The sequence below is a fragment of the Melanotaenia boesemani genome, chromosome 15 (genome assembly GCF_017639745.1).
Source record: "Melanotaenia boesemani isolate fMelBoe1 chromosome 15, fMelBoe1.pri, whole genome shotgun sequence".
NCBI classification, from domain to species: Eukaryota; Metazoa; Chordata; class Actinopteri; order Atheriniformes; family Melanotaeniidae; genus Melanotaenia; species Melanotaenia boesemani.
In genome coordinates this window covers 10,963,772-11,106,800 of record NC_055696.1, presented here as the reverse complement: position 1 = coordinate 11,106,800, position 143,029 = coordinate 10,963,772, and the positions used below count along the sequence as shown (strand labels likewise).

Sequence of the window (143,029 nt, the reverse complement as noted above, 5' to 3'; positions counted from 1 at the left end):
CTAAAATATCTCTAATATAATCAACAATTGTAGATTAACCTAATCTTCAAACTGCAAAAACAGGCAGAATGGCACACACAACCGAACACACACACACACACACTCAACATTTACATTATAATTACCCCAGAGACTCTATCCGGGTCCCAGTGGGACGTCAGGCTGAAGACGGCCTCAGAAGAGTCCCAGTTGTCCCATTGAAGAGATCATTAGCCTGGTTAGGTTAATCCACAACACGCTGTGTGTGAATTTGTCTGTGTGTGCGCACATGCGTGCATGTTTGTGTGCCACTTGTGTGCTCATGCATTAAGTGGCTGCTAAATGGACTCCATAGCCTTTAGTGGCTGTGGACATTTGCTTTATTGGTGTGATCTGAAAAGTTATTTAGTGACAGCTGGGATTTCCCTCCCTCGGGACGTAGCTCCTGACGACTCATGATAGCAGACATGAATGAGGGGAAATAGGCGTTAAATTGAAAGACCTGGGAAACCGATGGGGAGAAAAACACCCCTGAATTAATTGAACAATACATACATGTAAGTAGAATTGTACAAATATAAAAAAATGCTATATAATTTTTCTTATTTTAGAATATACAAATTAAGGAATGCAACCTTTTTTTGACACCTTTTGATATTTTTTTCTTTTCTCGGTGAAAGAACACAACACTAAACAAAAATAGCATTTACAAAGAAGTCAAACGACATTAAATTAGAAAGAGTCTTTTTAATGACAACAGATGTGCTTCAGTCTTTGAGAAAAAAAAACACTTGCATGTTTTTTCTCTTTCATTCATTTGCAACTTGTATAACAAAGTATCTAATGAATGGGGAAAAACATCTGATCCACATCTCCATCAGGCCCTTTGTTGCAAGATCATTTTAGCAGATTTGAGCATCTCCAGCAGTGCGGCTATTTCACGGTTTACAAGATCTATGTCAAGGGTTATAGAGCAGCTGTGCAATTTGCCTATCTCAGCTTAAGACAACAAACATCTGCATGTGTTGTGAGTTGTCAGATGTGCCTCTAGACTCTCTGAACTGACAAGACCTGGCCAATCGGAGGCCGTTCTCTCTTTCTTTATCTCTTTCTGCCTCTCCTCCCTCTGCCATTCTTCCCCCGATGCCATTGTTTGGAAAAATTATCCTCCCTGCACACTCTCCTGGAAAATAGAGTGAAGTGAAGGGGCACACAGAGGGGGAGAACCAGAGAGGGCAACTGATTGCTCCTATTGTTTAAGAGTGAGGCTTGCTGCCGTTTAGGGTGTAATTGGTGCACAAGGAGGGTAATGTGTCTGGACAAGAAGAGGAAGTTAAAAAAAAGGGGGGTGAGGGGATTCAAAGAAAGATGGGCAATTTGCCTGAAATAGGGGGATTCTGTGAATTAAACGTATACATTTGTAATTATGTGTGAACGCATCATGCTTGGAAATTAATATTTCTCCTAACAACAAAACATGTAGGAACCTCTGGAATCAAATTACCCCTCAGTTTAGTTGATGATTACAAAGCCCACTCTGAAATGATGATGATAAAATGACGGATTATCGCTTTAAAACAGAAATATAACACAGATAAGAGTTTGCTGAAGATAAACAGACAAGTGAGAATTATGCTCGCAAGAGTAATATTAAATGATATACTGGGAAAACCTAAATTAACCCTAAATTTGTGAATAGCCACACTTTAAGATTTGCAGTTTTAGCATTTTTCTCTTTTTCAGTTTTATCTGCTTTCATGTTTGGATACAAGAAATCTGTCAGTTGGCATTTGTCAGTTAAAAATGCTAAAAATGTAATGTTAGTTATCTATAGGTGATCTGTTTATTTCAATGGATGTTTATTGACCATGCAAGAGTCCTTACACATTGCACTGCTTTTGTTATTTGACTTTTCAAATGCCATAAACAGATGTTTAATTTAAACGCTTATTTTGTTTTTAAAATTTAAATCATCATATATTTGCTATACAGGAAGTTAAAATGATAATAAATATGTGCAGTCAACATTGTATAATACCAGTGTTGCACATTGTTTTGTCCTGAATCTAAAGGCAGATTCTGCCACAATTTCCTGGTATTCAAGATGCTCTTAGGTTAGCTCTTATGCTTGTTACTCTCTGAATGCGTCCTTTGTTTCTCTGAGTGCTTAATGAGACACAGGTGTTTAAAGGACCTTTTCAAATTGAGAATCTGTTTAGAAATCAGCTGAGAAACAGGTTTAGTGTAAAGAATATGATAATGCGTGGGTTATTTTCAGCATATTCAGGTTTAAGCCTCTTCAAAATCCCTCAGATTTTAAAACCATGAACCTAACATAGGTTGTTCAAAATCATACAACCATAAATAATCTAAATGCATAAATGATTGGTGATGCAGAAATCCTGTTCTAACAAATATGACCTTTAACCAGCAGGACAACTTGTACATCACGCAGCGCAGAGGCTGGATTGTGAAAAACTCTCAAGCGTGCAGTATTATCTGAGAGAAGAGTTTGCTTTACTGCGTCATCAAAGCGAGTCCTGCAGGTCCCCGTGTACGTCTCTGTGTCTGTTTCATATTCTAGTCAGCTGGTGGTGCAGCTGCGTTTCAGTGTTTTGGATTTTTTTTTTGGGGGGGGGCCTTATAAGATAAGTTGTTTGCCTCGAGGTCTGTCTAGGATGGCATGGCTTTACACAGAAAGCGTGCATCATCAACATGCTCATGAATCGTAACTGTAACAAAGGAACGTAAAATAAAAACATAAAAAAAAGAAAAAATAAAAAAAAAAGATGAATATTTACATTCAGGTTGCAGGTAGCCCAAAGGTGCTGCAAATGTCAGTGAAAGCTTCTTCCAGTTTGCATTTGTGTTACCAATTAGTGTGGAAGACAATTATTTGTAATATTATTTTGTGCAAGTGTATGTGTAGGTGTGTGTGTACAGTGTGTCTAAATTGGAAGACTGTAATTAAATGCGTAGACCTCTCCACTATCTCCTCCTCCAGCCAGCGCCAGTGACGCACAAACCGCAGCACAGCCATGAGTCATCAGGCCCCCAGGATCACCACCCCTCCTTCTATCTCTCTATCCCTGCCTCCATCCACCTCTACATGGCTCTCTATAACCCTCTCTACCTCTCACTACACATTCCTATGTCCCACTCTTTCTAAATTACCCACCATCCCTCTTCCCCCCCTGAGGCACGCACACGATACAAGCAGTCGCTTTCCCCCCGTTCACTCCTTGAGATTTGTGTTCAATTTCTACCTCAATCCGACATGCTCCCGTTTATCTCTCCACATCTGGCCATCGATCTCCCTCCTGCACAGGCACCACATTCTCTCTTCACTCGATCTGTCTTTACCCTCTTTATCTCCCCTGTTAACCTCTCCACGCCCACCCGTGAACCAGTGGGTTATTAAGTTTGGCACACTTGCAGGCAGTGCGGGAACAAGAAGCCACAATGGGAGGAGTGAGTGAGAGGGAGTTTTTGGGGAAACATGAGAGACAAACTGTTCGGAGAAGAAAGTGGGAATGGTATGCAGAGCGAGCAAAAGAGCAGCAGTGACAGTGTATGTCACACAGAGTAGAAGGGGATATGACCAAGTGAGAGAAAATGAGAGGGAAAAAAAGGAGAGCATTTGAGACATTTGCCACCTGGTGTCCTGAATAATTATCTGACTCATGCTAATCTCTTATCTTCTCAGCTAAACACACACACACACGCATGCACGCACACACACACACACACTAACATAAAAAAGAAAAGAAAAAAAAATACACAAGGAAAGTCAAAGCAGCATTTTTGAGTGTCAGAAAAGAAAAGGACTCTGGAGGCACCAGGAGTAGGAACACTCAAAGGACAGAAACCAGTTTCTCTTGACTGTTCGACGAAGTCTCGGATGTAGTTAAAGAGGAAAAAGGGGATGCTTCATTTCCATCTCTGTGAGTGTTTATGATATGAGTAGGAAGAGAGAGCATATTAAACGTATGACTCATAAATGTGTGTGCCCCACCAACGCCCTGCAGAGAGGGCTTGCATCCACGGCTGCTGCAGGAGGGATGAAAAAAAAAAAGGCAATTTCGTGCTTTAGTTGGTGTGGTTATCCAATTAGTTACACAAAACATGTGGCTAAGAGGATGTATGCCAGTATGCCTCTGTTTCTGATAGATGTTTTATCCCCAGGAGAGCCTTCACAAATACATAGCAAAGCTGTCTGATGAAATATTACATTTTGAATGCAATAGTTTTTGTATTCGGTATTAGTTGTTTTAGCTTGACAGAGGGATCATGCACCATTATCCTCTGAGCTGACAGTGATAATGCGAGGTATTCTGTACACAGATAGTGTAAGCTGTCTGTTCATTAACAAAGCCATGTAGCTGAGTTTCCTAAGTCAAGGTATTATTTATTATCTTGTTCCAACATTTGCATGCTAATCACGCATGCATCCTGGACATCTTTCCCATGAGAAAACTGATCTTTCTAAAAATGTATCTAGAACAGACCTTCTGTGAAACATGACACAGTTTAAATAATATTAAACTGTCTCTGGATCATTTTACGTCAAGACAGCATTGATGCAGAAGAAGTTGTGTGCCACCTCTTTACTCTGCAGATTCAAACTCATCAAACTGATTTGAATCTTGACAATTTTCGAAGTTTATGAATTTGCATATATATGCAGGGGAACGCACGACGCTCACTTACACAGTCATAATTCAAAATCCCTGCCTTGCGAATGACTCAACATATAACGCCAGACTCCACTGGAATACCCCACATTTATTTGAAACATTTGAATTTTCTATGGCTTAAATTTAGAGGTTGCCTAAAGCAGATGTCAGACAAAACACACTTTTAATAGCCCACAAGACTTGAATGCACAAAATAAATATGGTTGGCAAATGCTGCAGCTTGGCGATGTTATCAGTGTGTGGCATTTAAATGATTGCCTCTAGCCCACATACCCTAATTTCTGAGTATATCTCTCAGAGCAGCTACAAAAACAAAGTGATTTACTGCAATTAAGTATGAAAAAATTGGTATTTGCACACATAAAATTGCTTATGAGCTGATTAGAAGTTCATACCAATAACACAGCTTTTCATTGCTTCTTTTCAAGGTTTCTCTTGGAGGGTTGTCCCCAGCTTTAAATACGTTAAATACAATATCAGTTAAAGACCAAGTTGACAATCAGCATTCTGTTTTTTTTGTTTTTTTTTTCATGTGCGTAATGTACCACGAGTCCCGTTGTCCTGTTAAATGTTTAACAAATGCATAAATGTACAAAAAAAGAGAATAATTATGAGTTAGTTTGGAATAACTGAAACACAGTCCTAGTCCTAATTAATAAGGAACCAATTTTTTTTTTAATCTAAGTCTTCAGCAATATATCTCCAGGTTCCAGTTGCCAAAAGTTTTTTTTATGTACTGATAGCTTTACTTATCTATTTATTTTACTCTTTTTATCTAACCATTGAACTAAATCATTAATTTCAGAATGTGTTTTCACTTTGTTTGTTTGAATACACTTGATATAAAAAAGCCAAAAAATACCAAAGATACCATGGTTTGACAGGCAGTGTTGGGAAAGTTCAGTTTCTATATGAACTACTTCAAAGTTCAGTTCGCACATTTTAAAATGAACTAGTTCAGTTCATAGTTTATAATACAAATTGTGAAGTAGTTCACATTTCTTTTTTTCCAATATGTTGCTGTGAGCTATTACCCTCAGAATACTGGCCTTTTTAGTTGTTGCCACCCATTCAATCCCCGCTCGTAACCAGCTGCAGCTTTCACTCCTACAGTAGAAAAACATCAGGAAAAACTTGATGCATGAATGGTCTTTTTTTAATGAGGAATGTTTAAACAATATGAGGTAGGAACCAGGTTGAGATAGTGAACAAAGAAAGTACCTTAAAGTGCATTTAAACATTTAAACATTATTTATCTTTTCATGAAGTCACTTTTCAATTTTTTAACCTATTTTTTCTGACTTATTTGCTCAAAGTACATTTCTAGAACTTGGGTCATAAAAGTGCAATATTCAGCCCAAAAGTAAAAAGCAAAAACCAAAATAAAAAAAAATAAAAAAAGACATGCAAGACCATATGTCTTGCATATGTCAAGTTTATGAAAGCTGAAGGTTCCACTTTCTTCAAAGGCTGCAGGTTTCTGACAATATACTGCAAAAGGTTTTCCAGCTGCGTCTGGCAGATGAAGACAGTGGAGCTGCTGCTTCTGTACCGTTATTGGTTTTGGGTGGTAGAGGATCTGTCATCTTGGCATGCCATTGCGGTGTTTTAATGACATTTAGGTCACATACATTGAAAGGTGCTTGATTTCAATATGATATTTCAGGTTTGCTCTTAACGTTGTTGATGTCCAGAGTTGCTTCTTGACACCCGGTGGGTGAGGTTTACACAAAAAGGCAAGCTTTCTCCCTCCTGGATGATCACTGACCTTTTAAAAAAATCATTTTAAGCGAACGTACGAAGATGCTGTATTAATCATTAAGGCAGAGGGTGTGCTGTTGCCTTCCTTGGGTTTTGCCTCCATATTTCGCAATTTGGTGACACATGTGAAGTGCCACTCTGTGGTGGCTGGTGTGCCAGATTCCACCAATAAAGTCCCATTTACAGTGTGTTTTAGCCAGAAATTTGCCTGAAAAGCTCCATGGAAATCTGGTACTCTCTTGAGCAAAGGCAAACTGTGAGAGAACACCGTTCACAAATGCCAGAATGAACACACACGATAACATTCATCCGGCAGAAATACAGTACATTCAGTTCATAGTTACCTAAAATATGAATGTTCATGAACGATCTTTCAGTTAACTTGTTCAGGCACAACACTGTTGACAAGCATAAAACTATTATTAACTATTATTATTATTTTTTAACAAACAGGTTGATTCCTAAAGAGCTGTCTGTGCATAGTGTGCAACATATACTCAAAAAATATCTGAGGGAGCGAGATGTGGAGGGCAAAGTGAGAAGTGGCAGGCCTAAAAAAAACCTGCAGCTAAGCAGGAGCTAAAGATGATGACCACAAAAAATAGGAAAAGATTCTGACACAGGACCAGAGACACATGTGAGCCTTCAGATGGTCCACCTACAGTTCACTGAAGCCTTGTCAAAAATGGTCTCTGTAGAATGCTAGGTGTTAAGAAACCATTCTACAAGAAGGGAATGGGGAAAAAAAGAATCAAATATACCAAATTACTCAAAACATGGACTACAAATCAGTGACAACAAGTTTTATGGAATGATGAATCCTTCCCAGAGCCCAGATCTCAACATGACTAAAGCAGTCTGGGATCACCTTGACAAATAACAGAAAAATTAACAACCTTCATCCGAAAGAAGAGACTTGTAAAAGTCATTAAAGAAGCCTGGAGAAATATTTATATTTGCACATTTCTCTAAATGACTATGTATTCTGAGTCAATCCCCATAGACTTCCATGTTTCAAAAAAACAACAACTTCATAGCAGAAATAAACATGTTTAAAACCTGGTACAAAAATCCATTTCAGGATTAATAGGCCAAGTTTACATTCATGACAACTCTGAGGGGGGTGAATTTTTTTCTAACTCATCCGTTTCGTTGTTATTTAATTTGAAATTCAGCATAATTAGGGGTGCGTACTTTTGATTGACAGGTATCCAATATCCGCAACAAGAAGGGAGAATGCAGCACAAACGTGGATTTAGCCGGCAAACAGTGCGCCTTAGTTAGCCTACCTTCGTTAGCTGGTTAGCTCACGTTAGATCCGAGTTAGCTCAGTTAGCTCTTAGCTACAGGCAGCTCGAAGTTTGGTGGGATGGGTTTTCCATCTTTTTCTGTCCCCACCGGTCAGGTTCGACAACATTACATAGATTCCATGATTCAAAGTAAATAAATAAATAAATGGATCAGATTATCAAGAGGAGCCTTACCCATAGGCCTCTGCTTGGCATAGCAAATTTGTTCAGCACGATACAGCAACCAGATTATCATTTTGTTTGCTATGATGCTGGACAGGACAGGTTAAAAAAAAAAAGGAGTTTGATGGGTGTCAATCATCCACCTCCACCTACATAGTCCCCCTCTCAGCTTCACCTCTTTTTGGATTCTCTAGGAATGATGACACGTGTGACGCTGCCAAGATGGCAACGGTGGGAACCACCCAATGAGCTTCAATTCAGCTCTTCAGAAACCTACGGGTCACGTCATGGAGGCTCCATCTATACAGTTTATGACCTAGCACCTGTAAATCACACAGAAATACCTGCTTTAATAATGTCTGCTCCTATTAAATAATAATAGCAGCTGGAGGAGCTTTCCTGATCAGGTGTACCAACAAATTTATGTCAGGAAACACACACACACTGAGCTATCAGTCTCATTGTCATTTCTGACGCGTATTACTGCTTAAAATTGACGTCTCTCATTTAGCTTCTGTCACTTAATGCTCGTAAACTAGCTAGCTAGCTACCTGCATGCTTTTTCCTGTCTCTCCTTAAACAACAACACACATGTGTTCAGGAGAGTTTTCAGGATGGGTGAGGAAGTGAGCTGTCTGTCTGCTGTGATTGAGAGAAATCTTGCCGCTTGTGATGAGCTTCAGCAGACAGAGCACTAAAAAGAAAATCCCTTGTAGGCGGCTGCTTTGATAGTTTATATTCAATGTCCACGATATATCCATTATAAGCCATATATCGTATGCAAAACGTCCCAGGATACATCGAGTGTACTTGATATATCACACACCCCTACTTAATACAATAGTTCACTACTTGAATGTATGTTGTTGGACTATTTGAACAAAGTACACTCTGTTATCATTGGCTTGTGTCAGAAGTATATGGAACCAATGAAATACTAGAGGCCTGGGGATCAGATAACATGTATAATAAAGCTACAATATTTCCACAGTTTGATTTCATCTGAAGACCATAGCTGCAAGTCATTCCTACTCATTGCTGTCAGTAAATGTGAAATGGCCCAAACATTTGCTATAAAAAAACCTTAAAAGTGTGGTTTATGCAAACATCAAAGAGGGCTTTAAAACATCAATTTCACATCCATAAATTTACAAACAAAATTCAAGCAATATTTACAACGAATGCTGAAACCACAAAAAGGATAATTGCACAGTTTTATTCCCTTAAGCTGTTGTATTACATTCCGTTTTTACCAGGACAATAAAACTTGATCCATTATGTCAGTCGTGTGGTCCAACTGGCTCCCAATTCATACCAGATGTAACAATGTCTTATATGGCTTGCAGCATGTTTAACAGACTTCATTCCACTTCACATAATGCTGATTCAATAATACATGAATTTAACTATCCGCAGTTAATATGCAAATTGCAGGCTACACAATGATGCTGTCTTTGTGTTAAATGTTTTTTTTAATAGTGTTCACAGGGCTCTCAATGTTTATGGTAATCCCAATCAGCTCAGGTTATCATAGATGGATTTTTTTTATTTTTATTTTTTTTTTTTTTTTTACTGGTCCTGCAACTGTTTCTCAAGCTGATGCACATTTGTTTGAAAGTTTGTCTGCTATAATAAAGCTTCTTGTACTTCTTTTTTTACAAGGTTGCGGCTATAGATTGCCATAGATCGGTACTCTTTGAGATCCTTGACTCCCTTAACATTCTCACGCTTAATGATCGCTATTTACTGAGAATGTTCATGCAGACCTTTAAAATAGACAATTTATGTGTGACAATGTAAAGCATTTACTATTTGCTGGTTGAAAAAAAATAAACTCAAGATTTTGTAGAGCTGGGTCATAGAACTTTTTTTTCATGTGCAAATTTAAATACAGGATCTGGGAATGTCTTGCCCCAATTTATTTCATTCATTCATTCTCTGTACCACTTGGTCCATTACCAAGCACCTATCCCAGCATTGACAGGTGAGAGGCAGGGTACACCCTGGCCAGGTCACCAGTCCATCGCAGGGCCAACACATAGGGGACAAACAACCATTCACACTCGCACACACTCCTAGGGAGAATTTAAACTAATTAATTAACCTAACATGCATGTCTTTGGACGGTGGGAGGAAGCCGGAGTACCCAGAGAGAACCCACTCATACACGGGGAGAACATGCAAACTCCACACATAAAGGCCACTGCCAATTTATTTGTTACAGATTAATAGGTGGAGGGGTGGATAGATTTGTAGATTATTTTGTATCATTAAAACCCCAGTGTGTAAGAATTACTCCCATCTAGTGGTGCGCTAATGTAGTGCAAGTAGTGCTCTACTGGAACCATAGACTGTATATAAAAGATGGATGGAGCCTCCGTGACGTCACCTATAGGTTTCTGAAGAGCAAAAGTGACACTCGTTGGGCATTCCCACAGTCGCCATCTTGGTAGTGTCACACGTGCTGTTAGTCTTGAAAAATCCAAAAAGGGGGACTGTGAAGGTGGGGGCAGCTGATTGACAACCATCAAACTCCAAGCTGCCTGTAGCTAAGAACTAACCAAGCTAACCCTGAGCAATGATAGCTAACCAGCCAACGGAGGTAGGCGGGCTAAAGCCAAGGCATACTGTTAGCCAGCTAAAAACCACATTTGTGCTGCACTCTCCCTTCTTTCCGGGATGTTGGATACCTGTCAATCAAAAGGACCCGCCCCTAATTACGCTGAATTTCAAGATTAAATAACATCTAAACGGATGAGTAGAAAAAAATTCACCCCTTCACAGTTGTCATAAAGGTAAACTTAACCTTTTGATCCTAAAATGGATTTTTGTACCAGGCTTTAAACATGTTTATTTCTTCTGTGAAGTTGGCCTTTTTAACATGGGAGTCTATGGGGATTTGCTCTGTTTTGGAGCCCCTAGTGCATGAGGGGTGAACTGCATTTTTTTTGCACTTCCGCATAGGCTTCACATTTTACAGGCAGAGGTTTCCGCTTGACTGGAACCTAACCATTTAAGAGCGTTATTACAATTACGGAAGCCATGGAGAATCATAAATGTTAAAATGTCAACATCTTTCAGAAGTTTGAGTGTCCTGTCAGGTGATGTGGTACAGAACAATACATAATAATGTGGTTTTTTTTTTTTGGTTTTTTTTATGCCGATAAGTTACAAGCATGCCCTCCTTGTATTTGGTACCAAGCTACTGCTAATAGCTAATATTATCTTGTGAAATCGTTTTTCGTGACTTGCAGACTCAGAGAGCATCTGATGAAGGGAGGGAATAAGGGAGTCAAAGCAGGGGCAGTGGACCTGCCGGCACTGCAAGAGAAGATCTCGTGCTCTAACATTACTCTGTGTTTAATAACATGTATTTCAGTTGATTTATCAAGGGAGGTGGACGACGTATTGATTTGAAATAAGAGATATTTTTGCATTAGAATGCTTGCAGTTCTGGTGATATAATCACAACAAAAAACCGGTATGACTTTGGTCTATTTTGTCTTACTAGAAGGACAATAACTACCCCCACCCCCATTGACAAATCAGCTGAAATAAATTATGAAACATGAGGGAAAGCTCTCAGAAAATACGTCTGAAAGAAGTGCATGATCGCCTACTGGTAGGACTTCTGTGAAAAGTAACAACAACTGAAAATTGTTGCAACAGAGCTTTTCTACTGTAGACTAACTAACAGATTACCCATTTCTAACCACAGCAAATAAGAGTAAATGATCCGACTTAAACGGGAGGATAAAGTAGTTACTACACTACCCTGCCCTGTTTCTAACATAACGCCAAAAAAAACTTCACTGTAAAATTGAATTAACTTACCCATCCAGCAGAAAGCCTACAACCCCCGTATCAGTTTTAAAGTTCCTCTCCTTTATCAACTGCCTCCATCTGGTAAATGCTCCACCGATGTACACGTTCATTTGCTCCTGGTTATTATTTCTTTTTCTTTTCTTGGCTAGTTTTTCCTCCTTCTCATGGGCAAAGAGTATGGATGGTCCTCCATTTCAATGAAAACTGGCAAGATGAATGATCTAAGGTCGTCTTGGCTTATTTACACTAATAAGTGTGAAAACTTTTTTAATTTATTTTAATATGCATACATTTTTTTATTATGTAAATGACTTTGTGCAGCTTTGTGCATGAAAAGCAATTTATAAATAAAATTTTATCTGATTTGATTCTTTCCTCTCTTCGCCTAAAAACATCTTTTTGGAGAGCTTTTCATACAGATATGTGCTCCCAAAAGTACACATGATCCACTTGAACATGCTGGAAAGCTCAGGGATGGTAGGGCAATTCTCTCAAAAACTGTACAAGCTTGTCTGCTTTTCCACTCACCTCATTAATATATTGAAGCCCCAAAATACACAAAACTACTCTGTCCTCCTTACTTTATGAAAATTCTATCATTTTAAGTCTTAGATTTAGAAATGTGTTATTGGGTGTCCAGAAACAATGATATTTATGACACTATTTTAAAAATCTGCGATGGTATAGGGGCCTGTCCAAGGTGTACCCTGCATCTTATCTGCTAATTGTTGAGTTAGGCTCCAGCTTCCCCGCAACCCGTAAAGGACAAAGCAGTATAGATAATGAATAATGAATATTTTAAAAATCCAAATTTGGCCCTATCTCGTCGAGAAGCTGATTTCGGTCACAGTGTCTTGTCACTGTTGTGAACAGAATCCACCAAAAAACATTTTATCCACCAAGCATGCTTTGTAGATGAGGCCAGAGGTGTTTTCCTTCTCAGTTTCAGCATTACAAACAGCTGCCTCTGATATTTTCATGTGTGTTTCATTCACTCATCGCTAGATTTGAAGAGTTTGTTTGTGCTGCCATGCTGCCATGGCTTGTGTGCTCTGGTCATGTGACTGCAAGACAACTAATTGGTTAAAATGCAGTAAGCACAACAACTCAGTAAGAAAGAGCGTATAAGAAAAACGTGTTGCACCCCATTCAAAATGTGGCACCCTCGGCAGCCATCTATATGGTTTATGCCAAGGTCTGGCCGTGCCTATATATTATTTCTAGTCATAACAAGCATTTATGAACATGAAATATTACAGTAGAACTGCATTTTCATATGAATTCCGATATATATATTGACAATAGTTAATATCTTTCCTTATATAAGATTTTTCTACGATCTCTAATTACTAAATTCTACTATACCTACAAATTAATTTAATTAAATTACAGTAAACGTAAAGGGCTACTTGCATGTACAAACTGTATGATATGAAGAGCGCTATGGGGCATAATGGTTAGTCTGACTTCAATCATGACTTGCAATTAAATACATTAAATAAATTACCTGCCCCTTCTGAGAATTATTTAGCTATTTTACATTTTTTGATAAAAAAAACAAACAAAACAATTATGCATCATATGTATAATTCCTCTTCCAAAGAAATTATCAGCAGTGTAAATATGAAAAAAAAAAACATAATGAAATGTTTAGCTAATTTAATACTCTACTATTTTATGCACAACAGAATATAGAAAACATCAAATCTTGAAAGTGAGACAATTTTTACTATTTCATGGAAAAATATGAGTTCATCTTGAAATTGACAGACGTAAAACAGCTCAAAAAAGTTGGGGCACAATGATGTTTATTACTGTGTGCCATCACTTCTTCTTTTAACAACCTGGTTTAAATGCCTGGGAACTGAGGAGGCAAAATGTCTAGAGGAGGCTGCAGAGGCAACAGGTCCAGGAAGGCAAGATTATCCTAAACATCCCTCTCCCCAGTGACATTTTCCAGCTCTTCCTGGGGGATCTCAAGAAGGGATATATAACCCCTTCAGTGAGTTCTGGGTTTATCCTGGGCTTCCTCCCAGTTAAATGTGCAAAAAAAAAAAAAACTCCAGAGGGAGGCAACCAGAATACAGCCTAATCAGATGCTGACTCCTTTTGGTGAGGAGTCACAGCAGCTTTTCTCTGAGCTCTCCCCAGATGCATAAGTTCCTTATCCTAGCTCTAGGAATAAGCTCAGCCACCCTCTGAAGGAAATTAATTTAAGCTGCTTGTATCCATAATCTCATTCTTTCATTCAACATGGTCATGAGATTTGAGTAGTTCCCACCTCACTAACCATCCAATACAATGGCCTCATTACTGCTGACAAAGACTCAGTCCATGTTTTCACCCTTCACTCCATCATACCACACTATGTGAACTAGATTTGGTGATAGGTAGGTTTTACGAGACTTGTCTTTGGATTTCCGTCAGTCTGTTTGCTGAACGCATTTTGAAACTTCTTCATACTGCAATGGTAGATAAATAAGTTTTTTGTTTGATGCATCTAGCTGTTTGCACCACAAATCCCAGAATTGTTTATTCTGTTTATTACATCAAATTTAACTGGGTCCGCTTTAAAACAGTACTGCACAGTAACACATGCAGCGTACAATGTTGACATGATTTAGGTACAGTTCCAGCCCCACAAGCACTCAAAATTCATTCATGAAGTGATGGGGTGAGAGCAGCCCATCATCTATGTAGATTAGAGCTCTCGACCATGTTAATGAGTGATTGTGCATTTTCTAAGTAATCGAACAGAGAAGCACCTGCAGGCAAACACTTTATTTGGCAAAGCTGTAGAGAGGCATGGAAATATGTGCTCAAGATCCACTGTTGTGTGGCTTCTTTAGCAGATTAAAAGAATTCCTACTGAACAGTGGTTTCAAGCAAATTTCAGCATCCGCTCTACAAAACTAAAATATAGTTTAAGAACTACTGTGATATTTTCTGCCTTTAGAGCCCCTATGGCAATGCAGCGATTCAGTCAACTTCTCCACAGGAAGTGATTTTCACTCTGCAGAAGATTGCCTATCCTTGGAGGAAAAAAAAAAACAAAAGCAAGTGTAGTAGTTAATCTGCAAGGTACCTGTCCAGATCAGGACAAGATAAAATGTTTCAATTACAACTTTAAAGCTTTCTGAATGAACAGAACAGTAAAGATATATCACTGATGCACTTGAAAGTAGTAAGTTATGACCAAGACGGCTGACCAAAGGGGTTTTGTCGCCAAGTCTTAAACAGATTTACTATCCAAAACACTTTCACACCAAGTCAAGCAAGTTTTCTTTCTTTTAACAAAAAACTCTTTTTTTTAGGCAAGGCAAGGCAAATTTATTTGTATAGCACATTTCATGTAGTGCTTTACATAAAACATTTCAGCAGGGTGCAGAAAGCAATAATAATAATAATAATTTAAAAAAAAAAAAAAAAAAAAAAGATTTACAAGATTAAAAGAAATGCAATTAATGAAATAAAAACAGATAAAATGCAAGAAATAAAATTTACATGTGGGGAAAGACAATAAAATAATAAATTACATTAAAATGATTAAAAGCAAGATAAGTTAAAAAAGTTACCATGCAGATTTCATGCAAAGGCGCATGAGAAAAGAAATGTATTTAACCTGGATTTAAAAATGTCTACATTTAGTGAAAGTTTAATCTCCACTGGCAGTTTGTTCCACTTGTTTGCAGCATAACAGCTAAATGCTGCTTCTCCATGTTTAGTCTGGACTCTGGTCTGGACTAGTTGACCAGAGTCTTTGGATCTAAGAGCTCTGCTAGGTTTATATTCTCTGAACATATCACAGATGTATTCTGGGCCTAAACCCTTCTGGGATTTGTAAACAATCAGAAGGGTTTTAAAATCTATTCTGTGACTGACTGGAAGCCACTGTAAAGATTTCAAAACTGGTGTGATGTGTTCAGATCTCTTAGTCCTGGTTAAAACTCTAGCAGCAGCGTTTTGGATGAGCTGCAGATGTTTAATGCTCTTTTTAGGAAGTCCTGTTAAAAGACCATTACAGTAATCCAGCCTACTGGAGATGAATGCATGGAGGAGTTTCTCTTGGTCTTTCTGGGAGACTAAACTTTTAATTCTGTTGATGTTTCTGAGCTGGTAAAAAGCTTCTTAGTGACAGCTTTGATGTGGCTGCTGAAAGTCAGGTCTGTGTCTATCAACACTCCCAGGTTACGAACTTGGTCAGGGATTTTAAGAGCCCGAGTCTCCAGGTGTTTACCAATGCTGACCCTCTTCTCTTTGCTACCAAACAGAATAATCTCAGTTTTGTCTTCATTTAATTTTAGAAAATTCTCCTTCATCCAGGTATTTATTTGCTCCAGACACTGACACAGTAAGTCTATTGGACTGCAGTCATCTGGTGACAGAGACACATAAAGTTGGGTATCATCTGCATAACTTTGGTAATTAATGCTATAGTTCTGTAATACTTGACCCAAAGGGAGCATACAAGTTGAACAGAAGAGGTCCAAGGACTGACCCCTGGGGGACTTCACAAGCCATGGCCACTCGCTTGGATTCATAGCTGCTGATTGTAACAAAATAACTCTGGCCTTCTAAATAGGACCTGAACCAGTTAAGGACCGCTCCAGAGGGTCCAACCCAGTTTTTCCAGTCAGTTCATTATAGAGGCATCTAGAGTCCTTTTCTTTAGGAGTGGCTTAATAGCAGCTATCTTTAGTGACTTGGGAAAAATGCCTGATGCCAGTGAGCTGTTAACTATCAGCAGGAGATCACTTTTTACTGAGGTAAAAACTGTTTTTAAAAAGTCGGATGGTATCATGTCCAGAGTGCATGTTGTTGATTTCAAATGTCAAACTGTTTCTTGTAGGATTTTTAAATCAACCGTTTTAAATTTCGACATAACATCAGAATTATTTCCGGGTTTTAGACACAGAGTAAAACACACAGAGTAACAGAGTAAAAGAAATTTTGTGCTTTTTGCAGGTGGCAAGAAACTACTCGGAATATTTATTTCATATGTTTTCTCAGTTATTAAACTGCATAACTATGGTCTAAAATAGAAAATGTCTGCATGCAGTTTTGAAAAAGCATTTTTGTTCCTAATCTCAGCGTTTGGTTTAGTGATGGAGGATAAAACTGAACCTAAACAAATGGGAATTGTGTTAGGAAATTGTGGATTTAAAAGGACACTTGTTGAAAAATAAGAATGAAAAGATTAAAATAGATATTTTTTACTGTTTGAGCCACCTGTTAATCATGTTGTTACTCTGAAATATGCAAATATAGATGTTGAAAAGAAACATATAAAAGAGAAAAAGTGAAATTAAAAAAACTGAAGTTAGACAAAACACACGCAGCCATAACAGAGGATGTGATTAGTTGAAGTGATAATAAATTTATGATATCCTGTTACATGCAGAAAATGCAGCTTTCAGACTAATCAGTCCGGATTAGCAGAAGGAGCATGACATAAAATGGAAAAATGGAAAATTTCATTGTATGCTGCTATCAGAAAAATGGATTTTGTGAATACTCGTGTGCTGGATGTAAGCTTTATTCAGTCCTTTATTGCCTGAATCCTTTTACATTTTCAAGCTCTGCTTTTATCCACCATCTACATGAGGCCCTTTCTCTGTCTCCCAGACTGAAAAAAGACAGGTAATGTAGAAAAATACTTCTCTCAGGGGGCTTCATGCAAGAAAATATTCATCTTTCATCACTTTTTTGTTGTTGCTGTTTGTTTTTCTCACATCCTCGTTTCAAGGGTCCAAATTAAATTCATACTATTTGTTTCTAAGAATATGTCTGTTGGTAAAATTTTATTTATGTAAATTTTCATGTAAAGATAATTTTCTTCCCCCTTTCCTGTCGTGCCATGGAATTGCATGAACCAACCATCTGTCACAAACTAATGGATTGTACTTAAACCAATCTGATAAATAAGATATAGCAGAGCTTGTTGCAAATGAGAGTCTTGACAAGGCCAGTGGTGGGAACTGTGATGAACATGTTTATTGCTAGTTGCAAAGCCAGCTAGTTGTGAAAATAGATATGTGGGGTGAGAGTATGAAAAAAGTGTGCATTTTGTGTGTCTCACTCTTGATGTCTGAACCTCAAAGGGACAATGTGAAAGAATTACTGCCATTTAACGTTGGAATCGTGTATCACATTCTAACATATAGAGCATTCTAGCGTCTCACTTTCTCTAACACATATTGCAACAATGGTAGCCACTATATCTCAAAAAGCCTTGACAACACTGATGAAAGCATTTCATGCGATAGTTCACTCTGTTACACACAAAGAACTCACTTCTGAAGTTGAACATTAACTACTTCCCTGCCAGCAACCGAACTTCCGCCTCCTTCACAATAACAGTATACATATGAAACAAATAAAGAAGTATTAACCAGTAACACAGTTACTGTATTTCAAACTTAACACACTCAGGTGAAGAAGTTCGCTCTGGATCGTAATTGCTCAGGGGGAAAACATCTGGTGGACGGAAATTCACTGTCAGATATTGCTCCTATGTGTTTAGAAAGAAGAGTGGTTCTCACAGGGGGAACGGATCTTAACGGGGAAACTGGCCTCAACACGGCACCAGCTTTTTTCACAGTAAAAGCCAGCGTATAAAGCCTATCCACCGACTTTCAGTCCGGCATTGCTGCAACTGAAAGCTAGCATTTACCGTGTCTATGAAAACAACTGAAACCACTTTAAACATGCACTTCTGTAGCAACAAAGCTGGTGTATTTTAGCAGAAATTACTGTTACTCTGACGAAACCTAATGAAAAAAGTTAGCTTTAGGCTCCTTTAGGCAGTACCTTTTACTTACTTGTCGAGGAGAAAACTGCCAACTTCAGCATCCCTTTAAAAATCTTTCACCTTCTTGGCTAGCCCGATGTTTTTTCTTTCTGTATTTGTCCTTTTTGCATCATCTGGTCAAGCTGCTTTTAACTCCCCTTTTTCGCTTTTTTGGGGATGGCAAAAACGGCACCTGTGCCGCTGCTGCATATGGTCCGGCATTTTTGTTTAATTAAACAGATTTTCTAACTTGCCGGGATAGTAAGCCACTCATGTTTACCTTTTCCTCCCACATCTCAATCACTGTGTGCTGGCTTGCAGGGAAAATGTGTAGTTTATGCTATTTATCCCTTGCTGTAGTTTCAAGATGGCAGACTATCATGGCGCTGCCCTACCGATACACGTCATAAGTATAAACAAATCTAAAATTCTTCCCTTATGAGAATGTGTCAGATCATTAGCAGAGGTCATAATACACCATTGATAACACATGTATGCATGCAGACATGGATTTTGGCCAATAAAACAACAGAAATTTTACACAATGGCCCTTTAAGAGCCCTTTTATTATCTCATGTGAATACCAACCGGAGATGTTTATAAGTTCTTCTTTGCAAGTCTAAGTCAAGTCTCAAGTCTTTTGGTTCAAATCCAAGTAAAGTCACAAGTCAGTTTTAGTTGTACAGAGTGATCTACCATGACACGCTTGCCGTACGTTCTGCTTATAGAACTGCATTATTATATCCAAGGAATTTAAAATTCATATTTATCTTTTATCTACCAGCATTTTATAACAGCACTTATCTTTAGCATAAACTGAAAAATGCTCTGTACCTCTCCTCTGGACAATTTATTTGCCTTACTGAATTCTGTAAACTTGTAGATGACGACAGACATTTATTCAGATTAGTAAACCCAAAACTAATACTGCTGTCCCCGAATGTAGAATAGGGCCAATATGCTGCACTATAGTGCAGGGATCAGCAACTGTCCTGCAGGTTTTAGATGTTTCCCTGTTGCAACATACCTTATCCAAACCACTCCTGATTACAATGACAACTTATTGCCAAATTACACACCAACATTTTAATGACTCATTAATAATTTGCAGCAGATAAACATGTCAAATCTGCAGAACAGTGGCTCCAGAGGTCTACAGTTAATGATCCCTGCATTGGTGCATCTTAACTTTTTTTTTTTTTTTTTTTTGATTGGCTTAAAATCAAAATTAGTATTAATTTTAAACTTTTTATAACTAAATAAATTAAAACTTTATGACGCTCTATAAAAATGTTTTAATTAATTTAGATTGAATGCTTACAGGCCCACTATACCTTACATTTGTAAATCAGCAGCAGCTGTGTTTTTCTAAGAAACAGACCCAGTAAAACAAAGTTGTTTACGGTGGGTCTGATTCAGTTTAACGTGATCATGGCAAAGTCACAGTTTATGGAAACTGGGCTCAGTAAATGTCTCATTCTTCTTCTGAACATATTCAGTGGAGCCAATCTGATGCAGTTAACATTATTTTAGTACAAATGTAGTAACAAGCTAGCATAGATGCTAACATTAGCATCTATGCTAGACAAACCTCTCTAGGCAGGTTTTAATGTGGATGAACTTGGATAGTATCATTATCCAGTTTGAAATTTTAGTATCATTGTGACAACACCAGTAACATAGTAGAACTAGGAATAGATTTTGTTGTGTGTTCTACTGTTTGGTCCAAAGCTGCATTCTGTATTTCAATCTTATGTTCTAACATTAAACTTTAAACATCATTGGGTGTGATTTGCATTCAAAGTCACATCTGCATTGTCAAAAGAGGCTTCTGGAAGAAGAAAGGGGTGCACTACCCTAAATTTGGCCATTCTGAGCAGAGACAGGTGCTGTGAAGGACACTGTGGCACTTTATCTCTGTGGTATTTTGACCAAGCACTTCTCAGAAATTCAGTTAGGAACTCAAGACACTGCATAACTGGTGGTAAAAGTCACAGACATGACTTTATGGCTCAACAGCTTAATCTTTCATCACAATAACTTTAAGGCAATTGGCTGATAGTCATTTACTTTTAAAAGTAATCCACCAGGTAAGAGGACTTGAGTAGTCAATGCAAACACCTTAAGACACGTTATTGTGCTTCAGCAGAACCTAAATCAGGTTTACCATCTGCGTTGCTCATTTCAGATGAATGACAGTTACCCGTTGTGTTGTACATAGGGTTACACTCAATAATGTGTTTCCAAACAAGTAAAAGCTTCTTTCTCAATGTCAATGTATAGCATTACACTTATACACTATAACAACCATCCAAATATGCTAGTTTTGTATCTCTGTGAAATATATTCTGTCTAGCAAAAGCAGAAGTTTCAAGTCAGAATTTTTCATTTTTTTTTCAAGCTAATTTTTAAAATCATGTCAAAGCTTTGAAGGAACCCACCTCTGAGAAATTCATTAATTTCACTCCTTCATTTTGTGTCTGAAAAACAAATAAAGGTTTGGATGTAAAGATTAACTCTTCACACTTAAATGTGATTAGAAGCATTAGGCAAAAAAAAGAAAAAAAAAAGAAAAAAAAACAACACACACGTAAATAAACAATTTCTTTTACACATTTTTGGACTTTTTCCACCAAACTGAGATTTTCAGGAGTATTTACATTTTTAATGACCTTATGAAATGAAGCAATACTTTAAATATTTAAAGCATTTGAAATGGCACAGATCCAGATATGATAATCTAATAAAATGTTATACATGTGGGGGAGATGGTGTTTAATTGAAATTTTAATCACTTTTTAAAAATAATCTTTAATAGCATCCAAAGTTTTTTTTTTTATTAGTCATAGTGGTTTTACATTGGATTATACATTGCCATTATGCAAAACTTCAAAATGGCAATGCACCCAGCTAGAGCATTCACCCTTAAAAAGGTTGAATTTTTTATATTTTTTTTTCAGTCAATACAAGCACAAGAGGATATGATTCTCCTGCACTAGAAGAATTCATTTAGGCTGTTGTCTGTTTACAGTATTTAAGAGTGGAAACTGGAGGTCTGAGTAGAAAAAAAAGGAAAAAAGGAAACAAACATTGGTTGTACAAACGAAGCTGAAGAGATTAAAAATAAAGAGAAACTACTCTAAGCGGATAAAACCGTTGATCAGTGGTTGGCAACTGGTGGCCCGTGGACCAAAACTGGCCTGTGGCAAATATTACCTGGCCCACCAGTTTACACTGATACAAAAAAATGCTATATATGTTGTTATAATGCTGTGTTAAAAGAACATCATAGCCCCTTTAAAATGTAGTTAGAGAGTGGAAGAGAGAGAAACAGCACATCAGCTGGTTTGATGCACAGCACAGGTCTCAGCTAGAGCGGGGGTCGTTGAAGCAGAAAAAGTTAGCTGTGAGAAACTGTTCAGTGGTAAATGTTAACTACAAGCTTTAGCAATTAACACTACTCAGGTCTTCTAGTTACAGCAGAGTCCTGTGTCTACTTTATCATTGATGGGTAAAGTGAAGGTGAAGGGCGTTCACCCCGAAGCTAGCTGGAGCTTCACCCAGGAAAAATCCCCTCATCTCTGCCTCCCAAGCTCAGTTTGGAGGTGGAAGCAGGAAAGTTTAGCAGCTGTTTCTGTTGGAGTTTTCCACAATAGTGGAGGCAACAGACCAGACCAGAGCAGCGCAGTTACTTAACTGTCACAGAAATGTTGGAGCAAATAGGAGCAAAAAAACAAGACGGAAAGACGAGGAAAACAGCTGGTTTTGTTGTTGCTGAACACTTCTGTGGCTAAACATAATGATTTAATCACACCTAAAATCACAACACAATATAATAAACATAATGATAATACATGTGATTTTTCTTACAATACCCTATATAAATTTGATGTTTTAATAATCTGTATGAATTAAGTTCTCATACTAAATACCAAATAAAATGCTTAGAAAGTGCAGTAAACTACAAAAATGTAGAAAATCGGCATTTTATTTTATACACAGTTTTCTAAATAGAGAGGAGCCGAAGCTTTATCTCTTAAAATTGTGAATGTAAAAAAAGTTGAACAAAGTCCTTTCAAACCACACAAAATTTACTTTAAGTTTTTTCATAACTTAGATTTTGATTTTCTGATTTTTACAAACCGTAACAAAAACAAAAATGCATAATATGCTCAATTTGCACCTGTAACAGATCAGATAAAGTCAGCTTTATCTCGGCAGAAGTCGGATTAAATCAGACAGATTGCAGAAACCCAGTCATCATCTGACGCCATCATCAGCAGATAGCTCCCCACCAGGTGTAAGGCTGTTTGGAACGTCCGGGTATTTAGATGTGGGAGTGTGTAAAGGGTGTGTAGTGTGTGGTAAGAGTCGTGTGTGCGTGTGTGTGTGAAAAAACAATGAGAGTACTGAGAGTACCAGGACGACTTCAAACTAAGATAATTTTTTACAGCGAAAAACTCCTGGGTAAAATGACGTCACTTCCTGCTGCTGCAGCCATTCATGTGTAAGAAAACAACGTAATACACCATGCCCACAACGTAAAAAGGTCTATGAACACCAGATCAGATCCATAAAGCATCCGTAGTTTGGATTACAATGCTACAGATTTTACCGACTTTCTAAAGACCCAATACGTAAAAGAAACATATATACAGTTTTATCTCAGACCTGGTGCTGTTTCATGTAAAATTTGAAACAGATGGGCCAGAATATATCTCTCATATCTTTGTTTAGGTGTTTTGATTAACTGATCCCGACCTCAGACAGTCTGTCATTTAATTATAAAGTGTATTATTGGTTGAAATGAGTGGATTGGCTTTGTTATTCATAAATTAAATGTTCTGTTTTCTGTTAAATCTGTTGTGTTACACCTAATACTAATTCCGATTTTAAGTGTCACAAAAGTTGTTTGTCAACACTAGAGGAAAATACTTCTTTTTAATTGTATTCTATACCTAGTTTACTTCGCCCTGGGCGAATATTGATTTATTGAACTGGGATTTGTCCTCTTATTAATTTGAAATTTCACTTGAAAAATGGGGCCCACCCACAGCAATAAAATGCCTGACCTGTTACTGTGTCCTGTGTACAGGCATTCAAAAACTGATATGCTAACGGGGCATCAAAAATGCTGGCGCTCCTGTCGGTTAAACAGACTATTTTCCAAGCTTCCTAGGAGTCAGAAATTCTTTCTGCATTCTCTTGAACAATAATTAATAAACACCACAGTTTAATTAATTTCGGTTTCATTTTGGCTCACCATTTTACACTGATTTACCATAGGAATTTGGGTGGAACACCATATTTGCATATTTTCTCTTCATTTTTCTCCTTTCCTTATCTTGTAAATATACATATTTTATCTTGTGTAGTTTGTTGTCTAGTTAATAAAAATTTACATTTATCTAACTAGTTGTTGTCTGTGCTTTTTCTTAAGTTGTGATTCAGGTTCCTTCAGATGATGACTCACTAAATTAGCATCTTGACACTGATTGATTTGGTTATTTAATTGATCTAAGATTTCAATGGTTTTCCTTGCTTCCATTATCAGGAAAAAACTTAGTAGTGCCTTGAGGTTATGAAATTAAAATAGCAATATTGATATTTCATATTAATGATATGAATTATTAATACTGATAATATTTGTAGGAATTTCTGAGTTGTACTACAGCTTAAAACTGATCCAATATCCTTTGTAGATTTTACTAACATCAACACATCATCTATATTCTAGCACTGCGTAACATTGGATTTCTTCATTTTTTGTATGACCTACGTTGAAGTTGTGGGGGAGACGACACGCAGGCGGGGAGCTGCAATGGCTCAACTCTCATCCAGCTTTTCTGCTTCCTGTTGCTCAGGCACAGTAAAAAAAAAAACGTATAAATTAGTGAAGATAATAGATAACATCACATATGAGCAAATTCCACCATATTCCACATTTTGCAATTGATTCCAACTTCTGCAATTTTTGTCATTGTCGTTTTTCATTGTATCGGATGTCTAAAATGTCAAATTAAAACCAACACACAACACGGTGTACAGCTGTGGATCCAAACAGACCTTATTGTAAATTTTGGAGTATTTCAACAGCATTTGTCTTTTCAAAAGGGATGTATAATAGGTGATTTGTTTCTTCTACAGGTGAATAAATGATAAAGTACAATTAATACATTTTTAAAATGAGAATATATTTACCAAAACATTGATTGCAGACATGTAGCCAAGTGTAATTTCTTCTGTATGATTGTTAGTCTGACTTGCAGCAGGAACGATGCTGTCGTCTAATTCCTCACATGACTGTTGTCAAAAGATCTGAAGTCATGATTAACATCAGCATTATTATGTGTTAGTTGCTAAATCTAGTTCCTGATCATTGTCCTTATACAGGATCCATGATTGAAAGTCTTGTTTAAGGTCTTCACCCAGCATAATGAAGCTTGATATCTTCTTTTAAATCTGGAACCAAAATTAATCACAAAAAGATAATTATTAACAAGTGAGCGACTGATTACATTCATGCCTAGCTGTAACCCCGTATTAATCATGATAATTTCTTCTTCCTGACATCTCAAGTGAGTGTGCTCTGTTTGCTTCGATACCATCAGGCTGTCATCAAAATTATATTAACTGGACAATGCCGTCCTGCTTGATATCAGAATGTTGGCAGATTGATTTATATCACCAACCTCTGAAATCTTTTAAAACCCACAGTCACTTTTATTTTATTTTTTTTTTACCATTTGATGGAGCGCTGGATTTAAATGTGGACAGAATCATCTGTTGAAAATAAAAGTGGCTGTTTGCCTCTTTACAGACACAGGCATTAAAGTCTGTGCAATCAATAAGAAAAGACTCATATTGTAATCATATTAATTAAAGGTCAACAAGTGGAGCCCCGAATGGGATTTAAAAATATTTCCCACAATATGTAGGAGATAAATGAGCCATAATTATATGACTGAATATATATCCTTCTATAGCTTTCTATTTGCTAACCTCAAAGGCCAGCTTGTTGGTTTACTTACACGTACACATCCATTCACACACAGGGTTATGTTACCCAATTCTTCCTTTGGAGGATCAGAGGTTTTTGTCGCTGTAGGTGTCAGCAATGAGTCACACTGGCAAATTACTGCATTTCAAACAGCTTTCAAATTACTTCCCTTCCAGTCAGGTGGTGCGCTGATAACCGATAACAATTTTCATTTCTACAAGGAGTTTTGGAGGACTCGTGTTTCCTTCTGTTTGTTTGCCACAAGGTATATTTGTAATACAGCCAGTTTGTTTGCACTATAGTACATTTAAACAGACAACCAGGAATTTAGAAAAAAAAATGAACAATGTTTTGCAAATCTGTTCAAATTTCATTTATGTAATTTTTTGGTGATCATACAATTACAAATGTGTTAATACAGCAACTGTGGAAGCAAAAACTATTCATGTGCCTTGGAGATAGGGAAATAGCTGAGGGTAAAGCCTATTTGGTCTTTGTGCATAAAAAGGCTCTTTTAAGCTGATAAATGATTGTTGAAGATTTGCAAGACATCTCATTTACCCAGTCTAAGAGGCAAATCATTGTAACATTATGGACTGATTAACGAATAAAGATTAACCTCTTTCAAAAAAGATTAACTGTCTTTAAATGACATTCTGAGTAACACAAACAACTTGTTAAGCAATTTTTCAAGTATGACACTTTATAGGTAGATGTAATAACAACAGTTTTAATTTTTCTGGAAGTATCTTGGTTGCGCTGCTGGCATATGCCTTTGCACAAAATACTAGTGTTTCGACAAAGATGCTTTCTTTCAGTACTGGACTGTCACAAATTGCCTGTGAACAACACATTCTGATGTTGGCTGCAGTACAGCTGCTTAAATGAATCTGAATCCTTGTTAAAATAAGTAAGATAAGACTGAATAAATGTCCTAGTTTTCAGGAGGGTTTTTTTTAGAACAAGGCATCTCAAAGTCGTGAGCACATTTTCTTCAGAATGTTTAACTTTTTAAAATCTGAGGCCTCTGAATTAATGGACCTTGAGCAAAGATGATGCCAAACTGTGGAAAGTGGCCGTTAAATTTCACCATAGAAAATTCACCTGAACTGTGCACTATAACTGGTTTTTTAGGCAAGCCTGAAACATTTTTCATTTGTGCAATGTGCTATCTTCATTTATTCTTCACCAGTAATGCATATACTAAATTTTACACATCTCAACAAATCTCACAAGTGTTCCCTTTATTATGATTTCAAAAGTATTCAAATGGACCTTGTGATTGCAGTATGCCAGAGTCAAGCAGAGGCCTAAAAAAATAGGCCCAGGGCTCAAAGGGTTAAGATTTAAGTAATGCTTTTAAAGTTTTAAGATGCAAGGTTAGCGGGTGGGAGATAACTTTGTGTCATAACTAACTATTGTGGCCAAACTCAGTGTCCTCAATCAAAAAGACTTAAACACATGAAAAATTGGGCACATTATAATGAAGGTCTGCAAAGAGTGCATGGTTTTGCTATCTGTGCTTTTTGGTGCAGTGATTACAAACAATGTGGAAGCAAATTGGGCTTCTAATAAAGTCCCATGCTACGTTCTTCTGTATTGCATTAGAGGCATTTGGCTGGAGGCCTAGAGTCTTGTCATGAGGCCTTGTACTGCAGTCTGTGTGTGTTTTTGTCAGGGTAGGGTTCAATTCACTTTCAGCAGTGTGTTTGCTGATGCATGTGCCAGGTGTCTACAGGAGAGGGGAAGAGATTGATGATGAGCGCTGATGTCGCATGCCCTGATATGAGTCGCCTCATCAACCTCAAATTCATTGCCTGCTTCTGGCCTCCAACACCATCTGTCACTGACACCACCAGTTCTTCAAAGGTTGCAATGCACGTTTTACAGCTAATATTCAAGGGGGTAAATAGTTTCTGAATAGCAGACAATGAGAGTCTGGGACAACAATCACCACAATGTGCACACATCTTTCACACAGAATCCATTTTCAAAGGGGGCCATAAGACTTCCCACCATAAGTCTTTATAAGCCTAATAAGTGTGGCCAGTCAAGTCCTTCTCTTAGCATCATTTATGTTGACTTGTAAGACCATATTTATAAAGGTGGATGGGTGTGTTAGCCCACCACACATTACTTATGAGGGGACAGTGTTTCATTCAGATGGCCTGCGCAGTGCATTCAAAATGTTTAAGGAACGGGGAAGGATGGGAGCCAAGCAATTTAGGCCATATTTGCATGGTGGCTGAGCATGCATGGCATTTTCCTTCATGCCGGTGAAATACTTTTAATAAATGTGGCAGTTCTTATTATTTTTAACTGATTTTTATTATCTTTTTACCAGTTTTTAAGTCTTTCTTTAAAAACCCTTATTATTTTAATTGACATTATAACACAGATGGTTTTATTTGGACTGAGTACTGAAATCAAACAAGGATTTAAATGGCTGCCTTGGTGCCTCCTAATAACAACCTGGAATTTAAAAACTTTAACAAGCAGATCACCAACCTCAAAGAAGATATCTGTAAGCTCTCTAATGAACTGAAGTCCTAAAATGAAATGCTAAATACTCTAATGGACTCGGGCCACCAACAGTCCATGCACATCATGCATGTTTTTATGTGTTTGTATGACCTGTGAATCTGGCCAAGAGGTCACAAAACTAGAAAAAACAGTTATAAATTAATATACCATTAAATAAATTGTGTAATTGCTTAAAAAAAGCAAAAACAAAACAATAAAACATTTTTTTATTTGCCTTCATACAGAAAATGATAATAGGTTGATATAGCGTGCAGCAAATCCAAACTATTGTCAAGCAAATATGAAAAGAAAGACAAAAAAACAACAGATGGAGCCATACTGTAGATTATCATGTGGGCGCTAGAGTCCTGCACACATCATCAAGTCCCAGCTATGCATTGTATTGCAGGAACCTTATGGTGCAATTACTTGTGCTTCCCTCCTCTGAGAAAGTGGCGTGGGTGGAAAAAGCTTCTGTTAATCATGAGCTCTATTTTATCACTTCCAGGTACAGACCCTTTGCTGTGCTGAGCGAGGGAGCTGCATTAGCAGACTTGCTAAGAGATCCCCAGCCTGCATTACCATAATTATGGCCAGAATGCCACCATTCATCTTTTCCTATCGCCCAGTGTTTGAAACATTTCGATTTTTCAGCTGTGCCTCAAGACCCTGCAACCCTGCTCAGCCCAATACCAACAATGTGAGAAAAAAAAAAGTTAATTAAATGGAACAAAAGGCCATCCACATGTAGTCATCACATCTTGTCTTAGCAGTTTGTACAGGGAAACATCCCTGACAGCATGCCCCAACCCCCTGCAAAGGTTCATTTGTCTCTAATGTACATTACTATAAGAGAGAGGAAGCATTTGTCTTTGTGTGAGAGATAGAAAGCACAAAACAAAGAGAGAAATGGAACCATTGCTGTGAGGTGTATGTGTTCTCCAGTGTGTGTATTTCATTAAATGCAAGCGTGGTGCGCCGGTGTTAAACTGTGAGTGGCCGAGCAGGCGGTAGAGTGTGAGTCAGTGCGGGGGTGCGGACATGGAGTGAGGGTAAGGGGCCAACTAATGCTGAGTGGCAGTTGATAATGCCAGACCGTTATATCAGCATCTGCCCTCCAGCTCCATGCTTACCTCTCTGAGTTTGCTGCCACCATCATGGATTTCAACAAAGATGCACACACACATATGTACACACATACACACATACACATATGCACACAGAAACATGACTGCTTTGCAAACAGTTTGCATTCTGCAGCAAACAGTCCCTCGTGCACAATCTAATCAAACAGAGGTTATGTGGTGCCTCAAGGCAGTGTTACAAATTATGTCACTTTTTGATGTGTGCATATCTCATCTGCTGACACAAACCACATATTTGCACACAGAGATGAAGCAAAACTATGCATCAGAACAAATGAAGCTCCATTTTAGTCTCCAGGTAGCAACTATATTTCCATTTCTGATGCTTCCAGGACTATCATTGCATCACAAAGACCTCAGATGAGGTCTCATCTGTACATTCTATGTATCTTGTCACATTAAAGGTGTAAAATATTTAAAACTTCTTCAGTCAGGTTGAATAAAAACTGCTCAACAAAGATGTCCTTATGTGACTGATCTACAGCTAATATCCAATTAACCTTTGAGCATCACACTGATAAAACTGAACACCTGTCTGTGATTACCTGTACACAAAGTGCAAAAAAATAACTCATAATATTATATAAACATGAAGAAAAAATGCACCCATAAATACAGCTCACACCTGGAAGTTGAAGCCATGAGTCAGTGAGAAAATAACTCGTATTGAGGGCTGACAGCTGAATTTAGTTGCACACAAGGCCAGAGCGGGAGCTTGGCAATGACAAATGAAGTGTATGGAAATGAGCTCGGCTTGAACATTAGGAATAAGCTTGTTTCTACATTATCAAGTGCACGGATGCCTGTAATGACAGTACAGTGTCTTACTTTAACTCTAGAAAGCTGAACAACAGAAATAATTGTAAATTTATTTATTTTTTACCTTGAGCACAAAAATTGTGCCATTACGCCCGACCTTGGGAATGACTGGTTGGCAGTGGAGGTGGAAGCTGTTTTTCATTTTCTAACAAATTGAGCAAAAGGGAAGCTGAAAAAATATATATAGATGAATTCTTTAGTGAGTAATAAAAGACTCCCTGCACAACCCAAAGTTGTTTATTCAAAGGAAACCTTTGATTTTTATCGAGATGTGTCAGGCAAGATGCGAGAGGTTTAAACCCTTCAGGCAGACTCATGTCAGTTCTACACTGCTACGCTTCAGCAAAGCAGTTGATTTTTTCTGTGCCTTAGTATTGATAATGATCAGAATTACAGCCAAAATCAGTCATTTAGAATCTGCTTTTAGCTTACAGTGCAGTTTAGGAGTATGAGTAGAAAATGGCATGCTAAAATAATGTGTAGGTAATGCATGAGTCATGATGACTTTACAAACCCTGAATTAATACAGGATGGGTCATAAATTCCTGTTAGTCATCTTAACAAAAATTGTATAATTTCATCTGATTGTTAATTTGGTTAATTGGTTCCTCCAGTGGAGGCAAAAATCCATACCATTAATACAGATTAAAGATATGTGCAAGAATGTGAACCAATAGTTGTGATTGGCTTTGAAATGTGTTATGGGACCTTTTTTATGGTGCAAATGGTTACAGAGTTCTAATACGACAGACCAGAAGAATCAGGGTATAAACATCAGCATTGATTCTAAAGCACAAATTTGTGGAGAAACCTCCCAAATGGATTTTTGGAAATTAAAAGCTGAGTTGTGGAAAGTAACTCAGGGGTCAGTTTCTGACCTGAACATTTTTCTATTTAGCTGCCTGTCCACACATGCACTTCACAGCTGGAATCTCATTCTCAAGACTGGAAATACTCTAGAGTAGCTGTTAGAGGATGCAAGAGGACAAGATGCAAAAAGTAGACTATATACTATACTATATATTTTTTTGTTGTTGTTTGTTTTTTTTTTTTTTGTTGTTGTTTATTTTTAGGCTCCCCACTTACCCACAGAATGGACTATTCTTCAGTGGTATACTCCAAAACATATACATGTATACATGTATAAGCACAAACTCACATAAAGACGTATATATATATATATATATATATATATATATATATATATATATATATATGGCTTGCCACAGTATGATAAAACCAAAGAACATTATTTGACCATGATAATGGTTTGAAGTAGAATATCACAAGTATACTTCAGTGCTTAACCCAGTAGTAATTCTGCCCATTCCTCATTTAAAAACTTTCTTTTCTTTTTAGTTCAGTGGAGCCTTGATGTTTGGTTTTGTTTTTGTTGTGTTTTTTTAAGTGTAGAGTGATAGTAGTTGAGTTAAGAGTGTGGCTGACATACAGCAAAAGGCTTGAGCTGAGATGAATCCTAGGTTGTTTTGGCAGGGACTAAGCTTTGGTACATTCTACACCTACTCAAGCAGGTGAATAACAATGTTCTCTTTTTCCAACAATCTCAGACTAAGTGAGTGTGAGCCATATTTTGGGAGCTATATTTTTCTCAGTACACATCCTCAAGCATGACAGTTCTGTATATGAATGTCAATTATGTCTTTAAACATGTCTCTCCAGTCTTCCACTGATTTAAATATATCTATATTTGCAAGAGACAACGAGACTGAATAATAGTAAATATTAGAAAGTCTAAAAGCTTCACCAAATGCATTGTTTGACATTTTTCTTTTGTTGTTTTTATTTTGTAATACAGTTTTTGATGGTATGAAAATTAATGTATGATAGTCAAATATGCTCATAGTCAGAGAGCAGTTCTTCATACATTCTGCTTTCATTCATGCATGTAATCATCATACATTACTTTAGCATTTACTTGCCCTTATTATAAGTGTTATTGATTTAAGTACAAATAGTCATTGACTTGTGGTGTGAAAGGGAATGCAGATGAAGCACAGTGTGCCTCTGACAGAGGGAGAGCAGCCAGAAATAATGGGACACAGGATGGGAAATTGTGCAGTCCCTGGCAATTGGGCACAAATTGAGTGGCAAAGCATGGCTGCTCCTATAGCCCATGAACCATGCAGCCACAGTGTCTCGGGGCCACCTCAGACAAAAACCAGCATGCTGGAGAAATGGGCATCTAGATTCCACACATTTTTTATCTGAAGCTGCAGATGCAAGTCATTGATTATTTGGAGAACCCTGCCAATTTACCTTAATTGGTTGTCTGTGAACAGGTCACTCTTTTTTTTCCTTCATGCCTGAATTTGAAAGGAACTGAGGCAGAGACAAGATGGAGCAAGGGAGGAAGTTGCAACACACTAACCTTTAATGTGTACGAAGGAAAATGACTTTTTAGAGCACCAGCTCTATCACTACAATTTTCCCTTTTCATTGAGGAAAGTACTATTTCATTCATGCCATTTCCGTTCATTCATCAGCTGGGGCCAGCCTAGACTCACAGTGCCATCTCCCCACCAACACTCTTATCAATGGAAGTGACGTCAGCACTGCCTGCAGCTGGGGGGTGGCGGTGGGGGATCACGTGGTCCAAGGAGGGTATATACAATAAAGTTGCGCTGATCGTGGTGCTGAAAACATTCACTCAATTGTACAATAGCGCCAGTACCGTTGCGATACAAACACACCTTAAAACTAAAGAAAGGGGGAGAAAAAGAAAAAAGAAAGAAAAAAGAACGTCAGTTTGGCCTTTTTCGTCTTGATGTTGGTCACATGCTGAAGAGAGAGGGGGGAAAACAGAAATTCTCTCAGATGATCTACTATTCATGATATATTCTTGGCTTTTCCCGTACGTTGCGAGTTTCACCACTTCCCCACCCCCAAGTGGGACTCCAGGTAAGTGAAACGAAAACTAATTTTGAATCATTCACAAAGAAAATCTGGGCAGATAGGAGATTTTCTGACAGTTAATTATCTAACTGTTGCCAGATTATATGTGTAATCTGTAGAAAATTAAGAAGCTTTAAGAAGAGGTTTTAATGCTTCAGGAAAATGTCAGAATTTATTTTAAAATCGCAACTTTTTATCGCTACAAATAATTATTCCACTGCAACTGGGCGACGGTTGATTATCTGATTGTAAAGCAAACATCATCTTCGTTTTTTTAAAACGAAATTTCACTAATTATATTATGTGCCGTTAGATAATCGAGTGTGCATTTACAGTTTTCAAGAATTTCCTCTTTGATCTATTTAGTTTTTTTTTAATCATTAAAGAAACATATTTATAAAAGGAAAAGTTCATATTATTGCATTAAAATGAAGGCTGTAAGTAAATAACGCTGGAAATCCAGCCAAAAAAACAATTGCATTTACTTTATTTTTATTTCAATAAAATTAAGTAATCCACTGCTAGGTGCAGATATTTATGATTAATACATATATCTATGCAGCAGCCTCTCCGTACCCCTGCTATAATTCGCCTGATTTTTTAATGCCACCAAAATTAGGTATATTTTTAGAATAAATAAAAATAGCTTTAAAAACACATTTTAAACAGTTTCGTCTATCGGTTTCCCTTTATTATCATCATCCAATTAAATCTTTAATGGGAAGTCAGATGCCTTACCATTAATGTATTTTCGCAATTGCGGATCCAGTGTGATAAGTGGAAATCATTTAAATTTGAGCTCTGTGGCCGAAATTTTGCGCTTGTTTGTTTCCCCCCACTGTCACTAAGGAAAACACGCACGTTCCCAGAAGGACAAAGACGTGTGGTCCTACTGGCTGCTCTTCCTGTCCCTTGCGAAAATGGGCTTTCTTCTCCTAAATTAAACATCCAGTTCATTTACAATTTGGCCGGGCCACTCAGGGACCGTAGGGTTAAATAACTCAGCCGTAGCCACAAGCTTTACGCATGACTTCCCGGTGCGTGCCATCTTTATACAAGCGCCCCTGTCGAATCTTTTTGACGCATGGAAAACCAGGACCACTGCGAAAACAGGGACAAACCTGGGATCAGTTAGAGTATTCTGTATATCATTTTGAAGAACTAGCACAAAAAATGGAAGGTGTGCGCGTCCTGATTGCGTTGGCTTGGAGGAAGAGGTGAGATTTCTTTTCTTTTATCAAAGAAACAGACCTTTCAGTTCTTCGATGTGTTTTCTTTTATTTTCGAACAATCCGCTCTGTTAAATCAGGATCTTGAGAGAATATACCAGAGCACCAGTCATTCTTAATTAAAATATCCGCGCCCTGTAAAGATAATGACTGGGTCGGCGCGCGGTTTGAAAGAGAAAAAAATGGCCAGTGTTTAGGTCCAAAACGCAAATTATGTAGGCTACATGGTCGATTGTCTTCATCATAAAATACATTTACGGATTAATTCCAGTGGATAGCGACTGGTTTGCAGTCAAGCTTCATCTACACGTGTCCGTATTCACTGTTAGACAGTAACGCCAAATAATCTAATTGATACAAAATAATGAAACTAAGACAGATTTTCCGGGTAGAAAATGAAAAAAAAAAAAAAAAAACGCTCTGGTATTTGTGGCCCCATACTGCTTTGTCTGACTTTTTGTTCACAAAATAGAATTACACAGAAATTATGCTTAAAATATTATTATTTATTTATGAATGGATTAATTCATTAATTAATTTTTTACTAATTCTTTAATTAATTTATCGTCTGTCTTCATGACCTCGCTGTCAAGAGATCAGTTGCTTTTTGCGTTATAAATTGAATATCTTAATCCCAGTTTAAATCTCGGACTGGTTCTTTCTGTTCTTGCATCTTTGAGTCAATGAAATATATCTTATTTCTTTACATCTGCAGTTTCATTCAAATAAACAAGAAAGCTGTATATTATTCAAACAATCCTCGTATCCATTACAGTTTTAGAGAAAAACGGCAACAGATTGAATTTTTTCTCATGTCTTTTCTTCCCCTCTCTCTTGTTCCTTTCTTCTTCCTCAGGTGCTTAACCCACCTCCTGCCAGTTCTGCATGGTCATGACCTGTCATCACGCCTCTTCCACAGCCCACCTCATCCTATTGGTCCTGCTCATTGTCACTCCACATCTAGCTCGTGCTGCCCCTGCGTGGGGCGAGGGAGGGGCGGGAGGGGTGGAGGGGCACACCCGGACTGACGGTAAAGAGGACAGCCTTCCCTCCTTTCGCTCGCCCCCAACCCAGAGTCTTTCTGGGTCTGACAATGTGTCGGTAGACCAGGGCCAGGGCCTGGGTCAAAATAATCAATTAGAGAAAATGACAGATCCTGCACAGGTGCTCGCCATTCTTTTGAAGTCCCTGGACCACCCAGTGGAAAGTGAAAACCAGGCGAGCAGAAACAGAGACTGGGAAGAGAATCAAAATCAGATGCAACCTTCCACTGAAGGCTTGGAGGGTAGCAAGATAAGAAGAGCAGAGCAGACAGAGAGAGAGAGGGGGGTGGAGGAGGACCAAGAGGCGCAAGGGGCTGATAAGGCTATTGAAAAGCTAATTTTAGGCCATTTGACAGCTGCTCAGAGGGATGACTTGAATGAAAAGGAGGAGGAGGATAAAACAAGGCCAGAGGAGGATCAAAGGTGGTCTACGGAGGATGTGAGTTCTGATAGTGTAAGTGAGGAAAGAAGGAAAGAGGAAGAAGAGGGGCAAGAGGAGGAAAATGATTTAGAAAGTGCCCTTGACAAGATCAAATCTGGTTCCATCTTACAGGTAGAAGATCCTTCTTTACAACGCAAAATTAGGGGCTACTTCCAAAACATTGACTTGGGTCTCCAAGACAATGAGATCCTGCCTCCTCTGAAGGGCTACAAGGCATACAACACTCAGCTAGCACGAGCTGGAAAAAAACAGCACTGGCAGGAGAACCAGTCTCGCAACAGACCAATAAAGGGGGGCAACTTCATGGATGACTTTGAGAATGAAGGAGAGGCGTTAGAGGAGGAGATTGAAGAAGAAGAGGAGAGCCTCTCCCACATGGAGGAGGAGGCGAGGGCACGTGCAGAAAAACAGGAAGTTCTCCGGCAGCAGGAGGAGGCAGAACGAGCCAGGGAGGAAGAGCAGAGGCTGGCAGACATAGCTTCTGACATGGTGCTGCAGTACATGGGAAAGCAGCAACAATCCTACCTGAAGCCTCGGCAGAAGAGCAGCAACACCGCAGAGGACAAGCGATCAGAGGAAGTCCTCCCTGATGAAGATGACCTGGACCAACAAATGATTGACAGGCTGATTGAAATCAGCAGCAAGCTGCACCTGCCTGCTGATGATGTGATTGAAATTATAAGTGATGTGGAGGAGAAAAAAAAGAAAAGGAAAGAACTGCAGCAGCTGCCAATTAACAACAACCCTGTTGCACCACGATTTAGACCTCTGGTACCCCCTCCTCTGGCTGCCCCACCTATTTACCACTATACAGCTTCAAAAAACCCCAAGAAAACCCCTTATAAGTACAACAAATCCAACAAGAAATGGCACAAAGACAAAATCAAGTCATACAAGCAGGACTATTGGTATAAGCCTCAGAAGCAGTTTGACTACTGGTATAAACCCCAGAAGCAGTTTTTAGCCTTTCCTTCCTATCCATACTACCAAAAGCCATACCGGGCCTATTACCCTGTTTACTTCCCATATCCTAAACAGTATTATGGCAAGCCCTCCCCCTCCAGAGAACAGCCCTTCAGCCCCCAGGAACTTGACCTCCAGGCTCCAAAGCGCAGGCACAGGGGTGGAAGTAAGAACCGTGGTCAGGGCTGGAGGCAGCAGCCACCCCCTCGCTTGCCTCTCACCCCTTATATCTCTAACTATATCCTTCCTCACCCACGGACCTACCAACCACTGCCCCCTCCTAAACCAATAATCACACCCAGGAGGGGCAGGCAACCCCCTTACTACTATCCACAAGACACACCAGGGGATGACTATGAGGAAGATGGGCTGGTGCCTCAGCTTGACAGTGAGGAGGAACTGGAAAACTTTATTGAGCGGATCTACATGAAGCGCAGAATGTATTGAGAGACGTCTTTGGACATTGTCATATCAGAGGGACTGACTGAGATGGGGTAGATTTAACGTAGCTGGAGGGAGGCAAAATCAGAGGAAAATAAAGACTCAGAAGAGATTTGTTTTGAGCCTGATGGAAATTTAAGGTCTGATGAGTAAAACTTTAGATTTCTGTTGTTATTCACTGTAATTTTGTTGATTTTCTCAGACAGGGAGAGAATGATGAGGTCCCACTTTAAAGCTCCCTGTAACCATGATCAGCCTCTTGCTCAGTTTACATTTTGAACAGAACGTACCATGGTGTATGTCTGCCTCCATTCAGGTTGATCTCTGATGCTCCTGTATATTTCAGAGAATTATAGAAGACACACATACACACAGATAAACATGCATATGCACAGAGGCATGCATGCACATCAGCACACCTACATAACGTCACAGTTTTGACATTTTCATAAGCAGATATGTCCACTGTAAAAGAACTGTGTTTTTAAAACCACTTTGTATCTTTTGTTTTATATTCTGTATATCATTTTACAAATCTAAAGCAGTTCATTGACTTCTTAGCTATACAAAAAGTGAACACTGCTATTGTCAAATGTTGACAGTATATTTTTGTTGTATTTGATGTGTGTAGATGCCTTTCTTATGCCCGATTGGATCAATTTTAAACAGCTGCAATTTTAATACACACATTTCAGTTTTTCAAACTCAAGATTCAGATTTTTGCCTTACAAGCACCATGGTTCTATAAGAGAAATATCACATTGCATATTTTAATTATCACAAGTGGTCCTGATGTAGAAACCCTGTGGGCTCCAAAAGCACAAACTTAAACACTAAACACTTCCAACCTGGTGGACCAAGGGTTTTCAATCATTTTGGGATCCAGAAGTGATTATGTCAATACATATATATGGCAGATCCACCACAATAAGTATAATCAAAATCATACCATTGTCATTGTTTACCTCAAATTCAATTTTCTCGTTAATTTCTCTTTTTTTTCCCCCACACTGGGCTGTTTGGTCATGTTTATTGCATTATTTCTCTAGTTTTGCTTCTTAAAAAAAGAAAAAGAATACTTGAAATCACAGTAAGTGTTCTGCAGCCTTTTTAAAACAGATTTCCACCAAGAGGCTACAAGCATTCTGTTCATTTTCAGAAGAAATTCATTGAAAAGCTTCAGGCCGGGAAGTCAGGGATTGTGCTTAAACCGTTAAATGCACGTCTTTCTACTTGCATCATAAAAAATGAACAAAAAAATAGAACAAAAAAAGAGGAAAAAAAAATAAAACAGTATGGAGAATTCAAAATGGTTGTTTTCTCTGAATAAACTGTGAACATAAAAAATAAAAAAAAAATCTCAAAGGAGGGCCACTGTGTCCACAGTGAAGCCATCTGTCTTGTAAAAGGAGAGTGTTGTTGTTGATGTCACCTTTAGCATTGTAAGATGTACAGTGTGAAATAAATATGCCCGTGCAATGTGTAAATAACAGCATGATGATTACTAGTTTTGCTATATGATAAAAAATAAAAGCAATTATTTTATTAAAGTTCAGTTTTTTAATGGCTTTTTGGAGAGTGCTAACTTGTATTTATACTGCAGCAAGACAGCTTGGTTCTTCAATAATAAAACAGATCCAAATGTACAAAAGACAACCAGATGAAGCTTAGTGACAGCAGGAGTCATATATGTCACACTCACATCAATATGGAGACAAAGAAAAATCTTATAGAGGGGGTTTAATTATCTTCTCAACTAGTCAAAATGAGGACCAAAAACCAGAATGAATACAGATGAAAAGGGGGAGAAAAAACTGAAGAATGGAAAAATTCAGAAGGAGGGAGGGAAATGGTAACTGCAGTGATTGATGAGTCACATGATTGGTGGATGAGTCATCCATCTGTACACTTTACTGCGCAGGACCACATTCACACACACACAAGCACACACATTTGCACATTCTCTTTGAGCTGTATAGTAATTTAGCTGCTGGCATTCAAGATAAAGATTGAGTCATGTTCGCTTCTGCCTCGAGCCTGCCAGTCGGCCAGTAGAAAGGTTTTTTTTTTTTTTTTTTTTTTGGTAGATGGGTTTTGCCATATCTTGTTTTCACACCTCCCCCTCACTCTCACATCACAGAGGCAATATGCCCTCCTGCCGTAATTCCTTGAAGTGCTTCTGGTTGCAGCTTGTTTGGCATCTAAACAAACTTTACACATGCTGTCAGCAGTACAAACACTGACAGTGATTAGCAGCCTGTCAGTATGGTCTCAATAATGTTATCTTTCCAGCTTGTTCTTCTTTTGGTTTGAATGGTACCTTTCATAGCTTCATCTTGGCTTGTTAAGTTATTCCTGAACAGCATGTTAGAAATTCAAACATCCATCTTACAAGATCATATCTGGTTATTCAGTGGCTGCCTGTAAGAGTGAATGTGTTTATTTTTTTGTGGCACTGGTTTTTTTTGTTAAGGGTGAGCAACAATGCTGACTGCTGCTCTTCAGTGAGTTGAAGGTAGAGACATGTAAAATATGCAAACATTGTCAATGAGACTACAACAGGAGCCAGTAAGTCAGTAAGTGATGTTTTCTGAAGCAGTTAATGACATGCAGCAATGTATTCATATGACCTCTGCTTTGTTAGTAGGATAAGGCACAGGAATAATTTGGCATTTTAAATATTCATGTTAAGATAAGAGGATCAGTACCATTCCTGTATCTCCTGAATCTGAAATCAATGACAACATATCCCTCAGGTTAATAATACAGCAAGGTAAATTGTGAAAACTTTACAAGACAACAATCCTTTTATTGTGCAGAAGGACCTAAAATGGGCTCCATCGTCCCCATTTTTCCATCACATCTATCCCTACTGATGTAATTGAGTAGAAGTGGATAGCATTCCTCATCTCACTAAGCCAGAAAATATAGGATCTAAAACATGCAGTATGTTAATTTAGTGAGAGTCCAGTTTACCTAATGAAGCTGTTCAGTTGTTTTAACCCAACCAAACAACAGGCATAAGAAAAAGTAAATAAAAATAAATGTAAAATTCAGAACAAAATAAAGACCAGCCTAAGCTGTCTGCTGTTGATGGTGTTAGTTTGTATTATAAATTTGAATGAGTAGATTGTGTAGATTGATAAACTACTATTTTTATTCTTTTTTTCTTAATAATTAGTCATGCGAAGTTTTAAAGAATTATGTTTCTTTTATGTTTTTCACAATTTATTATATTTATTATATGGAAATTTTAAGTTTTTATTCATTCTTCTTTTATTCATAGCATTAATTTGGCATTAATTGTTCATTATGTTCCCAAATGTTTTACAGGTTTGTATTAGAATGTATGGGTTAGTGATTTATTGATGCCTCTTATTAGCAATTTGTGTTCAATAACTAAATACTTAATAAAATTTATTCAGATTTTGTCCCTCACTTGGTTGATTTTGCACATAGTACAGGTAAGCAGATCTGCCAGGTTTGTTACTCAGATTTAAGCTGGGTATACCCACACATTGTAGTTTATGAATGAGACGCTTCACAAAGTCTTCTTTCATACCTTACAAGCTGTGAACAAAAAGAACATTTTGCGTTGCTTCTATTCAAATTCCCACGCTCACTGTTTGTGCATACGGCACAATTGAGATTTACATTTTTTTAAAGCATAATAAGATCATTGTGTGTCAAGCTTTTAGATCACAATATGTTCTTACAGTAATCATTTCTATTTTTCCTAGTGGGCGTGCTATAATTAAAATGCAATTTTAATTTTTCAAAAGCCTCCAACTCTCACAGGCACAAAATCTGGTATGCATCCAGCTCCTGGCACAGAGGAGTCAGACAGCACAACAATTCATCAGTAATGGCCCCAAGAAGCTCAAACGTTTACAGGAACAAAAATGTGAGGGAAAAATGACGACCATTATGAATAATTAATAGCTTTCAAAATCTGATTAAATTGTGATAATGGAATTTCTACAACACTGGAACTGGATTTCAGCAGGTAGTTTAAATGTATACATGATGTTAAACAATTAAAATTTGCATTTGCCCCTTTTGTCAAATTCTCTATTTAGTTATATAAAAGAAAAAGATTAACACCAGCAAAAGTTTTTTTTAAAGCGTTTGTACATACTTGGCTTGTGTGAAGACAGCATTAAATGGACACAAAATGGGTCCTATTAGGTTGCATGGCAACTAACTGTATCTTGTGTTATTTTTGCCCAGTAAATTATGTTTTTTATGTGCTGTTTTCTTTGGGGTTCTTTATATTCATGTCCTATTTTAACGCTCCATCGCTGTGTCGTGTTGCGAACATAATTATGCTGTTCTTACAAAAAGAACTTTCAATGAAGAGGAAAGATTTTGAGATGATTAAGGTTACACTTAAATGAAATAAGAATAAAACAAAAAACATGCACATCCTGCAAATCTTTGTGTTGCAGCTATAAGTTGCTTACAACATCGCTGCTCCTCTTTTAAACTTATTTTGCTAGTATAACTTTTAACTCATTGTGAACAGGGTGATTGACTTTGTTGGAGCTCTTAGCCTTGGAAAAAGTGGCTAATTGGTGTTTAAATAGGTCTTTTGGAATATTTGTTTTATATGAAATATCTAAAAAATAGCCATACTAATGTCATGTTTTATGTTTTTTTTTATTTCAGATGCTTCCATAAGTTTTCAAAACCACAGAAATCTAGAAGTTTTTTTATTTGTTTTTATTCTTGGCCATCATATCCAATTTCCATTCATTTTATCCTATTTTGCAACAACCAAACAGATAATTTATGGTATGCTAGTTCAGACAGATTACATTTTCCCACAAGTGGCACCTGGTAGCCTTCAAGCTAATGTATAAGGCAATGTTATAACATCACAAACATGTTCAAACTCCTCATAAAGTTGTTTTAAATAGCTTTGTGCTACCACAGCATTAACAGGAGCTGAAATTGCAGGTTATCTTAGCAATGAATGTTATGTTAGCTATCATTATTAGCAGCTATTTCCACTGGAAAGAAAGGACATAATGTAAATAAACTGGACTGAATGCAATGTTCAAAACGGACTAACTGCTTTGGTGATTAACATGATCTCTGACAAGTAAACAGATAAATGTAATGGTAATAAAGACACTAACCTCACCTTTTCATCACACCTATACACTGTCATGTAATTATTGTTACAGGAATTCCACACGCTGCACTTAACAGCTTTTCTCATCAAAATATCTTAAAATTTAAACAATTAAAAGTGTCAGCTGGTACAAGAGCAACATCCTGTCTGATCTTCAATAAACAGTTTTGTCGAAGTGCGCCTACATACTATTTGATTCAGGTGAGTACAAGAAAGTTAAATGCATATCAAAGATTAGTAAAAAAAAATAGACATAAATCCTTATAATTGCACATCCTTCTCTTTGAATTAATGTATGTTTGGACATTGTTTCAGGTTGAGACTGTTCCATAATTTCGCCCCACAGATTAAAATACATATTAGTTTTCTGTTCATTTGTGTTCTATGAATTTTTAAATGATGTTTTCTCTTTAATTGGTAAACTCCCTCTTGAACATTTTCTGGATGTTACCTATTGAATTATAATAAAACTGCAAGGTTAAGTTTAGAAAAAGATCATGGTTTTGACAAGAGCTTGAATCCTAATGGATAAAGGAAATTTGTATTGTTGATTTTTCATGGTTATATGAATTCTGTGCTTTAAAATCTAAGAAATCTATGCAAAATGGTACAATGGAGTGGGAGTCATTCTAGTAATAAACACAGCGGGGAAGAAGTTTACTGTAATCTGTGGAGGTTGTGGTTATTTCAGGCAAGTCATAGTTATGCAGACATTTAGTCTGTAACATGATAAATATTTGTTGCTGTGCTGGTAACTAATTAAATTAGACATATTATAACATGATATGATGCTCTTGCTGGCCTAGTTTACTTCATTGTCCTGTATATTTGACAAATACTGAAAAAGTCAAAGTAAAGATTGTGATGGTGGACCAGTGATATACATAAAACCAGTGTCTGATATTTGTAAAAGGAAAGTATTCCTATTCTCAAGCTTAAAATGATTTAATATGTACATTAAATCTGGTGTTTGGTTGAACTTTTTAAACATCTACTGGTGTCTAATATCAGGTAAGCTCTTCAAGTCATATAAACATCTAGTCCAATCTCAGAATGAAATGTGAAATACATCATAAACATCCTTGTATTTATGCTGATGGTGTGCCTGCACCAATTTTTGAGTCTTTTGCAGAAGGGATGGGGCTCGTCATTTGGTGAGTCAGAAAATGGAGATCTGCATGATTTAGATGTTATGTGTATTAGTTTTGAAGCATGTCCTGATGTTTTTTTTTTCTTAGTTTGTTACCCTAAATCAAACCAAACTGTGACTTAAAACAAAAGGGAGGTTTCTCATCAAATGAAAAGTACTATTTAAAAAGAACTGTCAGGTGATTAGCCTCACCTCCAAATCCCTCCAGCTTCCAAATACTGACATTTTGTATGTTACAGCTCCTTTATGACAGTTTCACTAAAAGCTTTATATAACTAATTGCATTTTATAAATTCTCCAAACTCTTTAAGGCTGTTGGAACATAATGGCTGTAATGACAGCAAAACCCTAAAAAAAATAACTTTAATTATTATAGAGCCTACATACATCAGTTTAAAGCAATTTTATAAGCTGAATTTATATTCCAACAGTATAAACAAAAGAACTCAGTGCACATTTATTCAAGAAGCAAAGATGTTTACATTCGAACCTGAAATAGCTTTTAAAATTCTGCATAAATTTAGGCTCCCTACTCCTCATGTTTGTTGATGTGTTTATTAAACTACAATTGTTGAACATACTCCATCAGCCATGCTTTCACCAGCCATTAGAACAGCAGAGGAAGAGCTGCCAGTCTCTCCCATTGAAAAGCATCAGTTTTATATGATCTCTACTACCCTTGTCTTTTTTCTTACCTCTTTTATCTCTTCCTTGTCTTTTTTGTCCTACTCTCTTCCTTTATTTCTACTCTTTTTTCCCTCCAATTATCCATGCCCCCCCCTCCTCCCTAATGCTACCTAACACCCAATCTTCTCCTCCTTTTTTCTCTACCCTCTCTCCATTTCTTGTTTTGTATGCAAGCCTCAAGGGAGAGAAATGGGTGAAAAATACTCTCTCTGCACCACTGTCACAAAAGACTGGTGAGTCATCTCCACTTATGTTCCTGTCTCTCTCCTCCCACAAAAAAAAAAACAACACACATACAGGAAAAACACTTAATAAACAGTCATGCACTTACAGGAAGATGTGCGCTAAGAAATGTACAGTTTCTGGAGACAAGCAAATGCACACACATTTCACTCCCCAAAACAACCCTAAAACCAAAACTTAAGCAACAGATAATTCAGTTGAAGTGGCATTCACTGATGTGTGCTTCCTTTCACATCTATAATAGTTTGAGTTTGTAAAAGCACTCTTTGTTTTACCCAAGATGCACGACAACAGATAACTCATAAATTACCTGTTGATTAGAGGGCATATAGCTCAGTTTCAATGAAGAGAAATCCAGCTAGAGTAGTACAAAAATCCCCAGGGTGGTGAATGTTTTTGTTTCATTTATGCAGCTGCAGTTTCTGAGCCACATAAAAAATACTCTTCCTCCATCTGCTGGCAGGATGAGGAAGATGCGATGCAGTTGTGTGTATAAAAATTATTTAATTTTATTTGATGATAGACACAGTTGAGTTCGGGATATGTTCCTGCTGCCATGTCTCAGTGTAACACATAATACTGAATTCTCTGTCTTCCTTTCAAGTCTTGGTTAGCATTTCAAGCTTGTCCATTTTGTTGGCTAGCAACAACACCTTTCCCATCATAGCAGTTGGAAGAAATGTTTTGAATTTCCGCTGCTTTTCTCTCTTACTCCTGCTCTGGATCCTTTTAAATTTTCTCTTTAACTTACTGTATGTGAGATTTGGTGTGTTATTTTGCTCATTAATTTTGTTATGAAGAGCTTAATCAGTTGTTTCAACAGGTAAACAACATCCATTGCCATAGACAGTCATCATAATAGACCTTGAAAGAGTATAATGTACATGGAGAGACCACCTGAGCAGCACTGCCTCCAAACCTGCATGAAAAAAGAAAATCTCTGAAATAGCTTGACAGGGGAATCATCTAAAAAAAGTCAACTGTTTTCAAAACGGCATACTACAAATTGCTGCCATCTAGTGGCGCATTCTAAAATGTAGATTATAAACGTGAATATCTTTGTACATATCGTCCTTTAAGTTACATAAATCATACAGAAAATATACGCAGTTTATTTAAATCCAGGTTAAAGACACACCTGTCCTCAGCTGCATTTTATTTAAAAGTCCAAATCTGCACTATTTATATTTTAAGCTTAAATGTTTAAACTTCATGTTTTTAATACTGTTTTATTTATGTTGAATCACCATTGTGCTGAAAATAAACGTGCCTAAATAATTTTGGTGTATTTTTGGAAGTTATTCCGTGCAGTTCCAGTGCTTCTGACATGAATGATGCAGACAAGGCTGAGCATCCAGCTAGCTCATGTAATACTGCAGACAGCAACCAAAGCATGTAATCTGTGCAAAGATACCTGCATGAATATTACATTACCATATTCTAGAAGCTTAACAAAATCATTTCTTGTGTTTATTCCTTTAACTATCCAAACCCCACAGACAAAATATCTTTTATTGCTCATCAAAATCTGCAAGATATACAGACTAAGATCAGAGTGTCAGTCATTCATTCACATATTCAAAGAGTTATAAGGAACTGAAAGATTAAAGTAATCTTATTCTTTACAACAGTGTTGGACTGGTGCACACAGTCAGAGACTTTCTGACCTTAGCAACTCTTATCAAACTTGCTTATGTCAAAGCAGACTCCACCGCAGACATTAGAGCCTCCACCTGATTACTCTTTACAGCAACCTACTTGTGAGCTATTCAGACGCATGAAATATTAAAAGCCTGGAGTTTCCGTTTCACCAAAGCAAGGAAGTAAAAAGGGCAGAGAGACAGGTAGCCGAGCAAGAGGAAGAGAACTAAAAGGTCCGATAACGGTGGGATTAAGAGGAAATAACACATCAGGCACCCTGGGAGGGGGACATATGAGCAGGGATGGAGGGAGAGAGCAACGAAAGGTAAGCCAAGGAGTGGGTGAATGTTTACGACAAACCAGGCGCTGGCCTTGATAGTAACAGTAGAACTGGTGTAAGAAGCCAATGACTGATTAGCTGATAACCCAGTAGTTATGTGGTTAGAAGGGCGTGTTTTTAACTCTTCTGCTTCTCTCTGAAACCTCAGCGGGACGACTTCTATCCAAGCTGAAACACTAACTCAAAGTTGCAGTGAGGAGGACTGCGACGAGTCCAAAAACTTCCAGGAACCAGAGGAAGACAACAAGGCTGACAGTGGAACCTGTGAAGAAGAGGTAGAACCCAGTAGGGTCACTAAAGGCAAAACAAACATTTGGTGAATTTACATACAAGAGATATAATGCTTTGTTATCTGATCTGTCACTTGGTTGGCGTGATTGATGATAATGAAGACTGAAGAGGATCTATGTATCAGTGGTGCAGAGACGTTGCCACAGGATACTCTGACAGCCACGAACACACAGGGTGATGATGACTTTGTCCCATTGTCCCCACTGCCAACAGAGAAAGGGATGAGCCCCCCTTCGGTGTCATTTCATCCCTCCAACACACAGAGTAAGCCATACACTCACAACTGACTGGTGTATCAAACCCGTGGGGCATTCTGGTAGTTGTGACCAACTGAGGCTGTTTAACATTTAAAAATAAGTGTGTAATACTTAATGTCGGCTGGTTGACTTCACAGTTTGTCTTCACAGATCGCCCATCTGAACCCTGCTGGTACTGCCTGAGGTCTCTTGATTCAGAGTATCGTCCTGAAGCAGCTAAACAGGTTGTAACATTTCTGACTGATCACATTATTTAACTGAGACTGTGCTGAACCAGACACACTGTAAAAAGAAACTATTCTGAGGGTTTCTTTTATTTTGTTTTTATTTGTCATAAATTTAGTTTAGGATATAATCCATCACTACATGTACTGTACATGTGAGCGGCAAAACTATGTGAATCTTTTCTTGGTGTGCAGCAATAACAGCTATTAAATGTCACTGTTAACTGTCTCTTGCAGTTCAGTTTACCACCTGACATGTTTCCTGTAGAAACTGAGTAAAAAATCAACAGTTTCATGGCACAGGATCGCTCCAGGCCCAAACCATTCATAGTATCACCACATGTGATAAGGTATCTTACGTTGAAAAAAAGTGTTTCCGTTCATCCAGGCGTAATCCTTCTCATTTAAAAAGAAAAGTTCAGTTGTTGTCTCATACGTCCATCTGTCATCCTCTTTCTAATAGTCATATTACAACAGTCCCTGGTTTGTTCTTCTGGTCTGAAGTAAACAGACATCAATATTCTCTGTTGAGAGCAAACCAGCAGTAATTGCAAGCTGTTGATTCCAAACACTTCAGATATAGTTTTATTGTCTTTTCCAACGTTTGAGCACACCTTCTCTGAGGTCTTCAGAAACCTCTTGTCTGTAAAGTGGCATGCTGCAACAAATGTGTCGACAGATATCTGCTCCTTGAGTGAAATAGAGTGCCCACTCATATTTGATTAAGATCCCATAGGTCGGAAACACATGACTCTACTTTTTCCCCCAAACTAGTTGATCAGCCAAGAGGATCGCAAGATTTGTTACTCACTGATATACATTGCTGGACTTTTTTTCCTAGGCATAAACATAATTTGTGGCAGTTTTTTTGTTTTGTTTGTGTAACTAGGTTCTTGTACTTTTGAGGACTTGTGAATATCTGATGCTGTTTTACATCATATTAACAGAAATATAAAATATACAAAACTATTTAAAAAGTCTATAAAGAGTTCAGAAGTTCTCAAGAACCATTCGATGTGTAGTGAAAAGTGGCTAACATAAAGTGCAATTTTGTATAAGCTACATTTTACTTATTTTTTTACTTTAAAGTGCACAAAAGCCTTGAGCACTTTCTCTGTCAAAGCTTTGCCATGGAAACAAGATCTATACATAGGGCTGCAATTGTATTATCAAGATTTTCTGATTTGTTGCAACTTTTCTCAAGGATCATTTTTCTCTGAGTGCACACAGTGCTAATACTTTAGAAGAAAAATAATTTACCAAATCATGTTTGGTTGTTCATTAAGTTATTAATAGTTGAAAAAAGTGAGAAAGTGCAAAATGAGAAATCCCACTCTTAATTTGGGATAACAGAAGTTGAATTAAAGTAATGCGTTTAGAGAGGCATAAGATTCAGTTTGACAGTCATTTTTGTGTCTGGGTCTACCACAATTTCATTCAGTCTATTTACTTTTGATAAAATACTGAGTTAAAAAAAATAATCAAATAACAAAAAAAGATGTTTTAGAGAAGATTGTTCTTTTGGTGATAACTCTGTTGTCATTGTGGGGCAGGAAGACTCAGATGCTGCATCAACATTGCCCTCTAGTGGCCAGAAAGTGAGCTACCAGACAGACCCTCGACCTCACTTTGGTGTCGCTTGTTCCTCCCGCTCCACGTGTCGCCCTCTGTGGGGCAGTGAGGGGCCCTGCTGGGGACAGAGGAACCAGGAGGTGCCGGATCAGACAGACACCTGTCCTCATTGCCATCTGGGCTTGCCTCTTGAAACACTGCGATGGCATGAGGTTGGCAAAGATTCTTGTAAACAAAGATATAAACAGACACACATGCTTTTCAGCAACAACACGCCACTGTGTTTGCTAGAGAGCTTCTAAATATGCTTTCTGTCTCTTCACAGACAAAATGTCTACTGTTCGACGGGTTGAGGAGCTTGAAGAAATGAAACCAGATCTCATTAAAAAATGCTGCTTTTTTAATGTCTGCTTCCTGTATTCTCAGGAAATTCTTTGCACCTTAATTTTATTTATTTATTTTGCAGTAGATGCTTGTGCTATTAAACAATTAGTTTGGTCATTGTCATTGACTGTCTATTTTACTCCCTTTTTTGGCGGGGGTGGGCTAAACCTTGGCCAGAGGAGTCATATTTCCTATCAGGGATAACTACTACTACACCGGCTATGCTTCGTCTGTCTGTAAACCCCGCCTCTCGCCCTCCGTCACAGTCAGTGCGGACATATACGGACACACAGCCGCCACACGTCGAGTAGGTGGCCAATCACGTGAGAGGGGGAAAAAAACCCGGCCAGCTTCGGCTGTCAAACAGGAGTCCTGTTCGACTCCCGGTCGTTCACTACAAAGACTCGGTTATGAGAGAAGTTTCATTCATGATGGACACATCACTACTGCGCATGCTCTTCTTGTCATCCGCGGCTCAATCACAGGAGTACGTCTGCTGTACAGCTTCCACTTGAAAGACACCTGGTGGACAAAGGCTTGTCTGACCGCAGGTGAGCCATGGTTGCCTTGGCATCAACAACACTCACTACTTGCATCGCTATTAAAAGTGTTCTTTTACTGCCTCCTTAGTGTTTTGTTTCTGTCTCCAGCAGGTGAATAGGGGGTAATGGCTAACTAGCTCCTGCTAAGGCTTGGGGAACAGCCACCGTTTACTTGAATAGGGCTAAGTAGAGCTGAGCTGATGTTAAGTTTGGAGTCGGTTTGAACAGAAGTGGCTGCTATCGCTTGCTCTGTTGCTGTGTCTTGTCCAGGTGAATGGAGGTTAGCGCCCACTCACTCAGCAGGACCCAGTTCCGACTGCTAGCCTGCTCGTTCGGCCGGAGAAGCGACTGCTGGCTGCTGCTGTGTCACAGCTGGCGTCTTCTAGTAGTTTTTGCCAGCTTCTCACTGTACATGCGAAAGACCCCACGCTGCGATAGTCAGAAGTCTTTCTCACCTAACATCAGGGCTGTCGGCCTAGATTTTTTTCAGATAAGGTTGCTTGCAAAATAAGTAAATAGAGATTATAGGTTAGGTGTCATTATCATACACAGTACTTGGAATTTCCAGCAGAATTAGCAGTGTTGGGGAGTTATACACTCAGCCTCCAGCTACTTCATCAAATCTGAAATGGAGTTCTATGCAACTTATAGTCACTTATTATCATCCAGGAACATATACATCTTCCACAGCCATTACACGCGGTCTTGCATTTATGGCTGATTTTATGTTAAAGAAGTTCTTACATTTTTTTTTTTTCGTTCCGAATATGCAGATAGTATTAATTTGTGAGTAAAAAAGACAGCTGTCATGTTGAAATGTTTGTTATTCCTGGGTGTACTACTGATGATAGACCTCACGGAAGATCTGAGCTTAGACCTGATTCCCGGTCTGACAGTTGACCTCATGGTAGACCCAATAATAGACCTGACATTAGACCTGAGTTTAAGCCTGACAGTGGACCTGAGTTTAGACCTGATAGTAGACCTGAGTTTAAACCTAAATTTAGACATGATAGTAGACCCGAGTTTAGACCTGATAGTAGACCTAAGTTTAGACCCGATAGTAGACCTGAGTTTAGACCTGAGAGTAGACCTGAGTTCAGACCTGATAGTAGACCTAAGTTTAGAGCTGATTGTAGACCTGAGTTTAGACCTGACAGTAGACCTGATAGTAGACCTGAGTTTAGACCTGACAGTAGACCTGAGTTTAGACCTGACAGTAGACCTGAACCTGATAGCAGAACTCACAGAAGACCGAAGGTTAGACCTGACAGTAGACCTGAACCTGATAGCAGTACTTACAGAAAACCGAAGGTTAGACCTGACAGTAGACCTGAACCTGATAGCAGTACTTACAGAAAACCGAAGGTTAGACCTGACAGTAGACCTGAGGTTAGACCTGATAAATAGAAGGTGAATAACTTTCTCACATTTCTGTTTGAATGCTGTGAAGGTTTTCTGCTCTTTGTGGCAAGTCTGACAATCAGCATCCGCAGTGACAGCATCCTTCACAACCTGATGAAGGCTGGAGAGTTCATGTGCAGGATTCTCTGTGGTACGACATATCCTGAGCCAACCAGATTCAGATTATTTTAGCCTGTTCAGCAGTTTCCTGTGAACCTGCTACTGAAATCTGTTGGTTAAACTCTGCCTATGTTTTTCAGGAGGATTGTTTGAGTTGGTCTCAAGTGTCATCTTCTTTGGAGAAATCTCAGTGATGTGGTTTTGCAGGTCTTTACCAATTTTTGTCTTGGCTTTCTTGCGCAATTGGACCCAGGACCTACCAGCACCACCACAGGTACCTTTCATTACTGGAACCACAGTTAGATTAATCACAGTTTAAATGCCTACTCTTAATCTCTTGTGACCCCTTGCAGATTTTTCTTTCTTCTCATATTCTGAACAAAATGTAGAACCAAACCAGAAGGTCTTTTTTTAATTACTGTTGTTAAATTCTAATACACTCATTTAAATATTTTCTTCACTGATATAACCAGTCTTATCAATTTCCTGTCTTTGTCAAACATCTGTACAAAACCCAAATGTTCAAGTCAAGAGTTCAGTGTGTGCTCACTGTGTGTTTTGCAGAGACTATCAGCAAAGGTTTGAGGATTATCTTCGCTCCAGGAAGCTGTCATTCCCTTCATTCTTTGAACTAATGTATCTGATCAGTTCTGATCTGAGGGTTTGTACCAAAGTCACTCAAGTGTGGATCTTCCTGTGGTTACCCCAGCTGCTGAAGTATCTCTTTTTACACACAGCAGACCCAAACCTAACACAAACTTAAGGAGGTTCTTTCACATTATTAAGCCAGTCCCAGTTTCCATGCAGTATGGGGAAAAAAAAGGATCTTTCTGACAATGAAAAGCACGAGATATTGCAATGCATTGCGAAAGGAATGAAAACATTGGACATTTCACGAAAACTCAAGCGAGATCATCGTACTGTTAAAAGATTTGTTTGTGATTCAGAGAGCAAACGGGTTCGTTCAGATAAAGGCACATCAAGGACAATCTCCATCAGACAAATGCGTCGTATTAAGAAAACAGCGGCTAAAAAGCCAATGATGAGCAGCAAGCAGGTATTTGAAGCTGCTGGTGCCTATGGGATCCCAAGAACCTCTCGATGCCGGATACTCCAGAGGCTTGAAGTTGTGCCTAAAGCTGACAAAGAGCAAAGTTTGCAGTGGGCTCAGAAATACACGAAGTCTAGCTGTCAAACAGTTTTATACACTGATGAATGCTGTTCTACATTTGATGGTCCAATGGTCCAGATGGATGGAGCTCAAGATGGTTAGAGGATGGCCAGATCTGAAAAAGACTGATGCTAGCGAGGTGGTGGTGTAATGTTTTGTAATAGAATAATAGGGAGTGAGAGGACTTATAAGCCTTATTTATGTTCACTAAATGTACTTAAATTGGTATGTCCTTTTCAAACATTGTCAGACATCACTTCCCACATAATGCCATGTGTGCTTTTGTTGGCATAGTTGTCAAGTAAAACATCCACTGGAAGGCAGTACAGAGTTCAGAAATTACTTCCAAGTTCCAGTGTTTCAACAACAAACATGGTGACGGTGGACAAGATCATGATGGTGTGCAATCTCGGAAAGAAACATAAAAAAGGGCAGCATGGTGGACGGTGGTGGTCTGTGTGATCATTTAATACAGTGTAGCTTCTTTGTTTCTTTTGCTGGCTGCACATGAGCCATACTGCACAATGCTGCCCCCACAGGTTCCAGTGGTACCTTTCCGTTTGCTATGTCTGGGTCCGCATCTGCAAGCTCCCTGAAAATAGACCAAAAAAGGCATATAAAGGAGACATAAAACGACATGAAGTCTCGGTCCAAATGCACATCTAACATAATGCATAAATGAGGCTTTAGGGTGCCTCAGGGTATCAAAATTACCTCTGCAAAGCACATACAGTTCCTAACTAAGCATTTCTTGACATGGTATAAAAGGAAGAACCATGTGTTCTGCATTAAAATTATTTTCATGCAAGAAAACACATCATCCCATCCTGCAAAAAATATCCACGAACCTTTGGCTGCTATGGTCATTAAATGAGAAAAGCTCATGGTGTGGCCACTATCTTAAAGGAGGACTCACTGTTTGTTCATGCACTTTGCTTTTGTTCTTCTGGGTCTGTTTTTGTCCTTGTTAATGTTTTGCTTTGTACAGAGCCAGTACAATTTTCTGTTATTGCAGAACAAATTTACCGATGGGTACAAATAAAGTCACATTGACCATTATCCCCTAACCTCAGTCCTGTTGAGAATCTGTGGAGCATCCTTAGAAGGAATATCTATGAGGCTAGGTGGCAGTTATGCATCTATGGTAGTATCCTCAATTGACATACATGCAGAAATGATCCATGAAGACTTAGAAGTTCAATGGATGAGAGCGTTGATATGAAAAAGGAGCTCCTATGTAAAAAAGTAATTTGATCTGTAATAATGTTTTGTTTAGTTTTTTTTAATAAATCTATATAATACAAAAAATACCAAACGTGTACATTTTCACTTCGTTACCACCTGTTTAATGTTTTGAAACTGTTATGCATTATAATTTAATCAGTTTTGAGTGAATGGCAAAGTGGTGTTGGATTAATATAAATTAGTATTCATTGTCATTTTGTATTGATTATCTAGGAGAAATGATAAAAAAAAATGGCATTTGCATTATAAGCAGAATATGTTGGAACACAAATTTAATAAAAACAATACAGTGGTTGTTCTGTTTTCTTTAGGTTTTTATTTTACTGAAGACAAACTTAACTAAACATATTTAATGGTTTGTCTCATCAGGTTTATTAAGAACTCTCCATTTTTACATCTCTGACCTCTAACATTCAGTATTTTGGTTCAGTCAAATCTTTTCTCTCTGTTCCTTTTCCTTCTTATAACTCTTGCAAGGCGTTCTAACACTGATGTGATTCTAATGGATTTTATGTATCATTGCATGAAATGAGTAGCATTAGTGGGGAGTTCATCTGATGAAACACTGTTTTAAACCGCCAGGCAGTCTTTGAGACAACAGTAAACAAAGCATTAACTTCTTTACCAGCATAAGTTACTATGGTAACCAAATGGGGATTGTTGGACCGGTTTTTGAACATCGAAAACTCTCAGAAGTTAAATGAAATTGCATGTTTTGCATTAGCACAATGGTATTGCGAAATTTAAAGAAATAATGAATCTGACATCTTTGACTGGCAGATAAGAAAGTATCAGTATCAGAGTATTTATACAACCAGACCTACTTTCCTTTCCTTCTGTTCTACATCATGCAGATAGCAGATAATAGTTCTGTTCAGACAACATGATGTGAAATTAGAGAAGATGTTTTAACTTGAAGTGCATATAAAAACATTTTCAGTTGAAGATCAGAAATTTTAGCTTTAGTGACTTCAAATGAAAATTATTTAGAATAATTTTGTTATGATTTAGTGTTATACAAATAAAGTTGGCCTGAACTAAAATAACATGTCCTATACATTGTTTTTCACTGACTTTAAGATTCATCCTTTGAGAGATGCTGCTGTATGTAGTGCTGCATTCACTGACAATGGGTAACCTGGGCTTTCTTAAACTTTGATCATAACAAAGAAAAAAAACTCAAAATTGCACGTTTTGACTAAATCCACAAGTGACTCGATGAAAAATTAATACAATCAAAATTATATAAACAAATAAATAGAATTATTTAATGAATGAATAATTTAAAAACTACAAAAAATTATCAATAAAATATTACAAATACAATGAAGTAACAGTATTGTATCTACTAATTATTACTTCCTTAATTTTTGCTATACTTGTAGTTCATTTCAGGTAAAAGGGCCACGTTAGTTAGCATGCAGTGTGCACAATTGATACAGCATGATCTGTTACTACACTCAGCCAACTGGGGCGAAACGGGTTTCATAAATAATACAGTAACCTTATAAATCCCTCATACAGTTTGTATTACGAGAAAGAGGTATGAATTATGGGTTTTATGGGTTTTTGTGTGTGTGTTTTCAGTCAGTTCAGGAACAACCAAATAGATTTTCTTTTGATCAGAATGTGGAACCTAGAATTTAGTTCTTGTGATGTCACATAGGATCATCTGCAGGATCATAAATATGTTCCATCCTCTCTTAATCTCAATATCTTCCCCATCAAACTGAATTTATTGCTAAACACTGTGGCAGCACAAGATACAGGAAACAATGCAAAACCAAGAAGATATATGGGAGGAAGACTGTGCCTTCACAGATGAAGACAGTGATGAAGCAACATTCAGTCAAGACAGCTTTACTACTGAGGGAATGAGTGGTTGGGAGACACTGCCTAATGTGTGCTTGCAACATGTGTTCAGGTTTCTTCCTGATGGAGATCGCAGTATGGCATCTTTGGTTTGTCACCACTGGCACAATGTCATGCACTCACCCTGTCTCTGGCGCACCCGCTTCTTTAACTTCAGTGGTCGGCTTTCTAAATATAGGCCATCTGAATACAACTCAGCTGTGGGCTATGTCCGCAGTCTGGGGGTCTATCTGAAAAAGCTGGAGGTGTGTGTGTGTCCTCCACGAACAAACGTCATAGCCCAGCGACTTGAGGAAACCATCTGTGGGCTGTTGTTTGAACTTGTCAGGTAAAGCAGGTTGTCTCCTGAAGGCCCATTAAAAATTGTATCCTGGGAACTCACTCAGCAAACTTATTTTATTTTTTTCTCCACAGAGTAAAGGCCCCCCTACAGTTCCTCTCCCTTGTGTGTCTGAAGCTGGACAGATCCTCCTGGGATTCAGGGCACAGAAACATTTTGGTGGACGCCTTGATTTATTTCCTCAGAAATGGGGCTTCAAAGCTCAGGAGTGTTTGTCTAAATGGGATGAGAAATGACATGCAACAGGTGAAAGCAAAATCAGTTCAAAGATACTGTCAACATACACTGCATGACACTACAGTAAATGATCACAAATACATAGGCTGAAAAGAACAGTGAGATATTTTATGTACACAGATGCATTTTTGAAGAAGTTTGATATGCTTATTCAGATTAAATCTTCTTTTTGTTTTGCTTTATGCTTAAATGTTGCTTATTCATTCACCATCCCACACTTGTGCTATGTCACAACTATGTAATTCCAATTGTAAACAAAACTTTTTTGTTTTAATGATCATTTCACATCCAGGGTTTGAAGTTACTTTCTGCACTGTCAGAAATGCACTGCTATATTTCATCTTTGGACTTGAGAGGATTCTTTTCCACTGCTGTGTCTGTTCACCCCAACCCCAGTATGCCCCACTTCCTGCAGCCGCTGCAAGGTCTCACCGACTTGGGCCTGAGTTACTGCTGTCTGTCGGATGAGCTGCTAATGGTTCTCCAGCAGAGACACAGTGAGGGTAGATGGACCTTTGGCAGAAATATCCTGCAAAGAATTTCACTGCACTGCACTCAGAATGAGTCCCATCAGCAGGTACGTAGGAAACAATGACTGGTTAGGTTTTATTATCATTTTGGATATAACAGATTGGTACAATGGAGTATCATTGTTGGGTAGCAGGGTAACAGTGCAAGAGCATTTGGGAATCGTGTTGAAATCCTGTTTGATAGCATTTGCTGAGATAGCAAGAAGTGTAAATAAAGAAAAAGAAAATGAATGTTTTGAAAATGTCTTTATTTAATTTTCCCTGTCAAGCTGGTGCACAGCAGCTCTTGGGCAGGTTTGGCATCACACTGCCCGGACCTGAACATCAAGCTCACAGTCGATCAAGTCATTAACAATGACTGCCTGGCAAGGATGCTGGTGCCTGGGATTCCCCTGAGAGAATACAGCATGACAGCTCTCTACACCCCAAATGAAAACTGGAGTCCCAAGCCTCTCCTCTGTGACATGCTACCTCAGTACAGACATAGTCTACAGGTGAGGATGCTGAGCAGACAGATGCTGTGAGGTGTTTAGTTAAATACCCCTAAACACACGCATTGTCTAAAATACAGCAGTTTCAGACATTTAAGTGTAATCTGTAGAAGTTAGTACATAAAATGTCCATCATTGTGAGCATGCTGTCAAAATAGTTTCTCATTTTGTTTTTCATTTTCTTGTCTGTGTTCAGATTCTGACCCTGGACTTGAGCAACTGCAGTGAATCACTGGATGAAGAGCTGCTGGAGCTGGTTAATGTGTGTGAGCATCTGGTGGATTTGAGAGTCTGGGCTTTCTTGGAAATCCTCACTGTGGGGAGGCTGCTGCAAATCAGGCTGAATAAAAAGCTGTTACTCAACAAGATCAAAGTAAGGAAAAAAAGCAATAACACTCTAAAATACTCCCACGCTGTGGTAAAACACACACACAATAATGCCCTTGATAATTGCAGGTGAGAATCTACACGATGAATGACAACAAGGAAGAGCAGGAAGACCAGCTGGAGGAAATGCTGTACGCCTATCAGCAAAATTTCCCTCCTGAACTGACATTTTTTGCAGCAATCTATCCCTTTATATGACATGCAAGGACTCAAATATAACAAATAAGCAAATAAAAATGAATTAAGCATCAAAAGAATCTAAATGACCACCAACTGGTCACGCTGGTGTGGATATTTGGCACTGACTAGCACTGGCTTATGTCTGTACTTTTCTCGGGGCAGTGGGTAGATTGTGGATGTGCATGGAAACACTGACCTAGTTTTACAGGGTGATCAAGGAAGCAATGTGTGTGTTTGAGTGTATGCATGCCCTTGCATAGTGAGCGCTCTATTTTAAGGGACAGAGATTAAGAGGCAAAAGCAAAACAGCAAACTCTCGTGAGTATGGTTCATAACAAACTACTAAGTATGTGTCTGGTGGTGGTGGTGGGTGTGTGTTTGTGTTTGTGTTTGTGTTCATAAGCTATGATCAAATGTATTAGTGCAAATCTCTAAATTATGGCATCCTGAATATATATTGTTGCAGAATCGTACTCAGTAATCTCATTTTCTACATAGTGGAATTGATAACGTGTCAGAATAATCCAATTTAATCTATTTATATCTAATACAGCATATTGCTAAACCAATCTGTGCTGCTACTGCCAAGATTTCCTCTTTTGACATGAACATTGTGTTTCTTATTTTTTTTAAATAATACTATATAAGAAATTTTAAGGTAAAAAATTAAATGTGACCTTGAGGCTGTTTTGTAAGGTATAAGAAGCTTTATGTATTTTACCATATTAATCTTTATATAATTTATCTTGTTAGATATTCATCTAATTCTGTATAGAAACTGAGTAGATAAATATTTTGTCCTAATGTACTTATTAGTTTTTTTTTTACTTAAGTAAAATTCTCTCAGAAACCTATTGTATTTGAGCTCCTCAGCCCATTAAACACAGAAAAAAATATATATTTTTGAGAATTGGTGTAATATTTCATCAGCTCCTTTGTTTTGAGCTTTCTTGGGGTGGCTTTTAAAACTTCTGCTCTAATTAACAATTTAGGACACTAAATTATTAAGATATTTTATAATTAAGATACTTTCAGTAAAACTGTAAACAAACTAAAACACAAAAAAGGTTTTATTTTATTATGTGCTTTTCAGACACAAAATGTTATAGTTGTCCCACATTTAATCATTTTTCAGTCAGAAGAAACACAAATCACATCCCAAAATCAATCTTTTGAAAGGACATGATCATTTTGAGTTTAATTTAAGTCTTAGTTGAATCTTATTGGCATAAATACCAAAAAAGTACTCTTATAAATGGTTGTTTAACCTTTCTAAACTGACTAGTTATAATGGTGGAAATTAGAATACAAGTAGAGCTAGAACAAATGTGATCAAATAATACTGAAAACAAGTTTCTATGTATCAAAAACAAACACAAAGAAAAAACCCAGCTGTTCAGGGTTGTAACAGTAACCTCATTATAGAGCAGCATGTTTGGTGTTATTGGCTGCAAAAGTCATGCTAAGTCACGTGACCGAATAATTACATCAGACAGCATGGTAAGCCAATGGTCTGCTCCATCACCTGATCGCTATTTGAATGCTGTAGCTCCCCCCCATGCTCCTCCCGACCAGCCGCCACATTGGTGCCCCGCCTTCCTTCCCATGTTGTTATCCCACATTGTCTGCGTGGGACCATCATCCCCACAGAGCCCCGTAGAGTCAACCCCGACAATTATAATGTCCTCGCTATTGAAGCCGTTTTCGGTATGTGAGGGTCCCTGCGAGAGCTGCGCAGTCCGGAGAGGATGTCCAAGCTCGGCTCTCCATCAGCAGCCTCCATCTCGGAGTCTGGCCGCCGCCGCGGGACTGAGCTCTCTGCCGGCACACCAGAGAACCTTCGCGGCAAGGAGGAACCTGGCGGCGGCTGCAGTAGGAGGAAGAAAAATCACCCATCCTGGAAAGGCCATACTTGCAGGTTGGTTTTGTAACGCTAACATTCGGCACGAAGATTTTTTCCTTTGTAGTTGCTCAATGTTCGCTGCAGACAGGACAGCCTAATCTCAATCTGCCGCCTGTTAAGGCTATCCATGCAAAACTGGGTCAAAACGCTCTCAGCCATCAGTGATGCTACAGCTACAATTACATGATGCAACTGCATGCATCTGTACCTCTGCATTATTTTATTATGGCGACTGTTATATTCCTGAGAATAGTGTAAAAATAAATATGAAATGGCGAAAGCATTATGTTGTATCGCTCTTACTGAAATAGAAATGCTGGAAAGTTCCTCCTTTCATCAGAGCATTCAGGGGCAACTCTGCACAGTGAGTCAACAAATACTGACGGCAGTGTTTCTTGCTTCTCTCATTAAGGTGGCATAGCAGGAGGAATAGAGATCTGCATCACCTTCCCTACAGAGTATGTGAAGACTCAGCTGCAGCTCGATGAGAGAGCCAACCCACCCCGTTACAGAGGCATTGGTATGTGATTAGGACATCCTGTGTGTGAGATGGAGCTAACTGGGGCGTTTGTTACTCATGTCACTCATGCATGCCCTGTACAGGTGACTGTGTGAAGCTGACTGTGCAAGATCATGGGCTCAGAGGGTTGTATCGAGGTCTCAGCTCCCTGCTTTACGGCTCAATACCCAAGTCAGCAGTCAGGTGAAGATGCACACAGAGTAGCCTTTTTTGTTTTGTTGTTTACTCTTTTTTTATTTTTTTTTTAAAGACACTGCACTTCTTGAGAACTGCAACAAAAAACAGCTTTTATTTTCAAACCTGAAAATTATGAAACAGCTGACTGATGTCAGAGCAGTGACTCAGCATTTTTTGCTACTCAAATGAAAATGTGTAGTGGAGTATCTGACTTTTAAATAGTAAATTCTCTTTTAAACGTTACTGAGATGCAAAACAAAGTTATTTTATAAAAGAAAATTCCACATTTCACAAGAGAGTCAACTCTACAAAAACGCATCTCAGAAAACAGTCACACATTAGAAAACTCAAAAACTGTTTTAGTTTTTGTCGGTGTTGATGATGTGTTCTGGGGCTTGTAATAGGAAGGAGGATTTGTGACTTATTAAGCTAACCTCAGGTTCAGGTTCTCTTCAGAGTACATCATCATGGCAACATACGCTGGTTTGTGATATGGAACCGAAATGTATGTCATTACCCAGTCAGCATCTACAGATTTGTGCTTTCTTTGATGCATCTTTTAAATTTTTAAAAGACATAGCAGAAAAATGCCGACTTAAAACAGACTGATTTTTGTAAACCTTATTCTTGTCCTCATAACATTTGGAAGTACCATCATTTTTGTTCTTTGAATCTAAAATAAAAGAGCAATAATTGGCTTAAATGCATCAAAATTAAATCTGCTGCACATGCATTTAATGAACTGCATTAATAATTACAGTGGGACTTATTCATGCTTTAATGGTGAAACATTAAAATGAATAAGTCTGTTAATTTTCACACACATAGTCAGCAATATATTTCTTCCATCTTTGCTTTTCATGCGTCTTTCAGCTTGTATTATATATTTAATTTCCTCACGTTGTTTAGGAATATAGATTTTTTTACATGCAGCTGTAGATCTATGTTTGTGACTAAATAGGGCTGGACTATATTTTTAAAAAAATAGTGCAATATCACTATGTACAGTCAATCGCACAAAATCAGCAATTTAGCAGTTCTGCCTTTGTGCATGCTCTGCAACTAACTGGCATGCATGGGTGAAGTAGTGACTCTTATTAATACACCATAAAGTGAGGTATTTATATTTATATTGCTAGTCATAACGTCATTGCAGTATTTAGGAATAATATTCACACATTGCAGGGTTTTCTAATCTTATGCCACTATATATTGTAAGGCTTTGTTAAGGCATAAAATCATAAAATAATCTGGGTATGTTCAATGTTAAACCAGCCTTGTAGCTCAGTGCTCCAAAAATGTAAAATTATCCAAAATATTGTTCTATTTCTTGGTATGTTGCATTTTCTTTTTTGTTGTCTTTTTCTAAAAATTCTGAAATTTGGTGTTTTTCTTTTTAATGTTCTCTGTCACATTGCATTTTGCAGCTCAAAGCCACCATTAACAAATGGAAAGAAAAATAAATATACTCTTCAAACTAGAGGAACTATGCATATAAGATAAATTTTGTCATGTTTACAGACTTTGCATATTTATCTTTCCTCAATCCTTTTATATCTTGGATTCATCAATGCTTCCAGGTTTGGTACATTTGACATTCTCAGCAATCCGATGCGAGACGCCACAGGTCGGCTCGACAACACTCGGAGCCTCTTGTGTGGTTTAGGAGCTGGGATAGCTGAGGCCATTTTGGTGGTCTGTCCCATGGAGACACTAAAGGTTGGTGGATTCCCTTTTGTATTTCTTTTTCTGATAGAAACTATTTTCAGGTCCCTCGGTTAGACACTGATACGAATCTTCTCACGCTTCTCAGGTGAAGCTGATCCATGACCAGTGTTCGCTCCGTCCTCGCTACAGAGGTTTCTTTCATGGAGTCAGTGAGATTATCAGAGAACAGGGTAAGATAACAGGATGTTTCTTTGTATGGGTGCTCTTTTCTCTGATCCATCTCATTATTGTGCATAATATTGACAAAAAAATACAATTATATCGATTGATGTGCCTATGCATATTATTATGAAATGCTTTGCTCTTTTAGGTGTGAGGGGGACATATCAAGGTCTGACAGCAACTGTTCTTAAGCAAGGAACCAATCAGGCCATCCGATTCTATGTTATGAATGCATTGCGGAATTGGTACAAAGGTAGAAATACTTGTAGAACTGTAAAAGTAATTCTCATGGCGTGGTTCTTTTTCTGACCAGACGATTGATTTATACTTTTCTGCAACCTTTTGCTTTGACCTCTCAGGTGATGATACCCGACGAGAAATGCACCCAATTGTCACAGCGATGTTTGGAGCCACAGCAGGAGCAGCCAGTGTTTTTGGAAATACACCTCTAGACGTGGTCAAGACCCGGATGCAGGTGAGAAGCGTGGCATGTGTTGATTTTAATGCTGCGGTACTCTGCTTCATTTTTATTTATTAATTTATATTTTTGCAGGGTTTGGAGGCCCATCGCTATAAACACACAATGGACTGCGCCTTCCAGATCTTGAAGCATGAAGGACCACAGGCGTGAGTAACCCACAACCTGCTCCACCTTTAGTTTTCACCTCCTTGCAGACAAGCCATCCAATCTCATCTCACTTTTTCTGCAGGTTCTACAAAGGCACAGTTCCCCGGCTTGGCCGTGTGTGCTTGGATGTAGCCATAGTCTTTGTCATTTATGAGGAGGTAGTCAAATTACTCAACAATGTGTGGAAGACGCAGTAGAACAGCCTGAATGTGACAGATGTCCAGGAGGAAGCACAGACCAGTGCCTCATGCTACGCACAACTCAACACCTCTAGCGTATTAGCTGTCTTCATTGCTTTCAGCCGATGTCATCCTGACCGGTGTTCACACTGTTACATAACATCTACGTTTAACAATACTCAGTCCAGACATAGTGATAAGTAAGAAAGTGAGGGTACAGTTTACTTTAGGACAAAAAACAATTTGTTTTATTTTCTTTTTGAGCAGGATGAGGCACAGTCAAATGGAGTGATAAAAAGAGGCGCCTGACAGAACATGTCACAGTTTCTCAGTACAAGTAGAGAAAAGAAGGTTATAGACCAACTAACAGGGAAGACTAGTTAAAAAGGGACCTAATGTTGTTACTGTCCATGCTGTAGACTGAGCACTACTGAAACCTTTAATGTGTCTTGATTCACTAAGTACTTTACTATACTGAGCAGAGAACAACGATCATACTGGATTCTAACTAGCTTTTTGCAGCATTGTAACACACCCTGTTTTTGCTTATGTAGCTGTGCTTGTGTCAGTGTGACACTGAGTATCAGTATTTTCCTGCTGTGTGCTGGTGACAAACTCTCAATATGGTTCACTCTGCATTTTATGTTGGTTGACAACAGTGCATTGCTGCATGAATGCTGCATAACTCTCCAGCAGATTGCATCAGACAAGTAATTATTAATCATGTATCGACAAAGGAAAGTTTTAGCACACACCGTCTTAATCCTTGATAATGGGAGATAGAAGTCAGTTTCTGAGTGGAAGTATGTTTGTTTATGGTTGTCTACAAGAAAATATAAAGCCTCATCTTGGGAATCTTTGCTTTGTTCAAACCCTCCATGTCATGTTCAAACAGCTGCTGGTGTCCAGCGTAAAAAGTTAAATCACTTCTACTCCAATAAAGAAGAAAACATGTAAACATGCTTTGTAAGCCATATGAGGTAAAACTTCCAAAGGCTTTAGTGTTTTTAATTTTTTTTAATTTTTATTATCAAATAGGCTGTCTTCTAATCCAACATTTTTATTATTCCTTGTTTCCATCCATTTGACCTGCTATATAAGCCTTTTGTATACTTACTGGTAAGGTGGTGACTATCCATTATTATGCACAAAAACTAATGTTAGGAGGATTTTTAAAGATGTTGACATGTATCATTTTTATTTATAGCATCAACGTTTTTTAAAAGACTGTGTACGTTAGAGACTCAACAACTTGACAATTTTTTTTAGGTAAAGGCTCATTCTTTACTGACTTTGTGGCACCACACAGCCTTGCACAGAAGCCTTTCATTCTTCTTTGCCAAAACCACCTCATTAAAATCACCAGTTTAATATGTCCCGATGGCAGAAGATCTAACTACTCAGACCAAAAGCAAACAATATTGCATAATCTCATAGCATTTTGTTTTCACTAACTTTAGAATTTTCTTATTACACAATCTCAGTCATGCTTTCCATAAAAAGGCCAACAGTGATGTGCACCTTTTATCAGATATGGTGTGATCATTCACACTGTAGTAGATCCTGTTGGGTGAAGGTTTTAGTGTGGAATAAAATAAAAAATGTCAATATATGATGCACATGATGGAAATACTGTTTCATGTAACATGACAATAATAAACTTGTGATTAATAACCAAATCTGTGGCTGTGTTAAGTTGTCAGACTGGTTTAAAATGTAGATTTTGTGACACAAATTCAGTTTATTTCCTTGTGCTCTGGAAGAAGCTCCATGAAGCTAAAGCCTGTTGGGTACTTTCTGATTTCATGGTTGTGTTGTAACAGCAACACCCGTTTCCCAGTAGTTATACACTAGAATCTCCTCCCTTTTTTATTATAACCCCAGTGATCTAATTACTAGCATCCATGTAACTTGGAAAATCTATATTGGCTTACGGAACTTTGTAATGTTGCACACATGTGTGTCAGATATTATGGCACTATGTGCAGCCTGAATCACTGCAGTTGTACTTATTGATTTGTCAGGTCTCTTGAATCCTAATGGAAGGATGATTCCCCCTTTTTTAAAAACACCTGTTTGAATGTAATCTGAAGTATGAATTAGTCACGAAAGATGTGTCAGACACATTTATTCGTATTTACATTCATGTGACTTGAATATTAAGATGTGACAAGAACAGTTCAGCAGTTCTGCTTTTGCAGCTTTATCACACAGGTAGAAAAACGTAGAAGGCTAGGGCTTTGCTGACCACAGGACAGAGGAGATTAAAGGCTGAAGAAACAGGGCAAGCACCATTGGAATTAACATCACAGAGGAAGGCATTAAGGCTCCCACCTGCTGTCTTGCTGGCCCACCTGTCACCTTACTGTTTATCTCTTGTGAGGCTTTAGAAGAATAAAGGACAAACATGCTGCTGAGAAATATTAGTTATCCTCATATACTGTCAAATTTCTTTTGAAAAATTTAATTCTGAAGAATTTGCAGGCAGGTTCTTGATATGCTTAGATCAGAATCTGCCCGCCCCCCCTTTTCAGTTATATTCACACAGAAATGCAACAAAGATATATAGATATATGCTTTACATTTTAAATTACCATTCAGCTGAGCATCTGAACAGTGTAAATATAGTCTCAACTAGGCTTCAATCCAAGACTCGGCATTTGTGTTGTGAGTAGACTCGAGATACCGAGCCCAATACCATTGTTGACAGATGTTTTAAAGACAAATGGTGGATTAGATACAGTCTGGACTGCCTTTGCTCCATCTGTCAGACATCTTGACAGCAGAAGATGTGATGCTTTGCTCCAAAGTTAGAGTAGAGAACACATGTGGCTATCTTCTCCATCTGGAACCATAAGACACAGAGCCAAAGCTTAGGTGTGAGTTTTTTTGTTTTTTTTTTTGTTTTTAAACAATCTGGAAACTTTCTAGTGTTACACTCACATTCGAAGACATTTGTCTTTCCCGCCACTGGCCACTCTTTGTCCATCAGGACTCCAGTCCACTGCATAAACCTGCCCAGACAAGAAAAAAATCATAATACAGTTCTATAAGGAAAGTACATTCTTGAATCGTGGGGTAATTTTTCCTTCTCCTCACCTCGTCAGCATGGCCGGGAAGGTCCATGTTGAGTTTCCCAGTCTTAACATCCCACACTTTGAGGGTGCTGTCGCTGCTGCCACTGACCAGCAGCCTGCTGTCTGCTGACCATGCCACCTGATACACAGATCCCACATGGCCACGTAGGGACATCAAATACCTGGGGGCAAGCAATCAAGCATGAAACATTTTCACATTTCTTCGCTTTATAGCACCATCGTGTGGACAATTATGGTATGACAAATTTTAAATTATGATCTCTTATACAGAAAAAATATATTCATTCCTCTTGGTGGCTGAAAAATTTTCTTACTTTCCAGTACGTCCATCCCAGATTTTAATGGACTTATCAAATGAAGCAGAAGCAAGGAGCCTGGTGTCAGGAGAGAACAGCACTTCATTGACCAGAGCGCTATGTCCGGTCATCCTGGCCAAAGGCTTCTTGCCTTCAGCAGGATTCCACAGGAACATAGTGAAATCATCTGAGCCAGACACCAAGCGCTCTGGAGCTGAACCCTGCAGCATAAAATGGGAGTAAGGACACTGAAACATGGACAAACTCTTGCATGCCACCATGGGAGGCACTCACTCTAACTTTGTTGTATCTCTGCAAGGCTCTCTCCTTCAATTCGTCCACTGAGGAGGAAAAAACAGAACTTGGTAAGGTGAAAGGAATCCTCTTATAAAACATCCAAACTAACATCTAAGAAGAATATTGGGCTTTACGGGATCCGGTGAGATCCTGGGGGTTGATAGTGGCAGTTGCAGGTTCAAAAGCTCCTGTACGCAGGACGTAATCTGTGCTAAGAGCCAGAGTGTTCACCCAGTGGGCGTGACCCTGCAGAGTCCTGCACTGAACACCCTGAAATCAACACACAGAAAAACATTTGGTCACCCTTGGCTATTTTTATTCTACTTAATGCCCCAAACACAAACACACTCTTACATCTTTGGCTCTCCACACTTTGACAGTCCTGTCTTGGGAAGATGTGTAAAGAAGTCCATCTCCTCCCCACTTTACACAGGTGACGGACTGAGTGTGTCCAGTCAGGATCTTCTCACAGTGTCCCAACACAGTGTCCCAGATCCGCAGTGAGCCGTCTTTAGAGCTACTGGCTAAGTAGCGGCACTCTGGGTTCCTAAATGAGACAGGAAGGAAACACAAAGATAGCAGTATGTTTAAACATCTCTCAATTCTTTATCTAACTATCCAGCTACAGTTTAAAGAGCTAACATTTATCAAAGCTGCATCTGTGAGGGATTTAAGGTATATGGCACAATAACAGATGTGAGAAAGCAATAAACTAAATACTCACAAATGGAGGGGTTCCCAGCAGAGCCAAGTGATCCATTTGGTGTGTCCTGTCAGTGTCTTCCCCATCTGAGTGCCTGTCACTGGATCCCACAAACAGATCTACAAAAAAAAATAAGCAATCCAAAACGTTAACATGTTTGTGAAATACAAGTTGAAGAAATAAACATCGGACTTCATTTGTTGGAAACACACCTGACTGTTCTTGCACCCTGAAGCCAACTTCTTGCCATCAGGAGACCAGGCAATGCTCAGCACCCAATGTGTGTGTCCTTCAGTAAAGCCAAAAACAGTTCAGAAGCATCTAAAATCATCAGTTGATCATTTAAAACTTACAGAAGGTAGTTTTTACCTCTGGCAGTGTGATGGGGTGTCTCAGTTGTCAAGTCCCAAAAGCGTACGGTGGTGTCACCGGAACCGCTGGCCAGATATCTGAAACAAACAAGCACACATGAACTAGTAGCTGTGCGAATCTACCCACATGTGTCAAGAAAATTTATAATCCGCCTCTCAGTGTATTTTTAGATTGACATTGCTGACAAACAAAAACAAAAAAAGTGGGCAGCAGTTTGTTTTGTATCAAAGTCACTCACTTGCCAGTTGGGCTGAAAGAAGTAGAGATTACAGCCTCTGTGTGTCCTTGTAGTGTACTGGTGCAGCGGGCCACTGCCCGAACCCTGAACACAGCCTGAGGCTGGTATACCACTGGCAGAACTTGCTCTGTTTCCACCGCAAGAGTTTTAACACAATCACCCAGACTGGAGACCACCTCGGCCTCTCCACGCGCAAAAAATGCCAAAGGCACTGGTTCCTCCTGCAGCCAAAGACAACAAATAGGGCACCATCATTAGGATTTAAATTTCACCTTCATTTAACTTGAATAACTGTGGCTAATCCTATAGACCTACAGAGAAATTATTGCAACACAATAGCATATTTTTATAGAGGAATAGTCACCTCTGCATATTTACCTGACTATCCTTATTAAATCAGGGTATTCTCGTGTTATCACGTATTGAGCAAACTTCTGTAGAGAAGCTTTCCCATTGTTGTTTAACACTTTACATATGATATACCAAGTACTGAACTGGATGCAAGTTTGTCAATATTTGGATAAATCTGTCAACTCCAGGACTTTTTGAACTCATGTTGCATCAATAAAATAACACTCCCACTTCCATGCTTCACTGTAGTAGTCCTGCCCAAGCTTACAACAAACATGCTGGACCCCACATCTAAGCCAAATACATTAATCTTCACTGCATATCATCACTATTAACTGGAAATTCCAGATGTAAATAATTTTTTTATTGAATAATCACAGGTTTTCCTACTTGTGTTAGAAAAACTACAAACATATTTAATTTTTGTGGAGTGGTTTCTTCTTTGGAACATATATTTGTAATAAAAATGTTTTAAATTTACTCATTGAAATTTTTAATTAAATGACTTATTCGTAGAAATAATTTAATTATTTAGAGTTACCATACACATTAATTTTTTAGCTGATATTGTCACACTCTGCAGAGCACCGACATCTCAAATTTATGTTATGTGAAATTACGTACAGCTTAATTAAAACTCCATAGCATATTATAAATAATGACAAGTTACCTTCTGTAGCAAGGCATTGCAGACGAGCTGTAGCTTTTCTGGGGTAATGTCGAGAGGCACATCAAAAGGTGAACCCAGAACCTCCCCATCTTCATCCTGAAACTGGATCAACAGCCGCTCCACGTCTTCAGTTGTCATCTTCTGATATTATTACACTTTTTAAGAGGTAAAACACAACATGATACGTTGACTCAATAGCTTAAAATCGATCTTATATTTTAAAACTCGTGGTTTACCATAAGGTGCTGTCAACTCTAAAACAGCAGTCAATTTTACTGCTAGCTAATGTCTGTAATCAATTTACCTGTTAGTTGAGGGAACGGGTTGTAAAAAAACACCCAAGAGAGCTTATATTTGGCTTTTTTATCAAAAGCAAAATATGCTAAACTAAAGGTAAGGATTGTAGCAGTTTACTTTAACCTAGCCAACCCCAGCCTATCACTAAAGCTAACTCAGCTAGCCTGCTGTTAGCTAGCAATTCTAACGTCTTAAATCCTTTTGGCACCGATCACAAAACGTGAAAGCAATCGTCACTTGTCTGCAAATAAATATTTAGTTTTAAATGGCAGCTTAATGGCAACAGATCAACATTTACCTTTGATGAATGTACCAGTTAAAACTCCCCACGTGTATACATGCAAAGAGCCTTTCTGTAAAAGATGTGCCAACAAACCAAAGTTGTACAGTCCTTGAAAGGACTCGCGCAAGGAGTTATGGGAGATTGTCATAGTCATTTTCCCCTATAGTTTTCTTTAGAGACTAATCTTCACTTTCAGTAAGATCTTCGGTTTTCAAAAATGCCATTAGCTTTTTTTCATGTAGAGGCTACTGCTACTACTGACAACAACAATAATAATAATAATAATACATAAACTACACAGAATAAAGAACATTGATATATAAATCCCATATATATAGATAGATAGATGGATAGATAGAGAGAGAGAGAGAGAGAGAGAGAGAGAGAGAGAGAGAGAGAGAAAATAAAAAAGAAAATAGAGACAGGTCCCAAAAGGCTGGAAAACACTTAGTTGTACTCTTACTGTTGCCATTGCTAATTTTAATCTAAAATGTTTAGATTGCCCTGCCATCATTTGTTTTTCCAAGTTTACCATCAGTGATACTAAGATAATAAATGACTTGGAAATGATATTGATGACTAGTCATCTTGTCTTATGTTGTACCCTCAACAGTTCCACTGAATGTAATTAAGGGTAGGTGGGGTTCAGTGTCTTGCCCCCCACACCATTTCAAGCCCTTAAAAGGTACATATAGCTACCTTGAGGTCCAGTTATCTGCCATAGTTGGTACATAAATCTAGATTATATCCTAGGGGACAGAAATGTACTCCTATTGCATCCCTTTTTCTGACAGTGAACCCAAATTACATTTGATTGTTTAGATTTCTGCAAAGAAAAAAAAACAACCAATGGATTATTTTTTTCAACAAGATACTCCCCATATATCTCCCTATATTAGACATGTAACAGTTTTCTTGCACTGTTTGATGAAAATCTGACTTTGTGTGGTGTACCAAAAAAAAGCTGCAGACCTAAATTACTGGTACTTTAAGTTACTTAGTAATCATTATTATTCCACTAATAAGCTATTGTCCTTGAATGTGAAATATTTGATGGTACTTTAATGAATAGAATCACAAATGAATTGTGTATATATACATATATATATATATATATATATATATTTATATATATTTTTTAATATACTTGTCGGGGGGTTCAGCACATTGATAAAGAGGAAAACACAACTCCTGTGACATTTTAAAAAAGAAGTAACTGATCGAACACCAGCAGTTAACTGATAAACATCCAGGATAATAAATCAAGTAACCACATATACACACACTTTTAACATTGATGCAAATTTTTGTATTGGGCAAAAAAATCATTTGAATAGAAAAGACAGCCTGTACTGCACTTGAGTGAGAAACGTTAGTTTAACCCAAGATAGATAGTTAAAATCTTTAAATCCACAAAAATAAATGAAACATGATCTTGATTCTGTTTACTGCCATGATACATATTTAGCTCATATTGTCTCATATACATTACACGTACTGTTACAAAGTAACACAGGACTCAAACCAACTCCATGTATCATCCATATCAATTGCTGGATAAATAATCTGTTTTTATGTTCTACCTTGTTAAGAATCTTGGTTCTAGTGGGTAGTGGTGGGCGGGTCGGTGCAAATGTTGAAAATATTGATACCAACATTGGTGTCGATTAATACTAGTATGATAACATCAATACTTTAATGTAAGCTTTGAAAACTGTCAGAATCTTCATAAAAAAGGAGGATAAAGGGGTATTTGGTGGTTTCACAGCTGTGACAAGGCACCTGCATGCCCAAAATCTGCTTCTCTTGCCAAGATAATGTCAAATTCAGATTTTTAAAATAGCACCAGTAATAACTTTGTTTCTGGACATCCGAGTAGAGAATTTCTAAATGTAAAGCTTGAAAACTGTCGCAAACTTTACAAATAAAGATGTTAAAGTGTTTTTTTGTGGATTTGGTTCATCACCATCACAGGGCACCAACATGCCCAAATCAGTTTTGCTCACCGAGATAATCACAAATTCTGATTTTTATGGAATGAGCGATAACTTTGTTGTTCATGCGTTAATGTGTTTAAAAAATGAAATCATTAATTCCACAGTTAAATCTCTTTGCATTAATGTGTTCATTTCGACAGTCCTATAACAGATGGTATAGATGGTACAAGCTCTTTATTCACTTGGTAACAGGTCGCAACTACATCTTGCGGTATTGCCCACCTCTACTACGGGGGTGTCTAGTAGACTAAACAGGCCAGCAGACAAACTGGTTGGACACATGAAGTGTTTTTTCTTCCCAAAGTAGGACTTAATAAATGTAAGCTTTTAGTCCATGCAGTAACATTGTGGTGACTGAGTCATCTTATCCAGTGAGGGGACATTTTAAAGTCTGAATCACAGCAAAACTTTTATTTGTTGATCCCGTTTATGTCCTCAGGAACGAGACCTTCCATGACGACACGCTTTGACTCCAGGATCTGCAAGATCAAAAGAGAAATGGCATTTGTATGTATCGTTACAAGCTTTTTTCTTTTTCTTTTTTTTAGCTTATAATAAACACTTAGTGACCACATGAGGATGTACCTGTAGACCTATAATAATAAATAAACAAATAAATAAATAAATAATAATAATAACACATTATTTTTCATTTATTCCAATTTGGAAATTTTGCTCTACATTTGATCCATCTCTAGATGTACGAGAGAGCACTGGGTTGCTATGTTTAGGGTGAGGTTAAGTGCCTTGCTCAAGGGCCTACAGTGGTTCACCTCTGTTGGCACGTTGAGGTGTAAAGATTAAAGATGTTCAATTATATATAAAAGACCTATTACGTAACTTGCTGACCTTAAAACTTGATGGCACAGTGACATCTGTTCTGAACATTTTTGGAGCCGTCGCTGCCCAGCAGCATCCAGAGGCAGAGAAGCTGCACTATACAACTTTTTTTCCAGGATGGTGTGTGACGTTGCAGACGAGTTTCCATTTACACACCTTGTCAAATACTAGCAGGCTGATATAAACACAGCACCGGTTTTGAACGTGGACAATGGCCGATTTAGCAGATAAATGCAAAAAAACATTATTGAAGTAAGAGAGGAAAATAAAGTGAGAAGGGGACAGAGCAAGAGATAAGACAACAGTCAAGATAAGACTCTTATACTGGCTGAAGAGAACTCACAGTACATGTAGGCTGTAAGATGGCTGCCAAATTAGTTGTCGATAGAGGGCATGTTCTGTCTGCATCTTTAAAAAAGGCTAAATTTATATAGAAACTGTACTGCAGGACAATAAATTATAGCCATGTGTGGTTTACAATATTTATTTTATGTTGGACTCATGTAAATCTACTGATATGTTTAACTGGGGACACACTGTCACTGTGCCAGGAGCTGTCCAAAAATCCAAGGATATTGGTAATATTTGAAAAATATGGAAAAAATATGCTGTTGTTGTAAATAAAGTCTGCAACTTTGCTCCTACTTCATGTGAGCCGAAATGCAATAATTGGTGCTGCCTCTAACAGACTGTATGGCATCCTAATATGCTGCAAGGGTGGGTGTATGTATGTAATGCTCAAATCAATCAATCAATCAATCAATCTTTATTTATAGAGCACTTTTCATACAGGAATGCAGCACAAAGTGCTTTCCATGGTTAAAACAATCCCCCCCAACCCCCCCCCCCCACACACACACATAACCCCGTCCCTCCCCGCTTGTGTACAAGCAAGCATACACATACACACACACATACTTGCACATATTAAAAGACTAATGTGAGGTTGAGCACAGATGAGCCTGGTAAGGAAACACTATCACAGGGAGCCGTCTGCACCGGGAGCCGCTCACCGGCCACGACCGCCAGGACACCGACCCAGGGCACACGGCCAATTGAGAGGCAGAGGAGCCACCCAACTAGACCAAAAGAACCCGCAGGACAGAGCCGCAGTAGCCACAGCCGATGAAAGCCCCCGGTGCAGAGAGCCCCCTCTGAGGAAACACTGGGAAAATAACCTAAAAATAATATAAATAGATTAAAGCATAAAATAAATAAAAATGGGTTAACATAGAAAAATAAATAGGCTAGGGGAATAAAATAAATAAAAATAAAATGAATAAATATTAAGTAAAAGCTAAATTAAAAAGGTGGGTCTTGAGCCTGCTCTTAAAAACATTAACATTCTCTGCAGCCCTGAGCTCCTCCGGCAGGCTGTTCCACAGACAAGGACCATACCACTGGAAAGCTGCCTCTCCGTGAGTATGTGTCCTGACTTTAGGTACAGTCAAGAGGCCAGTACCGGAAGACCTCAGGGGCCGCGAGGGTTCATAAGGTAAAAGCAAATCTGAAAGATAAGAAGGCCCAAGACCATTAAGACATTTAAAAACCAATAAGAGAACCTTAAAATTGATCCTGAAACATACGGGGAGCCAATGCAGTGATTCTAAAACCGGTGTAATGTGGGCCCGCCCTCTGGTCTTCTTCAGCACACGAGCAGCTGAGTTCTGTAGGAGTTGTAGAGGTGCAATACTCTTTTTGGGAAGACCAGTAGCATTACAGTAGTCAATACGACTGGTGATAAAAGCATGCATCAGCATCTCCGTGTTGGCCCGAGAGAGAATGGGACGGACTCTGGCTATGTTTTTTAGGTGATAAAATCCTATTTTAGTAACATGTTTAATATGTGGAATAAAACCAAGCTCAGAGTCAAAAATAACGCCCAGGTTTTTTACTTGTGATGATGGGTTTAATGCGGATGCCTGTAATTTAGCTAAGAGTTTCTCTCTCTGAGCCTCAGGACCAATGACTAAAACTTCAGTTTTGTCCTGGTTAAGCTGTAAAAAGTTTTCTGCCATCCAGGATTTGATATCTAAAATACAGTTGAAAAGGGCATCCACTGGTCTCGTGTCATCAGGAGACATGGAGATGTACAGCTGAAAATCATCAGCATAACTGTGGAAGTTTACTCCATGCCTCCTGATGACACTGCCAAGAGGGAGCATATACAAATTAAAAAGAACAGGGCCTAAAACTGACCTTTGAGGCACACCACATGTCATTTTATGGATCTTAGAGGAGCATGTATCCAAACTTACCATGTAAGTTCTGTCTGTGAGATAGGAAGTGAACCAGTTGTGAACAGCACCAGAGAGGCCCACCAGGTGTTTCAGTCTGTTTAAAAGAATAGTGTGGTCTACTGTGTCAAATGCTGCGCTAAGATCCAGTAGCACCAAGACTGAGAGGTTCTGTGAGTCACGGTTAATCCTAAAATCATTTAAAACCTTCAGGAGAGCAGTCTCTGTGCTGTGGTTCACCCTAAATCCAGACTGATATATCTCAAGGATATTTCTACTATTTAAAAAATCATTAAGCTGAATAAAAACCAGTTTTTCTAAAATTTTACTTAAAAATGGTAAGTTGGATACAGGTCTATAGTTATTAAAATCATTACAATCCAAATTGCTCTTCTTCAGAAGGGGCCTCACCACCGCCGTTTTAAAAGGCTGCAGGGAAGACGCCCATCTGAAGAGAGCAATTTATCATGCATAAAAGCTCGTCTTTAAAAAATCCATAAAATGATTTAAAAAGTGAAGTGGGAATTGGGTCTAAAAGACATGTGGTGGGTTTTACTGTGGAGAAAACTTTATCAAGGGTCTCAGCATTAACCAGGAAAAAACTGTCCAGTGTCTCCTCAGGTAAAAGCAAGCACTCAGATGTGTTCGTGTTCTGGTTGGATAAAATACCACATCTGATGGCACTGATTTTACCTCTGAAGTGGTCTGCAAACTGCTCACAGAGAGAGTCCGTGGGGGTTCGCTGGGAGCTGTTAAAATCAGGGTTACATAGGTGATCGATGGTGGAAAAAAGAACCTTGGGATTATTTTTATTGTTACTGATTATTTTTGCGAAGTACATGTTTCTTGAGTTCCTTAGTGCGTTATTGTAAATTTTAAGTTGCTCACAAAATATCTGATAATTTATTGTAATTTTATTTTTCCTCCATCTCCTTTCTGCCGCCCTGCAATTTCTTTTGAGTTTTTTAACCTCCTCATTCCTCCAGGGAGATATAAGTTTTGGGTATATCTTTTTTGTAGTGAGTGGAGCAACAGAGTCGAGGCTTGTCTTCAGTTTACTGTTAAAATGTTCAACAATAAAATCACAGGAGGACATTTATCTAAAACCTTGATAAAATTTGCAGCCACTTCAGAGGTTAGATAGCGCTTCCTCACAGTTCGCACCGAGGTCTCCCGCTGAATAAAACCGGTGATGTTAAAAAAACACACAGTAGTGGTCAGAGACAGCCAAGTCAACAACAGAGGACACACTGGCAGAAAGGCCATAGGTAATGACCAAGTCCAGTGTGTGTCCTCTGTTGTGAGTCGGCTGCGTGACATGTTGCGTAAAATCCATATAGTTAAGAATGTTTAAAAATTCTTTTGAAACAGGGTCTAAAGGATTATTTATGTGCAGGTTAAAATCACCGGTTAAAATTATCATAAATGATAAATATCACTGTGAAGCAACTTGACTTTAACGTAAAGAGGGGTTTGTTTGTTGCAGCCTTAAAGATATGGACTTAATTTCTTTTTCAATTCCACTGTGGCTTCAGTACTTGACATATTGTTTTTGACAATGTTTTATCTTTGAGAAGATTAAAAAAGAACCTTTGTGTTTTATCTTTGCTTTGTTTGTCCAATAAATATATAGTATTTGACTATTTATGCTGATTGTATAGAACAATGTTGAGCTGAGCTCTGTGTGTTTATAAAAATAGATTTTATGAATAGAACTGTGCAGGTGCAGATAATAAAGTAGTATAGAGCTATTTCTAGATCAGCTCCTCAGACAACATAATACTAATAAACATGATCCAAAAAGTGCAATTACTGCTAGGTAGAAAGTAAATTAAATGCTTTAACACAAAAATAAAAAATTTGTCACCTGTGGAAAGGAAAGGACTGAAAAAACACCATCCAGTCATTTTAAAAGATTGGTTGGTGATATGTCTATCAAACTCAACTGCCATTTGTCCCTCCCCCCTCAACCCACTTCCTGCACGAATTGCACTCTCATAGGCTTGGAGCACTTGTAGAGGCAACATAACGAGAGCCAGAGCTTGGCTAGCTTACTACATCAAAATACGGTACACACTTATACGTAACATTACGGCAGAAAAAGAACCTCCACTGAGTCAGAAAAGAAAAACTGTTTTGGAGAAGGCTACTTCCAAGAAAAAAGCTGAGGGAGAGCCGAGCAAGAGCTCTACTGCTTTATAGGTAAAATGATATTATGTCATGATTTTTGGAGAATATTCATTGGTTTTCGGCATTATGTTGTCATTTTAACATCTAGTTAGAAGATAAAACAAATTGGATAAACTGCAATGTTAGTAAAACTGTAGCGTTTGTTTTTACCAGGTTAAGTTTGCCAAGTAAAAAAAGCTGGGGACTACATGATTTTCTGCCAGATGTTCCCCTCGATTTCCAGTTGTGCATAGTTGGCACTAGTAATGGCTTGTTGGCGCAGAAATCTGTTAGTGCGTGATGGGGTTCGGATTAAAATTGGCAAATGTGTGAGGCCAACACATCGTAAACAAATGATAATGACTGTAACTACAGATAAGATGATGACACCCTTACCTGGAAGTTAGCACTCAAACCAATGATACATTGCATGTTTGTACTGTAGTAACCCAAAACGAATTCCCCACCCAGGAGGGGAATCTCATCCTTGTCGACAGATATCTGATGGCAAAACACATGCATGTGCATGTTAATAAAGAATTCACTCAGCATCTGTTAAAAGAAAAATACTACAAATGGCTCACTTTCACTTTACCTGTATGACTTCATTCATTTCTGGCAGCTCCTTCTCTCTCACCCAGACAAAGGTTTCATAGTCAGAGGGATTCTTAAATCCAACCTGCAGGTCAACAAATCAATCACTTCAAATCCATTTAATGTTGTACTGTTTTAGTAATAGATTTTTTTTCCCCTCTCTACATTTGTCAAAGTACCTTATACAAGCCAATCCAGTCCCATGTGGAAGACATGAAGTCCTCTTGGACGACGTAGGTCAGAAGAGCATTCTGGTCAGCGCTCCATACACCCTCAGGAGATACATGCACCAGTGGTGTGTCGAAGCATTTTCTCAGCTACCATTAAGACAAGAGGGAAGAGGGGGGATTTTAAAACTGTGGGGTGAACTCTTTATGTGATTGTCCATCAGAGGAGAAGAAACAGACTTAAAGGACTCCTGGTGTTGCACAGTGCATCAGTTCTCACCTCCAGAGTGAAGTTTGCAGTGACAGGCTTGTGGTCACTGACTCCATAGCTCATGTCACTTGTGTACTGGTTCTGGGTGACAAGGATTGGATACTCATCTTGTCCACTATCTTCAGATGTTGATGCCTTCTCATCATCATCATCTTCATCATCATCCTCTGATGGCAAGCTTTTTGGTTTTATCCGCCAGAGGATCCGATCTGTCCAGGCTGGCTTCCTCTTCTTTCCACTGAGCAAAGTTTTTTTCAAGCGTTAATAATGCAAGTTTGAAATTAAGTCAAAATCTTTGTTTCTAATGCTTTTTAAATTCTTACCTGAGGTCACATTTCCATTCATGCCTATCCATGTTTACATAATATACCATTTTGGCTTAAAACTTTGAAAACAGGTGCTGTTAAACCATGCAAACCAATAAAACATACACACACACATGCACTGTAGACCTGTTACTACAGTTTAGCATACAGAGGAGAAGTGTGGGATGCTCTGTGTGGACAGTAACATATGACATGGTATTACAGATTACTGTATGTATCCATTAATTCAATTTATGAAGTCATACATGCATTTTGCAGAACAAACAGCTGGGTGCAGGAAAGACTTCAGGTCTTATGAATTGTGGATCACGTATGCAATTCAACAACTATATTGTGTTTTCTGAATCCATTTGAACCATGACATCTAAGATAGTGTCTCCATGTTATCTGTCATTGTAAATTAAAGCTTTTTGAGCCTCAACCCCTAAGATATCAAATGTTGGTGTTTGCCAACTGGTCATCCTGTGGCCATCCTCTATATGTAAGGCTTGAAACTATCAAAGTCTTCATGAATAAAGAGGATAAAGTGGGTTTTGGTGGATTATGCTAACAGCTGTGACAAAACATCCATATAACGAAATTCAGCTTTTCTCGCTGAGATAATGCTAAACTCTGATTTTTCCAACAGTACTAGTAATAACTTCATTTTTAGACACCAACTGGTTGAAAAATATATATAAAAGGCTTGGAAATTATCAGAATCGTCATAAATAAGGAGGACAAAGTGGTTTTGGTGGATTTATTTCGCTGCTGTAACAAAGCAACTACATACCCAAAACCAGCTTCTACGGCTACGACGAGCTAGTGCCAAATTCGTGATTTTGATATGGCATGAATATTAACTTAGTCGTTCAGCTTAAATGAATTAAAAAAATTAAATGTGCTAATTTCACAGATAAATCTCCTTGCATTAACGTGTTCATTTTGACAGCCCTAATAAATATCCCAAATGTATTAGATAAATGTAGGCTATATTTTTATTTCAATGATCTGGTGATCGCCTGAAATGATCTTGGGACCCCAATTTGAGGACCACTGGGTTAAAGTACTGTGCTGGTCAGAATTATTGTCGCCCCATCATTGTATGCACATTATTTAGTATAGCTTAATAAATAAATACAAATAACCAATTATGTATTTGAATATTTTAATAAAATGTTGAATGATGGAACAGCATCTACAACTTAAGTCTCATGTGGAAGAGTGAGAGAAACTACCAACAGACAACTGCAAGAAGCTTCTTTTTACTGTAGCTACAAGAAATTATGACTTAGTAATGCTTCCAAAGCTAAGTAAGTATTTAATACATTTTTTTAACAAGTAGCATGTTCAAAGGTTTTTCTTTTAAAACCAAACTAAACTGAATAAATCTTTTCCCATTGCTGGTGGTAACCTGATGTCCTCAGAAATCTGAAAGACTTCAGTGTACTCAGAAATGGATTAATGAAAGTACCTGCCACTACCTCCAAAGGGACAACTTTCTAAGCTAAAATAGGCAGGTTGGATATCCTGAACCACAGTTGTACACAGTTTTCGATAAACTACATTTTCTTAGATAATGTGGCTATTTATTATTTTCACTACACCCAGAACCCATACAGTGGTGTTGAGAGGGAGCTGTCAGTTGTCTTAGAGACAGGTAAAAATCTCTTTACTTTTTTTTGTTTGTTTGTTTGTTTGTTTGGGAGTTGGTGCTGTCAGTTTCAGAGCCAGCAGAGAGTCTTATAGTTGGTAAATGAGTGATCTGATATCTGCACACACTTACAGACCTGAGCTCAACCCTCTTGTTGACAATTATGTGCACCCAGGGAATTATAGTATGTTCCCATCAATGGTGATCAGAGCTGGAGCTGATGACTACACATGACTATGCAATAGCTTTCATTGGTCACAAGACTGAATACTGACCCACGAGACTGAATTGGAAGTACTTTCCAAGTGTACTCAAAAGCCAGTTGTTACTGGGATTTTGGAGCAGTAAAAAATTTATTTCAGTAAAGGGTAGCAATAATTATGTATGTATGTAATTATTTTGTGTAGTTTTGTTTTACTTATGACAGTCTTTTTTTCATTTTCATGTTGTTCAGCAACTTTAAAAATGCTCTGGTCATAAACATATGTCTTAATTTATAGATTCTGTGCATACAATTAGGGTGCCAGTAATTTTGAGCAGGACTGTTTAATCTTCAGGGTGCCTATTTTTATAATACAGGTCCTTCTCTCATTTCTACATAGCAAATCTATGGAGACACCCACCTCGGTGGGTCTAGCTCTCTATACCAGGCCCCCAACCAGAAACAGAGCAGCCCCCAGGTGAGGGAGGTGAGGAGGAAGAGGAGGGTGGTGCTGCAGCGCTGCAGGGGTCTGGGTCTGTACATGGTAAGGGGCAGCGCCACAGTGCTCATTCTATGACAGACACATACATCATGCTAGGGAGAGGACTCAAAGAGCTGCTCCCAAATTCCTCCATACATCCGGGATTACAGCCACAGCTGCTTTGGATTGCTATCAAATGTGACTTAGATTGTTATATGTTTTGCCTCCACTAAAGGTGTGATGACAAAAAGCTTTAGGTTAAAAAAAAAAAAAAAATTGGTGCAGCAATCGAAAGCTAAGAGAATGTGAGGCATGCAACACAGAAATAAAAGTATCTTACTTAAAACCCAACCATGTCTTTGGAGAACTGTATAAAATTAAAAAAAAAAACAAAACAAAAAGAGCACATGAAAACTGAAAAACGTTTTGGGCATTTGTGTAAAATGTATTTGTTTGCCCCGAACCTTGTGTTACCTGGTATCGTAGGAGTCAGATTTACGGTCAAACTTATAGGTGGGTTTAAAGTTTAATGGCCCCTCCTCAAATTCCTGCAGGAATGGTTCCTTCTTCTTCATCATCGTGAGCTGCAGGAACATGAAAACAATCAGAATGTGCACTTCACTCTGTGTGTGTGTATTTTAGTGTGTGTGTGTGTGTGTGTGTGTGTGTGTGCACTCTGACACAATACCTGATCCTTGCTCCATAGCAGATTGAGGCGTCCACTGTTGATGGATGAGCGGATGAAGTGCAAGCCATGGTCTTCAATGCGGAAGTTAAGATCACCAAAGCAGAACACCACCCTGTGAAAGAGTGGTGAAGCCTTAATTTACCTGCTGCACAACAACCTCCAGGGTATCTTTCTAGTTTTGTTATTTATTTGTTAAGACAATTATGTAGGCGCACTGACTTGTGGTCCAAGATGTGAGGGGTGTCAAAGATGTCAAAGTCTTGTGTCTCCAAGATGTACTCAAACTCATCAACACGCTGCAGGGCATTGTGCATGTGAGCTGCAAGGTGGCAGTTGAGGAAGCACATCATGTGCCCATAGAAGGAAAAACGTACAGACACTCCTCCCTTATTACCCTGACAGGGGCACAGACAGAAAAGAAAACGGTTGTAAGCAAGATTTGGATGTAGTCTTACATGAGTTAAAGGCAAAATTAGTAGCATTGACACCTAGTGTTTCAAATCAGAAGTGCAGTCGAAAGAGAAAAACATGGAGAGCGTTCTTCCTGCCTCCCCCCCGGAGAGTTTCGCGTAGGTTGCCGGTTTGTGAGAGGACGGTTCTTTTTATACAGTCAATGAAGGACGGAGAACATAGTGCCAGCAAACAAAATTTTTGTTAACATAAAATAGCGTGTAAACAAACGCTACATTAATCAACAAATGCCACACAGTGGCTGTTTTCCCTTAGTCTCACTTAATAAATTAATTTGATAGTAATTTCATAAGTGTATAAGGACAAACACAGTATTCACTTGGCCCAAAGATCATTACATTTGTTGTTGTGAACTAATAGGGCACCAATTTACTCCACTAATACATCCATACAGTTACACAAATTCATTTAATCAGTGCCAAGAAATAAATTAAACTATAATCTTTGTAAATCAAGATAAATTATTCCATTAATTTAAGCAAAATTCCGGTGTTTACCTGTCGAGGAGAAACTTTGCCAGCTCAGACTTCTCCACCTTGCAAAAGATTCTCCAATATTGATCCTCGTTTTATTCCGTTTATGGTCGTTTGCTTTTTTTTTAGCAGGATGCTGAGGCTTTTTAGGTTTTTCTGAAACTATTTCTGGTCCGCTTCTTTTACTAGCTTCCCTACCTGCACGCTGCTGCTCTTTTGCCGACATAAAATACCAAACGCTGCCTTGTTGTTGTTAGGCAACCATGGGGATTGCCTAACCTGGTTAAGGAACCAGGTAGTTGGAAAGAGCAACACAGTGCACCCAAGTTATTCTGGCACGAAACTCTTATTTTGAAATAGAAAAACTTCAAAGACATTGTTGATGTAGGAGACAGATTGTTTGTAGGGAAGCTTCCTTTTATCCCTCTCAACAAATGAGAACATTTTAAATTATTTTAAAGGAAAAATCCCAATTATTCAGCTTTTAAAGTAAAGATTTGTTTTATTATCAATTCTGTAAAAAAATGAAAATGATCTTATTTTGGATTTAATCTATAACTTAACATTTTCGTAAGTGTGTGTCCCAGTCTTACTACACAAATATTAGAGTTCTTTGTTTTGTGAGTTTGCTCTGCCAATGCTGTTACACATTCTGCTTCACAAACACAATAGGCCTTTCATGATGTGTTTAAAGCATACAGCATCTGATGCCAGTGGGATTCCTGGGTTTAATAATGTTGTTGTCTACAGGGTTCAGGGCAAACCACTGCTCTCCTTCAAATCTCGTACCCAGTAGCCAAAGATGCCAGTACGAGTGTAGGTAGTCTGGATGTTTCTGATGTAGGGGAGATGCATTTGTTTGGCAAAAATCAGTAGCAGCAAACCCTGCATCCTCACAGACGTAACCTAAACACAGACAGAAACAGAGACAGGGAGTTTATTAAAGATTTTTTTCATTGCATTTCATTACATACATATTTTTGTTTAATGAGTGAGATCACATAGATATGAAATTATCCTCTACTGTAGTTTAGTATATGTATTTTCATAGATGAAAGAAACCATATACCATATGAAAAAAGTAAGGAAGAAAACTCTAGAATAATGTACACATCTTCACACATTGAGGTTGTTACCTCTCAACACCAGTTTCCACTTTTCTTACCTTCACAAAGCCCCAAGGGGCCAGTGTATCCATGAATTGGTGGCTCCAGGAATCCTCCACTATCAGGTCTGAGATGAACTTCACAGGGGCGGCATTCACTTCCTGCAGGCTGACTCACAACAACACAAATAAAAAGCAAATAATGACTTTCAGACATATTTGATCTGGCTGCTTTGGTCTATTGTGACAACCCCAAACCACCACTATTACCAACCCTAAAACCAATAAAAAATTTAACATTTTTCTTTGATAAATCTTAATCTTGACAATATTAAAAAGTCCACACTGATTATGTATTTCTCACCCAATTACATATAGGTCTTTGGGGGGCTGGGCATCTAGCTGCAGCAAAGAAGTGACATCTTCAGAAGGCTCTGCTGTGGCCACATTCCAGGTCACCATGTGCAGCCTGTCACAGTTGCGGCAATGACAAGAATTTCATTTTTTCATGGAAGGTGTGCAACTTAAGTTTGTAATTTTTTTTAACTTTAGTTTCTACTTATTCATGGCAGTGCTCAACATAATATAGTTATAAATACACAGTTTCCTTTTTTCATAAAAAAAAGGTAAAAAGAAATCCAAAATTCCCACTTTCACACACACTTTCAATTTGACATGCTGGCAGTTTTTAAATATTTTGAACTACACAATGCAGCTTCCTCTATTCTTTTTTTTTCCTGTGATATTTGTGTAAACTTGTCTGATGCCTGAATGAGCATGCAAACTTGTCAACCTGAATGCATCTGTAGGAATGAAGCGTCCACATAGCTGAAAGGCTTCGTCCAGTGTGCGGGACACTTCTTCACCGGCCTCATCATCAGAGCTCAAGTCTTCTATGCAGGTCATTAGCTGGGACAGGCGCTGGCGGAGGACTGTTTTTGACCTGGAGCTCTGAGATGCTGAGCTGCTTGTGCTGTCTGAGCGCACACGTGGAATGTCTGGTAAAGGGTCCATCTTTAAAAGCTGAAAAAAAGGTCTTCCTGGCTGTTAGATTCCTTATTCTTATTTACTAAAAGTTAGATAGGTTGACAGCACACAAGGATATTGAAACAAGTCTGAAAAAATAAAGATGCAGTTCTCCTAACAAGCGAAATCCAGTGAAAGAAAAGCCTTTGGTTTAGTTTCTCCTCAGACTCCTTTTAAGAGCTCCTTGAAGTCATTGGATGTGAGTGGCCTCCACTCTGCCCAGTGCCAGTGGAAATTACAATAACGTATCCCACATGTGCTTTAGGCAGGATGAAAAACTCTTGGCTGCAGTGGGTGAAGTGAATCTGTGCTGGTGCAATCTCTCCTCTGGTCGAGTCCTTTGTGCTCATGCAGCGATGAAGCAACGTTTGACAAAGCAGTGGGGTCAACTCAGGAATGTTGGCAATATCGACTTAGAGTTGGGTCTAATCGCAGGCAGGAGGCAGGCATGTGAATGTGCGCGAGTTTTCCTGTGAGTGTGAGCAGTTGCAGAGGGGAGGAAAGGAGAACTGGAGCCTGATCCCCCATCACTGTGAGTATTGTTGCAAGACCTGGGTAACCCTCTGGATCCCTAAGAGGTTTACCGCCACCACTCTGTCTATCAGCTGAGCACACAGAACAATGCATGAAACTCCACAATTACACTCACACATTAGTGAGGGGGACTACAGCTCACAATACCATTAGCTTATTTTGGCCTCAATCCAGTCGTTCGTCATGTGGGTGAAAGGTTATCTTTGTAAATGCAAAGATTAAACACAGTTTTACATTAAAGATCGGACACAGACATTTAAGGATTTTCTGTTTTAGAACAAAATCTCAAATAATTGTATTTAATGTTGCAGCACAGTTCATAGTGGGTGCTTTACATAACAGATTTGGTGGCACATATTACATGAAGCGATCAGGAAATATGGTGAAGGAAAAGGAATGGTTTAAAGATTTCAAAACCTTAAATACTGTGAGATTATAGCAGTGAGATTACAGCTTTGGGAAATTCAGAATTAAGTAGCCAAAATTAGTAAATCTGTCTCTGTAAAAATAACTAAAGCAGTTGGATAATCAATTACTCAAGTTTTTAGCAAATTTTTTAGAATTGCTTTTGTAGTTTAGAAATAATTTTCTCGAGTGTTAAACTCTGGATAGAATCATAAAGTAACAATGATCACTGATAGAAACTAAACATTGAAATTACTAAATAGGCATATCATGGTTAAAGCCAGGGGTAGGCAAGTTTGGTCCTAGAAAGCCACCGTACTGCAGGTTTTAGATGTTACCCCTGCTGTAACACACCTGATTCAAAATAAATAGATCCAACAGCTTATCAAGTTCTGCTCATTGACTCATTCATTTGAATCAGGGCTGCTGAAACAGGAAAACATCTAAAACTTGCAGGGCTGCCACTTTCAAGGCCTGAACTTGCCAACCCTTAATTTAAGTAAATGTGTGCAATAGAAATCTAAGTTATATTTGGGGTTTTGGAGCTTAATCTTAAGAGCAAAATCTAAAAACCTTGATTTACCAACAAATCATGACAAAGAGTTGATGTTATAATTCAATAACCGTCGTGGATAAAATGAAATTCAGGTTGTTTGTTTTTTTGTTTTTTTTTAAAGCAGTGTTTATAGGTTAAATTCTCACTGTGGGTACCCCCAGATCTTTCTGCTACTTCATATAAGAGTGTCACATGCAGAGTCTCAGGGCACATTCTTACTTAGTGTTAAGTGGATAGCTTATTAATGCTGAATAGGAGATTATTTAAGTTTTATTATAGACTCATGCAAAGGCCAAAAGCCACTAACTACTTATGAAGATGAAGTCATTATTTTTGTGGACTCTATCCATCCTTTTCAACTTGTATCCTCTTACAATTACTTTCTTTCCTTCCTGTTCTTTCCCCTTACATAACCATCAGCAAAAAAATTATTAATAAGATCAACAACTGCTGCTCTTACCTGTACTTGTCTCTCCCACCACTTTGAAAACTTCCAGTGCTCATTCTCCACTCTGTGGGAACATATAAAGACACACACACACACACACACACACACACACACACACACACACACACACACACACACACACACACACACACACACACACACTTCTAAAGGCAAATTTTAATGAAAAAGGACATGTAGACAACATAAATGCTATCCCCTTTTACAGCCATCTGAACAGGGATGCAGAATGGATCTCATAGAAGTAGACAAAGCCAGACGTGACAGGGATTCCTGAAAGTCATTTCTAAAATGGCTTTGTAATAATCTCTGATCATGGTCAGCTTCAGCCATGTTAAAGTGACAGTGTTCTGAAGGTCACATGGTAACAAAGATACTTCAGAGCCATTTCCAGGTTTTATCTAATAAAGTTTGATCAACAGTTGCTTCTGTATGAAAAGGATTTGTTATTTAGACAGCATTGTGAGATTATTTAGAGAGTAAAAACAATTCATTAAGCTTATAACACACACTGTGCTCAGGTAAAATCAAGTTTGTGGATCCCTGTGGCCATAGGTTCAATTGTCAACATATGCCCAGAGACAATTGCTAATGATTATTTTCCCTAGTGATACCAACGAGTTTGCATATTAACAACAGCAAGCGGTTACTAATATTTCACAAATATTTGATCAAATATGTATTAAAATTTAATCGAATATAATTAAAATACTTCTGATGAAATTTTATGGCTGTACAAAAATGTAGAAATAGTTTAAAATAGTTGCAAATAATTCAAAGACATTTGTTTCTCAATATGTAAAGAAATATTGACTCACATCTGCATTATCCTATGCAGACCTGGTTCATGGTGTATGTTTGTGCAATGCTATCGCCTAGCAGGTCGAAACATTTTAAGACAGACTAAATGCTTAACCATTCAAATAATGTTGATTTTTATTATTATTATTATTTTGATTCAAAGTCTGAAGAACAAAATGTTTTAGTGGAAAGACTTTAAAAAAATTTAGGCTGTAATGAGTTAAGACATTTTGAGATTTTAGTTCACATTTTGACTAAAAATGTCCCAAAAAATATCCACCTAAAAAATTAGGTGTTAGCTAATAAAATGTTGAGAAAACTTTTAAAAGAAAAACACATGTCTTTGTGAAAGACAGTTGTCAAACTGGATACATTAAATTTTCGTTATATTCACATTTTACACCCTATGCCCGTTTTGCGTGAGTTATCTTTCTTTGGTCACCAGGGGGCAACACTTGAAGCTACATGCACACTTGTTAAGCAAATGTCCTGTTAGCAAACTACATTTAGCTGCTTTTGTCCATCCAGCAGGGAGAAAGCAACCATAATGTTTCTTATGAGTCAGTTTTCAACATTTAAGCTCAAGTAATACTTATATTTATTTAGCCTTTGGCTCTGTTTTTGGTTTGCTTTAACTTCAGAGAGACTTATGTTTCATTGGTGTTAGCTTGTTGCTAAAACTGTGTATGCTAACTGGTGATGATTATAGTGTTGAGAGGGATTATCAGATTATTTTTATTTCTTTCTTTGTAGAAGGGAAGATGAGATTTGTGAAAGTAGCATTTGTGGGCTGTAAAAAAAAAATAAAATAACACTGAAATGTATAAAGTTGATAGCTGAACTGTGACTATGAAATTAATGAGAACTTTGTTATTTATTAATTATTTATTATGAAATGTTGATATTAGTCCAGCACAGGTTTCACTGTAACTGCAGTTTGCTCAAACCAGGATCAAGGCTGTAGGACCAGGGGCCCAAGAAGTGAGAGACCATGCAACATAACTTCTATTTATGTGAACAGGGTGGATGTAAAATGACTATACTGAGACTAAATGTGTCAAAACAACCCACAAGAACAAAATGAAAGAGACAAATTGACACCAAATAACCCCTTTATATAGATGTACCCTGAGTCTGTTCTCTCTCTGCCAATGGCCTGATACAGTGTGTGCAGAATTATTAGGCAAATGAGTATTTTGATCCCATCATCCTCTTTATGCATGTTGTTCTACTCCAACCGATACGGGCTTGAAAGCCTACTACCAATTAAGCATATCAGGTGATGTGCATCTCTGTAATGAGAAGGGGTGTGGTCTAATGACATCAACACCCTATATCAGGTGTGCATAATTATTAGGCAACTTCCATTCCTTTGGCAAAATGGGTCAGAAGAGAGATTTGACGGACTCTGAAAAGTCAAAAATAGTGAGATGTCTTGCAGAGGGATGCAGCACTCTTAAAATTGCCAAGCTTTTGAGGTGTGATCATCGAACAATCAAGTGTTTCATTCAAAATAGTCAACAGGGTCTTAGTCAACTTCACTTCCGGCTCTCAACCGAGGCAGACGCTTTTTCTTCTCCTCCCTCTCTCACTCTGCCCTGCTACTGTCCTGTCATCTCTGAGCCTCTCTCTGCATTTCCTTCCAAAACTTAAATCTTGAGATATGGATCTGATCAGTTGGTCCCTAAATGCAATCGACCAAATTTATTCGAACCGGAAAACAGGCGTAGGGGAGCCTGCTTGCCCTGGCGGAACGTTTTCGGCTGGATATGTGATGGATTCCTGGGGAGTGTGGAAAGTCATGTGTCTGTCGATTCTTTCTGTCGAGGACGCTGAGGACATCTATACATTCGGATTCATGATAACTGGGTTTCTGCTGTTTGGAGCGGGCGGTTTCCTGGCATATCGCAAAATTCGGACACTGTCGGCAGTCACTGGCAAGCTGCCGGATTTCTGTGCGGGTGTGTGCCGAGCTACGAACAATCAGGCTGTGGCGGTACAGGAGCTGAATCGTAAACTGGAGGCTATTCCAGTTCTGGATGGCAAACTGGTTGCGATTTCTGGGCTTGTACGTGAGGTGGTCACCAACTTGGAGAAGTTGTCAGCTCGGCTGGATGGAAATTGACCCAAAATTCGGATGATTGGAGTCGCCAGTGGGACCACTGAGAGACTCAAGGCAGACGAAACAGCTCTGGCCTGAACCAAAACAAATGCTGTTATCAAATTTGGCTCCCTGTGCTGGCCTTGAATGGCTGGTTGAAAGCTCCCTGGAATGTTTTGTTGATGGACGCTCAGTCCCCCACCCTCCCCTCACCCTCTTCACGGGCGATGGACTTCAACCTGGATCAGCCCTCAAGGATGCCCCACTATCATCAGGTGGCAGAGACTGTGAGGGAGAACTGGGACAAAGTTCATATGCTCACTTCTACGCACACACATACATGCACCACACTCAAGTACACAACTACAGATACATCCCCCCGTGATTCACTGCCTGGGCTGCTCCTTAACCCGCTCCTTCCACTCCCTGGCGGCGGGTCGACTGGACTGCGCTCGTGTCAGCTGCGTCCGGACTTGCTGTGATGGGAGATGTTTTGTCTAGTCTTGGATGGGTTGTACTGAAAACATGAATTTCCCTGCAAGGGATTAATAAAGTATTTCTGATTCTGAAAAAAAAGGGTCCCAAGAAGCGTGTTGGAAAAACAAGGTGCAAAATAACTGCCCATGAACTGAGGAAAATCAAGCGTGAAGCTGCCAAGATGCCATTGGCCACCAGTTTTGCCATATTTCAGAGCTGCAACATCACTGGAGTGCCAAGAAGCACAAGGTGTGCAATACTCAGGGACATGGCCAAGGTAAGGAAGGCTGAAAAACGACCACCACTGAACAAGACACACAAGATAAAACGTCAAGACTGGGCCAAGAAATATCATAAGACTGATTTTTCTAAGGTTTTATGGACTGATGAAATGAGAGTGAGTCTTGATGGGCCAGATGGATGGGCCCGTGGCTGGATCAGTACAGGGCAGAGAGCTCCACTCCGACTCAGACGCCAGCAAGGTGGAGGTGGGATACTGGTATGGGCTGGTATCATCAAAGATGAGCTTGTGGGACCTTTTCGGGTTGAGGATGGAGTTAAGCTCAACTCCCAGTCCTACTGCCAGTTTCTGGAAGACACCTTCTTCAAGCAGTGGTACAGGAAGAAGTCAGCATCGTTTAGGAAAAACATGATTTTCATGCAGGACAATGCTCCATCACACGCATCCAAGTACTCCACTGCGTGGCTGGCCAGAAAAGGTCTAAAAGAAGAAAAAATAATGACATGGCCTTGTTCACCTGATCTTAACCCCATAGAGAACCTGTGGTCCCTCATCAAATGTGAGAACTACAGGGAGGGAAAACAGTACACCTCTCTGAACAGTGTCTGGGAGGCTGTGGTTGCTGCTGCACGCAATGTTGATCGTGAACAGATCAAGACACTGACAGAATCTATGGATGGCAGGCTTTTGAGTGTCCTCGCAAAGAAAGGTGGTCATATTGGTCACTGATTTGTTTTTGTTTTGTTTTTGAATGCCAGAAATGTATATTTGTAAATTTTGAGTTGTTATATTGGTTTCCCGGGTGAAAATAAATAAGTGAAATGGGTATATATTTGGTTTTTGTTAAGTTGCCTAATAATTATGCACAGTAATAGTCACCTGCACACACAGATATCCTCCTAAGATACTAAAACTAAAAAAGCCCCACTCCAACTTCCAAAAATATTCAGCTTTGATATTTATGAGTCTTTTGTGTTCATTGTGTGTGTGTGTGTGTGTGTGTGTGTGTGTGGATGGTTGAAGGGGGGGGGGGCGGGGGGGGTGGGAGGAGTTTAATCTGTCACATAACTGGGTGTGTAAAGGGCTTATTGTTTTTGTTCTGTGATTTTCTTTTTTTTTCATTTTAATATGCATTCATTTCTACTATGTTAAGCACTTTGTGTTGCCTTTGCATGAAAAGCGCTTTATAAATAAAATTTGATTTGATTTGATTTGATAGTTGTTGTTCTATGATAAAATTAATCCTCAAAAATACAACTTGCCTAATAATTCCGCACACCCTGTATAGTGCAAACATGCTAAAATGCTAAAACCCAAATTTAAATGTCCAGTGGTAATTACTGTGCCCTTTTGTTTGTGACTTTGGAGTATTGTCTGAGCAGCCAGAGAAAAGGTCACTTGTGAGGTCTGTAACTTAAATCTGTTAAAAGATAAAATATATAATCGCTAAAGAAAAACTAGAGATTCACAAATTTACTTCAATTTATGGTAAAATATACAAGAAATCTCAGTGTTTTTTTTGTTTTGTTTTGAAGTACCTGTAGATGAAGCACAGTGACCTGAAAGTAAAAATAAAAGCACTTTAAGCTTTACCTTCGTTGGTGTGTTGGTCTTGTGATGATTTGTGCAGATGGACCTCAGAAGTAAAGGTGACTTGATTTACTCTTCGTAGGTCCTGTTGTTTGTCTGATTTATTCTCTTTCAGTGGTGTACCCTAGATTTCAGCTGCTCCCGATCTGTGCACAAGTTTCTCCTCACACAACCCACACCAGACTTAAAGCGTAACATCGGATCAAGCTATTATCCCAGGTTGGTTAACAACCCAGTGAGAAAGCTTTCATGAATAGACATTTCTGTTTATGAGTCACTGTGACGCATGTTGCTCATTGCAGTAAAGGTTTCATTGTATGTAAATAATCCTTAACCTTCTTAAAAGTATGGAATGTTTAAGGTGCTCTGATTTACTATTTATTATATTAATGTGGCTTCAGTTAAACTTAATATTATCAACTTAATATTTATCAGGAGCAATAACAAGGGAGTAGGAAATATTTTGACCCAAAAAGCTGTGATGGCATAGATGTTTCAAACAAACATAAACATGAGTCAATAAATTTTGTTGTAAGGCATTTTAGTATTGATTGGCTATATGGTGGATATTTCTTGAAACTAAAGTGACCAAAAAAGTGTAAAACACATTTGAAGGAAAAATTTATGGATTTTTTGGGCGTGGGTTTATTTTACCACCATTTGTTTTGAATGATCAACAGAAAGAAAGTAATTGGATCTAGTACTGCTTTAGTATTTAAAAGAGGTAATTAATTGCAAAAACAAGTTAAAAGCACAGACTTTTAAAGTCAGAGACTTTTGTAGTATTGCTTTAAAGAAACAAAGGATTAGGTCTAAATATATTAATTTGCTATCTTTGTTTGTAGCCAGTCTAGTGATTTTTCTTTTCATTTTTAGAATTTTCTTTTTAGCTGCCAGTGGTATTTAGTGTACAAAGTAAAGATGGCTACCAACCATCACTAATAAAACTAAGCAAAAACACAAATATGTCACTTTTGTGTTCTTATATAAATATTTCGTAAATCAAACCACTCAATGAAATTCAAGAGAAATACATAATCATTCTCTTCCTAAGTATCAGCTTTAAAACTTGAGTAGGGTAGTATGTTGTAATCATGTGCTGTAATGCTCAGTTATACTCGCTTTAATGTTGGGGAGGTGGAAAAACATCATGTCTGTAATGACAGCAGGTTAAATAACTATAATTTATTTAATCCGTGTAAAAAATATTGCAGTCTCTCAATTGTAGCACTTATGGTCCATTGAGTATTTAATCAAAATACCAAAAAAAATGCATTGCAGCTCTCTGTCCAGCCCCTTTTAGCCTCATAATCAGGATTTAAAGTAATCTATTTTTCACCCAAAGCCTGATTAATTTGACCTTCTCTGCTGTATTTGTGTATGCTTCTGTGTATTATCTGTTGTCTCTAACAGTGTGTTTCTGATAGCTTAGGGGGAATTAACGATGAATATTCAAATGTCATATATTGTGGCTGTAATGGGTAAAATGTTTCTGATCTTATGCTTCTATCTTAAACCGATAAAAGACAAACATACCAAAAAAAGCTACAGCATAAAATGAAATATAATGCAGCACAGATACAATAACATTTAATTATATTGCAATAGGAACTGTTGATTACAGTTGTGAGGTAATACATGATAGTTAAGTCCTGGTTGGGGTTCAATGATTTAAAACTGCAGTTATTTCTCTCAGTTCTCCTAAATTCTTCAAATGTTTTATCAATAACCTATCTACTATTAAATATTTTGACATAATTTCTTTTGTCTTAAGGTAACCCCACAGGTTTGACACCCTTAAAGCTGTCACAGTGCAATAAAAATAATTTTATAAATTACCTATACCATTTCAGAATATCATAACACTTGTCTTAAAAAAGAAATAATTCAAATCAAACTTAAAGCATGTACAGTTGCTTTGCTTCTTTTTATTAATTTCTTTACGTCTCCGAAGTACAGTAGTGTTATTAGAGAATAAGATGACCAAAAGGCACAAATTCACAAGAAAAGAAAGAAAATAGGAGACAAGTTAATAGGAGTGAGAGCGAAATAGACAGAGAGAGGGAGATTTAAAAACAGTTTGAGATTATGGAATCATTTGGTTTCTCCATACTTTGATTATAAATCAAGGAATCTAACAACAGGTATCTATGAGATTGTCTCTGTTAAACCATTTTTTCTTGCACATCTGTATGTTTAGGCTCTTAAAATGGACCTACTGACAATATATGTTTGGAAACAACTACGTTCAATTGTCTTTTATTATTTTATTCAGTGTAGCTATAAATTTCAACACTCCAGAAGTTGAGACAGCTCTGACATGTAGAACAACCCCTCTGTCCCCATCACTAACAACAGAAGAGTCCAATGTCCACCGAGGCGCCGCTTTGAGCCGACTCCATCAACCAGTAATGTGTATCTGACCCAAGCTGCCGTTACATGCTCCTTTTCAGTGAGAAAAGCGAGTGTAGTTCAGAGACTGACAACAGAGGTACAACAACATTCAGAACAAAAATATATATATATACACTGTCCTGCCAATGAGACATGGCCCTGTGAGGGATTAATGGGAGGACAGGTAATAGAGGACAGGGTTTTGCTTTGCTTTCATTTTCTTCTCCAAATAACTAACCACACAACTAACCTCGTTGCCTTCCTGAAGCATCCTACAATCTGATTTCTCTATAACAATATGTAAGAATGCTCTTTTTAAAAAATAATTATAGCTGATGTTATTTCTCAAAATTTCTTATAAGCACTAAAGTTAAGCAACGTTAACTAAGTTTTCCTCTCGGTGATACGAAAGTCATTGTGGTCTGTCTGCTGCTCAACATGTAGCACTGGAACAAGTGGATCAAGTATGAGGAGGGTGTGCTGCAGGTTTGGCAGGACAGTCTCATCTATATATGTGTGTTCATCTACATTAATTTATTTAATATTTACAAAGTAAGTACACACAGTACATCCACATATCTCCATGACTCAGTTGGGAGTCCCACAGACACACAGTGAAATGTTTTATGGACACAGAGATGAATGGGGTGGACATCCAGGGCCAGTGGTATCTTCAAAGAGGAGGCAACAGAAAATGGTTAAAAATGTATATTTGCAAGTTTGCAATGGCCTTTTTGTCATATATATATATATATATATATATATATATATATATATATATATATATAATTGGCTGAATGCCATGTTTCGCTGTGAAACTAAACATAAAGCCAGACAAAAATAGTTTGGCAGTAATTACAGGAAATGTGCTGAAACACATTCTAGTGTTGGTGTCTAGTTTTCACCAAAATGGAGGTGACTCATCCTAATTCAGGGGACTTTGAAAGAAAGTGTCACTGTTGTTAAGCAGTCTTTGTAAATGCAGTTGCTCCTATGCACATATCAGTAAAAACCTTTTTAAAATGCATACACAAACTGTTTCAATATTAGGTCATGTTTATTTATTTATTTTTTGTAGACTTAATATCTGTAAATTGAGAACTGTAATTAATATAGTTTAAGTTCAAATGTAATAACTGTCTGCAGAAAGCCCTTATACCAAATTGCTTTTTTCCATTTTTTAACATTTAATCAAATGCCACAAAAATGCACAGGGTTATTTTTTTGTACTATAAATTGTTTTGCATACATTTCCCAACATAAAAAAATATATTTAATAATTTTATAACTGAAAATTAACATAAGATTTCATTTTATTTACAGAATACTTGAAAATTATTCTTTTTTAATACATTAATTAATATTAACAATTTAGGACAAAACATCTGCCTCAATATCTTCTATATAAAAATGTAGAAATTTATCTCATTTTTGGGGTCATTCTTTATAGAGATAGAAATCTAAATCTATAGAAATCTAACTATATGTCAACTGAGGGACAATTTGATATTATCTGTTGCTCACTCTTTAAGATTTCCACATAGTGTGGTGGATGTGAGGTAAACAGAAGATGGAGAATAAGAAAACCAAAGTAATTCTAGACAAAGGAGGTCAAACAGACATGAACAGGGGGGAGGATAGTGTCTGCTGTTCCTCGCTTCTTTACCCAGATAGCATCAGTTTTCTGCCAGTCTAAACACTCATTCACACCCATGCATATACCAAAAACAATAAAACACACTGACACAAACAACAAGCTTCAGATACCAGCAGGATAAAAAGCACCTTATTTAAAGACTGACACATTAAAACCATCATTTAATAAGTTATTTATCAACAGCTTATCCGCTCTTGACTTTCAGCTCGGGCTCTGCTTAGCTAAAACTGATCTCAAATTGGGATCAAACAGAGGTGTAAGATAGAGTTGCAATGATAAAAGAGAGACCAATGTGTCATGATAGTTATTGCTGTTGCTGGATAAAAACATTTATCCACTGGAGATGACACAATATGACAGCACAAGAAATGCATGTTACTGTCATATAAAAAAGAGACGAGAGTCGTTAACTCATTTGTGGCTGCTCTTGTTGTCTACTATAAATTTCCATTGCAGAGTGCTTCATATTTTCTGTACATCCTTGTAAACTATCTGTCTCAATGTCTTTATATATTGTAACATAAATACTTCATGTTCAAGCAGCCTGATGAAATTGAAGAGCTAGAAATGACTTGTTGAAAGAAAAATATAACTGGAACCTTTGACCTAACGATGCTACAGAAACGCACACAAGCACACAAACAGAAGCGTGCACACACTCACGAATGCACAAAGATGCAGAGAAGCTAACAAATGCCTCAGCATATAAAGGCAGGTACTGGGGGGAAAAAAAACAAACTTTTCTGGTTGGTCAGAAGTCTATAGCAGAAGCAATGCAACACTCTCAGCACAATCCCAACCTTTCAGTTGTGATTTGTAGACTTGCAGATTGACTTGAACAACAAAATGAAATACTGCAAGAAGCAACTGGAAAGAGCGGTACCAGGAACATAAAAAAAAAGAAAAGTAAAGAAAAAATAAATAAATTAAACAGCAGGATCTAAACGCAACACTGAGCAAACACGGCTTGATCTGGAGAAAATAAACATTCACAGACAAACTTACAGAACTTCATTTAAAAACCCTGTTAATATATATTTATATACTTCAATACAAGTATTTACCTCCCCTGTTATACTGTTTACTCTATATATACACTTTTGTGATATCTCAAGTAGAAATAAATCCTAAATTTCAGAGATAAACTCTATTCTCTGGAGTTTTGATAAATTCTTAAGAGAGAAAGAGAAGACTGACTGACAAGATCTATATTGTTGCTACTGGAGGCCTCAGAGTATTTATTCAGATGAGGACATTAGATGAATAAAATAAACATAGAACAAATGGGGATCAAGGGAGGAATGATGGGGTGGAGGAGATCAGCTTAAAACTGGGATTGTACTGAGTCCAGGTCCCTGAAAACCAGACTGTACTGCAGAAGGAGGGATTTGGACGGCCGATTAGACGTATCAGTTTAGAGAAAGGGAGGACGTGAATCCGCTGGTGTCTGGGTATTCTGGTCTGAAAGATAAGAGTGAGAAAGAGATAGGTGAAACAAGGCACTTTCCTTGTCTGATAGAATTTTTAACAAAGTGTAGCTCTATTTCCACAGTTGCTTTTGCAACTTCTCTCAAACAACCTTAAATACATATTTTAGATTTCCAGTGATTAACCAAAAGAGACATGTCAGGTTACAGCTTCCTTCTACTTACCTGATGAGCAGCAGCATTCACAGTCCAACACAACCTCAGTCCTCTAGAGCCACCATCCCTTTCACTGGGTCTTTCACCCTCATCTGACACACACAAGAAAGAAAAGTGTGCACACTGACATATATAGGCTGGTTGCATGGCTTCACAGCTTACCTGGTGTTATTATGACTGAATCTGATTTTACTTCTGATTTTACCCATTAAGCATTTTACTAAATAAAGGGTGCAGCATAGGATCTTCAGCAATCTGTGCTTTGTATTTTAGCTTACCTCATCTAGCTCCTTACGCGTCTCTTCCTCCATGCGACGAATGTCCTCCATGTTCAATTCAATCCACTTGTCAATCCAGCAGAACAGCTGACGGTGGAAATTAGTGAACAAGCGCTTTTCTTGCTGTTAGAAAACAAAGTACAACAAAAAAAAAATTGTAGATGAATGTTGCTTAACATTTTCTTCCTACATCAGATGTTTATTTCCACCCTTCTTTACCCTGGAATCTACGAAAAGCTGGGGTAGAGCAAAGGTGCAACATGATAAAGAGTTGTTTTTTTCCACCTTCAACTAAAGATGTCAGGATGTATTGTATGCAATGTACTTTTGAAATTCATTAAAAGAACAAATATTTCCTGACATCAGTATGTCCAAAAGTAACTGAACTTGTGTCCAGTGTCTTGAGGATGCTATAATGAGTAGCAAACTCACAGACAACAAACCTTTTGAATGAAGTTCTCCACTTTATTTTGCAGACCCCACCACTTGAATTTGACGGTGACCAGTTTGTAGGCACACATGTGTGGGCAGTCTTTCTTGTTAGGAAGCTCCTTCTGCATGTACAGAGATACGCACGCGTCAACACATTTACATTTTCAATTAATATTTTTATTCATGTTCGATTTTTAATCGGCAGTATCAAGAAATTTAGTAAGACCCTAAATCTGGAGCCCACCGAGTGATGGACTAAACCAATTTAAATTTGAATTTTAACAGCAAGTCTCGCAGGAATTAATAAAACAAATTTCAGGGAAATGATGGAAACATTGACTCAGTGTCCTTGAACAGAGTGATGACTTCATTAAGACAGAATGCTTATTCAGAGAAATAGCTAAACGTCATAGTTGCTAAGCAACAAGTATCTTCTTTTTTTTTTATTTAGCAAATTAACAGAGAAGTGGTTGGAGTGTTTGTTTATCATGTGTTTTACAGCAGCGGTATGGGCTTTGACCCAAAAGGAAACTGTCTAGCATCACTAACTGTGACACATGTAATGTTGCACAGCTGCAGATGCATTTCAGACCTTGTCTGTTTCAGTGTCTCTGATCCACATGTAGGTGGATAAAAAATTAATGGCAAATAGCTTGCATTTGTAATGCACTTTTCTAGCATTGTTGACTGTTTTAGCATAAAACCTCTATACAGACACAATTAGCAAAACATAATAAATATGAAAAAACTAATAGTATATGAAATAGTATTTAACAGTTTATATTAAAAAATACTATATATATATTAAATTATTATGACTAGGCCAGTTTATTTAAATCCCAAGGTACACACTATACTCATGTATTCAGACCTTCTATAAAGACTGCTACCTTTGTCACTAAAAATCCATTTGTTTATGACAAAAGCATGTCAAAACAATTTAAGCCCAATTTAGGTTCTGGAATATTCAGTGTGAATGAATGAGTCCATTATTCCTCTGTTGGATAAGTTTCCTAACTCTAATTCCCTACTTCATCAGTGGCGTAAGTGCCTTAATACCAATGCCCCATCAACTAGAAACAGACACTCAAATACACTGAGGAGAGCTGGGAGATTTGATGCATTCATGTTTTGCTGCTATAAAGAAGATTTTTACAACACTATCAGTTTTTTTTTCCCACCACTAAATAAGAAAACAAAACACTGAACCTTCCAGTCTGGACCAAGAGGGCCCCGTCCTGTCTTTGCTGACTTGTATTTGCAAGGATCCTCCTCTGGCTTGTAGTCCTGAGGTGAGGATCCAGAAAAAAAAATGGTTGAAGACCAACAGAGCTGCTGTAATCATCTCAACATGGACCTTAGACTAACATATTCACCTTTGGCTCCACTTGGCTTCTGTCTGCAATATCAATATAGACTACATCCACCTTTTTCCAGGTTTCTGCATCCAAACCATGTACCTGAAACATAACCACAGAGACTGCAGGTAAAAACTATACACAGGAGATCAATTTTAGTAGTTACGACAATAAACAACAAAAGGATTATTTCTGTATGTCATAAATGAATTCATGGAATGAAACCTTAAACAATCCATAGTAGACATGACATATGGTAATATAAAAAAAATAATAAAACACCTGTTTGCCATGTGTGTTGCTTATTGTCATTCCTAAATAAATACACACTTTTAAACATATAAATAAGTAAAACAATTTTTAAAAAGCTCCAAAATAACTATACAACTTGTGATTGTGTTTACTGACATTTTCCTGGTGTCCAAAGTCAGGTTTGTGCCATGTTTCAATCTTGATCAGGAAGTTATCTTTCATATACTCATTCTGCAGAGAAAAGAAAAATAATCCTGAACGATGGGAAAAGAGTTGTTCTACAGAATAATTTATAAAAAGCCAAAAAGCTTCAATTAATGTGGGTCAGCACCCTCCTCTCCTATTCACACACAAATGCCCACATATACACCCACAGAGTCATGGCGTCTAACTATCCCTACTGCTGTGTCACTAAAAAAGATCACATTTCTCTCTCAGCTTTCAGGTTTACCTGTCCTCTCTACGTGCATTACGGTTTGGTGGGTCATTTGTAGTGTTTCTGTATTCTTAAAAGCATAAATAAACAAAAGTAAATACTCACAGTGATAACTGCAGAGCCATGTGAAGAAAGGTGCAGAAGCAAACATAGAAAACAGAATGAGTGGAATTAGGGAACATGTCAGAAACTTAGCAGCAGTTACAGTTTTTAACAGTTTAATCTGTTAAAAGAAAAGCTGTGGTCAGTGAAACTTGTGTATACACACTCGGGTTGTGCCTTTGACTGTGTTTATGTGACAGATGGCTGTCTGACAGCTGGCAGCGTGTGTGATCTCAACCACAAGGCTCGAGTGATTGCATAGCCCTTCTCACTGGACACATAATAAATTATTCAGCTACTCCTTCAAGGTGAGAGAGACTCAGAGACACACAGAGAGAGGACAGAAGGAGAGAGCGGTATCCATGACAGCGTTTTTGATCTGAAGTCATTTGAGTCTCTTTTATTCACACCTTTCAAGGATCAGTATTAAGATGACGATGACCATTATATCCTTTAGTTAGCAAAAAGCTACAATGAGTATGTTTACATATGCACTAGTAACCTGTGGATGGCTGGATTTTTTGGAGGTTCCAGTTGTGTTGAGCATGTAAATATTCTGTGTGTGTGTGTGTGTGTGTACATACCTGTGCGACAGTATGGGTATGCATTCCAGGCTTTCTCGTGGATGTTGAGAGCTGAAGCTGGAGCCAGCATTCTGACGAATGACGGCACTTTACTTCAGGACAGAGAAGTGAAGATAGAACAAACATATTTAAGGTTCATTTAAATTGTTTTTATTCGTATACTTATTTTACCTTTTTGGAAATTAGAGATAACACAAATTACAATTGTTAAAATTAAATTTCTGTTGAACCAGTTAACACAGAAAAACACAAAAACTAATTCTTGAGTCACACTGCTAAATTTTTTGCATTTGAATCTGTTATTATCTAATAATTCTGGAAGTAGCATATGAGTGAATATTAATATTGCATGCTCGTTACCTATTTATTGTGTGAGATATGAGGTTTACAGAGACATAGGCCTTATGCAAATGTACAAAATGCTAGAAAATTGAAAAAACATCTCTATCTTAATGAGCAGATATTACACATGCAAATGTAGAAGTAAATAACACACACAGCAGAAATGTTTCCAGGGACATAAAAGACAAGAGTTTTTTATACTTTGTGACTTTTGACATGACTGAAATCAATTATTCATATGACAGATGGAAAAATTAGCTAAAACATTTATTCATTTATTTGTTCCTTTGATTTATTAATTGCAGTGTTTTGAGTTTTGACTGATCTATCAGTTTTTGTTTTGTTCTTTTGTCCCTCAGCAACCCACCATTACACTTTCATGGAGTTTGGTTTTGGTAAAGTTTAATACTTAGTTTAATCTTTTTCTGGATCTAATCTTAATGATATTCTAAACTTCCCTGAGCTAAGCTAAGCTAAACTGAGCTACGCTGTCTTGATAGCTGCAAATGTCTTTTAATTTGATACTTGGTAGGTAACAAATAAGCTGGACAGCTCAGCATTTGTTTTCCCATGAAAGACACCAGAGTTTGAGTCCCCCAAGGGGATGAATAATAACACCTTCCAGTTGGGTCCTTAGGCAAGACCCCTAATGCTACTGCCTAATCACTGTAAGTCACTTTGGATAAACGCGTCTGCTAAATGACTGTAATGTTTACCAAATTGCTAAACTATTTCTGAAGGTCTAGATGTTGTTTTCAGCTGACTAAATGAATTTACCAAGAAACCTGAAGTAATGGGATTTTGTATGATGGCTATAAAGCAAGAGATGGTGAGAAGGAGAGTAAGTGAACTTTCTATGAACCTCTTCTACATCCTTGGATATTTATAACCTGTACAAATGCTTACCTCTGCAAATGGTAAATTTTGTGTGTGTACTGTCCTTTCTCTCCATCTTTCTCATAAGGTTCATTTTTTAGCACCTCCACTCCTTCACCTCCACCCGTCTCATTCTTACTGGCTTCGGCCACAGAGTACAGCTGGCCAACCTGGTACTGAAAGACAAAGAGCAACAAGGGAATGTATAGTCCAAAATTTGAAAGAAATAAGAAACACGTTCATCTCAAGCTTCCCCTAATGAATGCATGCTGAAGTCACCAAAGAGCTACTCTCTTGTACTCCCACATAATTAGGCCTCAGCTTACCACCATACCACCACGATGCCTGAGGAGATGTCAGGATTTGTAAAATAAATAAATAGAGAAAAATGTTTAGGTTGTCAAAATAAAAACTAAACACTATCTCAAACAAAACACAATATATGAAATATTACACCATATAATTATTTATTTTAGAAAAACTAAACCAAAGTGCAAAAACAGCGTGTGAAAAACAAGGCACGCCTCTATGATTCAATAGCAAATACAGTAACCTTTAGCAGTAATAGCATGAAGCTATTCAAGTAATTTTCTGTATGACTTTATCAGTCTCTCAAATAGATGTTGTGGTGGTGGTTCTTGGGGTCATTGTCCTGCTGAATGACATCATTTCAGCCAAGTTTTAACTGATAGACAGATGGCCTCGTACTTGACTTTAGAATACTTTGCTGTACAGAGTCAATGCTTGGCTCTGTTACTGTAAAGTGTCCAGGTCCTCTGACTGTAAAACAAAGCCCACATCATCACCCCTCCACCATTGTGCTTGACAGTTGGTAGGAGGTGTTTGTGCTTACATGCTATTTTTATTTTATGTATGACTTTCTTAACCTAAACCTAAAATTAGCTGCCACGATGTATTAAAAGAAGAGAATCTTTTTCTTGGCGAACTTAAAGATATGTCGTGTTTTAAACTGTGGCATTTGACATTAAGTTCTTGTGATTATTTTTTATTTTACTTTATTTTTTTTACAGTTTTCTGAGCATTGCATGGTTAACCTTGAGGTGAACTTGAGGTAACTTTACAACCCTTCCCAGATTGATGGGGAGCAGCAGCAGCTTTAGATATTTGCTGATGTCTCTCCACCTTTACACTGTGTTAACACACACCAAACTGTGAAAACGTCTGCAGCTATAGATATGCTCACACTTGCCGATTAGAACCAGGTGATTTTTTTTTATTGTATTCTCTTTTTCAAAACTTAAGAACTAAATAATATCTACTTTTTTCATTATTTTATTTACATTTCAGTCACACCTTATATTATTTACATGTTTTCACATATTTCAATCTTACATAGGGAATTACATCATATAATTATTTCCTTATTCTCTTTATTTGTCCAATTTCTACCAATTCCCATCTTAATTTACAGAAATCTTTGTACCCTGTTGGTATTCTGTCTCAAAAACTATATATTTTCTTCCTCTCACATCCCACTCTTCATCTCATCCCCCGTTTTTCCTGATCCACACTGTGTGTTTGTTCATATATGGGACAATGGTTTCTTTCATTTCTTAATCAGCTCTAATCCATCATATAACCACTGCACAACCAGAGCAGGCTTACAACACCGCATGGATGGAATGAATCAATGAAGTCTGAATTAGTCTTTTGTTTTCACAAGAGATTATTGTTTATATTTCTTTATTTATGAGAGTAAAAGAACCTTTCTGTGAAATTAGACTGTGAAGATTTAACTGATTGCATTTTTACACATATTAAAAAACTACTGTGTCACCTTTGATAGACTGCTCTCAATCTAAAAGATTTTTTTAAAAATCCAGGAAGATTTTGATTTATTAAATATTTTCTCCAGTGTAATTACAACTTTATCTGTAAGGATGCAAGAGCTTGATAAGGACCTTAGTGGATTTCTGACTTGGAAAGGTTAGATTGAAACATAGCAGGGAACAACAAAATAAAAAATAATGTTATTATTTCATAACATCATTATAGATTGAAATGGGCAATGAATGTGAAAAGTCTGAAATGTTTCCAGATATGTAACATAGATCATTTACAGTGTTTTCACCACTGGTAAATCCATCAAGCCTCAAAGTTCTGGCATTATTCTACATTTCCTCTGCTTTAGCACTTTGGACTTTGGAAAACTTTGGAAACAAACTACCCAGCTTTGAGTGTGTTTAGAACAATATAAGGTTTAGTTAATAAAAATAAGCTTTGTGGTAGAGTCATACTAAGTAGTAGAATAGTTTTGTCCAGTGCACCTACGGTATTTCCTGCACTTTTCTCCATTACTGCCGTTCATTATTATTTTTTTTTTTCAGATTTTGCCCTATTTTGTAAATAATTGTCTTGTTGTCAACAACCTCTCAGCTAAAGTTAACATTTAAGCAATCAGCATACAATTTATAAATAGAGCCATATCTGAGAGGTACGTACTGAGATGACTTTAGCTCGTCTGTGTTGGTTGGATACTCAGAATCTGTCATTATGAGCGTTTGAACAGACACATATAGATGCATACTTTATGTACAACCATAAATTGGCTCATAAACTACACAATAATGAGATATAGAGTTCTTTTCAGATTTCAGAAGGTAAATATTTTTTTTATTTACAGCTTTAAGAGTTTTTCTCATCTATTGACTTGTAAACTGTAGATGGTCATCACAGCAGAAGCAGACAGTTGACATGGACCGTACAAAGCACAGTGATTTGATATAAAGACACAAGGTGCTGAGAATTAAGTCCAAACTTTGAGAGTTCTGTATGTTTTAACTTTGTATGCCATCATAAAATTGTTCCACACTGTCCAGAAATAGAATGAAATCATGCATCGAAGCACAGCAAATAAAAAAAACAAAAACAAGAAACTATATTTTACACATAAGATTTACACAATAAAGAATTAAATTTGAGGCACTCATAGAAACAAAGAGAAGGAGAGCAAGAGAGAGAGAGAGAGAGAGAGAGAGAAAGAGACTGCATGCACACAAAGTGTATCTAAGCTTTATATTAATAGGCTGCAGGAACAGCAAAGCCTTCTGGGTAAGTTTGAGATTGCCTTGTGGGGTTAGTCTGACTAGTAGTGCCAGACAGAATGTCCTACTCTCACACAGATAGAGCACAGATTTCACTTTATTTATACCTAATCATAAAGCAGGTGTTGCAGAAACATTTTCCAGGCCTGCTCTTTGAGGGGAAGCAGCCTCATGCTGAAGTATGATTAAAGAGGCAATGACTAATAGATTACAGGGGTTCACGGTATAAAAGAATTAACAGTTTGGACTTAAGTATGAGGGCAGCATGTTCACCGAAGAGGCAAAAGGAAATTTTCTGAATGTAATATGTAGTAATAGCTTAGTTTGAGTATTACTTTGTGCAGTAGTAACTTCAGCTACAGCAAACACTGGAGTAGAGAGGGAGCAGATAAATTATGTTTATTAATTCAATGGTGTTTTAGAAATAACAGCTTTAAGCACATTTGTGTTTGTTTCTGCACATTTTGAGCCTCATAGTGCTTTTAGCATGTCATTTCATGGTGTTAAATTTCACAGAAAATAGTAAAGCTGGCCAATAATAGAGACATTAAAGCAGGCAGAAACTCCACTATCATGTAAATAAAAAAAAGTCATCTGGTTTTTACAAGATCTTAACAAAATGAACAAGGACACACAACATACTAAATTGTGTCATTATTTAACAAAAACTGTGTCAATATAAAAAAGCAGTGTGTGAAAAAGAGACTCACTTCCACTGCTACTGTGGCAATTAAGAGGGTAAGTAGTGAGCAGATGTGGCTAATCAAAGGCACTGGATTTATTGATCATCAATATGTGTAAGCTCCTCTTTAAAAGACATTTTGATAGTTTGGTGCTAGGGAGAAAAGACATCAGCAGAGCTCTAAAAGAAACACTTGTTGCTGCCCATTAATCTGGGAATAGTTACAAGGCCATTTCCCAACAATTCTGGTTCAATCATTCTGCAGTGAGAAAGATTATTCACCAAGTGGAAAACATTAAAGACAGTAGTCAGTTTTACCAGGAGCAGAATTCCCAACAAGTTCATTTCAAGGTCAGACTTTGCAGAGTTTCTTTAAAACACAAAAAAATGCAAAACATATTTTTGCAGGGTTGCATATAAATAAACAAGATAGAAACAATGTCTTTTGGACAGACAAGACCAAAATGGAAATGTTTGGCCATAATGCACAGCTCCATGTTTGACTAAAATCAAACACAGCATATCAGAGACAACACTTGACACCAGTTGTCAGGTATGGCGGTGGAAGGGTGATTATCTGGGCCTTTTGTGCAGCCACAACACCAGTCACTGAGTCGGCCATGAGTTCCTCTATACACCAAAAATGTTCTAGCACCAAATGGGAAGCCATCTGTCTGACAGCTGAAGCTTGATTGAAATTAGGTCATACAACGGGACAGTGATCCCAAGCACACCAGTAAATCTACAACAGTGGGTGAAAAATAAAAAATAAAGTTGCTCCAATGATCCAGTCAAAGACCAGATCTCAGTCTGAAAAAGCTGCTATAGTTGAACCTTTGATGAAAACCTGCAAACCTCAATGAACTAAAGCAAAGCTGTAAAAAGATTAAGCCAAAGTTCCTCCACAATCGTGTAAGAGACTGATAAAGTCAAACAGAAAACAATTACAGATGTTTTGTTGTGTAATAACAGACATAACTCCTTTGTGCTGTAAACTGATCCATCTACCTTGAGACTTTTTGCCAGATCAAACTGCGTTGCGAAACTGAAGTATATCATAAGTAAATCTGGAAAACTAGAATATTATTTTGCTATTGCTACCATTTTGCTTAATCAAAATTTTATTATGTAATGACAATTTAAAGCAAACATGCCACCTGTTGCCACTTTAAGTAAAAAGGGCAATAAACATAGTTATGAGAAACATTGTTTAAGACTCTCTGTCCGTGTGAAAGAAAATATAACATCATAAGATGTTATGAAGTCTCAGATTTTGGCCTCCTTGAGTCGTGTGAGAGCATTGACGTGGCACATTGCAGCCCTCTGCTACTTAAAACTGCAGCGTGTAAGAGGAGAAGGGCTCATTTACAAGTTTATATACCAAAGATGACAGTAATACCCCAATAATGCTGCGATAATTGCTAAATATAAAGCAGAGTACAGGGGAGGGTGAACATGTGATGTCATGGAAGTAGTTTCAGGTATCTCATTTGAAATGCAGGTCTGAATAGAGGAGCAAACTGCATTAGAAATGATGATACGGCAAAGAGCAGGGGCAGTGAAACATGCGAGTGGTTGTGTTGATTCAACAAGTCCATCTGAAGGGAAAGGCTCTTCACTGCTGCTGTAAAATATTAACAGCAATTTTCTCAAACTGACCAAGGACCAATGTTTAGAGAGGGTATTTTATCTTTTTTTATGTGAAAATATTACGTTTGTAGGATATGTGAACTGCAAATACACTAGGAATATACAGAAAGGTTCAAAAGCACATGTGCTTCACTTTGAGGTGAAACAAAAAATGTAACAAAAAATAAATTTAAATAAAGATGAGCCATTTTTAACACAAATACAGACACTGTAATAATATAAAACTCACCTCTTCCACAGAGATAGGAAGTATCACTCGACTGAAAGAGAAGAAAGAATAAGGAGTTACTAGAAAAAGTTACACCAAAATGTTGTTATTGCTAAAATTATGTTTAGTTGTCATTTTATTCTAATTTGAGTCTTTTTGTGATGAGATTTTTAAATTTATTTGGTTTCAAAACCATTCTCTATGAGCAAGCTCAGGCCATATATATATATATAATATATATATTATATATATATATATATGGCAATAAAGTAAAACATATTTATATACATTCTGGATGCAAACTGGAGAAAAAGGAAGCCATTTATTATGTGAAGTATTAATAATTTTATGTTAAGGTCAGAATAGGAACTTACTTCACTGATGCAATAAAAAGACTAAAATGAAATTCATAAACGGAGATGTGGGGCAAATTTTTAATGTTGTGATGACTAAAGTAACAGCTCACATCCGAGGTGAAAACTTTATTTATGCTGTACAGTCATAGTTTTCAGATTGTTCTAAAAATTACTTTAATGTGTTTTGGATGTGAAGTAATGACACTGCTCTCCAGTAATTTTGCTCTTGGTTCAAAATGAGACAAACAAATTAGTTTTTGTGGATTGCTAATAAAGTGGAAACAGGCCTGATTAAAGTCATGTAAAAAAAAACACTTGCAGATCGTACAACATAAAATGCACATTCTGTTTGTAGCATCTCACAAGCAGTGCAAACCATTATACACATCAGTATTTCTCTGATATATTCTGTTCTTTCATGGGTTAATGATGTTTGGTCAATGCATTAACCTACAGGTAACAGCATTGTTGCTTTGTTAACATGAATCCATTCTTGTGTTTTGGAGCAAATTACAAGTGAGATAAGAAATAAAATGATAAAAATGAGTAATTCACTTTGGAGCAATGATTAATATGATTTGTCCAATCTATAATTAGTTGAAAAACTTAGCAGCAGCAACAGCTGCATAGTTGGCACAGTTCACCTTACAGATCCGGCTACACACATAACAGCACTGACATATTCACATATACATGCATGCAAATCCACACACACGTCGCCGCAGCTTAAACAAGCTGCGCTACCTCGTTCTCTTGACCCTTGCGCATCTCATGCTGAGTAATGCACATGTACAGTATGCAGCTTTGTTGATTGTTTGGTGAGTGTGTAAAGAGTGCCCAAATTCCCATAATCCTGTATCCCAGTTGCCACTGAATGTAATCTGGGTCTGACTCCCATGCCGGCAGACCCTGAATGGGAGACCAGATGCTGCAAGAAAGGCGGATACACTTTAATGTCAAACGGCAGGATTAAAATAGACTGAATTTACTATATCGATTCTTTTCTTTTCTTCTTTAATTGGGAAGGGTCGAAGTTTAAAATGATTTCAGTCACACTAACATACTGAAAGTACTACTCATCTCTTTCAAATGTTATATACCCCTCATATATATATATATATATATATATATATAAAACACCAAAATAACAGAAGTGAATCATAAGAGGTAAGAGAAAAACTGAAGTCTTTCTTCCTGTCTCTGCAACTCTCCGTGGTCTGAAGGTCTTGAAAGGAGGATCAGGTGTCTCTGTTGCTTCAGAAAACAAACACCGCTCCTGTACTGCTTGTCTCTGTCTTCCCTCCTCTCCTATTTTCAGTTTCTTCTTCCTTTCTACTTCTGTTCCATTTACTTTTATCACATTTTTTTGTAGTGTATTTTTGTGCTGTTGTATAAATACCCAAACTAAAGAGAGAGGAGCAACCTGGAGTGATTTAGGTTATTGGTTCAGGAGAGCAGTGCAGAGCAGAAACAAACACCTGTACTTCAGCAATGTGTGGATAAATTATTTGTCTCCACACCACCTTGATGGTTTCTTGGTGTGTATACATTATACAGTATGTGCAGAGACGTCTTGTTGTGCCTGTCTGTTGACAGCACGTAAGTGCATTCAGCCTTTAATCGTGACCGATTTAATTAATTTCCAGGCTGACTGCTGAAGCCCAGGCTCTCCCTAATCACTTCAGATCTTTAGCCATGCCATCACTCTGATCTGATCTGAGCTTTTTTTGTGCTGAACCATTTATTGATTAAATACACGTGATGTGAAATCTAGACAATAATCCATGTTGATAAATGTTGCCTGTTTAAAATCAGCTGATATGTGTCAAGATCAGAGTTCAAGAAGCTGCCAGCAACTGCTGTGTGCCTCACTGACAGTAGCTTTTGCCCTGACCTTGCCGTATAAAGACATTTTTAATAAAACACGAAGCGAAAAGATGATTTGTTCACAGAAGATTAATATAGCAGGATGTAAAGAATGCCAGATTGAGAACTTCTTTTTTTACATTTCCTTGAGGCAACGGGTCTAATATTCCGACACTATGAAAATCAAGTGACAATCCTGTCTGCAGTGACGAAAGGGGCCAACATCACTATTTGACTGTCAGTATGATCTAAATGGACTTGCTGTCCACCTGTCTTGCCCTTTTTCCAACCACCAACTGATTCTAAATGTAGGCCTCGATCAGTTCTCCAGGCCCGGAGAAAACAGCGTCTCGGAACAATGTGTTAAGAAAATCCTTCCCCTTAGCAGACACAATTTTATTTGCCACATCCTCCCGTAGGCCCGGCGTCTTTCCTCAAAACCTCACCATTTGCCCTTTATGCCACCCCCTATTGACTACCTGCCTGCTCATTCCACACCTCATCTGCTCCAAGCATCCCTCCACCCATCCAGCCCGGGCCGTTCAACACCTCACAATCTCCGTGCCTCCAGAGCTCAACGCGGAACACTTCATCGGTAGTTTCACCTTCACCACAGCGCATCAATAACATGGCCACAGGGACGAACTCTTGCTCGGAACACAAGCAGAGAACGGCGCGGCTTATGCCAGCCATTTCTACCTCAGCACCACACCGCTCCTCTCGATCATCCGTCATTTTATAGCAGCACGGTGGAGGGAATTACAGCGGCAGCTCACCACAGCAAAAGCCGGACTGGAGAGCTTGTGATGCAAGATGTGAAGGGCACAGCCATGCACCGGCTGCTGATGCAACTGCACCCGCCGCTGCGTTATCTTTCTATTGACTGCGTGATTCTACATGGTGCCGAGACCAAAATGATCATGGACATGAAGTCAAGCTGGATGTCGACGCCACTCAGCCCGCACTCTTTTAATTTCTCTCTCGGGCTACTGGCCACAATGTCACTCACCATCTCTGCAACACACACGCACACACATGCACTCAAGGCTACTTACTATTCTTTTATGAGCATTTTTTTTCTTTTTTTTTTTTTTTTTTTTTTTTTTTTTTGGCGGTGCAGTAGACCTCTATCCCACAGGGAAAACAGCTCCAGACAGCTCCAGAAACAGGGTCGATTTCTCCCTCCGTTAATTGTGGCTTATTTCTCTGCTGGATTCTCTCCCACCTCTCCCCCTCTATGTCATTCTACCTCCACAGTCGCTTATTTTCTTCAAATTCACTTCCTGATCGGGGCCGCGGCGCGGCGTTGCTGTTGCGCGCAGATCTCCGAGGCCTGTACAGAAAGAACACACTGAAAGCGATGGTTCAGCCGGGGAGTGGTCACTGCTGGATAGGCTGGGTTCACACAGTTACTGGATCTAACTAGAATGAACAGCCTAAAATTAATATTTGGGGGAGAAAAAACCTTGAATATTACTCAGTGTGATTTTGAACTTTATTAACAACAATAAAATATGGCATTGTGTTCATTAGAACAGAACAATATATAAATTAAATATAAAGAAAATGATAGACAATAAGCAGTACTATCGTTATAATAAATATAATCAGATTAATGAGATTCCCTCTGTGTAGAAAATAATACCTTAACAAAATAAGCGCAGCGTTATGAGCTTCCCTGAACCATTTTTCTTAAGCGTGTGTAACCCACTGCGTCATTGTGACAGCGATGACGTAGAAGCGTGGTTTACCGTCAGTGTATGACACGGGACCACCGCTGGCACCAACACACGATGATCCGCTCTCTAAGCCCTTTAAACAAAGTCCTGCATCAGATGTGATTATCTTCCTCCACTTCCTCTGTTTTAATATATTTGACTGATGGTTGACATTTATTCTTGCATCAGCCCCTCGGTTTATCGTCTTTATATGTGATTTAAAGGCTTTCACTCTCTTCTGCTGTCATCCTGATAAATCTACACAGAAGTTAATGGCTGATCTGCAGCTCTGTCTACCACCCCTGGAGGTCCCTGGACTACGCTTTGGACCACCAAGCATAGGGGTCTATGGGATGCTGCTGCATGATGAGGCATCACAGGTCCCTAATCCAGACCCACGTCCCGGATATGAGCACATATGTGCGAGTCTAAAATTATGTAACACCAAACTGCTGCTATATTTATAGCGCATCTGTATCTGTGTGCCAACATCCGCCTATTATGCTTCTGTCTTCTGATTCGTAGGACTGCTTTTAGCTCCCTTAGCCTGTATTTAACATCTATCCATCTACATATCTTGCCAATATGACATGTTTTATGTTGGCAAGTTTCCATTAGGACCTGAGGTTTCCCATTTGTAGATATTTAAGAGATTGTCTGAAAGTAATCACGAATACGAAACCCTTCTTGAAAGTAAATAATCATGTTTTGAAATGTTTGTATGCGTCTTCATAAGGCTTTTTAGGCTGCTTTTAGCCCCATGTATCTCTGATAAGATAAAGCAGAAAATTTTGTTTCAAGCTTAAGCTTGTAATTCCACCAAGTTACACTGTAAAGATGGGTTAGTCAACTAAATTTGATTTAAACTAAGGCCTGGATACACTTGGTATGAAGATAAATTTTAGGTGATCTAATGACAAATGAACAGCCCTAAGCACATCAGTTTATATCTGCTACTAACCCTCTTCTCCACAAGTTTACAGTGACGTCTTGTGATCTGATGTCACATCCCTGCTGTTTGTGCCAGTGAAGATGCAACTTGATGTTCACACAGGTTGCTGTTGTTGACAAAAAGCGTAACATCACTAATGAATCTACTAATTTTTCTGCAAAACTCTTAATTATATGCAGTGCATTGGCTTCAGAAATGTTCACTCACCACAATACTGCTCTACATTCATTTAGCAAACACTTTTACCCCAAAGCAATTTACATATAAGGAGTAAAGTGAGTTTAGTTTTATGAAAAAGGACACTTTAATAGGGGAGACTTGGGATTGAACCAGCAACCCTGCTATTGTAAAACAACCACACCTCCTGAACAACAGCTTTGCATTATTTAGCACATGGAAACAGCCTAGCAATGTGTTCATTGACATGTGTGAGTGGTTAAATGATTGGATTTGTCACAATGCCTGTTTAGAGTTTTATTATTGTTATTATTTTTATTGAAGCTATCACCACTGTATGATGATTTGAGTTGGCAAGAAAAGGAGTGACAGGCAGTTGTTTTCAGGACTGTAATTTTCCCCAAAATGACAACAACAAAGCAAAATGCTTGTAAAAGGACAAATCTGAACTCGAGCAACAAACTTACTGACTGATCCAAGAAGACTAAAACAAACTCAACCACAAAAACGACACAGAATATAACAGCTGATAAGAACGAGAGCTGTAGACCTGACTAAACAACAAAACAATGACTCACAACAGAAACAAAGACATTGCTGTTAATGTGTTAATGAAACTTAACATCACAATAAAAAAAAATCAAGTAGCTAGATAAAAAAACAACAATATGGAAAACAGTTAAAAGTAAAGGATACCAATCATCTCAGTAGTTTGTAGTTAGTAGTTAGTTACGCTGAGTTTTTGACACTATTTTCCTCTTCCAAGCTGTCCCTCGCAGTTTGCAATACATCTATGACCCATGTGTGCTTTGTAATGAGCAACATGTTCTTCCTACATTTAACGTCAACACAAAAATGAACTTCAAGGAAGAGAATACATGCTTTATCCTTGGACTCAGAATATCTTTTATTCAAACTTTTGATGTTTGGTTTTGACACTGTTTTGAGTGTGAATTAGCACCTTTAACGTAGGTATGGGTAATGATTTGCTACAAGTAGTACAAATTTAAGTATCATGCAGATCAGACTGATTCTTCTGGTTGGATGGACATGGGCCTTTTCCCCTGACAAAGCATCTCAGCTACCATGGATGTCAGCAGTACAGTGTGTAGTTTGTGTGTCTGTTTGTAGCATTATGCTAAAACTAAGCAGGCACATTTTTATGAATTGGGATGAGCTGCCTAAAATCCTGTGTTTGCTCTGGCAGACAACATACTTTCTGGTTAATGGTTTTCTTATTTTGAAATTTGTGACCAAACAGTTAAATGTGTTGGGAAGGGTCTGCCTGTGGCTTTAGAGTGAGTTCAAGAGACTGTTATTTTCATTAGCAGCAAAGCTCCGGCACATCCTTTCCTGATGTGAGTGATGTCTCATATCTCGTCTCAGGTAGTGAGAAGTGGTGAGGTGTCAAGTGATAACCATCTGCTAGAGCGTGGTATCAAGTGCCAGAGCAGAGCAGCGACAGGCCTGGAAAGACCTCCTATGTAGTGGTGTTAGGGTGCCAGAAACATCTGTCAGAAAAGCTATTATTAAAAATTCTTCCTCTCACTTCTGAGCAAAATTCCTGATTTGGAAATGTGGAGTTAGAAGACAGTGGTAAGCACTGAGGGTTTTTTCTGGATAGGTGTAGACCAGTGTTTCTCAATCCTGGTCTTTGGGGACCACCGCCCTGCTTGTTTTAGCGGTGTCCATCTTTAACACACCTGACTCAAATAAATGGCTCGTTAGCAGGCTTGCAAAGACCTTGACAAGCAGTTCAGTTAATCTGAATCAGGTGTACTGGAGTTGGAAATAACTAAAACATGCAGGGCAGTGGTTCCTGAGGACCAGGATTGAGAAACACTGGTGTAGACTTATTTGACATATGAAAATTGTGCAAAATATATCTACATTTCTGCTGGGTATATATATATATATCAAAATGCAGTAGAAGTAAGCCTATAAAGACTGAAATATACCCTGGTTTGTCCTTCTACATCTTTGTAATACTGGCCTCTGCTGGTTGGTGGCAGGAAAGCCTAAAAGCAATAAAACCTCACATTACAGATTTGTACACCAAGAAATGTAATTGAACAGAAACACAGAGAGCCTGGATAGCAGTGAAAAAAGCACAAAAAAAGAATTTATTAACTCCCACAAATTCGTCCACATTATACATGGATCTCTACATTATCCTCTGTGGTGGTAGAGGGAGATTTATGCAAACAAAAAAATTCATATTCAGACATCCAAGTAGGACAGCATAATTTAAATACACCAAGAAACTAATGACAGAAGTGTAAAAGAAAATAAATACAACTTGAAGGTAAAGGGGTTCTGTTTCCCAAGGGAAGCATTAAGAGAAAGTGCCAAAATGAGCCGAGTTTGTGTTGGGGAAAAAAAATGAGGAAAGTGCTGTATTTCTCTTTACAGTATGCAGACAGCCTGGATGAAATACTGACTCAAGCTAATACATCTGAATGACAACAGATTTATGGACACACTTGGACACACACTTTGGACACACCCTAACCCACTGGAAAGCTTTGAGTATACTGTTAATAGAGTTGTGATGCAAAAGGAAACTACTTTTGGGTAAAAATTCAGTGAACTAATGTGCTTTTTAAACACAAGGGTACATTCAAAAGGTGCCCCTGGTAAAGGTATAAAAAAACTAAAGCAGAAAATAAGATATATAGTCTAAACATACATGAACAAATTGCTTTTTTAACAAAACACAGCAGCTTTTTTTATATGTTTTGACAGAAATACTGACATTCTATCAATACTACAGTATATTCTACGCTACAGTAATAGTGTCATCAGATGTTAGCCATTCAAAGAATTAAAAAAAAAAAAGCAAAAATTCAACTCTAGAATCATGACTGTCTTTTCTACCTGTCTAAGAAACACAAGCAATATCGCATCTTTCACTCATTAATTCACTCCACATGTACCTGTCACCATCTGTTGGAGAAATTCAGATGATGGACTGCTAGGTAGCACCATGCTTCCATGATGGATCAGGATGATTTGCTCTCATTATATAAAATAAAGTCAAAATCCAGACTCACAAACAGCATCACCTGCTGATTACAGTGAGTTTGGTTTCTGAAGGTGTTGTTAAACAATCTTACTGCTGTCGCAGAAGGAATGTCCACCCTTTTCTGCTCACGTGGAGATGCTAGAGTAGTTTAAAACCTGGAAAAGCAGTTGGGCATGTCTGCAGCTCAAAAAAGATGAAACAAAGAGAGAGCTCTGAAGATCTGGGGGAGTACAGCCGGCTCATGCCTCTTTCCTTTCACAGTCTTTTCTCTCTCTTGTTCTACATTCTCGCTGCATAGTTTACTTTTCTCCTCACAAACTGTCCATTGGACTCATTTTTGTCACAGCTATCACATAGTTTTTCTTTTCTTTTTTGGATTTGGAAAACTGGTTGTCACAGTCTGTTAGTGTGTAATTGATGATGAAGTTTAACAATTACATGTTGAACCTTAACATGTTATTTTAGGACAAATTTCATGCTTATGTGCATGCATTATTAGCTTGCCCATGTTTCTCAGCATCTTCTTCTTTCTCTGTGTCTGTTTTTGTTTATTTCTAGACGAAAGCCTCTGGGATATCTGATCCGTTGATTTTGATATATATTTTAGCATCATCCACTTTCTGCTTTAGTTGTTTGTTGAGGGTCCGTCTGTAGCAGATTAGGTAAAGAGGCAGCAAGAAGCCCAGAAGACTGAGTCCAAGGAGTCCAATGTTGACCTGGGTGACAAAACCACAATTAGCGAAGTCTAAGTCTTTCATTTGTTTGTCTGTGTATTTATAAGTGTTTGTATATTCCTACCCAGAATGGATCTCCCCCCAAGGGTCCCATCATAGCTAAAAACAGGGGTTGCTGCAGCAGAGCGAACACAGCACTAACCAGAGACTGCATCCCCGTTAAGCTGCCAAACTGTGAGGATGGATACCTGAAAGGATGAATCAGAGTGCTTGAGATTCTCAGTTTGAAGCTACATTCACTTAGAAAAGACCAAAATCTTGATGGTATACAGTGAGGTTAAAAGGTTTGAACACCTATTGATTCAAAATGAATGTGAATGTGTATCTTAATGTTGACTGGAACTGTATGTGTGTTAGATTAGAGCAGCACCGATACTTACACAGCAGCATAAAGGCCACCAACCGCAGAGTGAATGAATCCTCTCACCACAGTGTGTAAGACAAATGACGCAATCTGAGGAAATGTGACATCAGTATTTATTATTTAGTTTATAATGACCTTAAATTAAACTTCAGTCACGCTAGTTATTTGTGATCTTTCTGCTAAGCTAACCTAAACATAGCAGCGATTTTAACTAGGTGTGAACTTTACACTGACTGGAGTGTGTTTAACTGCTCTGCTCTTAGGCATGCACCATGTAAAATGCTGGTATGGAAATAAATAAGAAATCTCCATGTTTCAGATACCATCAGCTTCAGGTAGGTTTCTCACCTGCAATGGGAGATTGGGCACTAAGCAGGTGATACCAAATCCCACCAAAAGAATGTTTGTAAGGACGAATGCTCGCAGGGCATTGGTCACCTTCTGGGTCTTCTTGTCTCTGCGCTTTTTCTTTGTTTCACCCCTAGTAGTTAAATAAGAAAAGAGGGAAGAAATACAAAATTATCATGCACTGATGTCATAACTGCTTTTTACAACCCAAATAAATGTATTCTTGATATTTATTAAAACTATTGTGTATAAATGGAGCCTGCAAATACAGATGAGCAAGAGACTACTCAGACTTGACTTACTTGCTAAGGGGTTCTTTGTCATCTTCCCCATCACTGCATTCCTTGAGTTTCCAGTCCATGATCTGACCAATCACAGGAGTGGTCATCAGGCAAAGCAGTTGCAGCACACCAAAGATGGAAGAGTACAGACTCACTAAGGATCAGAGGACAGAAAAGTTGATCAAAGGGAATACAACAAAGCAGAAATTTTGAGAAAGAGCTAGAAAAGTTTATGAAAACGTCAAAAGATAACAGAAAATGGACATGAAGTCTCTTTACCTGGTTAATACAAGGGTACAGTTAATAATTAGTCCAAGACATTAGGACCACATTGAGAGCAACAACAGGTTGTTCAAAAGTCAATAAATGCCTTTATGAGGCAGAGTTATGGCTCAGGAGGCAATGATACATGAAAAGTGCATCATGTGAAATGGTGCATACGATGTGTGTTCTTTGCCGATGCTGAGGGGGAAAGTTAGTTAATGAGTACAACTAATGGAACCCAGTGGTTTTACATTAAAGCTGAATGACAGATGAAGGACTGTGGACAAAAGCAAAGTCAACTAGCTGTGGAAAAAAGGACAAGAAAGTGGATCTAGAACTAAGGAATTGAGGTGATAAACCTAAATTAAAGCTCTATGTTGAATTCTAAAGCTGGACATTTAATAGCCTGATGTTACAATTATCTACAAATAGAGCTGGAAGGTTTTCATCTTACCGACTTCCATCTTTTCCACTGCAAATTCAATTATATCAAGTAAGTCCAGTTTTTAATTAATCATTTATAGTTACTGAGCAGAAAACAAGGTTTTCACATTTATCTGGACACATCTTTGGAGTATATAAAGGCTAGCCAACCTGTGTTGAGGTCTCCATCAGTGAGTGACTCCAGAACGCTGTTCAAGGCTCCCATGTAGAACAAGAGACGAAGCTGAGTGATAGACATGGTCAGCGCGCTGAGCATAAAAATTGGGCTCGAGATGCTTTTCAGGAATGATTCCGCTGCAGAAGAGGAACAGGAAAGAAGCAGCTTTAATTTACAGGCAATGGAATTAGAAGCACCACAAGCAACTTTTATTGAAATCCCAGTGACATATTTGCAGCAGGATGTCGGTGCCTTGCTGCATTCTTACATTCTTCCTTTGGCTTGCAGTCCATTTCCAGGTCCATGGTGGAGAGGCAGAGATTGCGTCCGTCTTTACCAACCAGCTCCTTCTGCTTCACGTTGCTGCTCACGCTCAGGCGGCGGCCCACTGTGGTCACCTGTTGGTAGAACTGCTTCCCTGTGATTTTATGGTCAAAGCCAAGCCAGCTGAACTTGATCTTAACACTGTGGAGGCACAGGAGAAGAGGGGGACAAAATGAAGATAGGTGATGCTAAAGAACTGAATATTATAATCTGAAAATAGCATCATATTAATATAATAATGAAATTACCTCTGCTTATATAGTACAGATAGTTGCATCTCTTTAACTGTGAGTTTTGTGAATGCATTTTGATGTATTTGTGCGCCAGTGTCTCTGTCTGTGCTACTCACGTGTAGTCCATGTCCTCTGGCCCAGGGAATGGTTCCAGTGGCCAGTTGAAAAAGCAGTTCAAAAAAACCAGTCCAGCACAGGCAGCCCACACCACCAGGATGGTGATGAAAGGTATGCCCAAGTCGTAGATGACCTGTGTGCAAAATGTGACCAAAAAACTAAATAAATAAATGAACAAAATACAATTAAGTTAATGTGAAATCTTTTTGAAGTTTTTAAACTTTATACCAATCTGTCTCTGAATATAAGCAGTATAAAAAATTCACTAAATAAATAAAGTCAGGTTTTGTGGTCAGATAATTTAACTGAAGTACTTTTTTTACTTTTCATTTTGTGCTACTTATACCCCCGACCATATCAACATTGTACTTCTGTACATTTGTCTAAAAAATTAATTGTTGCTTGTCAAATTATAAATTTCATTTTGAGGATATGTGATCCTTAAAAAACAGTAAAACTGCACGACCACAAAGATCCTGAATATAGTGAATAATTAGCTGTAGATTAAATAACACGACTGCATAAATAGTCATTAAGTAAGCCACCTCTACTCACAACAAACAGCAAAAATTCCAGATTTAATTAACCTGAAGGGGATTCGGTGTTTCTTTTTTACCTTGACACCAGGGAAGGTGACAGCAGAGGAAGCATAGGAACCGATCATCAAGGCAATGAAAGTTGAACGGAGGTTTCCAAACATGTTAGGGAGCTAAAAAGAGAAAGAAGGGACAAGAAATACACTTTTTAAGCTTGCAGATTTTCAAGTTCTTATTGAGTACTCATCTTTATTGGACTCTCAAAATAGCTTTTGGTTCAAAGCTGCTAATGAAATGAGTTTTTTTCTGTTGAAAATATACGTATAAAGGTTAAACCATCCTTTGTCAACATCAAGTTAAACTCAGCTGTACTTAATAAGAGGAGGGGGTCTGACTGGGGACATTATAAAGATGATGCCTACTGACACCGGGGTCAGAGTGCACAGTGGGAACAAAATAACAAGCAGACATGACTGTGCATCAAAGAAAATAAAAAGACAACAAAGTGGCATGGAACCAGTAAAGCTAACATGAAATCATCACATACAGCACACAGCTGTCCAACACACGACACTGCTGACAGATAGTCCACAGCTGAAACAGTAAGAGGGGTGAATAAGGTGAGGTGATATTTAAGGACAACGGAAGTGCACTGAACATGCAAGATCGAGAGTTCATTCTGTCTGTTTGTTTATAGCCTTTTCTCCAATTTGAGGAAAAAGAGGAGACAGTGGGCGGCAAAACACCAGCTACAGAAAAGCATTCACAAGCTGTTCCGTTTTCAAGAGACTGAACAACAACAAGCTCATTTGATTATGTAAGAATGGGAAAACAAGCTAAGTATGTGTTTGTGTATTTAAAATAGAAAAGGAATTAACAACCACTCGTTTACTGTATTTTCCAGCCCTATGATCACATTCTGGAGTATTACTCAAACTACTGCAGTACAATTTTGAACATAACAGTTGTTACAGGAGCTGCAGGATGAAGCTGATGAGGAGCAGTGGCCTGAAAAGGGACTTTGGCAGGTAGCTGGTTGTGGCTGCTGAAGGCAGCTGAGTTGCCCAACAGCCATCAGCTGAATATGAGCGCCTGAAGGTCCAAGTAGAAGTCATGATCAAGGAATCAAGGAGTGGACTTGTGTCTAATGATTAACTAAACACTAAGGTTTTCTCGCTCTGTGTATCAGGTTGTTAAGGAGATGAAGCGAAGCAGAGGAGACGAATAAAACATGGGTTTGTGCACAGACTGTGAAGGCTCCAGTGGACTGAAACTTACAGAAAAGGAGTTGACGTTAACGCTCAGGGCTGCAGCTAATGAGACATTTAGGGGATGCAACAAGTAGCACATTAGAAATGAAAGATGTTGTCTGTGGTTGTACAGAAATAGTGTTTTACAGAAAGATTTACAGGAGCAGTGCCCCTCTCTAGTGAACAGCATCACCATGGTAGAGCTCTGGACTCCTGAGAGGGTCACCGTAGGCTGAACTGATGGCAAGGGGAGGAAGCAAGAGGATGAAGAATAAAAGAGAAAGAATGCAAATAAATGGTAAGGCACTGGCCTTTTGAACCCTGGACGTAATAAAGGGCATCTGTTGTTTTTCTCTATGTTTGTATCTGAGGCTCAGCTCAAGGTATTTGCGTATGAAAAAACATTTAGGTTGTCAAGCCCTTTATTGGTGCCAAAGCAAATTTTGAAATCTGATCAACTTTAAGAAACTTTAAGTAAAGCAGTATCAGCAATGACTAAATCAGAACATGTCATAGGATCTTGAGAGATCCAATATCATTATTGCTCACTATAAACTTTGCTCTGAAAGAGTGATTACACACCTTTCATTATAGTAAGTTGCAGTCCATTTTTCAAAAGGGGCTTTAATCCAAATTCACCTTGATGTCGTCTAAGTCTACTGATTCATCATTTCAGAAACTAGTTCAGACAAGTTTGCAAAAAATAATATCTGTATATTGATCGAGTGAACTAAGATAAAAATGCAGACGTGACAAACAGGATAACTACTCCTACTATACAACAAATCAAGCATTAACCCAGTGTGAGTGTTTGCTATTGGGTCCATTCTGAAATACAATAACTGATTAAATAAGAAGTGTCAATGAACCCTTATGTGTTCTGTGTCTCAGTCTAATCAATCTTCTCATGGTGAGTCTGGTTGTCTATAGGAACGTAGAGTTCAGGAGCAGTGTTAATGTCCAAAAAAAAAAAAACATGTGGAATGCCAGAAAAATGGAGGAAGACTGTGAGCAAGCAGGGAGCTATTACAACAGAACAGGAAGAGTGAGGCAACGTGCTTTGAACATAGAGAATATACATACATCTGGACAAACATCAGGCGGCAGGCTCTGCAACAGGAGGACTGAAAAGTGCACAATGGTGCACACACTTACTGTGAGGGAGGTGAAGGTCATGCACATGCCTCCAAAGCCATTAAAAGTAAGGGCAATGAAGATGAGAACGGAGAGGTCTGCAGAAATGACAAATGTTAATACATGCTTGGCTTCAAGGTAATGAAAATGGACTGTATGGATTATCTGGACCTACCATTTGGTTTGTAGGCTCCATAAGCAATGAGTAGGCAGGAAAAGCCAAAGCATGTGCTGAAAAGAGATAACAGTGTCATATAAAACCATTGACATGTTCTTATACAGATACAACATCATCTTTCTTCTTTTTGCTCACCTGCCCAGCAGTCGAAGCTTGCGAGGCCCATATTTGTCCATGACGATACCCAGTGGCAGTGTAATGGCTGAGAGCAGGAATGATCCCACGGTGAAAGCCAGATTCAGCATCTCATCCTGTTCTTTACAGATCAGCCAGCCATTCATCCTCAGAGGCCCATCTGCATGAACTAGTGGCTTCATCTCCACCCCATCTCCCAAACCCACCACTTCCCCCTCAGTTTCATAGTAGTCAACATACTCCTCAGATGATGGCGTGGGCAAAGGTTTGGACAGATTGTAGCTGGAACTGTTACCTGATGAACAAAAGTTGAAGAAATGAAGTCAGATCACTTTTTACAGGATAAAGCAGGCATGCAAATGGATTGCCTACAGAGACTACATAAGAGTATAATGGTCCACAAAACATCATCCATATTATAAAAGCAAACTGGCAATGGATAACCATATTTGATGATCATTTACAATCTAGATCAGTTATGCTGGGAGATGTGGGCTCTTGTCAGATTAAGTGTGATGTTTGCACAAAGATGGTGACACATCAAAATATTGTAGCCATATGAATACTTGCAGACAGTGTGTCGTAAAACTTAAGCAAAACATGTAAAATTAAAAATATGTCAGTAAAAAATGTGCAGACAACACCGGAAACTAAGCAGGGACACTCAGAAGATTAAAATGTGAGATGCTATTTGGGTCATTGATACTTTGGAATGTCCAGGATAAAAAGTGATAAGCTCGCACAGGCAATTAGCTTTATCGGAACCTGCAAGGAGATCATGTGAGGAGATCAGGTACAAAAGTCCAAAAGGAGTCGAAGAGACAAGCATGTTTTCTGGATGACACTCCCTCTATATGTGATTGTACCCCCACAGTGGAAGTTACTGTATGGCACTGCCGTGTGAAACACCATGACACAGTTCATAATAAAGTACCAAGTTTACTTCAGAAAAGCAGATCAGATACTCTGTTAGCACTCTGAGAATGTGCACATAGTACTTATGGCATGTGTAACAGTCGAATTTGATCTGACCTCAGGGTTCCAAATTTTTAATTTGTAAATTTAAACTGGTTTAAATTTACAGAAACACTAGTTCATGTAAAAGAACTAGTGTTTCTGAAAATAATCTTTTCACCTATGTGCAATTTATTATGGGAACTCAGGCCAGACCATATAGTTCCGTCCCATGATTTGACTCATGGTCACTCAATTAACCATGTGAAATAAAGCTTTCGTTTCCTTCAGAAATCTGCTGCTTATGCAGAAAAACCAGCATGTGCTGAACTGCTATCTTTCAGTCTAATATCTCGTTACTGTTACACCCACAGGTGTTCTCAATCCTGTTGCTCATCACTTCACTATCAGTCTTCTCCCCCTCCCTGACCTTTTTCAGTGTACTTTAAACTTCCATGTTACCAGTAATAAAATTATGAGGATCTCTTTGTTCCTCACTCACATGTCACATGCCTGAAAAGAGCTGAGCTGGTGTTCTTTTTCTCCTATATCATCAGAGCCAGATGATGACTGTGGCATTTCGAGAAATTATCTGCAGTCTGGGATGCTCAGCTGTTGAGTAACACACGTCACCCTGCAGAGGTTGGTCATTGCGTGTGAATGTGACTGGATTGAAGTAAGTTTAAAATAACAAAATTCAGCAGTTTCTATTATATAATTATGCAATTCAAGAAGTTTAGAAATGTAAATCCACCCAACCACGTGTTGGAGTTTGTACAAAGTTCCCTGGGAGATAGGGTGGCTACTTGTGAGACAGAAAAATAGAATCTAGCCAATAGTCTGGAGTCTAAAGGATTTCAATGACACTGTCACCTCATGTCCAAAGAATACATCTGCCCGGATTCCTCCCCCACAGTTTCTTTTGCTTACTTACGTCTAAAAGACCTGATAGAGGCCAATCAGACTGTGTGCATCAATGCCAACTTTGTACTTAAAAACACAAAGAAGCTGACATACCTTTCAAAAGGGACAATGAGATGGAGAAAAAGCTTTAAAGATGGGCTTGGGGAAAAAGCAAAAGGACTGTGGACGCAGTCCATTAGTCACTGGTTTATCAACTTCCTCTGAATAAGTCCACTGCCCTGTCTTACAGCTACTGCAAATTAACATACTTTAGGTACTGTAGGATGTGAGCCTTTCATTCTTTAATTTGGACCACTTTCCCTACTTGCAGCCCTGCTTTCTCTTTAAATTAGCTGATCAGGTTTAATCTCTAGAGTACCTGCAGTCTACCCGAGTAAACATCTTTTCTTCCTCAAGAATGGAGGAGGCAGGAAGGCAGGAGTGTAGCTTTACACCCCTCGAATAAAAACCTACTCCATCCTTTGCTCTAATTCAAGATTATAGTTTTTCCACAGTTGAGACACGTCCTTTATTTGTTCTTGTAAATGTAAATTGTAATGCAATTTTCTGGTAAAATGTAGGACACAAAATCAGCAAACCTTGGACTAACTTTATGAAAGCAGAACTTAAGACTACTTGTCTATGATAGTTTTTGATAAAATACATAAATTAATATTTTTTAATTATGCTTTTTGTCCAGAGTTCTTTTCTGACAGAAATTTAAGAGTTTTGACTCACCCTCCTCATTGCAGAGGTAAGAGTAGAAGCCCTCTGACTTGAGCATGATGAGGAGTGATCCCCATCCCAGCAGCACAGCGGAGAACAGCAGATTCTCAATGATAGCAGTCACTGCCATCCACCAGCGCCTGGCAAAGGCTGTGGCCAAGGTAGGAGCCATGATTTGATTGAAGAACGTTGCAGACAGGGAGAAACAAAGGACTAGAAAAATGGAGAACAGGAGCAAAAAAGGAAAGAGCGAGTTGGAAGAGCAAAGAAAGCCTCCCCTACTGACGCTCCAGATGAAGGATCACTTATCTGTGAAGAGAGAAGTGTGAGAGGGAGGGGGGTTTTATTGTTAGCTGATCACACAAGTCAGTGAGTGATGGGAAGATTTGGCTTTTTTAATAAGATTAGAAGATAAATAACTTAACTTTGAACCTAACTGGAGATAACTGCTTGTACTGTGTCAAATACGGAGTAAATGAGCTAATGTGTGTAAATACATGCTGCTGTTGCATTACTTTGGCATTTATTGATGTGATGTTCTAAAGAATAAATCTACTATATTCATACGGGGGGGGGGGGGGGGGGGGGGGGGGTATTTAAAGAAACAAATCTTGTATGTTTAGCAGTAAGAACAGCTGAATCATATACAGTGGCTACGTGGAGATTCTGCTTTTAAGCAAACCAGTCCAAACTGGTCTCAGAGAAACTGGGACTCCCTCCGCTCACTCAATACATGCCCCCCTCTGTTTCTCCTATGCAACCCTCTAAATGTCCTCTCATGTCCATCCAACCGCAACTTTTCCCTGCAATTACTGTGATGCATCCTAACACAAATGAGCTGCCAAACCTAACAAACAAATCAGCTCACTCAGCCAGCTTTTCTCTTTTATTCACTCTCACACACACATATGCACAACAATGTCCAAGCACTGACACACTATCGGTTCAGTCAGTAGAATGAAACCAGCTGCATATTACAATTATAAAAAAGCCTATTTCATGGCTCTAATTAGAATTTAAACTGTCTTTGAACATCACTTGTTAATTTTTCTTTCTTTTAAAGCATATTACAGTTGCATAAAAAGGCAAACAAATGTTAAGTTTCTTACCTCTAGGCTGCAAGCAGCACTCCTTAAATGACCAGTACTCTGATGTCTCTTATTTGGTTTTAAGTGACCAAGTTATCTGTGAAAATCCACATTTATATAGCTACTCAGGCGGTCCACACAGGGCGCCCCTATTGACTTTGGCTGCGCACTCTGGTCGTCCTTCAGTTTGTGCAGAGGCTTATCTAAAAGATAGTTAATAATCTCAGGTCTGTAGACTATATTCTAAGAAACTACGCCTTTAAATAGCAATATTGAGCTCTCATTAATGGATGGTGATGAGGAGATGGAAAAACATCTGCACTTACAACAACTTACAAGTTTGATTTTATCAGTCGCGCAAACGGAAATGTGAAAGCGCGGTGGTGGAAAATGATTAATCAAGTTTGAACACAGTGTGTCTGAGAACACAGATAGAACCTCTGTAGGTATCAGCGGGTTCTGAATCAATTGCAAGTATTGACAGAGCAGGAGACCAAAACTGGAGCGGGACGCATTATCAGCGGCTGTTTACAGTTGTTTACCAGGTTGTGTTTTACCGGATTTTTCCTATTAAAGACACCAAATTTGTGCGCTGAAGGAAGCAGTTGGGTTTCAAGTCTCTGTCAGGCAGAGACGATCGAGCTAAGCAACCAGAAATAGTCGAATTTATTCTCATTTACATGACAAGTTATTATAATTTTTTCTCAGTTGTTTTTCAACCTGTTACACAAGCTCAGTCCTGAATGCTGTACACCAGCTTAACATGATCAATGGGTGCAGCGAGTGCCTGTTGATTGCTCTTTTCGACTTGAGGCGCACAGCAAAAACAAATCAACAAGAACCCAAAATGTGGTTAGTGTCTATTACTGCTTAAAGTTTTCCGATCTTTTTGTCTAACTTTGGGTATTGGACTTTAATCTGTATTAGGTAGTTAGAAGAATATCAAACTCATAATTGAAACTTGTTTTCCAGTTTGTATCAACTTTTGTCGTAACTTGCTCTGGACTCTGGTTCAGCTCGGATCAATATGCAAATCAATCCCTGAGTGAGCAACAGTGACCATAAATACGTAAACACTGATATGTTAATTCCTGCTATTACTGTGGTCAAATTCTCAGATTAAAGCTGAAAAAAGTTCCTCTCTATCACATCTTTGATTTGTGCTTCTGAAAAAATGTTCATGTTGAGGGAAATCTGACCTGGGTGCTTCCGTCCTCATTTAACAGCTATTTACAGAGTCAATACGCACACACATACATCTAATGTAATTAATCAGCCATGCATTGTTTTATTCTTCCTACATTATCACATAGTTTAATGACCTGGTCAGCTTGTTTTATCTGAATAAAGCTATCTCACGTACAAATCCAATCTAGTTTTCTGAAGTTATTTATTTTAAATCCTCCATTTCCACTTCACAACTAAAAAGGAAGCCTTCTTCCTCATAATTTCTGACTTCTTTAGTTAGGAAAAAAAGTCGATCAAATCCTTACTTACTGAATAGTTATTTGCAAGAACTTTTACATTTGTTAGCATCTGAGATGCTTCCTCAGTTTATTAACAGATAAGCTGACATTGGTTGGTTATTTGTGAGTTATTTAAGGAAAAATAAACAATAGATTAAAAAATATTTCAAATTGAGCACAAACTCAGCCAACTACTAACAGTAAAACCTCGCATTAGTGAGTAATAATAATTTAATGTGTCTGTAATGTAATCATCTTTCTGTAGTAGTTATCTTTATTATTTGATAAGATCAACGTAAAACATATATCTACAGTTTAAATGCAAGACTTTACTATACTGACCTGCTCTTTGTGGCAGCTTGTTTCAGATGACGTTATCGCCACCATGTGGTGGTGGGGTGATGCTAGCACAGTGAGGAAAAAACACTTTACAGTGAAAATGACCACAGATTAAAAAAAAAAATCACATAAAACGGTTAAATAAATGTATTTATTGCACATTCATAAGAAATGTTACATATTTAGTACCACACCTCTTTGAACAAACCTATTATTTACTATTTTCAATGCACAAGACAGAAACACAAGTTTTTTTTTTTTTTCTTTGTAGAAGTAGAAAAATCTTTAAGAAAATATTTCACCTTGCAGTGCTTCATATTTACATAAATAAGATAAAGCAAATGCATACAACAGCTACTTTTTAAATGTCGGAGTGTTTCACCAGTGTAGTCGACCAACAGCTAGCAGGCCAAGTGCTAGTGAGAGCAGCAGTGTTTTTATGGAAACTTGAGTTTCTTGTGCTCCAGCAGGAATGGTAGCTAAGAAGAAAGTCAGAAAACTGCATGACACCAAATGTCTATGATCATTTCTTACACCATATTTACAGTTAACAATGACAATTCGTCTTTTTTTTAACCATGAAAATGTTCCTATATACACATATATTACATAACAGAACAAAGAAAATGTATGCCGTCCCACCTCTGATTTATGCTGTAACTATAGCAAATGAGGAGTTAATTCTCTTAAAGTTATATAAATAATGGCAGCCACAGTGTGCCCATCCTAAAGGTATAACTTTTAAATAAAAACACAATGTAAGATGAAAGTGATTTCCATTGCTGTGCTAACTGTAGTCTGACTTTAAGTGGCTTCAGAATGAATGTAGAAGTAACATATAGGTGCTCAACATGTTTCATACAGCAACACAGTGATCTAATACTTTGTTTTTTTCCCAGATGCTACACTGTTCAGGTTGTTAGAACAATTTTTCACTAACTAACTAGAGAGAGACCTTACCGTGTGTAGATCTGCTTTCTGAAATTGAAAGGACAAAAAGTAAGATGTTAGAAAAGTATCATCCTAAGATTTGGAATAAAACATGTGCTTACATACTTAACAGGTAAAACATAAAAAAAATAATAATCATAAAAAATCCTTCACACACACACACCCTTGATGGTAAAAGTGGCCTCCATCCCTGCATGGATGTGGTCAGTGACATGACAATGGAGCAGCCATGTCCCTGGATTTCCAGCCACCATTTCCACAGTCTGGAAAGTCCCAGGGAACAAATCAAAGACATCTGCACGGTGCACACGGTCCGTCTGACACATACACAAGGCGTGTGCCGTACATAAAAGGGAACAAAGAAGTGGAAATAAAGAAATGTAAGTTGACAAATTGCCTTTGTGAGCACAGAAATGTTTGCAAGCAAGACTGCAAGTGAACCTTGTAGATGAAAGTCTCAGCATGGAAGTGAACAGTGTGCATGTCGATTTCGTTGCCCATGCCTAGAAGATACCAGTCGATTTTCTGGCCTTGTGTCATCACCAGTCCATGGAGGTTACCGTACAGTTTGCCATTTATCCCTGCATTAACACATACAGTCAGGGTGGAACACACAAGTGGAAAAGGACAACAAAGAAAAAAAAAAAACAGTGACACATTTATTAAGAGACTATTTGTTTTAATGCATACTTTGAAAACGTTTGTACTGGGTTATGTTTTCAACTGTGTTGCATCATCTGTTTTCCATTCTTACTTCACCAGGATTTCAGTCTCCTACAAGGTTTAATAATAACCAAATATTTTCAGTGGATGGCAGGTCTGGAAGGGAAGTAGGCTAGTTTAACACGCCCTGGTGTTTTGTCTACAAAACTGCTGCTGTAAATGTTGAATTTGGTTTGAAATTGTCTTGCTGAAATAAGGAAAGTCTTCTCTGAAAATATGCCAGGCTGACAGCACATGCTGCTTCATCTATAAGCATATCCTTCATTATTAATGGTATCAATCACATAATAGGTATCTGTACTTTGCACACTAATGCACCCCCCACAATATCACTGTATGACTTTTAAATGTGAGATGGAATGCTGATTCATCAGACCAAAGCTTTGCCAAGGCCTCTCTACATTAAACGAATTTTGGGCTAAATACAAGTCAGCAGCAATTTTGTATCTTGTATCTTCTATTTATGTAACATTGAACTTAACTTGTCATTTTTTTTTTACTGCTATGTGATTTCCATTGCAGAATCAAGACTGTTTTTTAATGTAGTCCATCTAAAGACCTTGAAACAACAGCCTTTCTATTTTTAATCAGGCCTGTTCCCTTAGGAGGTTTCCGCAGAAGTCTCCATCTTTAGGTTAATGTTAATGTTACAATGAGTAATGTATCTAAAACGGCTGTAAGTTGTGAAACTATTTGGCTGCACAGACAGTTTCAGAGCTCTGAGGGCCTTAGTTTATACTCACTTCTGTTATATACCTGCGCCACTAGTTTAAGTGGTTTACATGTACATACACATATCTGTAGTTTTAAGCTAGCTAGGTTGCCACTCACTATCATAACAAATTTGAATAATCTTTTAAAACCTTGGAAAAAACGATGGTGACTCAGACACTGTTTCCACTGATTGATTTTTTGATTTGAAGTGGACAAACTAGGCTGTGAAGAGTCAACAAGAGGGAAATGATATCCCGTGTTGGTAGTGGTTGTAATTTAGTAGAAGTAGATGCTCCGGAAACAAACCTCAGAAAGAAAAGTGGAAATTTCTATTCTTTTCTATTTTTTTTTAGCATTTCTGTTCACCTTTTTCTTATTCACATATTATTAAATTAGGAATGCAAACCGGCTAATGTCCTGTAAATTTGCCCATGAGTTCATAGTTTGTCTTTTGCTTTTTTAAATTCAGCTCCAACCTTTTTCCTATGAAGATAACCCCCCACTCTTTTTTACCATGCATCCTGTTGCTCTCCTTAAAGCCATCATTTGTCACGAAGGTTCCTGGGTCAACATTGAGGTATGTTTTGATGTTGTCGTTCAGGTACCAGGACTGGTTTTCATCAAATATCATAAAGAGCAGAGCAAACTCCACCTCTATGTCACTTCTTTGTCTATCAGGCCCCTCACCATGCAGGGTCCCAGGCCTGCATATTACCAGAGGCCCCAGCAGACCACTGTACAGATCCTGCACATAAATACATGAACGTGATCCGTTACAAAGGCATTGGCTGCTATTTAAGAATGCAGGTTAAACTGTGAGTTGTGCTGTATTACGGGGACATGTACCTTGATGAAGTTGACAGTGGAGTAGTAGGCAAAGGTGATGCAGTTAGGATCTGAGATCCCAGGACCAGAGCTTTCAGGAATATCCCAAGTCAGTTCAATAATGTGGCCTGTAGGTAAGAGAGATTGCTAATATTTCTTAAAAGCAAATAGACAAAAAGATATGACCATTTTGGTCATTAGTTATCAGAAAACAGCAATAGCAGCTTACCAGGATTCACAGGAATATGTGCACCACTGGCCCTCACTCCATGTGCACTAATAGAGTATGGCCGGCTGGCTTTGTTCTTAAATGTGATCACTATCTGCTCTCCTACCTCTCCTTTGATTATTGGACCTATGGGGGGAAAAAGGCTCCACGTCAAGCTCAGTCTTGGCAATTGAAAAAAAGAAGAGTCACAAAGCTTACCCAGAATGCCTAAGTGCTCTTCATTAGGCTGTCGTGTCTTTTGAACTTTGAAGGATTCATCAGTGTATTCTCGATATACCACTTTCTTGTAGCGAGCGCCAATCTGGTTCTTCCCTTTACCAACAAATATATTCGCCTGGACTGGATACATGTACCAATTTGCTTTAGTTAACAAACAGTAATAAGTTACACCACTAATCGCAGGCTCCACTCCAACACCGAAATACATCATCCCACAGTCATCTTACTCACATACCTATCCTCTGCTGTGGGAGTGGTGTTTCTCAAGCTCCCAGTCTCTTGTAGGTGAGTAGTCCCACTCTATTTCTTCAGCACTGATAAAATACTGCACAATCTTGGATGGCTCAGAACGCATACTCTTGTGTTTTTCTCCTGGGCAGATTTTCACTTTGTACAGCTCCCTCATGCCAGCTGAGAAGTGATCTGTTGTTCTGCAGCTTACTTCATACACACCTGAAAGAAACATGAAATAAGGTGAAGGATTTGGAATCAGATTACACATTTTTTTTTCTTTCTAATTTAGGTTTTTAATTGCTATTACAGCACACACACACACTATTTTACTAACAAATTTACCATCTATCTTGTTTGTGGCTATGAGGTTTGAACACATACAGAAACACGCTTCCTTTTTTAATAAAAATATATTTAAAATGGACTTTCTTGACACCCTGATATTGATGTGTTTACCCCAACTCCATGTAAAAGCTCATGTAAATATTTTTGAGTAAGAAGTTCTACACTGAAACACAACTAATTAAAATAGCTTCGGCTTTACAAATACATATATGTATACAATGTATATATCTTAGATCACTGTGGTGTTTCCCTTTACTTGAATAAGGATAAAAGGGAAGAACCTACCAAACATATATCAGTAATTCTGAAACTAACTGAAGGAAGCTATAGGTTATAGGTAACTTAGACATTTCCTGTTTGTTATATTTTGAGAGGGATGTTTCTGTCACAGGAAGACAATTATAAAAGGTTTTCTGTATGTCTGTGAAGCATAAATGTGCCTGTCAGATAGAGTCTGCAGCATGTATGATCAACATGTCCTTCATGGAATATAAGTAGAGTAATATCACTAACCAGGAGTGTTTGGCTGCATGGCGACAGATGCAGTGATGTGAGGGAACAGGGTGAGAGTGTCTCGTGTTGTGCTTTGTTTTTTAAAGGTATTTCCCTCAAAATAAACGCCATGGATGTCTGTCTCCGTGCCTAGCCCAAAGGTGTACCACATAACATTGTCCCCTGCACACATCTCCAGTCCCTGAAGGTTCCCATACATCAGTCCATTAACAGCTGAAATGACATGGAAGATTTCATCAGAGTTTCAAAATGCGTGCTTCAGTCTTTACCTATAAAACTGTATTCAAGTTTAATTTAAATGCTAAGTGAAATTAAGGTCTATATAAAACACAATGAATACCGTGCATTTTATTGCTCTCCTCAAAGTCCTCATAGTCTTCTTTTCCCTCAAATTCCATGATGTTTTCTTCCAAATACCAGCTGAGGTTTTCATCCATGATAGAAAAAAGAAGGAAGAACTCCTTATCCACACCCTTCTGTTTAACAACACAATGCAGGAAATATTAAGGGTGTGTAAAGTTCACAGTGTATTTTGTTTATCAAAGGATAGCACATGTACATTTACTGATTCCTTGCTTTTTTTCATTTAGGAATTTTTTTGTAAATGAGCTTGTATGAACAGATTGTACAACAGAACCTGGATGCCATTTTCCCCCAGCGTTCCTTTCTTGCACACGAGCAGAGGTCCAACCAATCCAGAGTTGGTGTCTTTGGCAGGGTCAGTGGCAGAGAAGTACAGATAGGGAATACATTGAGAATCAGAGGCAGATGGGCCTTCCAGCACCTGCCAGGTGTAGGTGAACTTCTCCCCTGGACCAACGTGGGATCCTGGCTTGTCAACACCTTCAAAATTACAGACAAAGGATTAAAATGATCAATGCAGCTATGACTTACCAGCTGAAAGAAATGACATCTTTTTACTTTGCTTTTAACATATTGTACTACACTACAGTGTACTACATGTATAACTTCTATTTTTTAACATAGGGGATAAATTCCTTCACCTTTTTTGGGTTTTACTTTAATTATTTTCCTTTATTCTTTTCAATGTTTTGCCCTTGTTGATGTTAGCAAACTTTGACTTCCTTCCTGGTTAGTTTGCTTACATTTCTGAGCAGCATTTGCGTTCACTCAGTTTGTTATCCTTTGCTGTTTTTATGCAGATATAGTTGTAAATCTTTGGACTTTGTAGTCACGCTGTTTTGCCTCTATCTATATTATAGTTCTCTGTTTTGGACTTTTGTTCATGTTTCCTGGTTTATTAACATGGTTTCTAACTAGGATGTGTTTTAGAAAAAAATGGGTCAGGTTTGTACTCACTGTGCTAGATTATGCCTAGTTTAGAATGTCACTTCAATGCAAAAAGGAACCTGTTGATCTGCTGTAGTTTGCATGTTCTTCCTGTGCATCTGTGGGTTTTGTCTCAGTACTCTTGCTTCCTCTTATTCCAAGCATGCATTTGTTTCTTTAAATCAACTGATAGTGTGCATGAATTTCTTTCTGTCTGTGTTAGCTTAGTGATGGGCTGACAGCATGTCCATGGTGTACCCATCCTCATGACTCTGAAGCATGAATGGGTGCAGTCTCAGAAAATAAAGTACAAAATTGTACCTATAGGCAAGCAAAGGATTGTCACTGGGGTGGTACCTTCAACAGTGCAGTTTGTACCTAATAAAGATCAATATATCTGGGGGCTGTCCAGTCTTTATAACCACCCAAATGTTAATCCTTTCTACCCCTAAATGTACAATAATGTACTACATTTTCTGAGAGTGTGGAGGGAGATGCTGTGGGATTTGGCCCAGCAATCGCCAGGACAATAGCTTGACTTTTCTAACATTTTTCTAACTTTTACTTCCCCTTGATAGCAATGAAAATCTTGTCCTGTCCAGAAGTGTAACTGCCTGCTTCCTCACCATCTTCATAACTGTTTCCTTGGAATTGTTTGTCATAGTAAAGGCCATGAGGTTGGATGCTGTAGTTTCTGTCAGCCTTATTCATGAATGTGACTTCGAGAGTGTCTCCCTGTTCTGCCCTTAGGACTGGACCTGGAAAAATACAGAAAAACTTGGTTATCAGATAAGAGGTTTTGAGGGAACTTAGGTGAAAGATAAAACTTTGGACCAGTAAACAAGATAAAAAAAAAAGATTTTTTTTCCTGACCAGTGAAAAATAAGATGCTTTACCCAAGATTCCTAAGTGATTGGGTGTTGATTTTTCAGTGGTGAAGGTATTGTCTGTGTACTCTCTGTAAACTACTTTGTAGTAGCTACCTCCAATCCCTCCATAATCATGGCGAAAAAACACTTCTGAATCACTAGAACAGGACAAGGTTGGGTTGTGGGAGGAAAAGATAGTATCAGTAATGTTGGCTGTAGTGAAGAAACAGCAATGAAATTCATTTTTAAAGAGACATCAGGGCTTCACTTTATAAGGTCACAGAACAATAGTGCAAACAACAATCACTGCATCCTTATCCACTGTTACGCTAGACACAGAAAAGCTCTTTTACCAGGAATGATCAGCTAACATGTAATCAACCCTATCCAGAAATCTTACACACTGCCAAAGAATAAACCATGACAGGTTGGGAACAATCAGTAACAAAAAGGCTAGACTGTGCAAGACAAAAGCAAAGCTGGCAAATTTTGTGTGCTCAGTTCACGTGGTTTAGATTAAAGCTATTTGAGTTTTGAATCACACTAAGATAATGACTTAACTTTCATTTTGCAATCACGCAATGTAAACACCTACATACATGTGTGGTATGTCACTGATGAATATGAAAGCAAAACAGAAACAGCCCACCTTTCTGCTTCAGTAAGAGATACGTTGTTTATTAAATCCATTTCTGAGGGAGCATAGTTCCACAACACTTTCTCTGCTGCCAGGTAGAAATTCCTCACAACACCACTCATCGCTGTGGAGCCGGGATCACTGTCACATGACTTCACCTCATAAAAGGCCTGCATCCCAGCTGGAAAAAAAGAAAACACGGAAAGATGCACACATGTCATCAAAAATAAGTAAAAAAGTAAATACATGTCTAAAATATTAATCTAATTATGGTAAGGCAAGTGTAAGGACCATTTCTGTTCTTCAGCTACATTTTCAGTGGACTTTGAATAGTATTAAAACACACATGTGGCGTGTTTCTAGTAGGACTACACACCTTGCCGTGAAACTGCACGTAACACAAAACTTTAGTACCCCCCAGAAACACATTCTCCCCTGTCAGCAACTCTTCATAGTCATTTTGATGGGTCAGAGATAAGTCAGAGGTCAAAGGTCTGGTATCCTACCCTGCAGGTGGTCATTAACCTGGCAGGTCAGCAGCCACTTTCCTTTTGCTTTAGGGATCATCTTGGCTGTAGCAAATGTGGCTGGGAAAAGGCTGAGGGTGTCAGTGCGGTGGCCGCGGTCCAGCAGAGTATTCCCATGGAAAAAGGCAGAGTGGACGTCTACCTCATTGCCCATGCCAAACAAATGCCAGGATACTTCACGATTCTGGCATAACTCAATTCCGGGCAGATTACCAAACATGTACCCATTGATAGCTGAGACACAAAGAAAATAAACAGATCTTAGATTGAAAGAGAAGTGCACGTTTGGTGGAAAACTGTCTTAGAAGGAGTAAGATTCTCTTACCATGCATCAGGTTTGATTCCTCGAAGTCTGGGTCATCTCTGTTGACCCCCGTTGGCTCAGAACACCTCTGAATGTTGTCCTCTAGGTACCAGCTCAGACCTTCGTCCACCACATTGAACATCAGGAACACATCCTGGTCCACGTCATTGCGGACTGACCCTGTGACTGAGTCTAAACTGACTGAGTCCTTTAACATTCCTGCACTCAGAGATATGTGAAAAATAGAGAATAACATTTAATATGTGGTTACCCACCATCTTTGTTTTCTTTATGAGACTTCCTTTTGTAATTTTTCATAGTATTAAGTTCTTAAGGCTTTGCTATGGTAATGGAGAAACATATTCTGACTTAATTCAACATACAATAAATATAAGCACAGAAACTGCTCACTGTATGTAAAGTTTATTTTAATTTAGTTTTGTTTTGTTTTTAACCTTTTTTACATGTGAGAAGTGCCCCAATGAGTCCAGAGGCAATGTCCTTGGGTGCTTCTGTGTGAGAGTGGTAGATCCAGGTCAGGCAGTTGGCATCATCATCGGTGGGAGCAAACTCTGGTTTGACCTCCCAGCGGTAAGTGTAGTTGCCTCCCGGAGGAACCGAGTCATCTTTCTTTAAGGTGTTTGATGTCCCATCTGGGTAGAATGCACCTGCAGAGATAAACACAATGTCCAGATCTTTTTTTTAAATCTTATTCAGTTTAGAGAACATCTCAGCCTTTCACTTAACAAAGTGCTCAAAGAAAGCAAAACTGTAACTAATACTTTTCAGAGAATCACAAGAAAGCATTTCAGCTTTCTTGTGAGAGGATCTATACAACTCTGGCCAAGAAAATGCTTAGTATTAATACACATTTAGCCAATTTGACCTTCTTAAGTTTCCTTCATTATGGAATATAATCCCAGGCAGAATGTGGCTCATCTAACACGTTTTTTTTTTTTTGTACATATTTTTCCACAATACAAAGTGACTCATAAAAGTTTTATGATTTAAGTACTTTGATGACAAAATCAACTGTTAAAGTGGGGATTTGAGGATTTATGGTAATTGCCTTGTTTTAAGTGGTTGAGTTTTGTCGAGGATTTTTGATAATTACATCTCTTATGTTCAAAGGCAGGTCTGTTGACTTCATATTTTGAAAAATAACCTGAAATTACATTGTTTAGCACTTATATTTGGTAAAACCATTATCTAATAGTTCATTCAGGCCACATGGCCCCACAGTGGCATTTTTGTAGTTATTCTTTAGTAATTTTAGACTTTAAATTAATTTATTTATCTTATAAACATTTTTGTTTGTAATGCCAGCTCTGAGCAGCATTGGAAAGGCTTCCAATTAAAAAGTATCTCAGGATGTGCTTCTATGAAGTTGGCAGGCAGGGATTGTTGCCCATTTTTCAAAGCAAAATAGCTCCTTCCATTTAGCAACTTGAATGGTTTATAGTTGTTCTAGAGACAGATACACCAGTCTCTGCTGTGGAGTTTTCCAGCTCCTTCGCTGTTAGTTTTGGTGGCAAACCCAGTCTAAGCAGGTTTTGATGCAATATTCTTCTCGTTTTATGATAAAGGTTTTAAGTGGGTTTTGTGGGATTATCAAGTCTTGTTTTTTTTTTTTTTTTAATAACACAACCGTGATTTGTATTTCTACACAGCTTTGTCCCTGACCTGTTTGGAGAGCTTCTTAGTTTTCATGGTGTCCCACAGTTTGTGGTACCTTTTGATTGATGGTGTTGCAGCTTCTGGGACTTTTCAGAACACTTAGACTGAACAGGAGGCCCTTATTTAACCAATAATGTGATTTCTGAAGGTAACTCGTAGGACCAGAGCTTGTTTAGAAGCATCATAGCATAGGGGTGTAATACATATGCAGTTGTTTTTTATTTGGCTTTTGCATGTATCTTATTGGCAACTCTTGCTCGTCACATTACATGTTTTAATAAAGAATTTGATGATTTTAACTTGTCATTTCCCACATTTCTCACTCTTCCTGCTAAAACTGATATAAATACAAATCTGCTGTTACATAACAGAAGTACTCTGTAAATATCTGCATAGTAGTGTACAGTAGTATAAATATCAGAGTGAAATAATACAAACATCTCTCTCTATCCCTTTGTTTTGAGAGAGAGAGATTAAAAAAGGGACACAATTAGTTTGAGCTTTCTGGAAATTCCTTCGGCAGGATGTAGCACATCAGTAGGAGTGGGAGTTGGATGGGATGTTGTGTTGCATAACAAAGTGCTGGAAAGAAAGTTTAGGAGACTTATCTGATAGGATATTCCAGAAAACAATTGGTGACTTGTCTAGTGTGTAACCTGGCTCTCATTCTGTGACAGCTTGGACAGACTCCTGCCTGCCAAAATCATCTATAGGGAGCAAGAAGAACTAAAGAATGATCTCCCACAACAGCCAAGGGCTTACTGAAATTGTCCAGATTATTGAGCAATGTAATTTGAGCACAGGCCTGAGTATAACATTCTACTTGGCTTTCATTAATTAGTTGTAGTGGAGAAGATAAATCTGTCTGAACTACAGAGATCATCCTCAGCAACCCAACTTATCCTCTATATCGCTTACTTATAAAGATTCAGTATTGCATGAACACTTGCTATGTGATGACTCTTCAGCATTGTTTCTGGTGATCATACTTTACCTTCTGAATTCTTCTCATAGAAAACCCCATGGGGATGTATGGAATAGTTCCTACTCGCAAAGTTCTTCAAGTGGACCACAATGACATCATCAACCTCAGCTCGCAGTGTGGGTCCCAGGAAACCCAGCCATTTAGGACGGGGAGCCAAACGACTGTATGAAGCATCTGTATACTCTCGGAACATAGCCTTCTTATAAACACTACCAATACGGTGGGGCCCGCCTTCCAGGAATACAGATGCAGCCCTGTGATAGATACAAACAGTGCTGAGTTAACACCAATGACTGAAAGAGTGTGAGAAGCATGACAGTGAGACTCCTGAGGTCAAAGTCAGGCTACAGTGACTAAGGGATAAAATATGTGCAATGGGAAGGATGTGGAAGGGACAAATCTTCTTGATTTTCTTGACCACACTTCATAAACAAATGCTGTGTTTACCAAAACTTATGTACAAAAGTCATAAAAAAAACATGTTGGATAAAGTCAGTATTTCATTTCACATTGGTGATACTGGTCATTAATAATAAAAATAGACTTGAAGAATTTAAATTCAACACATTGTTCTTTCTTTAAACAACAGTATAGGGATAATGTGATTCCTTGTCATTTATTTCAAGGTAGCAATCCACTGTTTATGATAGATTATCTTAATCTAGTACTGTGTAGCTGCATGAAGCAAACAGAACACATAACATCAAAAGAGGATAAAAGCTCTTCAGTTTATTCTAAAATTATAATCCTTTAAGGTCTAAAAATAACGATGGAAATGTTACTTTTCAGGTACATTAAGTCTAACATTATGCAAGGATACGGCAGTGCTTACGCTCATTAAGTTATTAAATAATAACTCATGAAACAATTATATTCATAATAATATCCATCATGTAGCTTTACATTATGCTGTGCTTTCATTTGTACTGCTAAAAAGTAAAAAAAAAATCTTATCTTTACAGTGAGTGTAGCATACAGTCTGTTCTAAATTGTTAAGACTTATCTTTTTTTCTAAAATACATAAGATCTTATCCTGTTTGTCACTTTTGATCACAGTTTATCCAAAGAAATGGATGATTGTGTCTGTTTTCTACACATTTGAGCATCAGCAGGTGAAATATTACAACGAAGAAAAGAAGTTGCTGGTTAAAGTTGTCAGGTGCTTAAGAAAGAAAGGAAGGTTCAAAACATTAATCAGGAAGCTTGACTAAAAACTGAAAATGTAGCTCTGGTGAAGTCCTCTGTGAAATTTAACTGCTCCGTTATTGTGGTTAACACATAGAGGAAGCGTCTGCCATGACTATCAGGGAAGTACACAACAAACCGTTCAGAGGTCTACACGCTGTCACTACCCGATAAGATATTACAACTATTGAAGAACTTTTGACGTTAAAAATTTGTGAATCTTCTGAATTCTGTTTTTAGAAGGAATTAAATATTTTTCTCTCCACAGTTATGATTGCAGAACTGAAATCTTCAGTTATCAGCGACCATTTTATAGTGGTTTCGTTTTTGCATGTCAGATAAAATGAATGGGGGATGGCAGCTGGTTACACAAATTCCAGAACAGAACTTGACTGAACATGACTATGACAACTCACTCGTCGTTTTCAATGGTTTTGCCGTTAAGCAGGTTTTTTCCGCTGGGTGCGTAATCCCATGAATCCTCAATGATCCCCATGTAGTAAACTCTCTCCCTGCTGCGCCTCGCTGCCGCGCCGGACGACAGGACAAATAGCAAACAGCTCACAAACAGCCCCAAAATCCATGTCATGTTCGGGGAAAAGCTCTATAAAATGACGGGACGGCGTTTTAAGCGGGTTGAGACTCAAGCACAAGTGGAGATCCCCGTTGGCTGACTCAGGACTAAGTGCGTTCAGATCAGCCCTTACGAAACAGCAAATGAAAACAACTATTCTATTCAGCTAGAGGGCACCGAAAATGACCCGCCTCCAGTGGTACCAGACTGGCAGGAGTAGCCTCATGTTCTCGCATCAATCACTGGTGGATGCAATCACCATTCCCAGCGGTGGAAATTTAGATAATGGATTTACTTATGCCAAAATGCAATCTCAAGCACCCTTAGGTGTAATTTATTCGAATTCTAATGGGACATTCGCCTTCCAGAGGTGATGATCAAGCACATCAACTGCACTGAGAACATCTTTATTATGTGCCACCAGTTTTTATTTGTTTGTTTGTTTTTACCTAAATTCTCATAATTTTCGACGCATTCTTTCACTACTATATAAATAAATCTGCACCCATTAACAGTGCCTCATTACATCAGTAGCACTGAATTTTTAGAATAACACCAGCTTAAATCTATCATGTGTATAAATCTAATATTAACCAATTAAACTTGCAGCTACCTATCAGGGTAGGATAATTCTTGAATCTCGATGCCCCAAAGCTATTATTAAAACATAGACTATTAACTAAGCTAGAAGATTCAATCTTTCTTCCAGCTTCAAAATGGGAGGCTGACTTCTCCAGTAACTTTAATCAAAATTAATGGTCACAAATATATTTAAAACCTTTAAAAATGACTATAATTCAAACATGCAACTAATACAATTCAAAGTTTCTTCATAGAACTCATTATACAGGACAAAGAATGTTCAGGATGGGTCTGTTACAATCAAATATTTGCTCACATTGCACTGACAACACGAGTGATTACTACTTTCATGCCTTGTGCTCCTGCACACCTGTCTGCAGGTTCTGGCTTCAGGTATGTGAAGACATGTCAACATGGATTAAATGTAACATTCCTGCAAACCCTACACTGTCTACTAGATGACTTGGATGACATTAACTTGGCAACTAACTCTGCGCACATGATCCTCATTGTCTTATGTATTGCAAAGAAAACTATCCTTGTGAACTGGAAAACCAAAAATAATCTGTGTATTCAGCAGTTTAGGCCCCAACAGCCCCCGACGCCTTGTGGCAGTGGGGCATGGCCACTGGTGGGGTCTGGGTAGGTGGGTGTTGGCCCCTGGGCCGGATGGCTGGTCTATTCTGGGGCGGACTGGTTGGGGGTTCTGGGCTCTGGTGCCTGGGGGTGGCACCCTCTCTTCGGGGTGGAGAGGTCGGTTGGTGCCAAGGGGTCTGGGCCTGACTGGGTATGGCGCAGGAGGGGTGCATGCCCTGGTGTCTGGTTGCTATCCCAGGACCCAGGGTATGGCCCGGGGCAGGAGGGGTGTAGGGATATGAAGTGATTGGGTTTTGGGGGATCATAGAGGGAGATGTTGGGGTGTGTGGGAAGTTTGTGTGTGCATGTGTGTGTGCGTGTGTGTGTTTGTGTGTGTCTGTGTTTATATGTGTACTTATGTGTATATGTGCCAGGATGAGTGGGACTGTGCAAGGATAGTGTATAGTAATAGATATAGCGTATGTGGGGAGGGGAGGGATCACATGCACTTGTGGGGGGGTCCTGGGTGGTCTTGGGGGTGGTGGGCCATGGGTCTGGGCTCTCCCACTGTCCTCTTCCACATCCTCTCCTTCCTCTCTATAGGCATGTGGTAGGTGGGTGCCTTCTGGGGTTGGTGGCGGCTCAGTGGCTGTGGTTGTTGTGTAGCCCGGTCATGGGGCACGGCGGCTCCTGGCCTGTCTTGCCCTGGGCGGCGTCCTGGGGAACGGGAGTGCCTACTGCCGCCAGCAGCTCACCTTCTGGAAGGACGTTTGCTTTCCTCTGGATTTGCATCCCCAGACCCCTCTACGTTCCCACTCTCTCTACTCACATGTAGGGACTTGGGAGGTATACATGTCTTGCTGGGTAGAGTGGAGGGGGCCATTGAAGTGGCATCGTTGGCTGCACCCTGCGGCAGCTCGCCTCTCAGTTTTAATTCCATGTAGACATCAAAACACAATAAACACAACACACAAACAACTTCTCGGGGCTGGGCCATGTAGTGCATGGCAGGAGGGAGGGGCTGCTTGTGTGACCTCGCTCCCAGCACTTTATGGTTACGGCCCCTCAATTTTAATTGCAAACAACACAAACTTCCAGGCTCTTGGGAGGGGTTCCAGGCTGTTGGGGCCCCAGTGGTGGGGTGACTTGAGTTTGTGCTCAGGGATTGCTCCTGTCTCTGGGCTGCCCTAGTCTACCTCTAGCCTCCATAGAGGTGTGGTTGCATTTGCACAATCACACTCATCTCTGATCCCTTCTCATTTCTCATACTCTGCATGCTGACACAGTCATTGAGTTGTCCAGTGGGTTTATACACTAGAGCTACCTTTGTTTATGTTTTGTGTGTGTGTGTGTGTGTGTGTGTTTCTGGTACTTTGGTTGCTGTTGTGATACAGGTTGGTGCTGTCTTGGTCATTTATTTAGAAACTCTTGATGACTGTCAGCTTAGTTTACCTGTAAAAGCTGTAGAAAATGTTCTGTTGTGTTTCTGTACAGGTGTAGCAGTTGGTTATCTGGTGTTAGTTTGGATTGAAGGGTCGTTGCCTCTATCTACCATGTCTTTGTCTCCTCTTTCTTTATTCTACTTTCCTTTTTACTTCCCTTCATTATGATCCTTTTTGTTCTGTCTCCTCCACTCAGGTCAGCTCAAGATTACGTAAAGTCCATAATTATAAATAATAAATAAATAAATAAATATCAGATTACCAAGAAGAGTCTAATGCCCATAAAGCTCCTCTTGGCAAAGCAAATTTGTTCAGTGCAACACAGCAGCCAGACCATCATTGTGCTTGATGCTGAGTATT

At 38.4% G+C, this 143,029-nt stretch overlaps 9 protein-coding genes across 15 annotated transcripts; 4 read left to right on the top strand and 5 right to left on the bottom strand.

The window, feature by feature from the left end:
• Positions 1-32,684: 32,684 nt before the first annotated feature.
• si:dkey-175g6.2 (trichohyalin) lies at positions 32,685-38,534 on the top strand. Of its 2 annotated transcripts, none has more exons than XM_042007611.1 (2): positions 32,685-32,930; positions 35,010-38,534. In XM_042007611.1, exon 2 carries the CDS (start codon positions 35,039-35,041, stop codon positions 37,046-37,048), a length of 2,010 nt encoding a protein of 669 aa, XP_041863545.1. In that variant the 5' UTR covers positions 32,685-32,930; positions 35,010-35,038; the 3' UTR covers positions 37,049-38,534. The 2 variants fall into 2 exon arrangements, with proteins under 2 accessions (XP_041863545.1, XP_041863546.1); XM_042007612.1 differs by lacking the exon at positions 32,685-32,930 and adding an exon at positions 33,923-34,141.
• A 7,668-nt stretch (positions 38,535-46,202) lies between these two features.
• On the top strand, positions 46,203-49,086 carry LOC121654596. The gene is made up of 6 exons (XM_042008807.1): positions 46,203-46,225; positions 46,389-46,515; positions 46,633-46,795; positions 46,939-47,012; positions 48,566-48,796; positions 48,910-49,086. Exons 1-6 carry the CDS (start codon positions 46,203-46,205, stop codon positions 48,952-48,954), a joined length of 663 nt encoding a protein of 220 aa, XP_041864741.1. The 3' UTR covers positions 48,955-49,086.
• Positions 49,087-55,225: 6,139 nt separating this feature from the next.
• On the top strand, positions 55,226-58,379 carry LOC121654595 (F-box only protein 39-like). Its single transcript, XM_042008806.1, has 6 exons — positions 55,226-55,650; positions 55,737-55,908; positions 56,192-56,476; positions 56,699-56,923; positions 57,117-57,293; positions 57,377-58,379. The coding sequence occupies exons 1-6, from the start codon at positions 55,226-55,228 to the stop codon at positions 57,503-57,505; spliced, it is 1,413 nt and encodes a 470-aa protein (XP_041864740.1). The 3' UTR covers positions 57,506-58,379.
• Positions 58,380-59,054: 675 nt separating this feature from the next.
• On the top strand, positions 59,055-64,421 carry slc25a1a (solute carrier family 25 member 1a). Its single transcript, XM_042008352.1, has 9 exons — positions 59,055-59,405; positions 59,803-59,910; positions 59,994-60,093; positions 61,668-61,806; positions 61,901-61,985; positions 62,126-62,230; positions 62,337-62,452; positions 62,531-62,604; positions 62,688-64,421. Exons 1-9 carry the CDS (start codon positions 59,093-59,095, stop codon positions 62,800-62,802), a joined length of 1,155 nt encoding a protein of 384 aa, XP_041864286.1. The 5' UTR covers positions 59,055-59,092; the 3' UTR covers positions 62,803-64,421.
• A 474-nt stretch (positions 64,422-64,895) lies between these two features.
• Positions 64,896-69,495, bottom strand: nle1 (notchless homolog 1 (Drosophila)). 2 transcript variants are annotated; one of them, XM_042008350.1, is made up of 13 exons: positions 69,405-69,495; positions 68,810-68,964; positions 67,789-68,009; positions 67,548-67,627; positions 67,391-67,467; positions 67,200-67,297; positions 66,830-67,022; positions 66,610-66,745; positions 66,473-66,519; positions 66,197-66,399; positions 65,884-66,043; positions 65,728-65,798; positions 64,896-65,629 (listed from the first exon to the last, which is right to left on the bottom strand). In XM_042008350.1, the coding sequence occupies exons 2-13, from the start codon at positions 68,945-68,947 to the stop codon at positions 65,617-65,619; spliced, it is 1,437 nt and encodes a 478-aa protein (XP_041864284.1). In that variant the 5' UTR covers positions 68,948-68,964; positions 69,405-69,495; the 3' UTR covers positions 64,896-65,616. The 2 variants fall into 2 exon arrangements, with proteins under 2 accessions (XP_041864284.1, XP_041864285.1); XM_042008351.1 differs by lacking the exon at positions 69,405-69,495 and adding an exon at positions 69,046-69,361.
• Positions 69,496-71,313: 1,818 nt separating this feature from the next.
• On the bottom strand, positions 71,314-91,378 carry inpp5kb (inositol polyphosphate-5-phosphatase Kb). 3 transcript variants are annotated; one of them, XM_042008349.1, is made up of 14 exons: positions 91,244-91,378; positions 86,025-86,076; positions 83,408-83,512; positions 83,104-83,212; positions 82,728-82,844; positions 81,214-81,389; positions 80,995-81,106; positions 80,781-80,890; positions 80,647-80,673; positions 77,674-77,902; positions 77,406-77,543; positions 77,228-77,311; positions 77,029-77,133; positions 71,314-71,865 (listed from the first exon to the last, which is right to left on the bottom strand). In XM_042008349.1, exons 2-14 carry the CDS (start codon positions 86,066-86,068, stop codon positions 71,797-71,799), a joined length of 1,425 nt encoding a protein of 474 aa, XP_041864283.1. In that variant the 5' UTR covers positions 86,069-86,076; positions 91,244-91,378; the 3' UTR covers positions 71,314-71,796. The 3 variants fall into 3 exon arrangements, with proteins under 3 accessions (XP_041864283.1, XP_041864281.1, XP_041864282.1); XM_042008347.1 differs by lacking the exons at positions 86,025-86,076; positions 91,244-91,378 and adding an exon at positions 83,837-85,036; XM_042008348.1 differs by lacking the exons at positions 80,647-80,673; positions 86,025-86,076; positions 91,244-91,378 and adding an exon at positions 83,837-85,036.
• Positions 91,379-94,950: 3,572 nt separating this feature from the next.
• On the bottom strand, positions 94,951-110,779 carry pitpnab (phosphatidylinositol transfer protein, alpha b). 2 transcript variants are annotated; one of them, XM_042009020.1, is made up of 12 exons: positions 110,477-110,779; positions 107,221-107,251; positions 101,625-101,770; positions 100,377-100,468; positions 99,796-99,803; positions 99,411-99,485; positions 99,021-99,104; positions 98,854-98,931; positions 97,656-97,766; positions 97,213-97,335; positions 96,944-97,026; positions 94,951-96,752 (listed from the first exon to the last, which is right to left on the bottom strand). In XM_042009020.1, the coding sequence occupies exons 1-11, from the start codon at positions 110,491-110,493 to the stop codon at positions 96,979-96,981; spliced, it is 813 nt and encodes a 270-aa protein (XP_041864954.1). In that variant the 5' UTR covers positions 110,494-110,779; the 3' UTR covers positions 94,951-96,752; positions 96,944-96,978. The 2 variants fall into 2 exon arrangements, with proteins under 2 accessions (XP_041864954.1, XP_041864953.1); XM_042009019.1 differs by lacking the exon at positions 110,477-110,779 and adding an exon at positions 110,121-110,437.
• A 3,591-nt stretch (positions 110,780-114,370) lies between these two features.
• slc43a2b (solute carrier family 43 member 2b) lies at positions 114,371-127,295 on the bottom strand. 2 transcript variants are annotated; one of them, XM_042009335.1, is made up of 15 exons: positions 125,485-125,558; positions 124,388-124,684; positions 121,793-122,087; positions 121,655-121,710; positions 121,501-121,577; positions 119,176-119,268; positions 118,559-118,692; positions 118,154-118,350; positions 117,879-118,022; positions 117,739-117,756; positions 117,042-117,174; positions 116,740-116,872; positions 116,408-116,481; positions 116,092-116,215; positions 114,371-116,009 (listed from the first exon to the last, which is right to left on the bottom strand). In XM_042009335.1, exons 2-15 carry the CDS (start codon positions 124,545-124,547, stop codon positions 115,848-115,850), a joined length of 1,800 nt encoding a protein of 599 aa, XP_041865269.1. In that variant the 5' UTR covers positions 124,548-124,684; positions 125,485-125,558; the 3' UTR covers positions 114,371-115,847. The 2 variants fall into 2 exon arrangements, with proteins under 2 accessions (XP_041865269.1, XP_041865270.1); XM_042009336.1 differs by lacking the exons at positions 117,739-117,756; positions 125,485-125,558 and adding an exon at positions 127,272-127,295.
• Positions 127,296-127,400: 105 nt separating this feature from the next.
• LOC121654543 (ferroxidase HEPHL1) lies at positions 127,401-140,221 on the bottom strand. The gene is given in 20 exon segments (XM_042008741.1): positions 127,401-127,747; positions 128,229-128,246; positions 128,383-128,536; positions 128,661-128,800; positions 130,170-130,401; positions 130,503-130,609; positions 130,711-130,836; positions 130,909-131,044; positions 131,165-131,382; positions 132,022-132,234; positions 132,362-132,494; positions 132,659-132,864; positions 133,938-134,069; positions 134,208-134,338; positions 134,830-134,998; positions 135,324-135,578; positions 135,670-135,867; positions 136,104-136,316; positions 138,320-138,564; positions 139,912-140,221. Coding segments are annotated over 20 exon segments (3,300 nt in total). The 5' UTR covers positions 140,085-140,221; the 3' UTR covers positions 127,401-127,646.
• Positions 140,222-143,029: the final 2,808 nt, after the last annotated feature.

What these genes read in the sequence shown, in the direction of transcription:
- si:dkey-175g6.2 (XM_042007611.1), top strand. Translation starts at nt 35,039, where the DNA reads ATGGTCATGACCTGTCATCACGCCTCTTCCACAGCCCACCTCATCCTA.
- LOC121654596 (XM_042008807.1), top strand. Translation starts at nt 46,203, where the DNA reads ATGGAGGGAGAGAGCAACGAAAG. An exon ending in GTGGAACCTGTGAAGAAGAG is followed by an intron (nt 46,516 to 46,632) that starts GTAGAACCCAGT and finishes ATGATAATGAAG; the next exon opens with ACTGAAGAGGATCTATGTAT. An exon ending in AAACACTGCGATGGCATGAG is followed by an intron (nt 48,797 to 48,909) that starts GTTGGCAAAGAT and finishes GTCTCTTCACAG; the next exon opens with ACAAAATGTCTACTGTTCGA.
- LOC121654595 (XM_042008806.1), top strand. Translation starts at nt 55,226, where the DNA reads ATGCAAAACCAAGAAGATATATGGGAGGAAGACTGTGCCTTCACAGAT. An exon ending in CTGTTGTTTGAACTTGTCAG is followed by an intron (nt 55,651 to 55,736) that starts GTAAAGCAGGTT and finishes TTTTCTCCACAG; the next exon opens with AGTAAAGGCCCCCCTACAGT. An exon ending in AGAATGAGTCCCATCAGCAG is followed by an intron (nt 56,477 to 56,698) that starts GTACGTAGGAAA and finishes TTCCCTGTCAAG; the next exon opens with CTGGTGCACAGCAGCTCTTG.
- slc25a1a (XM_042008352.1), top strand. Translation starts at nt 59,093, where the DNA reads ATGTTGTTATCCCACATTGTCTGCGTGGGACCATCATCCCCACAGAGC. An exon ending in TGAGATTATCAGAGAACAGG is followed by an intron (nt 61,986 to 62,125) that starts GTAAGATAACAG and finishes TTGCTCTTTTAG; the next exon opens with GTGTGAGGGGGACATATCAA. An exon ending in AAGCATGAAGGACCACAGGC is followed by an intron (nt 62,605 to 62,687) that starts GTGAGTAACCCA and finishes CTTTTTCTGCAG; the next exon opens with GTTCTACAAAGGCACAGTTC.
- nle1 (XM_042008350.1), bottom strand. Translation starts at nt 68,947, where the DNA reads ATGACAACTGAAGACGTGGAGCGGCTGTTGATCCAGTTTCAGGATGAA. An exon ending in AGAGATACAACAAAGTTAGA is followed by an intron (nt 66,400 to 66,472) that starts GTGAGTGCCTCC and finishes TTTATGCTGCAG; the next exon opens with GGTTCAGCTCCAGAGCGCTT. An exon ending in TTCCCGGCCATGCTGACGAG is followed by an intron (nt 65,799 to 65,883) that starts GTGAGGAGAAGG and finishes TTGTCTGGGCAG; the next exon opens with GTTTATGCAGTGGACTGGAG.
- inpp5kb (XM_042008347.1), bottom strand. Translation starts at nt 84,057, where the DNA reads ATGGACCCTTTACCAGACATTCCACGTGTGCGCTCAGACAGCACAAGC. An exon ending in ATTCCTACAGATGCATTCAG is followed by an intron (nt 83,513 to 83,836) that starts GTTGACAAGTTT and finishes CAACTGTGACAG; the next exon opens with GCTGCACATGGTGACCTGGA. An exon ending in AAAGACCTATATGTAATTGG is followed by an intron (nt 83,213 to 83,407) that starts GTGAGAAATACA and finishes GTTGTGAGTCAG; the next exon opens with CCTGCAGGAAGTGAATGCCG.
- pitpnab (XM_042009019.1), bottom strand. Translation starts at nt 110,149, where the DNA reads ATGATCGAGAGGAGCGGTGTGGTGCTGAG. An exon ending in TTCCTATCTCTGTGGAAGAG is followed by an intron (nt 101,771 to 107,220) that starts GTGAGTTTTATA and finishes TTTGTCTTTCAG; the next exon opens with TACCAGGTTGGCCAGCTGTA. An exon ending in CTCTTGGTCCAGACTGGAAG is followed by an intron (nt 97,767 to 98,853) that starts GTTCAGTGTTTT and finishes CTGTACATGCAG; the next exon opens with AAGGAGCTTCCTAACAAGAA.
- slc43a2b (XM_042009335.1), bottom strand. Translation starts at nt 124,547, where the DNA reads ATGGCTCCTACCTTGGCCACAGCCTTTGCCAGGCGCTGGTGGATGGCA. An exon ending in TGGAGCCTACAAACCAAATG is followed by an intron (nt 121,578 to 121,654) that starts GTAGGTCCAGAT and finishes TCATTTCTGCAG; the next exon opens with ACCTCTCCGTTCTCATCTTC. An exon ending in TGACCTTCACCTCCCTCACA is followed by an intron (nt 119,269 to 121,500) that starts GTAAGTGTGTGC and finishes TTCTCTTTTTAG; the next exon opens with CTCCCTAACATGTTTGGAAA.